At 36.8% G+C, this 144,179-nt stretch overlaps 3 protein-coding genes across 4 annotated transcripts; 2 read left to right on the top strand and 1 right to left on the bottom strand.

Annotated features, from left to right (window-relative positions):
• Window positions 1-34,053: 34,053 nt before the first annotated feature.
• On the bottom strand, window positions 34,054-53,653 carry myb (v-myb avian myeloblastosis viral oncogene homolog). Its single transcript, XM_007257840.4, has 15 exons — window positions 53,477-53,653; window positions 50,437-50,554; window positions 49,678-49,749; window positions 48,522-48,614; window positions 47,948-48,168; window positions 46,624-46,846; window positions 46,198-46,266; window positions 45,462-45,566; window positions 44,976-45,212; window positions 41,013-41,134; window positions 39,688-39,799; window positions 39,382-39,498; window positions 38,192-38,275; window positions 37,900-38,004; window positions 34,054-36,314 (listed from the first exon to the last, which is right to left on the bottom strand). The coding sequence occupies exons 1-15, from the start codon at window positions 53,497-53,499 to the stop codon at window positions 36,198-36,200; spliced, it is 1,818 nt and encodes a 605-aa protein (XP_007257902.3). The 5' UTR covers window positions 53,500-53,653; the 3' UTR covers window positions 34,054-36,197.
• Window positions 53,654-65,582: 11,929 nt separating this feature from the next.
• Window positions 65,583-123,817, top strand: hbs1l (HBS1-like translational GTPase). 2 transcript variants are annotated; one of them, XM_007257841.4, is made up of 18 exons: window positions 65,583-65,723; window positions 67,030-67,095; window positions 68,976-69,113; window positions 70,627-70,839; window positions 94,733-94,841; window positions 100,491-100,690; window positions 101,058-101,223; window positions 102,801-102,918; window positions 105,973-106,119; window positions 106,262-106,336; window positions 108,517-108,634; window positions 113,397-113,465; window positions 114,485-114,589; window positions 118,129-118,219; window positions 119,064-119,172; window positions 120,099-120,199; window positions 121,136-121,280; window positions 122,871-123,817. In XM_007257841.4, the coding sequence occupies exons 1-18, from the start codon at window positions 65,681-65,683 to the stop codon at window positions 122,880-122,882; spliced, it is 2,025 nt and encodes a 674-aa protein (XP_007257903.4). In that variant the 5' UTR covers window positions 65,583-65,680; the 3' UTR covers window positions 122,883-123,817. The 2 variants fall into 2 exon arrangements, with proteins under 2 accessions (XP_007257903.4, XP_015463512.3); XM_015608026.3 differs by lacking the exons at window positions 94,733-94,841; window positions 100,491-100,690; window positions 101,058-101,223; ... (9 more) ...; window positions 121,136-121,280; window positions 122,871-123,817 and adding an exon at window positions 72,524-75,945.
• A 1,466-nt stretch (window positions 123,818-125,283) lies between these two features.
• aldh8a1 (aldehyde dehydrogenase 8 family, member A1) lies at window positions 125,284-142,843 on the top strand. Its single transcript, XM_022663639.2, has 7 exons — window positions 125,284-125,545; window positions 132,860-133,007; window positions 134,335-134,490; window positions 136,505-136,654; window positions 137,501-137,757; window positions 138,765-138,926; window positions 140,626-142,843. Exons 1-7 carry the CDS (start codon window positions 125,411-125,413, stop codon window positions 141,076-141,078), a joined length of 1,461 nt encoding a protein of 486 aa, XP_022519360.1. The 5' UTR covers window positions 125,284-125,410; the 3' UTR covers window positions 141,079-142,843.
• The last annotated feature ends 1,336 nt before the right edge of the window (window positions 142,844-144,179 follow it).

Genomic DNA, 144,179 nt, shown 5'->3' with positions numbered 1-144,179 from the left:
GTTTGTTATTGGGGCACATGATGAGCCGGCTGGCTGTACAGGTTAGGCGTGTGTGTCCGGGTTGCAGAGCGAGTGTGTGAGGGAGTGTGTGAGGGAGCGTGTCTGAACGGCTCCCGGATGGATCCCGGAGTGGGGTGGGACAGGTCTGGATCGCTCAGAGAGGAAGACATGACACGCCAAACCTTTCAGAGTCACTAACACTCACCCCAAACCCGGTCCCACCAGCCTGATCACATCGCTCTGCCATTACCAACAACATCTATCACTCCTTCTGCTTCTTTCCCTTTCTCTTCTACTCTCTATCTGCCCTATATCTCCTGCACTCTGTTTCTTTTCTTGTCTTTTGTCTTTTTTGTCTTTTTTTCATTTGACTAGAAAAATGCAAAGATACAGTTTTTTTATTTCTAATTTTTTCCCATTTTCTCCAAAATGTACACGTCCAATTACCCAACCCACTAATTAGGACTCCCCCTGTCACTAGTGATGCCCCAAAACACCAGGAGGCTGAAGATTAGCACCGCCTCTTTTCTTCACAGCACACTCGGAGGAAAGCGCAGCGGTTTTGATACATCAGCTCACAGACGCAATCTTGTGCTGATCGACATCACCCTTTGGAGTGATGAAGAGAAAGAGCGCCATCTACACATCCAGAGAGAGAGCAAGGCCAGTTGTGCTCTCTCAGGGCTCCGGTAGCCAATGGCAAGCTGCATAAACAGGATTTCGAACAAGCGATCTCCTAATCATAGTGGAAGCGCTTAGCCCTCCATAGATACAGCTGTACAAGCATATGTACCACCCTGTTATTTAACCTTGGAAATCATTGATGTATAATCTTTGCTTTTGGGTCATACATTTATCCACCTAAATAAATGTATAAAATTTACACCGCCAATTAACTAACCCACTCATTGGACTCCCCATATCATTAATGATGCCCCAAAACACCAGGAGGGTGAAGAATAGCACATGCCTCCCCGATACACGTGAAGTCAGACTCCGCCTCTTTACGAACTTTGCCGAGTAGCTTCACAGCGCACTCAGAGGAAAGCACAGCAACTCAGTTCTGATACACCAGTTCACAGACGCAGTCTTGTGCTGATCGACATCACCCTTTGGAGTGATGAAGAGAAAGAGCGCCATCTACCCACCCAGAGAGAGAGCAAGGCCAGTTGTAGTCTCCCGTAGCCAATGGCAAGCTGTATAAACAGGATTCGAACAATCAATCTCCTAATCATAGTGGAAGCACTTAGCCACCCATAGATGCAGCTTTTACATATCTACCACCCTGTTACTTCACCTTGGAAATCAATTGATGTATAATCTTTGCTTTTGGGTCATACATACATCGACCTATATAAATGTATAAAGGTATGAATATGAATCCCCTGTCCATCCTGTCATGTTGGGATAATCCCATACCTGAAATCTAATAAATATAATAAATAGTCAAAAGAAATTTCTTAACAGTTAAAAGTAAAAATTTCATCATATCTGCAAACAAAGCAGTCCCACAGATGTACTGATGGTTTAGAGACTGTTGTTTTGGTCGCATTCAGTGTTTTTTCTTTTTTTAATGTTCTGCATTGTAGATTAACATTAAAATCATCTAAACAATGAAGAAAAATAAAACAAACCAGAATATGTTTTATACAGTATTTTAGATTCTTCAAAGTAGCCCCTCTTGCTTAGATACAGACATCTTTGAACATCTCTGCTGGATTTTCTCAGTCAGTTTTATGAGGTAGAGTCACCTGGAATTCAGGCTTTCAGTTAACAGCTGTGCTGAACTCATCAAGAGTTAATTACTTGAATTTCTTGTCTCTTAATGTGTTTGAGAGCATCAGTTGTAAAGTTGTGAAGAGGTAGAGTTGGTATACAGTGAATAGCTCTACTTAAGTTATATTTTTAAAACTACTAACTAACTTAGGGAAAAAAAGAAACAAAAATACCTAAAAAAAATGAAGGTCAGTCAATCTAACAAAAAAAATAATAACTATCAAGAACTTTAAAATATTCTCAAATGCAGTCACAAAGACAGTCAAAATTGTTATGATGAAACTGGCTCTCATCAGGACTGCACCAAGAAAGGAAGAGCAAGAGTTATCTCTGTTGCACAGGATAAGTTCATCAAAGTTACCAGCCTCAGAAACCCCAAGTTAACAGCTCCCCAGAAAATAATATTTTGGTTTGTTTAACACTTTTAAGTTACTACATGATTCCTTATGTGTTCCTTCATAGTCTGAATCACTTAATTTACAATATATTAATTTACAATATAGGTGTCAAGGCTAGACAGTACTCAGACACGTGCAGATGCAGAACACAGTGATTTATTTTACAGCACAGAAACAACGGGTAGTCAATATACAGAAAAGGTTCAACAGGGGCGAACAGCAGCCAGAGAGATAACACGTACCGAATAACGAGGGACAGTCCTGAGGTCATACACGGCAAGGCAATAGTGAAGAGCAGGCAAAAATCAGCAATGGTATAAACAGTCCAGGTAATACACAAAGATCCAATGTCAGAGCGTAGGCAAAAATCAGAGTCGAGAATAAACAATCCAGGGGTCATACACAAAAGGAAAACACAGGCAAGAAATAGAAACGCGTTGTAAAGTGGAAAACCAATCAATACTCAGCACAGGTATGCGTGTGAAAGGGCTATTTATACTGTGAGAAATTAGTATTCCGGACTTCCGGGGGTGTACTGAGATCAGGTGAATGTGTGATGTCAGCGTGTGGTGCGTTCTGGGTAGTGTAGTTCGGAGACTGGAGATCGCAGGGAGCACTGAGTGTGGGAGAGACAGAAGCGCTATCAGCATCAGACCTGACAATAGGGAAATGGCTAGTGACATTATTAGAATATTAGTTAAGTATATTATATCATTGGGCTGTGAATTTTATGGATCTTTGATATGTATTTTCTTTTTTTTTGTTTCAGGACACCATCCCACACTTCAAATTAAAGCATGGTTATTAAAGAAGGTTTCATGCCTGTTTTATTCACTGGCTTCCTGTTGCACAAACCCCCAGGGCTGTCATGACTGCATTAAATCTATAATATGTATGTATTGGGTTGTTTACTTATGAGTAAGAGTGTGTGTGTACGTGTGTGTGTGCTAAACTCATCAAACCTTATCAGGTTTTAATCCTCTATTCTGCACATGGCTCAACAGGTAAGCCCATCATTTCTCAACACACCTGTCCAACTGTGTGTTTCTAGTACTATGGAAGCATTACGTAATTGGCGCACTATACATCCAAACGTTTGTCGACACTTCTTCTAATGAATGTATTCAGCTATTTTAAGTTGTACCCATTGCTGACACAGATGTGAAAATGCACACAGTTTGTCTAATCTCTGTAGATAAGTTTTTCCAATAGAATAAGACTTTCTGTAATACATAGGGCCCTATCATACACCCTGCGCAAGACGCTTCACAGGGCTCATTGCTACCTTACACCCCCCCCCCCCCCAACAGTCTGTTTTCACTTTTATTTAGTGTCGTAATTTAGGAATGAATCTGCACTAATAAGTGTGTGGTGGTCTGGAAGTGAGTTGTGTTTAGGTAAATTTCTGTAGTGTTTCTATGTCAAAGATGGAAGAACAGGAGCTCCACTGACTGATTAAAACCCAATTCCTATAAATGCACAAACCCGACTTTTAACTCAACAATAAACAGAATAAAGAATAAAACAACATTGCTGTTTTCGTAAATGAGCTGCTGGTGTATCTTTACTATGTGAACACGCAGGTCAGTATCCTCTGCTGAGACGCACAAAAGCACTGCGCTGTTAAGATACGAACGCGCCAAAGTCAGAGCTCACCTGCCTCTTAAAGAAAAGAATGGCAAGTCAGACGCGGATTGTTTTTTTTTTCATGTTATGCCCAAAAGACACCCATGATTAATTTAAATAATTAGTACAAGCCTTTTGGGTGTTTTGAGCCACAGAAGTTGTATTTTTTGCGCCCTCGCGATACCAAGACACACCAACACACCCGAAATCCAGCTGCGCGGTTGCCAAAATAGGGCCCATAAACTTGATAAACCTGTGTCGTATCCGGGGCTGCGGGGCTGTGCAGATGCATGAAGAACAACACCATTTGATTTAAATATGAGATTTATTGAAAATTTAAAGATTACAGATCAGCGTTACAAGTCACCCAGGTTTTTGCGCTTTACAATCTGGTGCGCCTTATGTATGAAATCCAGAACCAGAAAATAGACATTCATTGATAGTGCATCTTATAATCTGGAAAAATACAGTAGGCGTTTCCAATAAAGTGGACACTTGAGTAGAATTTTTTGTAGGTATCATCACACAAGCTACATTGTTTTCTACATATTATTTCTCATCACTTTAAGGTATTTTTTTGCAGTGTGAAGCTTGCTGAAGGTAACATAAGTTGCTATGAAAGATGCTAAGAACGCATTTGTGGGCGGAGCCTGAAAAGATCAACTGATTGCACATTTCGGTGCTGCAGCAAGTATTTCCGAGTCTGTGTTTTTGGATGAATGTGTGGATTTACTGTACAGTGTTAGGGTGTGGTGGCATAGATGTATAAGGCTGTGTGTGTGTGTGTGTAAGTGTGTGGAGATGTGGCAGAGGGTGTGTCTGTGGTATTGGGTGGGTTGTGTCAGATGGTGGGTTTTTGCCCAGGGGCATGTAGAGTGTGTGTGTGTGTGTGTGTGTGTGTGTGTGTGTGTGTTGGTGGGTGTGTGTGTGTCTAACTGTGCTACTGTAAAAGTGCTGTGTGTACAGTTGTTCTGCAGTAGCTGTGGTAGTAGAAGTTGTAGTTGGTTTTAAGACTCATATAAGGTGCATTATGCTGTATCAAATTAGCTGACAATGGCAAAATCATGAGACATAGAAACTAGTAGTGCCCCAGCTAATAGAAATTGTTTTAAGAACATTTAGCAACGTTGATGTAATAATGATTTGTTTAACGCTGTTATGCATTAGAACGCTTCACACGTTCCAAGCTAGATGAATACTAACATCATGGAAATGTTAAAAGTAACATAGAGGAAAACACTGACAGAAGTGAAATTGCAGCAATGTTACCAGAACGTTTAAAAACGTTAAATAAAAACATTCCATGAACATCCAGAACATCTTAGTTACTCAAAACTGCAAAATCATGGGACACAGGAAGTAGTAATGTAATTATCCTGTAATGTTACAGAAATAATGTTCAGGAATGCTCTGAAACATGTGACCTAATAATGATTTGCATAACAATATTATTAGAACGCTTGTCATACAATGTTCCAAAATTGCAAAATCGTGGGACACAGGAAGTAGTATTGTCCCAGCTAACAGAGAATGTTATAAGAATGTTTAGCAACGTTTTAAAAAGGTTGTAGAAAGGTTCTCCTGTAATGTTGCAGAAATAAAGTTCAGGAATGCTCTGAAAACATGTGACCTAAAAATGATTTGCATAACAATATTATTAGAACGCTTCTCATACAATGTTCCAAAATTGCAAAATCGTGGGACACAGGAAGTAGTATTGTCCCAGCTAACAGGTTAATGTGTGTGTGTGTGTCTGTGCTAAACTATCAGGTCTTTAAGCCTCTATTCTGCACATGGCTCAACAGGTAAACCCATCATTTCTCAACACACCTGTCCAGCTGTGTGTTTCTAGTACTATGGAAGAATTACTTAAATGGCGCACTATATGTCCAAACGTTTGTGGACACTTCTTCTAATGAATGTATTCAGCCAGTTTAAATTGTACCCATCGCTGACACAGATGTGAAAATGCACACAAACAGCTTGTCTAATCCCGGTAGAGAAGTTTTTCCAATAGAACATGACTCTCTGGAACACATATGGTCCTATTGTACACCCTGCGCAAGACACGGCACGATGCTCATTGCTATCCTACACCCCCTCAACAGTCTATTTTCAATTGCGCCCATGCGTTAAAATATCATCTGAGTTTAGGAATAAATAGGAGACCCCACACATATATACCACATGTTAGTGCAATGTTTTTCAGCTTTCAAGAAAGAATGTTTTATGTCTGTCCTGTTCTATCTCTGTGTTTGTTTACCTTTCCTCCTCCGTGCCTGTATCAATCCCCACAAGTTCCTGCGTGTTCCTCTGTCTCTGCCTTAAGTGTTTTCACCTGTGTTTCATTTGTAGCTCCGCCCCCTCGTTACCTTTGTTCAGGTGTTTCCTGTTTCCTGTCCCCTTCCATATATAACAGAGAGCTTCACTAACCCTCTCTGTGACTGTAAACAACACTGAAAACAAAGGGCTATATATAAACTGTATATATATATATATATAGCCCTTTGTTTTCAGTGTTAGTTTGTCTGTTCTTCTATGTTTACAGACAGTCAGGTTTCGTGTTTTCTTTGTCATCATTTTCTCCATGTACTCAGTGTTTCCCTGTTTCTTCAGTTTTTGGTTTGTTTGTTAGTTTAATTGTGTTCATTTCAATAAATTTACTCGTATTTGCTTCCTCTCGCCGCATCCTCCCTGCTGCATTACTTGACACAGGTTAGCACTGCATTATGTAGAATTTTGCACATCCAGACAATTTGAAAGCTTTATAAACTGTAAAATACTACTGCTTTTACTGATGTGTTGATGTGCAGGGCAGCCATCTTGGATTATGAACTCTGGGTTAGTGAGGCTCTCATGGCTTTTTCCTTCTTGGAAATCTGACTTGCGGTCCCATCACTGTTAAAATGATAAAGACCTTGAGGAACAGTTGGAGGTTCTTTAGTATGAAACTGTGGCGGAACGTCTTACGGGCCTTTATGAACCTTCAGGAAACGTCTTCTTGAAGGTTCATCAAAGTATCTTAAAGGTTTTCCCCACCAATTATAATACAGGAAATCCGTAAAGTTCCTCAAGAAACCCACAGTTTTACACTTATACAGTGTATGATTAAAAAATGTCTTACTTGGAGCTCAGAAATTATGCTGTCTAATATGAAATAGAACGCAGAAGAAATGAAAGTTATAAGAAGGTTTACCTGCATTTTGAAAAATTTCCAGGAAGGTTATAGAAATAGGAATTTTCAAAAAAAAAAAAAAAAAACGTGTGATAATATTAAAGGATTGCATTGCAATGTTATCACAATGTTTTCCGTATAATGCTCCCAGCTAGATGATTATTAACAATATAGGACTGTTAAATATAACATTCCAAAAACTTAAAATGAAAAACCATAACACAGTCGATGTTGCAGCAACATAACCAGAATGTTTAAAAGGTTAAATAAAAAACATCTCAATAACATCTACAAAACCTGGGGGACTGAACATTCTAAGAACGTTAATTGTAACATTTGGAAAGTGTTCTACTGGGAGGCTTAATCAGTGTTTGTAATAGAGAATTTGTGAACCTTTTATACTTGATGCCGAACAAAGTCTGAGGTCATGCATGTTACTATTTCCTATTTCTCTCTCTATACTTTCATACCCCCCCCCCCCCCTTAATTTCCAACCCTGAGAGCTGCAGGTCTTATCTTTCAGACCTTCTGTGCTTTAAGTTTTTTCAATCCTTTCCACTGGCCTCCCTCTCTCTCACTCTTTCTCTCTCTCACTCTCTCACTCCTTTTCTCTCTCTCTCTGTGGTTTTGGTGCTTATCTCTCTTTAAGTCTGTCTACAAACCCAGTTGTTCTGATGACACATTACCCAAGTGCAGTGTTCTGATAATACTACGCTTTGCTCTCTCGCCCTTTCTCTCTCTCTCTCTCTCTCTCTCTCTCTCTCTCTCTCTCTCTCTCTCTCTCTCATGAGAAAGGGAACCCATAGAAGTGGCTTCCCAGTTTTATTGCGCTGTGGTTGGGGGGTTGTGGGGAGAGAACAGTGAGCGTATTTTTCATTCTTTGTGTTAAAATGTATGTGTGAGTGTGTGTGTGTGTGTGTGTGTGTGTGTGTGTGTGTGAGACCAATTGCTGACACAGGCTGAGGAAGTTTCACATGTTGTCATTTTAAACACTGCGAAAGAAGATGGTCTTAAGCTCCTTTCTCTTTTTCTCTCTCACACACACACACACACACACACACACACACACACACACACATTACTTCACTCAAAAACCCATATCAAAAATGGTTGTGACAGAGTTTCTTAAGTTGTCTTAAACACAAAGACATTTGTCAGATTTTAGCAAACATTCATTAATCTGCAGGTAGAAGTATTTTGTAGATACTAGGGTTTAAAATACTTCTGTAGAAGTTGAAGAAGCATCAACTCAAGCTTTTTACTCTTTAACCCTTGTGTGGTGTTCATATTTTTGTTACTCGTTTACTTTGTTACTTGTATTTAATTCAGCAAAATTAAGCAATTTTACATTAAAATGCTTTACACATGCTCGCTTCACCTAAATTGTAAGCAATATAAACAGCTTATTTTTTGTGAAAAACATATATCAACACACATTTTCGATAAACACACACTGTACACCCCCCCCCCCCCCCCCCCCCACACACATTTATATTACATACAGTATGTTTGGCTGAGGGCTAATAAACATTGCTTCATTTGTAAATTTGAAACTAAACAAATTTTCTACTCATATCTTGAGTTTAATTCATTTTCTTTTACATTTAATTAAAAAACTAATAAAAAAAGAGTAGCACTTTTTAAAAGAAATGTAACATAAGAAAGGTAAAGGGCAAATATTAACCATGTAAGCTGTTTATATTGCTTGCAATTTAGGTGAAGCAAGCATGTGTAAAGCATTTTAATGTAGAATTGCTTAATTTTGCTGAATTAAATACAAGTAACAAAGTAAACGAATAACAAAAATATAAACACCACACAAGGGTTGCGTTAAAGTATAAAAGTAAAAGTAATGTAAGGGAAAAAATAAAGCCATTAAGGACAAAAGCTTAGGCCACACCACATATATAGAGTCCTATAGTGCCCTACCCTCCTAACATGTTAATATGGATAATATAATTTGGGATGCACTAGGCTCCCTAGTGTTTTAGCTGCATATATGCTGATTGTAAATGATTGGTGATTGATTTTAGTAGAATGTAAATATATTAAAGTTAAAGTTTAGTAGGACTGGAGTTTGTCTGGAGTTCTCTTGAGTCTCTGCACGTCTTCATCTTCATACTAGACTACATACGTCTGCTATTTATTGCTGGAGTGTGTGTGTGTGCGGGGGGGGGGGGGTGGGTGGCGTGACGTGATGTGCAGGTGTGATGGATCACAGAATAAACCAAAAGGGAGTCGGAATGGTATATGTTTATACTTCTCTACATCCAATCACAATCAGATTCACTGTATCTGGATGGAGAGATTTATCTGGATAGGGGTTTTATTAAACGATGAAAAGCCGGAATGTTTTGTCTTAACATTTCAATATTCATTATTCTTTCTCTCTCTTTCATTCTCTCTCTCTCTCTCTCTCTCTCTCTCTCTCTCTCTCTCTCTCTCTGTATTGTTTATGGTGCTAAATCATCAGCATATCTCTTTCACACTTTCTTCAACATCTATCTCTTCCTTCTCTCTCTATCTCTCTCTGTTTTTCTCTTTTTCTTTATATCTCTGTCTATTTCTCATCTGCTCAGACCTTTAACAATTTCAACACAAGCAACACTTTCCCTCTTTTGTCCTTCTGTATGTGTGTGTGTGTACATGTGGGTGTATAAATGTGTGTGTTGGTGTACGTGTGTGTGTATGTGGGTGTATGAATGTGTGTGTGTTGATGTACATGTGTGTGTGTTGAGGGGAAGTGACTTGCAAGTTGTTTTCATTTTGTGCCCCCAGCACTCTTACGCTAACCACCGGCGAGTCACACACACACACACACACACACACACACACACACACACACACACACATATAACACACACATTACTACTACTACTACTTCTACTTCTCCTTTTTGTTTTATGTGCTTTGTGTGTGTGTGTGTGTGTGTGTGTGTGTGTGTGTTGACACTGCTGAGTGAAAGTTGGTGTGAAGACACATTCATGTTTTTTTCACCTTGTAGTGAAAAGGGCCCACCATCAGCCCTGTCTTCTCTGTTTACTGTGCAGTAATTTGTAAATTTTGTGTATGAAAAGAGACTCTTCCCACATTGTTGTTTTATTCTGTAAACTACGAACCCCATTTCTACTAAATTCCAAATAAAAATATTGTAATTTAGAGCATTTATTTGCAGAAAAGGAGAAATGGCTGAAATAACAAAAAAGATTCAGAGCTTTCAGACCTCAAATAATGCAAAGAAAACAAGTTCATATTCATAAAGTTTTAAGAGTTCAGAAATCAATATTTGCAGCAAAAACGCTGTTTTTAATCACAGTTTTCATGCATCTTGGTATGCTCTCCTCCACCAGTCTTACACACTGATTTTGGATAACTTTATGCTACTCACTCCTGGTGCAAAGATTCAAGAAGTTCAGCTTGGTTTGATGACTTGTGATCATCCATCTTCTTCTTGATTATATTCCAAAGTTTTTTAATTGGGTAAAACAAAGAAACTCATCATTTTTCCAGAGCTGTATATATATATAATATAATGCTCTAATCCATACTATGGAAAGAACTACTCAACTAAGTAAAGCAAAAATTACTTTAAGAAATGAAGGTCTGTCAATCTGACCATTTTCAGTCGAACAGACCATCAACAACGTTATGATGAAATTGGCACTAATCAGGACAACCCCAGGAAAATAAGAAGAGCAAGAGTTTCCTCTGTTACACAGGATAAGTTCATCAGAGTTACCAGCCTCAGAAACTGCAAATAGCAAATAACAGCTCCCCAGATAAAAGCACCTACAAATATAGAGTATTTTGACTTGTTTAGCACTTTTAAGTTACTACACGATTCCTTCATACACACTAAGAAAAGTAAGTACAGATTTGTACCTAAAAGAGTACAAAGCTTGTCGCTGGGGCTGTACCTTATATCGAGGTACAAAAAAGTACCTTTCAGTAAAAGTCCTTTTTTGTACCCATGTTTTTTGTGCCAGTAAAGATTATAAAGATTATAAACATTATCATCAACTGAATATGTGCCAAAAACTTGATGATCCAAAATTGTCTGGCTTTCAAATAAAAAAATGTGCAATTAAAATATATATTGTTTATTAGTACAGTGATACAGAATACTGAATGTACCCTTTGGCTGGTTAAATGGTACAAATCTGTACTTATTGCTGTTAGAAACTACTTTGTACTTCAAAGGGAACAAATCTGACCCTGTAAAGACCAATATTGTACCTTTGAGGGTACAATTATGAAGAGTGAACCTTTGAGTACAAAAAAGTACTCATATCGTACCTCTGCTTTTTAGAGTGTATTCTCTTCATATGACAGCGTTCATTTACAATGTAAAAAAAATATATATATAACATTGAATGAGAAGGTGTGTCTAAACAAAATGTTTGTGGACACACCTTCTAATGAACACATTCTTCTACTTAAAGTTACACTCATTGCTCACATTGCAGATGTGTGTGTGCAATTGCACATACACAGCTTGTCTAGTCCCTGTAAATAAGTATTGCCAAAAGAATGGGACTCTCTGGGTCAGACCAACATGAACCTGGCACCTACTAATGCTGTTGTTGCTGAACGCAGTCGAATCCTCACAGCAATGCTCCAAAATATAGTAGAAAGTCTTCTCTGAACAGTGTGTGTGTGTGTGTGTGTGTGTGTGTGTGTACAGCAGGGTTTATAGGCTGAGTATATTGCTAGACGAGTAGCACTATAAAACAGGACTTGTGATAACTCTTATCTTCTTATCTAGCAACAGGTGTTCAGGAATCCCCAAACTACATTACTTTACACACACACACACACACACACACACACACATGCGCATACACACACACACTTTGAAAGGTTCTTAGAAACAGTGTGGATTGGAAGGTGTATCTGCTGGTGTTTATCAGTGTGTAGAGAGTGTGTAGTGTAGGTGTAACAATAGACATGGAAATAGCTTCAGTTTAGCTTATCAGCTTTAGGCAAAACACCACTATACACTGCACTGTCTGACCGGCGGCAACTTCACTGCTATTTCATTTCAGATCATATTACTGAACAAGGAGAGGCAGACAGTTTGTCTGGAGTGTGTGTGTGTGTGTGTGTGTGTGTGTGTGTGTGTGTGTGTGTGTGTGTGTGTGTGTGTGTGTGTCAGAGATGGACAAAGCAGGGTCATTATCAGCCTTTTGTTCATCAAAAAAATAAAATAGATTTTTAATTCTTTTGAGTAGTCTTCTCATATTTATAAGACTCCAGACTATGCAGAAATCATATTAATCTCTTTATATTTTTACTTTACATTTCTCGTTATGTGTGCGTGCACCCTCTCAAAGCAAGCTGTGCAACAGGGTGGACAATTTTGGTTAAAATTGCTATTTAATGAAACATGGTTGAACTAGACTTTTTGAACTAGATTTTCTAAAATTTTAAGATTTTAATTACAGTGCTATTTTATTTTATTTATTTTATTGTGAGAGGGTGGACAGCTTAAGTTTCTCCTCTTTAACTTCAGTATGGTACAGTATGAGACATATTAAGTGAAATTAATATTTTAATTTGTTGAACATGCTGCAGCAAGTCTCTTTAGTCCCTTGAAAATAGAACAGCGTGAAGGTTGTGATGTTACTGATGTTGAGGGGTGGGGTTATCCAAAGATGACAATGTGAACAGGGAATTCTTGAACATGTTTAAATAGCTTGATATATTAATAGCCGAATAGCTAAATTAATAATTGATTTTTTGTTATTTATTTATTGATTATTTAAAAAAAAAACAAATATAGAAACAAAGAAACAGAGAAACAAAAAAGAAAAAAGAAACAGAAACATATTTATACAGTTCTGGTGGAAACAGGAGAGTTGAGGTGCACATTGAATTCTGTCGTGATTTGATCAGCCGTGGTTTTATGTTTTTTGGATACAATCCGGGTTAGCACCCGAACATCCCTTTCAGACAGCTTCCTCTTACAGCGTCCACAGTTAATCCTGTTGGATGTGGTTGGTTCTTCTTGGTGGTATGCTGACATTACCCTGGATACCGTGGCTCTTGATGCATCACAAAGACTTGCTGTCTTGGTCACAGATGCGTTGGCAAGAATGTATATATATATCAAATATATATATATATATATATATATATATATATATATATATATATATATATATATATATATATATATAGCTAAACAGAGAACAGAATCATGAGCTTATGTGCAATTTTACCTGATGATTTTGCTACGGTTTATCTTGTGTTGGATTATTGTGATTTACTGTAATGTTAGAAATAATTGAATAATTCAATTTATTAAAACATCTCAAAAACAGGTCATGTGATTGTTCACATCCCACTGTATGGGTGTAAAATTGAGTTAATTTTGAGTAAATCTTGAAAATATTTTTACAGTGTTTATACTAATTTAAACAAATGCAGCATCAAAGAGATTTAAAGCAGTTCATGTATAGCATTTTGAAGCCCAAGTAGCCCACATTGTTGTAGTAGTGGATTTAAGTGAGAGTGTTTATGTGTGTGTGTGTTTGTGTGTGTGTGTGTGTGTGTGTGTGTGTGTGTGTTGTTCTCTTGCTGTCAGGCTCACTTAGAGGAAAACAAAAGGTTAAAGAGTGGCATGTTGTAGAGGTTGTAAAGGGTGTGTGTGTGTGTGGCGGGAGTTTGGCCGTGTGTGGCGGGAGTGTGTGTGGTGTGTATCTGGATAAATAATGAGCTCCATTTAGACTTTTCATTCTGCTCTATTTCACCAGGTGAATGGAACTCTACAGCCATGCCATGGTAACACACACACACACACACACACACACACACACACACAGATCCAAATACACCCACACACACATCCAGAGAATGTGGGAAGTAAATGGTTCCTTTTTTTCTTTTTTTGAAGTATTTATTTTATAAACAGATTGAGTATTATCCCCCATTCCCCCATCCTACACTATACACACACACACTCACACACACACACACACACACACACACACACACACACACACACACACATGTAAAAGTTATCTCTTGTAATGTATGAGGGCCTTATAACAATTAAAGCAATAAAGAGTACAATATACATTTATATATATATATATATTATAAAAAATAATAACTAATTCAATAATTCATTGGAAGTCCAAGTCCCATTCCATGCTTCAATTTTCAAAATAATTACCAAGATTTCAAAGTTTGGACACTTTACCAGTTTTTATTATTTTAAAATGTTCTGCATTGTAGATTAGTACTAATGATGGAAAACATAAGGAATTATTTACTAAACAAAAAAAAAGTGATAAACAAACCAGAATATGTTTTATATTTTAGATTCTTCAGTAGCACCTCTTGCTTAGATAGAGACAGTTTTGCACATCTCTGCTGGATTTTCAGATTTATGAGGTAGAGTCACCTGGAATTCCAGCTTTCAGTTAACAGCTGTGCTGAACTTATCAAGAGTCCATTTTTTATTATTTTTATTTTTTTTACAACTCAGTTGAAAAGTTGTGAAGAGGTAGAGTTACAGGTATACAGTGAAGAAATTAAATGAAGAAAAAGTATTGCTACTAATACTACTGCTATTAATACTACTACTTTACTACTACTACTACGACTACTACTTTACTACTACTACTACTACTGTTATTATTTCTACTTTTACTACTACTTCTTTACTACTACTATTACTTCTACTACTTTACTACTACTATTACTACTACTACTACTACTACTACTGCTAGTATTACTATAACTATTTTATTACTACTATTACTACTACTAATATTACTACTAATATTACTACTACCACTTTTACTACTACTACTACGACTTTACTACTACTACTACTACTACTACTACTACTACTACTACTTTTCTATTACTACTACTATTACTACTACTACTACTACTTTACTACTATTACTACTATTACTACTACTATTACTACTACTACTAGTATTACTATAACTATTTTATTACTACTATTACTACTTATAATATTACTACTAATATTACTACTACCACTTTTACTACTATTACTACTACTACTTTACTACTACTACTATTATTATTATTACTACGACTACTGCTAGTATTACTACTACTACTATTACTACTACTGCTGCTGCTAGTATTACTATTACTATTTTATTACTACTATTACTACTACTAATATTACTACTAATTTTACTACTACCACTATTACTACTACTACTACTACTATTACTACTACTATTTTACTACTACTACTACTACTATTAGTATGTCTACTATTACTACTACTTCTTTACTACTACTATTATTACTTCTACTACTATTACTACTACTGCTAGTATTACTATTACTATTTTATTCGACTATTACTACTACGACTAATGCTAGTATTATTACTACTACCACTATTACTACTAGTACTACTACTACTACTACTTTACTACTACTATTATTATTATTACTACGACTACTGCTAGTATTATTACTACTACTACCACTACTACTACATTACTACTACTATTACTACTACTACTGCTAGTATTACTATTACTATTACTATTTTATCACTACTATTACTACTACTACTACTATTACCACTAATATTACTACTATTAATATTTTACTATTACTACTACTACTTTACTATTACTACTATTACTACTACTACTTTACTATTACTACTATTACTACTTCTACTACTACAAATACTTCTATTACTATTACTACTTGTATTACTACTACTATTACTACTACTATTACTTTTGTGACTGCTACTACTACTACTACTACTACAACTGCTACTTTGACTGTGCTTCTGGTATCCCTAATACTATTGATACTACTTCTACTCTTACTCCTGCTATTATAACTATAGATAGATAGATAGATAGATACTTTATTTATCCCGAAGGAAATTTAGTACTACTACAACTCTTGATGCTTCTGTTATTGAGGATGGCCTCTGTTGTAACACTGATGTGTTTATCTAAATAAAATTCATACTTCATCCAAACTCAACAGCCCACTCAGCCCACTCAAATACCAAGACTAATATTACACAACCTGCTCTATTCAGACTGATCCAGATCCAGGAGCTCCAGCAGCTTCACTTTACTACCAGTGACAGTTTTCACAGGCTTCACCCTCACCCTCACCCTCAGCTTTACCACAGATAGCAGTAGTGCATTATGGGTAATAGGAGTTCACAGCCTGTGCTGTCTGTCTGGTCGGTCTGCTCAGTCTCTCTGACGGGGGGGGGGGGGGGGGGGGGGGTTGTTGCATCAGATAGATCTGGGATGAAAGTGGAAGTTCCAGTTTTTGTGCCCACTCGTGTGTGTGTGTGTGTGTGTGAGTGTGAGTGTGTGTGTTTTGGGTGTTTTGTGTCTGATTTCACAGACTGATATGGACATCAGCTCCTCATAGATTACAGACAGAAGATTCTTGTGTTTATTTTTCCTCAGAGTTTTACTGCACCTTTTTACTGCAGGATCAGCTCAGCTCTGAGTAAACTCTTAAAGAGACAGTGCCACGAAAAAAACTCCATTTATCTACAATAGTTAATACCAGAGACTGTAAAAAAAGATGGACGGCGTGTCGCCGTTCCCATTCATTCGATGAAAATGAAGCCAAAATCTTCCGCCATGTTGGCAATCCTGACACCCGATTCTGCGCAGTAGAGACCAGAGGAGGGAGAAAAACTGTGGAGAGCCGCCTACTCATTTGAATAACCCCGCCCCTGAGGGCTGCCTCGCGGCCACAGACTGCAGAGCGGGGAGGAGCGGAGCTGACGGTCTGTTATTGGTCCCAACCATAACCAACCCTTTTACAATAACCACACCTTTTTTGAATAGAGCTGAATAACATTTTAAAAAACGAATTCTGTGGGGAAATAAAAAATTGACAATATAAGCAGAGGTTACACTAGCTGTTACATTTGAATAATGGAGGTAGAATTACAGTATATTGGAAAAAAACGTGATTGAAAGTTGTCTGTTTTGCCATTGAAACCTATGGGGATGGGTGGGGGTACACAGCTTTCTGAAACCGAACAGCAGGGGGCGCCCGACCTGTGGTGGCTTCACTTTTGAGAGACGATGCTCTGTCCAGCTATACACAGTCTATGGTTAATACAGAAAGAGCATTCTACATTAGTGTGAATGGGTAATATCTTACATCGTATGATTCTAGAACAGCATGACTGGTATGATTATAGAACAGCTTAAATTGTATAATTCTAGAACAGTTTCAATTGTATGATTCTAGAACAGTTTAAATTGTATGATTCTAGAACAGTTTAAACTGTATGATTCTAGAACAGTGTGAGTTGTATTGTTCAAGACACAGTGTGAATTGTATGATTCTAGAACAGTGCAACTTGTGTGATTCTAGAGCAGTTTGACTTGTGTGATTCTAGAGCAGTGTGAATTGTATGGTTCTAGTTGCAGCACAAATTGTATGGTTCTAGAGCAATGTAAATTATATGATTCTAGAGCAGTTTGAATTGTATGAATTCTAGAACAGTGTGACGTAGGCCTCTAGAGCAGTGTGAATTGCATGTTTCTAGAGCAGTGCAAATTGAATAATTCTAGAACAGCGTGACTTGTACAATTCAAGATGCAGTGTAAATTGTATGATTGTAGAGCAGAGCAAATTGTATGATTCTAGAACTTTGCGAACTGGATGATTCTACAACAGTGGGTATGGGGGTTCTAGGATAGTGTGAATTAAATGATTTTAAAATAGTGTGGATTGTAATACAATTCTAGAACAGTATACTTTGAGTGCATAGAGTGAATGGTGGGGTTCTAGAACAATGTGAATTGAAAAATGCCTAGTTTAGTACTGTGTGAATGACGATTTGTTTAAAAAGAGTATACAGTGAGGATTCTAACACAATGTGAATTAGATGTTTTTAGGATACTATGAACTGAAAAAAATCTGGAACAGTATTTTCTAGGAATTCTAGGAGTTCTAGGAATTCTATAACCATGTGGATTGGAATATTCCAAAAAATGTGAGGGGGGGGGGGGGTAGTTCTGGAACAATGTGAAATTGGAGAGATTTAAGAATAATATAGATTGAGCAATTCTAGAACAAGTTGTAATGAATTCATTCAAAGCTATGTGAAGGGGGGGTTATAGAAGAGGGTTAATTGAAAAGAGATGAAAGCTTAGAGGATTATTTGAATCAAGGTTTCAAGAACAGATTACTAGAAACATTCTTGAAGCTAATTAAATAGTTGATTTTTTATATATATATATAGACATGTGACCAAAACAAGTATTGAACATCAGATCAGGTGCTCAGAGAAGCTTACAGAAGATCTGAGTTTAGACTGGCATTGGCTCTGTGTGTGTGTGTGTGAGTGTTGTGTGATGATGCTGAGTGTGTATTATTTAATATCTCAGTCTTGGCCTGATATGTGTTGTTTTTCTGGTTGACTCTTTCTTTGACCTACTTTCTCCTCTGTGACCTGCTGTCGGTCAGCGTGTTTACAGTTAATATTGTTGTGTGATAATCGGGCTCTGGCATTCGGCTCTATAGGCTTTTTCTGCTCTATCATCAACAAACTGTCAAACCAGCCAATGCCAAAACCCCCCAAATCTGAGGAGAGGAGCAGTTACATACAGCTAATCACTCACAACACAGCTCTCTCCCTCTCTCTCTCTTTTCTCTCCCTCTCTTGTATCTGCACAATCTGTGTGTGTATTTTCTCCCAGTATTAGTGTGTGCGTGTGTGTGTGTGTATCTGTGATCACGTGTCTTCATGTTATCTGGGGGTTTAAGGCATGGACGACCTTACGCTTTCCCCTCTATCATAAATGCAGCATCTGTCACCTCAGCTAGTCCCCCACTGTGTGTGTGTGTGTGTGTGTGTGTGTGTTTTGTATTTTGTTTATTCAGACTGAGTTTAGCTTATCAGCAGTTTTTCACTGAACTGAGGTATCAGTCTGTTCCTTGTATTTAAAGTCCTGGTGCTGATACAGTTTTCATGTGTGTGTTTATCACAGCATGTGAGTTATTTACCATTAATCACCATTAAGAAGTGAACAGTGTGCTCCTATATTGTTTATAATCTCACTTTCTATTGAATATAACATTGTTCTCCAAATTTGCTCTTAGCTTTAAATGAAAGTCAGTGTAAATATATTGGTACTTTTGGTTGATTCATTATGTAATTTTGAGACAATGTGAAGAAAAACTGATAGACACAAATTCAATTAGTAGTAAAAAAAATTGAGAATTTCCAAGAACATTGTAAGCTTCACACTGTGAAGGTACACCAGCAGCTCATTTAAGGGAACAGTAATGTTATTTTATTCTTGATTTTAATTATTGTTTATGTTTATGTTTATTGTTATTTTGTGTGTAACAACCCACTTCCAGACCACCACACCCATCAGTGTAGATATATTCATGAACTCTGAAGCTATTTTAATGATGCGGATGCAAGCTGTGAACATAGATTGTTGACAGGGTGTAAGATAGCAATGAGCATCGCAATGTGCCTTGTGCAGGGTGTACAATAGGAATAGGGCCCATAATCTATTCCTACTATGTTATTACTGCTTTCACTACAACAACTATACCTACTATTGCTACACACTATAAATAAGTAATGAACATATGAAGAGGAAAAAAACATTTACACTGCACTACATTTACACCTTTCCTTCTCTTATAAAGTTGCTATATGTTAGATTTCACTTTTATTGAAATAGTGATGCATTTAAGAACTTGTGATATCCAAACCCATATGACTTCACTGTTTTTCCTCATGATGTGTGTCATAACAACCTTTAAATAACTAATCTTATTACTAAATTGTCATTCCTCAGATCTTCAGAATAATAAAGCCTGTGGGAATATGACTGTACTGCTTTACAGCTTCTCTACTGGTATGATGATGACCTGCAGACACAAAAAATACTCACAGCCAAACACTTGCTACAATTATATATAGATACCCAGCTGAAGATCCACTGTAGCTGTTGCAACTCTCATCCTGACTCAGTAGATTCACTGGAAAAGGAGCAGCTGGTCTGGTTAGTAAAACTCCAGCTTAATCACGCAGGTGTTTTGATAGAGGTGTTGCAAAAGTCATGGGACTTGTTAGCGTTGAATTTGATGACAGTGTGCAAATAATGCGAAATAAAGTTCAGCTTCTTCAGATAATATACCTGAAATTTGTACAGCAATCTCAAACAAGATATTCAGATCAGGATTAAAAAAATGTTTTGCAGTGCATTCTTTAATAATATTATGATATAATGATATTATAATTTATTACTCTCATTTCAGCCCCAATTTGAGCCCTTCCACACACACGCACACACACACACACACACACAAACGCACAGTCTTATCATGGATGCTCAGCACTGCTGTACCTGCCAGCAGAGTGGGGTGTTTCCAGTGGGCCTGACCACACAGGAAATCAGCCTATTGTAATCTTCTCAAGCATGTGTGTGTGTGTGTGTGTGTTTTGTGTGTGTGTGTCTAAGTAAGTATAAAGGTGAATGTAAACGTAAATACATGTCCATGCATAGGTGTGTATTTGTATTTGTGTTAAGGGTGTGCTTTATCATATCATTAACAAGTATCATTTTAATTTTTAAAATGATGAAAATAATTCATATTGTGATAATAGCAAATTGTGCTATTTATTTTGAAGCTTTAAGGATGTATATTTGTGATGTTCGCAGTTTATATGCAGTTTATAAATATTCAGCACTTTTGTGGTGCAGTAGGTTTTTATTGCTAAATTACATTATTTATTTATTTACATTGCTATTATTTTACACAGAATCAGAGTCTTGATAAGTTACTGTTGTTTACAAAATAGACAAATATTTAAAGATTTTTCTTATTCCTGTTGAATGTTTGAAACTGTTAACTAAATAAGACTTATTTTGTTGCAGAAGTATATTTGGTCCACTTAAAATAAGTGTAATAACTATGTAATTACATACTAACACTTTCAAACCCTGCATACCTTGCATGTTTTGTTGCACATAATGATGAATGAAGTTCAATGTATATAGCGCCTTTCTAGAAACCCAAGGACGCTTTACAATTTCCACATTTTTACACATAAGCACAATACACATCACCACTCATCCACACACCGGTGAGAAGCGGCAGCCAATAGCGCACAGTGTACTCTCAACCGGAAACGACCGTCCACCTGGAGGACTGCATCGGGCACTACAGCATTTACCCAGAACCTAGAGTTCCAATCCATATCTGTGCACACAGTCATACATACGATTTATACACACACAAACTTACATACATGCCACACCTTACACGCACATACACACCAGATCAATTTAGAGTATTTCATTTTCTGGGCAATTTAGAGTATTTAATTTACCAGATCAATTTAGAGTATTGAATTTTCCAATTTTACCTGATTTCCATGTTTTTGGACTGTGGGAGGAAACCGGAGTCCCCGGAAGAAACACACGCAGACACGGAGAGAACATGGAAACTCCACCCAGATAGGGACTTGAACCCAAGACCCCAGTGCTGGGAGGCAAATGGGCTAACCACTAAGCCACTGTGCCGCCCAACCCATAACACTGTTTAAAAGCTGTTGTCCATCAGAATTGATCATGAATCAGCTAATGAACAAAGTTATTAACCAATGACAAACAGTAACAGGTAAAGTAACAGATCATTTTTACTATTTTTTATGATTGTTTTCTACTGTTTATGGATGGTTTATACCAATAGATTACTAGATTACTTCTTCAGAAAACAGAATTATTCTTTACTTTTTATCCATCACTGCAGATAATTCAGGTCTGAAAAAGATAACAATTCATGTAATAACAGTGTAACTATTGGTGAAGTGAATGTTATAATAAATGCTTAATAAAAGCATTATAAACATGGCTAAGAATATGTCTAAAATGCATAACCCATTATAACCAGGTATATATTGCATATTTTGTATTGTGATCATAACGCATCATAAACTGTGATTTTAATGTTATATATCAATATCAAGAAATTATATACTTAACTATAAGCTGCCAGCTTACAAACTCACACCTGACCTATATTAAAATGACTTTAATCACTCGTTAATTATATTTATCTTAATTTTTTTATTGTATTAAAAAAACAGTTTATGATGTTTACAATTGATAATGCATAATACGCATGGCTATAATGTGTTACAGATGTATTACATTTGTGCAAGTTATGTAACTAAATGTGTGTATAAAGGTTAGTTATTATAATTATATCATGTTTTGTATAGTAATCCAAAACAGTCACAGTCATAATTACATACCACAGAAAAGCTGTAGGAGAACTTATTATGATTAAAATGATTGCTGACACATGTGATTACATAACCTGTACAGCTGTAATACATATGTAACCATGTATAATTCTCCACTAGTTACACTGTTATTATAAGGCAGGGGTCGGCAATAGGCATGAACCATCTGGCCCGTGAGGTTCTCTTGTGAGCTTTTGCTTACATTCCTCCCCTGTCTCTCTCTCTGTCGAGCTCGGCGTGTCTTTAGTTTCCGCCCGTTCTCGTTTTTTTTCGCCCATTCTTGGGCTCCCTATACCCTTATAAGGGCTTTTTTCCCAGTTCACAAGCAGGGGCAGCAGTTTTGTATTGGACTGTGACCCTGACAACAGGTTCGATCCCGCGTGAAAAGCGGTGTGTTTATTTATTTATTTATTTATTCCTTTCTTCTTGGGTTTACCTGCTTTGAGATCAACTGCTCTGCGGTTGGGTTCAACAACCCTCTGGGCTGGAGAGCTACTAGTCTGTAGCACTCCATCCCATTACACTTCATTTTCCAAAATAGATTTTTTTTTTTGTGGCCGACCACGTAATGGCTTGGAAAATATCTTAATTGCCGACCCCTGTTATAAGGATTGTTAATGTGTAACTACACAGTTATTAAAGACACTCATTTTGTATAAAATACATTGTCAATATTGAATATTACTAAATATAAAATACAAAAACATATAATAATTTAGCAAAAATACTCTAAAATATTGTGATATTATCTAATGGTCATATCCCTAGAGTGTACATGTTTAAGTGGGTATCAGTGTGGGTGAGTGTGTGTGTTGTGTGTTGTGTGTGTGTGTGTGTGTGGGGGGGGGGGGGTGCTCTGAGCTTAGCGAGGGAAAAAGAAGGAAAAATGCTGCTTCTGCAACATCCTGCTAATAATTTATTGTGACAGGTTGAACAAACTGAATTTATGTGCCAATCTGCTTGCGACACTGAGATGGCCTGTTTTAGAAAGAGAGGGAAAAGAAGAGTGACTCAAGAACACAGACTTTTCTTTCCTTTTCTTCTGTTTTTTTATATATATATTTTTAAATAGAAGAGCAGCTGAAGTGTTGGATAAGTCTCATGGGGGGTCCACCTACTTTTACTGCTCATTACTGACTGCTGTACTGTTTAACCCTTTCAGACCTGCATTATCTCAAGTGATGGAAAAAAAAAGTAAGAATGCTGTTTTCTGTCTGTAATGCACAGAAAAAGACTCTAGTATAGTACATTCTAGCATAAAATTTATACAGCAAATAAATCAAATTAACTAAAATATTTAATAGCATTTTCATTTTTATTGCATTGAAAGCCTTTGTGTTATATTTTATATTTTGTGTAAAATATTGACATTTTTATTTCATAAACCATCCCTAAATAGTAAAAAAAAAAAACATGATTAAAAGTGTTCTAAAACACACACAATTGTTTAAAAAAATAGCTGTTATATTGCCTTAATGGCAGCAGGTACTACTGTTTTTCCAGTTTAGTGGGCACCTGGGGTTTATAAACCTTTTCATTGGCTGGTTCAGGGTCTGTTCCTATGGACAACAGCTCTCAAATAGTGTTAATAGTAAAATGTGCAACAAAACATTAAAGAAATAAAAAATACATGATGTCTCTTGTAATTTAATGCCGGGTCTGAAAGAGTTAATATTAAGCTGTGTTCAATTTCAACTGAAATGTTGTAATTTGGAATATAAAATATAGAAATCATTAAACATCAGTGTGTAGTCATTCCCCTGGACTACCTTAGATACGCTTGTAGATCATATATCACATCATAGCATTTTCTTTTTGCATATAATTTTTATTATAAATTTGCGTTTTCTTAAATTAACTAAAAAAGAAGACTCAATGATAGTGTGCAAATCAATTGATATAACAAAAAACAAAGATCAATTACATAAACCTAACAATTTAGGCATAATAACTAAACATTTTCAGTCATATTAACTCAAGCATTTCATAAACATTACATGTTTATGTACAAGAAATGCTTCAAATGTGTATTAAAATGCATAACACATTATAGTCATGCTTATTATGCATTACAAACTGCGATGAAACTTCTAATAAGTTATACATCTTAATTAAAATGTCATATCTATCATTAATAGTCAATTTACATAATAAATGTATGTCACTTTACTTGGAGGGTTCAATGACATGTTATAATACATTATAAGTGACTAAAAGCTATTATAATATTTAAGATAAATACAATTCATGAGTAATTAAAGTCAGTAAAGTATAGCTCAGTGTGCGTTTGTAAGGTGGCAGCTTATACCATTTCTTTTATAACATTAAAATCACAGTTAATGATCGGAAGATCGCTGCTTCCAATCCTGTTTATGTAGCTTGCCATCAGCTGCCGGAGCACTGAGAGAAAGCACAATTGGCTTTGCTCTCTCTGGGTGGGTAGATGGCATTCTTTTCCCACATCCCTCCAAAGGGTGATGTGGATCAGCACGAGGCATCTGTGAGCTGATGTATGAGAACTGAGTTGCTGCACTTTTCTCCGAGCGTTAGCGCTGTGATGCTACTCGGCAATTCTACATCAGCAGCAGTTGAAAAAAAAAGGAGGTGACTGACTTCACATGTATCGGAGGAGGCATGTGCTAGTCTTCACCCTCCTGGTGTTGGGGCTTCACTAGTGATAGGGGGAGTCCTAATGAGTGGGTTGCATAATTGGCCTTTGTGTATTGGGCAGGAAATGAGACAAAAATGAGAAATTCTTTATGATCACAATACAGAATATATAATATATACATTGATATAATGTGTTATGCATTTTATACATATTTTAGACATGTTTATAATGCTTTGTGAATTTATTATATTGTGTTATACACGTGAGTCTTATAAACCTGACATTCATAGAAAGTGTTACTCAAAAGTATCAACTGTCAATCAGCCAACACATGATGGTTATCAGAAGCCGGCTGCTTTAGTTTAACACTTTAAGGCGAGTGTGATAATAAGTAGTAAATATGTTCTGCTACATTAGCACACACATGACAATATAGAAAACTATTTTATCCTACAATGTGTCCAGCTGGGATTTATGAATTGTGTAAAATTATTTTATTTTATGTTGATTTTAGATCAGTGTTATTCTACATTTGGTACATTATAACTCATTATCATTCCATATTTCTACACTGTAGTTCTGACTAGTAAAAAGTCCAGGTCCATACATCCGTAAAATAATTCTGACTAGTATAAATGCTAATCTAAGATACAGTACCAATCAAAGATTTGGACACACCTTCTCATTCAATGGTTTAATTTTTTATTGTTTTTCCTATATTATAAATGAACTCTTGATGAGTTCAGCACAGCTGTTAACTAAAAGCCTGAATTCCAAGTGACTCTACCTCATAAAGCTAACTGAGAAAATCCAGCCAAAACTGTCATATAAGCAAGAGGTGCTACTTTGATGAAACTAAAATCAATTTTAGTTTGTTTTATACTTTTTTGTTTACCAAAAAATTCCATATGTTTTTTTATTCATAGTTTGGATAAAATAATGAAAAACACTGAATTTTGAAAGCTGTGTCCAAATTTCTGACTGGTATAATTTCTAATTTAGTAGCAGTGTGTATTCACACTGTAACAATGTAATTTTGATAAGTGAAATGATTTAAGGCAATAAATCACATTTTTACTAAGCATTATGTATAAGATTATTTTGCTTATTTTAGGAATAAAACTTTGTTTTTGCTTAATTTAAATCTTATTTACTCATTTGGAGACTGTTTAATTGCTTATTTGAATAAATCTTACTAATAAACATTTGCATTTGCAGTGTAGCTTTTAAGAAATCTTTACATTTGTTTTTGACTAGGAATAGTAATAATATTTATACTATTAAAAGGTTTCACTAGTCAGAATCACATAGTAGATTTGTGAATGTACAGTTTCTACTAGTAAAACGTAATAAAAGATATCTAAATGTGGAGTTTTACTACTAGTAATGTAATTATAAAGAGTAAAAACAGCTCTGGAAAAAAATAAGAGACCACTTCAGTTTCTGAATCAGTTTCTTTGATTTTGATATATATAGGTATATATATGTATATATGTATATATATATATATAGGTATATATATGTTGGAGTAAAATGAACATTGTTGTTTTATTCTATAAACTACGCACAACATTTCTCCCAAATTCCAAATAAAAATATTGTCATCTTGGCATGTACTCCTCCACCAGTCTTACACACTGCTTTTGGATAACTTTATGCCACTCCTGCTGCAAAAAGTCAAGTAGTTCAGCTTGGTTTAATGGCTTGTAATAATCCATCTTCCTCTTGATTATATTCCAAAGGATCTCAATTTGGTAAAATCAAAGAAACTCATCATTTTTAAGTGGTCTCTTCTTTTTTTTAATGAAATTCCATGTAAGTCAATAATAAAAATGTAACCAGTCAAAATGTAATGCATATATGAATATATGTGGTCCTAAAAATATGAGCTAAAGAATGCATTTAGTCACTGTAAGTTGCACTCATTTCTGACACAGATGTGCAAATGCACACACACACACACACACACACACACACACACTGCTTGTCTAGTCCCTGTAGAGAAGTACTGCCAATAGAATAGGACTATATAATCAACTGTGATTATTAGAAACGCTGGTCAGGAGCTCCAGTGCTGCTGTTGGTTTGGTGAATGTTAGGAGAATGTGATTATCTCTGATCACATCTGTTATCACCTGTGATTTGATTGTAGCAGTGAAATGAAGCTGCTAACAGTGTTTCTCTGGGTGGAGGATGATCAAAGGAGAAGGTTTAGCAGGTGCTGTAATTCGGGGCTGCTGATTGGATGGCTGTCTTAGTGATGTCATTCTGGTGATCGGAAAAGTTGTGTAGACCACGTTTCCAATGTCACGGCCTAGTGTTTATATTTAAGAATATATGGGGGTACATGTGTGTGTGTGTGAGTATGTATGTGTGTGTGTGTGAGTAAGTGTGTGAGTGTGTATGTATGTGTGTGTGTGTGTGTGTGTGAGTAAGTGTGTGAGTGTGTATGTATGTGTGTGTGTGTGTGTGTGTGTGAGTAAGTGTGTGAGTGTGTATGTATGTGTGTGTGTGTGTGTGTGTGTGTGAGTAAGTGTGTGAGTGTGTATGTATGTGTGTGTGTGTGTGTGTGTGTGTGTGAGTAGGGAACTCTTTGCACCTGTGTTTTTGTTTTTTGTGTCATGTTGGGTTGGTGATCTCAACCCCCTTCTCTCTCTCTCTCTCTCTCTCTCTCTCTTTCTCTTCTTTGTTTTCTCTCTGTTGTTATATTCTCTCCCTTTTTTCTTTACTTTTCTCTTAAATGTATCTTCTCTCCTTTATCTGTTTTTCTGATCTCTCATTTCTATTCTTTCACTCTTTTTAATTTCTCCTCCATGTTTCTTTCTTTCTTTCTTTCTTTCTTTCTTTCTTTCTTTCTTTCTTTCTTTCTTTCTTTCTTTCTTTCTTTCTTTCTTTCTTCTCTTTTTAATCTCTCTCAGACTCTTTCATTCTTTTTCATTCTTGTTTTCTACTCTTCTCCCTATTTGTTTCTTTAATGCCTTTTTTCCTCTCTTTCTTTTCTGTATTCCGTTCTTTCTCTTCCCTCTCTTTCTTTTCTGTTTTTTTTGCTCTTTCTCTTTCCTCTCTTTCTTTTGTCTTTCTTAACCCCTTTCTCTTCCTCTCTTTTAATCTTTTTTCTACTTATTTCTATTCATTTGTTTTTTCGTTTGTCTCACATTCTTTCTCCACTCCTCCACACTCTCTCTGTTTTTCTGCCCTCTTTTCTTCTCTCATTCTGTCTATTTTGTTTTTTAAAGCTCTGTGTTCTTTATTGTCTTTTCTCATGCTCTCTCACTCTTACCTTTTCTCTCTTTTCTTTTGTTCTACCTTTTCTCCTCTTTGTTTACTCTCTCATTTCATTTATTTATTTTTTTTTCTCTCTTTGTGCTTTTGCCTTTCTTGTCTGTTTTTAATCCCTCTTTTTTGCTTGTATTTTCCCACTTTTTCTCTCTCTCTCTCTCTTTCTTTTTTTCTTTTCTTTGGCTTTTCTTTACTCTCTTTTGTTTAAGTTCTTTTAGCAGATTTTCTTTCATTCTCTCTTTTTGTTTCTGTCTTTCTGCACTCGTCCATCTTTGCTATTTTCCCTCTCTGTATTTTTCTTATTCCATTACTATGTTTGTTTTTTACTTATAAATTTTCTTTTATTCTGTTGCTTTTTAAATCTTTATATGTGTTCTTTTTTCTGTTCTACTTTTACTCTGTTTTTCTCCTCTCTCTGTGTTTTATTCTTTTATGGTATTTCTCACTTTCTTCTCTTTCTTTACACTCTCTTCTTTCTCTCTCTTTTTTCTGCTTCTTGTCTACGCTCTCATTTGAATTCTTTCCTTCTTTCTTTGTCTCTTGCTCACTCTCTCTTTTCTCTTTGCCCTTGTCTTTCATCTGTTTTTCTGCTCTTTCTCTTTGCTTTTTTACTCTCTCTCTCTCTCTCTCTCTCAGACGGAGAGCAGGTGCATGGGGTTTGTGTTCTGAAAGTCTGCTTCTGTCTTTTCATTGACAGGCCTTTCCGTTTCTAACCCACAGCGCTGCACTCGTTCTCTCTCTGTTCTTTCGCACACTCGCTTTCTCATTAGCAGAGTTAACAGATGCTCTCACAAAAGCGCATCAGCTGAGACAGTAGCAGAGCTCTTCATAACACGGACTCTCTGTATCTCTCTCTCTTTCCTTCTCTCAATCCCTCTTTTTCCCTTTCTTTCTCTCTTCTACGGTCTTTTCAATCCCCTCCATGTGTGTTGTTCTTTCATTTGTGTAATCCTAATGCGCTTTGCTGTGCTGGCTGTTAGCCAAAATGACATAAAACACATCATAAAATAAAATCAAATTAAATTACCTTCAAACAGCTTTTTCTTTAGTGACACAATAGACTTATTTTTAAATCTTCTTTACACAATTCACACTCATTTTTTATATTACCTTTTAATGTTTAAAAATGAAAGTTGCAGGTCATTTACATTTGCATGTACATTTACATGTTAATTTTACAAAAAAATACAATGATCCAGAATTGCAAAAATCTTATTACATCTACCTACCTTCATTTACTTGTGACCCACATTGTAAACTTTTTATTTTTTAACTTTTAATGTTTGAACTCAAATAAATTAAGTCTTTTTCCTGTAAACTTTAATATTTCCAATCATTACTCAATTATTTCGAGTTAGGTGAACATTTTTGGCCACATAAACTGAGATCTTTGAGATAAATCAACTGATAAGAACTGAGTCCCCCTGTTTTTGACACCATCAGTGTGTAGTGATTCCCCCCAAATAACCTTAGCTAAACCTGTAGATCATATATTATGATTAACTGCCCAGTCTCTATGTTGTAGGCTGTAAGAACAAGCGTCATTTTCTGAGCTGCTAAATCTGTGCTGGCTGTGTCTTACACTGTTTACTCTATAGCAATTTCTTTCTTTTCTCTATTTGAGTATGTCAAATCTATCTATTTTACTTACATTGAATCAAAAGAAAAAATATATATGAGTCTATTTTATTCACATGGCGATAAAATTCATTGTATAATCTTTGTGCAAAGCAAATGATATTAGAAAAAAAATAAATTAAATTAACAATTTAGGTATAATAACTAAAAGTGTTAAGTGTTATTAATAAAGTTGTCATTAAACATTACTTACATCATTTGATGCAATGAATTGCTTAAGTAAATTCAACATATCCATGTTTACAGTGCATTTTAGAATTGCTATACATTTAAAGTATGAAAAGATTTGACTCATCAGTCAACTCTGACCTTATTTAACCTGTAAAACAGATAAAGGAAAAAAATGACATGTTTCTTCCTTTTTTCACCCTTCAGAAGGCAGACTAGATTCCATGTTGAAATTATTTTTAGATTTTAAGAAGATTTTAAATTATCATTTGTTTAAAATTAAAGAATTGAAATTAAATTTTTATCACAGACTCTGACAAATTGGAGAAAAAACATTTGGTTTATGCTTAATCTTGTATTAGATTTAGCAAAAGATTATTTGCGTATAATACTTTGTGTATAAATTCTACAGTATGCATCAGGTTTTATTAATAGTAAAAATGTTATGCTGTAGAATTAACATTATTATTCTAAATTTTGGTGTATATGTTGATATAATAAATGCATGTATAAATCCTGCACACATTCGACTCGTCCCGTGTTCCAGCGTGGGCTGGTGATCAGATGAGGCGTGGCGCTGTTAGATGCAGTGAGCAGATAAAGTTGACATGTGGTCAATAGGAGCTTTAGTGTTTTAGTGTGCAGGCTGTGGGGGTGGAGGGTGTACAGTGTGTGTGTGTGTATATTTGGAGTGTGAGTGAGTGTGTGAGTGTGTGTGTGGGTGGATGGATGTGGCAGTGTGAGGCGGGCAGGTGGCCACAGTGGGGGGATGTGAGAGAGCAGGACAGCTGTAAATTTAGGCCCAGGTCTGAGCCCGGCCTGCATCTCTCACAGCCACACAGGAAAAGACTTATCCTCCTGGGGCACACACACACACACACACACACACACACACACACACACACTCTCACACACACATACAACACACATTCGTTTTTATTCTCACCCACAAGCTAGCAAGTCTTACCCTAAAACATTTGGTACAGTAAAGCATTTACTACGTTGCCATTCTTTCCTCCATCATTTTTGGTAAATAAGAGTTTCAGGCATAGTTTTTGTTCCATTCTTCCTGCAAACACACACACACACACACACACAAAAAATGCAAAAATATGGGGTCATCAGGCAGGCCAGTCCATACACATATACTCCTCTTCCACATCTGTGTCTCTGTAATGTGTGCAGCATGTGGTTTTGCATTGTCTTGTAGACAGTTGCATGAAGAATCCTGGAAAAGATGTGTTATTCCAAGAGTGTTATTCTTAATGTATTTTTCTGCATTAAAGCCGCATCACAGTGGTGAACTGACACACCACTATACCATGGAATTGTTGCTGAAAACAGTCTGGATGTTTTTTTTTTGTTTTTTAGGGCCCTATTTTACTGATCTATAGGCGAGCCATCAAACATGCACCACGCAGCTTGATTTAGGGTGTATTAATATGTCTTTGCTATCGTAACAATGGGAAAAGTACACCTTGTGCAGAACATGCAAAAGGCAGGAACTAATTCTTTTGTTTATTTTTTTATTATTTCTTTTTTTTTAACCCTCCTGTTATATTACGGGTCAAATTGACCCATTTTAAAGTTTGAAGATCTAGAAAAAAATCTTAAAAGTAAAAAAACTTCTTCTGCTGGTCTTAATTAGTGTAATCAACATATAATATGAAAATCGTTCATGTCACACATTTGCAACCACTCCCTGTAAAAACTACAAAAACTACAACAAAATTGCAATGTTATGTTTTAATGTTATGTAAAACTACTGATTTAAATGTTAGTCTTTCAAAAGTAATAAAGTAGTGAAACATTATTATTTTTTTTTTAAACGAGTAAATTATCCTTATTGAACCCCTACCTGTTAGAGGTAAGAAACACCATTGCACTAAATATTGATAGAATAATTAGTAATGGAGTTAATAATTCAATATTCACACTGCCTGTTAGTTTTTTTAATTTCATATCATCTTTTGGATAATTAAACATGCACCGGGTCAAATGAACCCCGAAACACCACTGCTGTTCCTGACAAATAACCATAATAGGCCTTAATAACCTTAATATATATATTTATATATATTTTTTAAGAAATGCCAATCATCCCACTTATTCAACTGCTACTCAGCTGTGTATCCTTCATCACTAGTGACACCACAACACAAAGATGGTGAAGACTAGCACACACCTCCTCCGACACAGTTCTTTTCCAACGGTTGCTGATGCAGCATTGCTGAGTAGCATCACAGCGGACTCGGAGGAAAGTGCAGCGACTAGGTTCCAATACATCAGCTCACAGATGCCTGGCCAGGGCTCTGCCAGCTGATGACAAGCTGCATGACCAGGATTCGAACCAGCGATCTTAGTGTCAGTGCTTAGCCCGCTGGACCACTCTGCGGCCATGGGTGCGTTTTGGGCTAATGTGAAATGAACCAATCAACCTTTCACTTCCCATTACCTTTAAGATTCAGGTGAGCTCTGACTTTGGCAGATTGCTATTTTAATATTGCAGCGTTTTTGTGCTTTTCAGCAGAGGAAACTGACCTGCACATTTACATTGAAATTCCTCCATGATACTTTGAATGGATTAATGATATTATGGGCTGTAGAGAAAGAAATATGCAAATCTTTTAAAATATTTCTTTGAGGAACTTTTTTTAAACATTTTAATAATTTTCTCACACATTTGTTACAAACTGGAGATTCGATACCCATTATACTTACACGGATACTACATTTTGTACCAAATCATGACTACAATCGCCTGTTTAAAATTAGATAATAATTATTAGGACGTTACTAGGCCAAACTTCTAGGGTCTGATTCAGGGTTGTATATTAAACAGTATATCTCCATATATATTTAAGGGTGAAAGAAAATACCAATATAGTTTCCTATTGATTTTAAAAACACAATATGTATTTTGCATAAATAGTTAATAGTTAAATATTGGTGTCAAACAGTGTTTTATTTAGTGCTGTGTTTTTTATTGAGTTTTCTTAACCTTTGATTTAAACAATTCCAATATCTGGTCTTGCTTATTGTATCTCAATGAATTGATGTTGCCAATATTGTATGAAAACACACAAACTTACACACACCAAATATAGGAATGTGTTTGTGTGTTTCCCTCCATTCTAAGTCCGTAGGGACGCCATTTACTGTATACCACTGACACCTTGCCAAGTTTAAAAAAGCCACCGAAACACACACACACACACACACACTGATGTTATATTTAGTGCGCCCAAGAAAATACCTAATGTGTCTCTGCAGCTTTCTGACTCTACTGTGAGCTTCTTGCTCTGTGTCTGTGGAGAAGAGCAGAGGCTCTCAGTAGTTGTGTGTGATGAGGAAAATAACACAGAATAGCCTTAGAGGAATACAGTTACAGGTATTTGCATGCTCTTTAGTGCAGCCGCTGATAGAGTGTTTACAGGTCACTCTACACTGTGTTTATGGGCTCTTCCCATTCAAACCAGGTCTGCTGAACTGAGCTTTATCAGTCTACTCTCATCACTCTATCTGCTCTAGCTCCCAGGCTCGATTTGAATACTACAGGCACCCCCACACAGCTCACACTTCAACATGTGGACGTGTTTTCCACTGAATTTGTGTGTCCGTTGCTATTACTGTAACATTCATCACTAATCCCGTAATAATATATTGTATAATTCAAATGCGACTTTCAATTTCTACTCCAATCAGACATGAGACTCATTGTTATCCAATGTGGGTGAAAATGAATGCCTTCTATGATGTATTACTGGTTTAAACATACAAACGCTGTTAATCTAGGAATGCTAAATGACCGCACATACTCGGAAACATAATGGCACCCATGACCCTGTCTCGCTCCCACTCCCATAATATTGACTGAATTCAAGTTTCCTAGAAATCTAGCTCAACCTCACTTACAAGATAACACCTCGCAGCTTAAACAGGTGTATAAAGGGCGTTCTAATGCCATGTCTCTTGAAGTAATATTGCATAAATTGATACATTTTCATATTGCTATCCCATGACTTTTGGCATGTCACTGTACATTACACAAAATTTAATTAACAAAAATAAATAAATAAATAAATACAGACTGCAACAGCAAGTTTCAAAAAACACACTTTATTCACATGGCAGTTTAACAATAAAAAAATCGTATCAAAAAACGTGTAGAAAAAGGTTGACGTGTATAAAAAGTGTTCTTACTTTAAACTAATATAAAAAGGCAGCAAATAACCAAAACGTTACTGCTAAATGATTTCGATTGGCCACAACAGTCTTGGTATCAAAATTACATAACAATATCAAAAACAAGCCGACTAGTTAAAAAAAAAAATCAGTAATTTCAGTGTTTTTTTTAACTAGTAATACCATCAACACTCATAATTATAAAAACAAACAAACAAACAAAAACAAAGCAGTGTTATGAAATTAGGCGTAAAGAAATGTCTCATCAGATCAAAGGCTCTTTTTTGTCACTGAGGCCTTCGATTTGAAAACATGCTCGGTAAACATCTTTTGCTTCTTTTTTGTTTTGTAGCTTGGACACAAATCATAAAATCATGAAATCATAAAATCAACACTTTTTGTTCAGCTGAAATCTCCTCGCTTTGTTGATGTCAGGTTTGACATATAGTGCTAACAGGATGCTGTAAGGCTCGGTCCTGGGCTTTGACCACTCGACTCTGTTGAAATGGTAACACTAATAATAATGATAATGAAATGCTGGGTGTCTGAGAGTTGATAGTTTGATCGCCATGTGACAGTTCTTCAGATTTAAGGCCTGTTCACACCAAGTATGATTTTTCAGAAGAATTAATGTAGCTGATCTTTAACACCAAGTGCTCTCGCTGTAAACTAGGTAAGAATCTCTTTATAACTGTTATACATCTCCACTCTTTCCTTTTCTCTGCTCCCTGTCTGGTTTTGCTCCCACAGGGTATCAGCAGGTGTAGGGAAGCTAAACTAAGACTTGTGGAGCAGTTTCCCCCCCAGACAAGAATTAAGTCTAGTTTGTACTACAAAGCATGTTTAATGACGATTTCCTATTGAAAGGAAAATACAGTCTATGACTAGGCCTAAGACTTTTTTTAATATGACTCACTGTAATAAAATAATAAATGTAACTGAAAAAAAAAAGCCTTTTGGCGATATTAAAAATGCTGTTGTTTCCACTTTGTTCAGTCTGATGTTAAATCAGTAAACTAACTTGTGTAGTAAATTTGGAAACTGTGAAATGCAATGTGCATAAATAAAAATTCTGTAATATTATAATTCACAGAAAAATGAAAAACTCCTTAAAAATGGATTTAAGACATTTTAAGACATACAGTATTAGGGTCTTAATGTCTTTAGATCAATTAATTCATGCTAAATGCTTGTTTGATTAGTTTGTTCTGCGAGAGTAGCCTGATTTATCATATCTGTGCACAATCCGTCAGATACCATTAATATATGTGTCGTCATTTTAAAAACGTGACTCACTTTTTTCATCTATAAAACTCAGACTCAGTGTGAACAGGCCTTTAGTTCTAAACTTGGCAATATTGAACCGTGTGGCACTTCTACACAGTTCTGTTCACTACGCAAGTGCTTAAGGCTTGGTCAGGAATACGTACGTAAAACATCAGGCCTTTTAAAAGCCTTGTTTAGTCTACAAACGAACACTAAACATGGCTCTAAACATGTGATCTCAGTGGTGAGGCAGCACGGTTGGGCTACAGGGAATCAAATCACGGTAATGCTGGGAGGATAAACCCTCCTTAAACTGTTAACACACACTCAGTAGTCTAGACGTGAGCAGGGGGGCACGAAAATACTGGGGTCCAACACTTGCAAATGCGCCTGGCATAGTTAATTATTCTTAATACAAAATAATAAATTATTACAAATTGTTCTTTATATTAAAATCCATACAATTAGAGCCCTCATAGACAGTTCATTTCCCCATTTATAATACAAAATATATAATACAATATTAAAACCAGAAAAACAGGTAAAAAAAAAAAGGTAGAAAAACAATATTATAATAATTCTTTGGTTGGCTGAAATCCAACAGGTAAAAAGTACGGCCGAACTGAGGGCCGTGCAGTCTAATGAATGGCTTTGTGCCTCTCCCAAATCATGTACCACAATGACTCAACCCCACCTGAGGAGCGGCCATGGAGTGTTTTCTCTTTCCTCTCTTTTCTGAATGATTGTCTTCTTCTTTCCCTCTTTCTTTCTCTCTCTCTCTCCTCCTCTCTTCTACATGACGAGAGTGCGGGAGGAAAAGCTGTTGAGGTATTTGTGTGTCGGCTCAGACGGCAGGAGCTGGTCCTCAGATTTCCCACATAGCACCTGCTCCCATGTGCTCAGGTGCTGCTGTGAGGGGGCACAGAAAATAAGAAGGGGGGGAGGGGGGTGTAGAGAGATAAAGAGATGAATATGGTGCGTGTCGTATCACACAGTGCACAGTTTTATGAGTTTATGATCTAATACAACACCTGGAATCATTAAGTAAAATAAACAGATCCACAGCCCACGCTAAATTCCATTATACTTCCATTACACCTAAACTGTAAACGGACCGTGAATAAATAGCAGAAATTGTAGAAATTGAATTATTTCAGATCTCAGTATATTATAAATATAATATGGTACATCTAAAATGATTTATTAGCTTGAGCTGTACAGTGTGAGAAACGTTTATACTTATACTTATTTTACTTAATCTGCTGTAACTGTTAATCTGGTGTATATTTTATAGAACCACAGAGGAATTATTGATAGAATAAAAGACAACAGACTTTGATAGGAAAAATTAAATCTAAGAACTAAAGTGGAAACAATTAATACGATTTATTGATGGAAGCAAAACAGAAGGCCTGGAAACATCCCTTGATGGAAGGAAAAGTTATGCATATACTCTATTATAGTCTATGTTGCAAAGCTCATCGTCATTTCATCATTTCTATTTCTGCCTCATCATTTTTTAAATAAACAAAATTCTACATACTCTAACTATCTGATCTCTATTGCGAATCACTCTTGATGCTATACTTTTTGTGTATACACATTTTAGATTCTCTATACTTTATTGTGAATACTTATTATATAGGCTTAGTTTTAGTAGTTTGTACATCTTCCTCCATCTAGTTATCTGAAGATTTAGAGCAGGTCAACTGATTTCATCTCAATTAAAACAGAGATTCCTAATTATTGATCATATGTCACATGCATACATTCATGGGAATTGGGCTCAGATCAGGGGTGGGCAGATCTGGTTCTAGAGGGCTGTATTTTTGCACAGTTCAGTGCTTTTCTGCTCAGGCACACCTGATTCAACTTATCTCTTAAACTTAAAGGGGCATCAACCATTTTTTTAAGATGTTGTATCAACATTTTGGAGCAGCCTTACATATATTTTATAAAGTTGTTATTCAAATTCGAATGCTCTTAGAAATTTATGCTGTATTGTTATTTTGTCTTATTTGTTGCTGTCTACGCTAGGAGGCAGGCTATGCGGAGTCTATGTATATATGTCTATGTCATTATCAGTACAGTGATGGCGGCACCCAGAGCTACAAAGAAGCATTATGGGATGTTTTTTAATAAGCTTCTTGTGCACTTTTAAAGTTACTAATGCCTTGATTTAAGTGTCAGGGCTCTCCGGATTCTATCAAGGAGATGGTATAGCTACTTTGAGCTGGATAACGGCGTATAAAATGATTTAATTGGGCAAAATATGCCCTGATAAGGCTGTTGTACAGAGGGCTGAGCAAAAAGCACAAAATTACTGGATCTCAGAAAGCTGTGGGAGAACGGAGGGGGGCTATTCATCAAAGGTAAGTACTTTTAATCATGTTGTACTACACCAAAAGTCAATATTACACCGGAGTTCTCTTTTAATGTCTTGACTCTGGACCCCACTGCCCACACCTGGGCATTATTAGATTATCAGTAATACCTGTAGTGGGCTGCCCAAGGTCCTGCGGGGCATCTGTGGGACTTTATGACCATCCTCAGTCTTCTCCGCTCCAGGCAGCATCAGCACAGAGCTTGTCAACAGGTCCTGCAGGAAGACGGAACAACAGAGAGGCCAAATATTACACCACTATTACAAAACACACAGAAAGAGAGAAGAGAGAAACACAGAGAGAAAGAGAGAGAGAGAGAGAGAGAGAGGGGGAAGTCTGCTTCTGTATTTACAGCATCCATTGAAGTGGTGTTGAGTTGAACAGAGGTAAAAGGTCACTCACAGGCATATTGTGGGCGGGGCCACTTGAAGCGAACAGCTGAGTGTGGAGACTTTGCCCCTCCCATTGCAAGCATGTTGGCTCCGCCTACAAACACAATGCAACCATGTTATTACAGTTTATCCTCCTAAATAAAATTACAGGTATAAGCAGATTGACCACAATAACTACATATAACAACATAATTCAGCACAAATATTATAAAAGTAATTTTGAATAATATCAGTTAGGGGTGTGTCATATTGTATCATTCACTATATATATATATATATATATATATATATATATATATATATATCGTTACACGGTAATATCTTGATAATTTTAGCATTCTGTCCTAAAATAATTGTATTATATGCATGCAATAATTATTCTGAACTTATATTTTGGTTTACAAAATAGACAAGAGTATATACTTTCTGATTTTACTGTTTACTGTTTATATCTATTACAGCTCTGGAAAAATTAAGAGTTATATATGTTTGAGTAAAATGAACATTGTTGTTTTATTCTATAAACTACAGACAACATTTCTTCCAAATTCCAAATAAAAACATTGCCATTTAGAGCAGAAAATATTTGCAGAAATGAGAAATGGCTGAAATAACAAAATATATGCAGAGCTTTCAGACCTCAAATAATGCAAAGAAAACAAATTCATATTCATACAGTTTTATGAGATAAGAAATCAATATTTGGTGGAATAACCCTGATTTTTAATCACAGTTTTCATGCATCTTAGCATCATGTTTTCCTCCACCAGTCTTACACACTGCTTTTGGATAACTTTATGCTTTACACTCCTGGTGCAAAAATTCAAGAAGTTCAGTTTGGTTTGATGATTTGTGATCATCCATCTTCCTCTTGATTATATTCCAGAGAGTTTCCTTAAGTGATCTTTTATTTGTTTTTCAGAGCTGTATATAAAACATTTTCATTTTTGTGGCAATAGAATATTCTTTAAATTAATACAATGTTTTCGCCAATAATATAGTTAATTTAAAATATAAAATACCTTGAAATATTGTGATATTATTTTAGGGCCAGGTCGCTCACTCCTAATATCAATGATATTTAACATGCTACTAATTTTCAACTTTAGAAATACTAACATTTGTTATATTACATACATAAAAATAATAAATCCTATATTCTACTGAAAGAAATGTGAACTGTGTGATCTGTACACTAACCTCCTGTTTGATGTTCTTGATGGGGGGCTCGTCGAGATGTGCCCCCCCAACGCTGACCTCACACTCCTGCGGCTCCTGCTTAATGCCAACTGCTGCCTCCACAGGAGGGCTGTGGGCCTAAACACAACAGATACACACATACACATAAATACATTAGTCTTTTATACAAAGCAAAACATTTAAACAATAAATAAATTCAAGTCTAATACAAAAGAATCTGACTTCTTAATATATTTAACTTATTTAGTTAATATATTACTCAATTTATACACTAATTCACACAAAAACACTCCCACAAAGCCTCACCCTCTTTAGTGGTCCATATTTGGTGTCCTGCATGGTCAGCCCTGTTTTGAATGGAGTCGGAGTGCGAGGGGAACACTCCATTATGGAACGCCTCAGTGTTGGTGTCCTGAACCTGAAGAAGAGATGATTTAAAACCTAGATTAGTCCATCATGTGATGCATTGAATTTTATGTGCTTAAAATGTGAATTTTTTCTTGAACCTTTTTTTCTTTACAGTGTCAGAATTTTATGATGAATGGACTAATATAAATACTACAAAATTACTTAGAAAAAAATATGTACTATTGAAAGTTAAGAATGTTTTTTTCCACCTCCCATAAATTTGAAATTTTGCAGAATTCTAACAGCAGTAATACAATAAATGAGGAAATTTAAAGCTGCCTTTTTAATGTTTTAAATTTGGCTAGCATGAAATCCTATAAATTGATTAACATCTTAGAGCTTGGCTTTACTTAAAAGTATCATTTTGTTTAGCCACGACTGATATAATTTCTCTATTTTTCTTTGTTTAGTAAAACACTTTGATCTGCCGCTGAGTATAAATGATGCTGTACATATAAACAAGCCTTGCTCTGCCTTGTGTAAGCGATTGAAACACTCTTTAATGCAAGATACAAGTAACGTCTCTTTGATGGTTCTTTACCAAATAGTTGTGAAAGGGTTCTGTCTGACACCAAACACTGTCTGACACACATACAGCTCAGTACAGTACAGATACTGCAGGCATGTGTGTTATTTCAGTCAATTCCACTGATATAATGATACAATTGTAGCATAATAATGTACTAATAATAGGGCAACTAAATGTAATAAGGGTACATTATTAACAGTACTTAAAACAGAATATCTAAACTTATTATTAACTTATATTAGTTAAGACATGTTTGCTAATCATTACCCAATGTATTATTATTTACAAAATTCTTAAGCATTAAATTAGTTATTAGTCATGTCGTGAGTACTGTTATTTGTGACTCTTATTTTGTAAAATGCTGCCAAAATGATTAAATGTTCTAAAATAACAGAAGCAAATAATGCTCAAACACACTAGATTATATATTTACTCAGGACATATCAGCCTTTTTTTTTTTTTTTTTTTTTTTTTTACAAATAAACATCTTCTGGGCATTTAAAGGCCATTTAAATACCACATGCAGCTGTTTCTACCATTCTAAAAGAAATAATTTAAATTACAGAAATCCTGTTGACTTTTTGAAATTGAAAAACTAATTGAAAAAATAATCATCAGTTTAGTCGAGCACTAAAATAATCACCAATAGCAGCCCTACATTATTAGTGCTTAACTATCAAAAAGCAGCTCTTACATGTCATTCTCTTTCTGAGAGTGCAGAGCGAGGTCCAGCTGCAGGGGCTTCTGGGGACACACTGAGGAGGGCGAGACACGGAGACTCTGGCTGTCTGAATCTGGACTTGATGCATTCAGGAACTACAAGAGAGAAAGAGAGAGAGAGAGAGAGAGAGAGAGAAAGAGAGAGAAAGAGAGAGAAAGAACAAACAACTGTCAGACTCATGACACATTACACGTGCTAAAGTGTGTGAAGGAACACAGAAGATGCATCTGTGCTGCAGAAAGGGAGCATGCATGTTGTGAGAGCTGGGAAAGAAGATGTGAAAAAGGCAGTTTTCTAATTTCCCTGTTTCTTATCGGAATATGAAACCCTAAGCGTTATCTCACACCAGGTCATAATAAAGCTTTTTATGCATTATGTAACTCTGAATGTAACTCAGAGGAACAGCCAAATGCCAGAGAGAAGCGCTTGGACGTTGTGTCAATATTTGCTGTACAGAAAACTACTGGGGAATACACAGCTACATCAATATATACAATCATTAGGGGGAATTTTACTGTTACACAGCTGAGAAAGTCACAGGATGCACAAATCTCCAGGAGTTTACTGATAAAACTGCTGAAACTGCTGCGTTCAGTTTCGGAAGTACACTGGAGGACTTGGATGGCATGTGAAATGGAATTTCAGCTATTTTAATACCAACATATTGGTGTCAGAGCACAGCTGGAAATAAAACCTTTATAACTGCTGGATCAAGATGGATAATTGATTTCTAAGAGTTTTAAGATGCATGATCTATCAGTAGTGATGTTGATGTGTCATACTGTCTAATAGGTAAAAGATAGAGGATATGGTAAAAATATAATTTCACAATATTTAAAGATTTCTTTAAGACACACTTGTATAGAAAGTATATAAAATGACTAAATACACTTTGTAATTAAATGGTATTTCAGTCAATTGGTTAGAGCTCTTTAAACACTGATTATATCCACAATATTCTTATAAAAGCATAATAATTTAGTTTATTATTATTATTAATAATAATAATAATAATAACAATAATAATTATTGTTATTATTATTATTAATAATTATTAATAATAGCTAACAATTAATAATAGTTTATTGTAATGCTATAAAACATTGTTATGTGTCCCACCCCTACTCATACTAAAAGGCAGATCATATGAGAGCTGCACATTATATCGTTTTAGCATCATCATTGCAATGTGAGCATGAGTAACAGTTACCTAGTCAGACTGTTCTATTTTTTCCGTGACTAATCTAAAAGAAGCTGATTACACCAACCCAATATAATTTCAATTTTATTTGAGTTCATTATTATTATTATTATTATTATTATTATTATTATGTAAAAATCCTGTATTTTTATATTGCAATACATACTGCCAAAAAACACTACTGCAATGTAATTTTTTCCCAGTTTAGTATTATTATTAATGCTAATATTAATGATGCTGTGATGCCTCCTACAATGCTAATGAAGGTTTTTTAAGCATTAATATGCGCATACTTGACATACCAAGACCTTTAAGGTACAGAGAAGAGATGAGGTGATAGTAATGAGTAATACAGGGAAGATCAATGATTGGTGGAGATTTTTTCAGTGATAAATTAGTCCTAGTCTAAAGTGATTAGTGTAGTGTATAAGAGTTCACACAATCAAAGCTGTTTATGCTACTCGATTAGTGAGAAACTAACAGGGACGATCGTTTTAGAATTACTACTGATTAAGGGTGTAACGATTTCAATATACTTTCAAAAAACAGTACATCCGAACAAATCCATTTTTTTCTTTATCACCAAAAAGGACATCTCATTATTAGTTTGGACAACTAAGTATAGTTAAATGACTTTTTTGCAAAATATCTCAATTAGAAATGAATAAGGAGTTTATACATAAAGCTCTGTAGAATCAACATATTTTTTGAACACATCAAAATACCAAATAAAATCAAATTAATTCAAACTCCAATAAAATATGAGCATCGTTACACCCCTACTACTACAGATTATGGATTTTTTGACTCAGGGATCTCTATGAAGGTACCTGAGAGGGAGAAAACGTCAGGTTGCTCGTGAGAGAGCGTTTGGGCGTGGAGCAAATGAATGACACAAAGCCGCTGTCTTCGCCGCGGGCAGGTGACATGCAGCTGTTGGGTTCTTCACCAGCTGCAGCCTTATGCATTTTAGACAAGCTTCTATCAGCAAGCCTGCTGGCCCACGCTGCCTCGTTCTGAGGAGACCAGGTCATGCGGTTATGCACAGGAGCAACACTTAATGTCATGATGCTGCTGATTCACAAACATATCTTAGAGTCTGTGGGAGTTTCTGAAAGCTAGCAGGCTATGCTGATTTACGTAGATTATGTTTTATACTGTATGAAGGGGAGTTCAGTCTCATCCATCAGCAAGTGCATGTGTGGCTGTTTTGATTTCAACTAAGAAGAAAGATGCCTGATTGAACATGTTTTAGCCATCATTGGCCCATCATACATGTTCCACCCACAAATGCCTTCTTTCCTAATCAGTGTTTTAATGCAGTTTGACAGGTTTTAAATAATGCTGGTAGTAATTCTGATGGCTGGAGTTTATTTTAGATTCAGGAGATTAATTAGTGTGAATAATCACTTTAGTTTACTAAGTGTGTAAGAAAATATTGATAAATTGAAGTATTGCAATGTTATATTTTGCAATACTGTATACAATTTTAGTATTAGTTTAAATGCAAAGATTGGTGTTGTGTTTGAACCCTGAGCACTAGGTAGCATGACTGTACTCATTACTGTGTCATTAGATCTTACAGTTTTGATTATATAAAAAGTACTTTTCTTTTATACGATTGTATAAACATGTAGAAAATGTATCGTCTTGTTTACAGAATCACAGTATATTGAATTGTAACCCCTGTATTGTGATAGGAATCATATCACCAGGCCTTTGCCAATACACATCCATAATATTTAAAAAATTGCAACTGTTGGCAAAAATTAGGGACCTAAATATTTAGCTGAAACTGGCAAAAACAAAACTTTTTAGTGTTCACCCAAATTAAGTGAAAAACTTATATTTTGTCCAGAACAATTAAGTTTTGTTTGTTTAATTATAGTTTATTTTTACATCATAGTTTTTTGAAACTGTGATTTCTTCAAAAAGGAAGACAAACATTTATTAAGTTTTTTTTATGTAGGAAATGAAAAATTTAAGAATGCCTGCAAAAGAAAAACATGTTCAGTATTCAGCCCATTTGTAAGCTGTAAAAGGAGTAGGTAAACTGAATAATTAATAGCAAAATATACCAAACAATGTTTTTTGTGATGAAGTGATCAAATTGCAACCAACTATGACGTTCTGGGTTTAATTAATGTTTTTAAATTGTAGGGTTAATCCACTATAATTAATATAAATATAGTAGGTCTTAAATGAATCAGATAAACGTTGACACACAATCTTATTATAACAATAAAATGTGTGTGTCAGATCCTGAGAGCTCTGTTGTGTAGGTCTAAATTACTGAATTAACTCGGAGCTGATGTATTTTCTCCATCAATAAACTGAAACGCAAAGATTTGTAGACCAAATTTCCGTGACTTTTCCAAAACTCTTTTGGGTGTTTTTGTAATTTCCAAAACTGATCGAGCCCTGCAAATTCGACTTTTTTGTAGGTCTTTCAAAACCGTACGAACCCTGTGTAATTGTGTTTTTTTTTTATGTCAAAATGAATGAAAACCTGCTAAAGATGTGTTTGTGTGTTTGTTATTGTGTATTCTCTATTTGTTTTTTGCCAACATTTTTAATTTTGATGAATTTTTAAATTCATTTGTGAGCTGTAATGAGGGCAGGTCAACTAAAACTTGTGCTTCTGTTTGACTGGAATGAAAACATGTAACCACACTGTCCCTGGATCAGGATGAGACGGATTCTCTTCATATATCCGGGTTGTAAATCTTTCTTACCGAGTCGATGGCCTCCATGAACTCGGGCAGGACCGCCAGGACTCCGCTGCTCCCTGCGCTGCTGCTGCTCGTGCTGCTGCTGCTGCTACTGCTGTTGGGGCTGCTGGTGTTGCCATGAGCGCTCTCCTCAGGTAGGCAGCCCTGCTCCATGGGCGGGGCTGGAACTGACACGGCCACGCCCATCGAGGAGTCAGTCAAAGAGCCCCGACCCCACCCGTAACTGGTGACCATGGAGATCTGTGAGAAAGGGAGAGTGAGAGAGAGTGAGATGGAGGAAGAAAAGCATGAGAAGGGGAACTTGACTAGTTGAATGATGTACATGGTGGGGAGGGGGGGTCTGTGTTGCACAAGGACTTAAACAGAGCTTGTGGTGTGATAAGAGTATATTGCATCACTTTGCCAAGCAGTTAGAATGTGAAATAGACCCCCAGATGCTTCCTCCAATTAATCACAAACACACACACACACAGAGACACACACACTCACGGGTAGTGCTTGTTTTCCCTTCAGTTCATTCTCTGTCGACATCAGAATCATCTCAATCTCCTTCACTCTCTTCTCTTTCTCTGGGTCCTCTTCATTATAGTGTTTCTGAAACATGAACACAAAAACAAAGACAAAGCATGTTGAGAAACATCTCCAATACTCTCACTATAATCACAACATTCACAAACGTGTTACAGGAGAAGATCCTTAACTGCATGTTTATAAAGGAAATTGCTCTATAATAGCTCTATATAATGCAAAACAAATAAATGCTTAACTATGTTTTATTCTGTTTTACAAATCAAATAAATATTTCAGTAAAATATCATCTGCTTATCTATATAGAATTATAACTGATTATTACTGTTATTTACCTTTTGATATAATGTGAATTTAGCAGTTGTTGATTATACTGTGTCAAAATTCCATGAGTATAGTTTTAGGCCAATAGAGATGCTCTAAAATAATTTGAATTTTTACATGGATGTCTACTGAAAGTTAAGAATGCCATTTAGGAGATATTTTTTTTTGTTATGTTTTCAATTCATTGCTTTTTTACAAAAAGCAGAAATCAAATAAACTTTATCGGATAAGTAAAAAAAACTAACAGAAGCCAAATGATTTTTTATTTTTCTCTTCCTCAATCAGTGAAATTTCCATAAATATAAGGAAAGCTTAATATTCTGCTTTAAATTAGAGTTAAACTGTATTAAATCCAACATGGCAACATGGTTACCTGTATAGCTGCAGTGCCATGCTGAGGGATGTTAAATATATTCAGCTGTAGACCCAACGGAAACGGAACCTGAGGAGACAATCACAGATTATGAGCTCCACACAGATCTGTAATTTAAATAAACGTGGATTTAACGTATATCAGCATTTGTTAAGATGTTAAAAAAGCAAGTTCAGTGAGAAACCATAGTACAAATGTAATGCTATTTATTTGAATCAGCATATAAACATAAAAGCTATGTAAGTAATCTAGAAGAGATCTAGAAGAGCAAATGACAAGTATTCAAACTCAGGAGGTGCATCACTTTTTCCAGTGTGCATTCTTCAGAGGAAGTGTACGTGTTAACACACTGCATATGTTTGTCACTGAGATGCTGGTGATGTAAACAGTGTATAAATGAAGGCACTGTAAATGTGTATCTCTTACCCTCTGTGGGTCAGAAATGTAGAAGGGGTACTGGTTAGTGATGGGGCTGGTGGACATGGAGCTGCTGGTTGGAGTGTGGCTGTAGCTGAGCAGGTGGGTGGGTTTGGTGTAGCTGCTGCTTATGGGGGTGGGGCTGACTTTAGCGCTGAGCTGCAGGTAGCCCTCCTGCTCCACTTTACGACGCATTGTAGAGTTCCAGTGGTTCTTTATGGCATTATCAGTTCTATAAAAGATATGATGGTTAAAGGGCATCCATATAAACAACCATCCAAAGAACATTCATGCTAATAACACCAGACCTGAATTTATTTAAAATATTTACATGACTTCCATCTGAAAAAATGAAAAAAAAAAAAAAAAATAAAAATACTATTGGTGTTACTTAAAACCTTTTTTTGCTATTGTTATTCTTTATATTGCATTCAAGCTTCAAATTAATTGGATGAATAGAAATGCTTCAAAATGACTTCGGACATTGACTTGAATGTTAAGATTTTTTTTTTACTTTCTCCTGTAAATTTACCTGTAATAATTTGGAAGATACAAAGTTTTTGCATTAAAAGCAAAAAAACAAAAACAAAAACAAAAAACGAACATCACACTGCCTTACTGTGTTGACATATAGTTTTTTTATCAGTGCAATAAATACTTAAATAAATCAATCAATAAATCAATTCTTCATATGTGTCAAGTTGATGCACATGATTAGGTTATTAAACCGATTACATCATCACATTTCATCTTGTTGTTGCATTTAATTTACTGATATGTAGCTGCTTTTATTTAAAAAATAAAAATACTGTCACTATGATGTGCATTTTTTTTTTTTTTACTTTTGACCCAATTTAAATCTAATTGTCATGAATGATCATTGTATATGCACAAATTAACCAATAGAAATTCTTCAGAATGGCTTAGAATAAACCTTTGACTTTTACATTGACTTGTAAGTTAATAAACTTTTTTTGTTTTCCTATAAAATTGCCAATTTGGAGATATATGGTTTTCGCTTAAAATATTTGGAAATTCATGTGTTTTCAATTTATAAAATTTTTTGTTGCAGGGAATTCATTTCAATACATAATTTATAGGCAGCTGCACAGAAAATTTGTTAATTTTTCATATGCATCAATTGGATGCACATGTGTGAGATAGATTACATCTTAATATTTCATTTAATTTCACGTGTTGATGTAATTTATTTTACTGATATGCAACAGTGTTTATTTGAATGATTTGATATGAACTCAAAGTGGCATTTTTTCACTCTACTTCCTGTTGATTTCAGATTAGGTGTGACATTCTGTGGAAGTTCTGCTCTAACCTGCCCGGCAGCAGTTTGGCGATTTCAGCCCAGCGGTTCCCGAGTTTCTCGTGTGCCTGGTAGATGATGCGGTCCTCTTCCTCCGTCCAGGACGTCTTTTTCACCTCAGGGTTCAGGTGGTTGTGCCAGCGCTCGCGACACTGCTTCCCAATACGGCCCTTTAAGTGCTTTGCGATCACTGACCATCGTTTGGGACCGTACTTCTGCACCAGCTCGATGACCTGAGATACGGAGGGAGTGAACACAGGCGGGGAAATTGAGAGAGGGAAGGAGGGAAGGAGGCAAGAGGGGGCCACTGGCGGCCAACTCAAACACAGAGAAGGGGAACCTAACATTGCGCAAGAGTGTTAAGGTTGCACACAGATAGTGGTATTTGGCTAAATATCTTTAATATCCACCTGCCGATGACTGGCAGCACCGGCAGCAGGCCATAAAGATGGTGATACAGAGTGAGACACCTGCTCGGTAAAGTTAATCATTACAGTGCTCGGCTCCCCTCAGCTGCTGACGTTGGGAAAGGCTAAAAATGAGATGTGCTGAAATTACATTTGTGTGGATCAGAAACTGCACATACCCTCTGGTCCTCCTCTTTGGTCCAGGGTCCTTTAATGAGTTCAGGGTTGAGGACTTTCTGCCAGCGGTGCTGACACTGAACATCCGTGCGATTCTGCAACAAACACACACCCACACACACAACTGTTAGAAAAACTGAAGGCACATGGTGTTTGTGAGCATTAAAGAGATATCTAAAAAACATCCTGTTTAATTATCATGAGATTAATACACAAGATATTAACCATTTTCTGCTGTGTTCTATTTGGAACATATTAATTATTATATGGGGCAATTTTGAACTCACTGACCAGAAACAATGAGTGTTTAAATACATAAAACATCACATTAACTCAAATATATATAAATATACTATTTTGTGAACTAAGGATGGGCAATATGGCACAATATACTTCTTAATATTGGTTGATACAATATAATTTTGATATTGACGTGAACATTGTAAAGACATCTGTACCTCCACCCCTGTGAAAACATCAGTCAATGACAGATGTGTTTAAAAACCATATCACTGTGATTTAAACATTTTAGATCAATCTATATTTGGATGCTGAATTATTATCCAGTGGACATTTGATGTCCCTTGAAATTTTTGTATTTTTTTAAGTTTTCGCCTAGTCTTTTTTATGTTCTTTAAGGAGAGACAAAAGTGGTTCTTCTATGGCATCTAAAGGTACCAGGATGTAACACACAGTGTCTCTGTTGCTTCTGAGAGCTTGACATTGTTTGTAATGGTCTAAGAAAGCCGAGGTGGCCCAGGTGTGTGGAATCCCCTCTCAGTGTTTCAGAAATGAAACATCTCCACTTTCTGATTCTCCCTCACTGTGATTTACACAGTGCTGATCTATTTCTAAAACAAAACAAGCTGTCACGCTGTGCCCACTGTGTGTGTGTGGTGAGTGTGTTCAGCAGGTGCATGGCGGATTCTGAGACAATACAGCTCTACCCCACCCCACCCCACCCCACCCCCCTGCTCTGTCCCAAACTGAACCAGCCTATAAGGGATGCCCAGATATGCAAAGTGTACTATGAACCAGCACATCTATCCTACCTGATCCTTCTAGCCATTCACATGCAAATACTCATATCTAATACACCACACCTAGCTTAACCCTTTCAGTCCCAGATCTCTCTCACACACACAAACACACACATACCGGCAGGAAGCTGGCAATGACTTTCCAGTCTTCTGAACCATGATGTTCCACCAGTCTCTTCAGTTTCTCGTCCTATGGAGGACAAACAGAACATTTTTAAAAGAGCAACAGAAATATAAACAAACAGTATGGAAATATGTAGATTGATCAGTGGAACACAATGGAAAATCACATCACATAACATCCTAGTTGAAATCATATATATATTTACACACACTACTCCATTACATTCAGCTTTATTGCCTCTGCAGTTTTGCTATTAATTTTAATACACTAATAAACCAAACAGTAAACCAGCACAAAATTTGTTTTGTGAATTTTTGTGGTGTTTTGAGGGGAAGATAAAGCCAGTTAAGTCCCACGCATATTATTCTGTCATTAATCATCTTAAGCTGCATTCATCAGTAAACATTATGAATTACCCTGCGCCTACTACAAAACTAATATTTGTGTAGTAGTTACAACAGTGAGAAATTTATGACTGGGCCCACATGCTGTTGACAAAAGGTTTAATGATTTAAATATTTGTGTGTGTGTTAAATATGCGTTTTCCTGTTATTACTTTATTCATTTGCAGCCACTTGACACATCATTTGAATCATCCAAGTTCTAAAGACACTTCAGGTTGGTCTCATGGACAGGGTTCAAATGTAGGCCTAGACTGTGCAGCATTATGGACTGTGTAGTCCAAAAACCTCTGGAAAGTACTTTATATACATATATACAATACATACATACTCTTACAGTGCTTCTGCTTACCTCTTCACGTGTCCAGCGTGTTTTGCCTAAGTGCCGTTTTCCTGTCTTGGCCGAAGGGGCATCATAGTCATGTTCATAACTCTCCACATCGTCATCTTCTTCATCGCTGCTGTAAACACTGAAAAAGACAAGGGAAAGGATAATTAAGGGAGTGAGTGAGTGAGGAAGAGACAATACGGAGAAGGAGGGGGTAACAAGGGGCAGTGAAAGTAAGTGGGAAAAGGGGCAAATGAGGGGAGGGGAGGGCACAGAAAGAGAGAGTTAAAAAAGGGAAAGTGAAGAAAAGGAGGGGACTATGTTCAGTGTAATTAGTAAAAATGGCACAGATCTTTTTCTAATTTGTCTATATGTACACTTACATCCTTAATGAACATCTAAAAGTGCTTGTTTAAAACGCTTTGTTTTCTCAGAAAGGACACAGCACATGGACAACAATAGCTTGAGGGAGAGAGCGTGAACGTGCCTGACGGATGTTGGTATATTAAATCCAGCCCTGTCCCTTCATAGCATCATGTATAATAGAAAAATTAAGCGATAACAGTCAAAACAAAACCAGAAGTGGCTGAACCTGTACTGCCAGCAGGCTGAGAGAAACCTGTTCTGATGTTTTTGGTTTCCACAGATACGCTAAGTGTGAACACGGACTGAGAGTGTTTCCTCACCGCAGCGTGTTCAGACCTGTGCAGGTACTCTACAAAACTCACCTGGCCAGCTTTCAGCCAATTAGAATAATGCACAGCTTACGTGGAAGACGGAGCTGCCCTGGCCTTTGTGTCAGTGTTGTGTATATATACTGTATGTGTGTGTGTGTGAGCCTTGTGTTTATTATAACTACTTGGTGAACTGATCTACAGATAAGAAAATAGGAGCAGGACAATAGCCCCCTTTCTTCATGATGTTCACCCTATTTTTGGTTAACCTTTTGAACCCTAGGTTTGTTATTCTGTTATTAAACAGAATTCTTATTAAATTCAGAAACTTTTAAATTTGCAATTCATAATGTGGGGACAGTTTAGGCCCACAGGGCTTAATTTTAGGGTCTACTACATTGATGTAATTTATGACAGTATTGCTGCTATGAGGGAGAAGGCATGCTATCTTATGTCTTATCATATAATATATAGACAAGCTCACTCATTTTTCTGACCTCCACATTGTGTTTTCTTAAAAAAAAAAAAAAAAAAAAAAAAATATATATATATATATATATATATATATATATATATATATATATATATTTACATAAATGAGCCATGTGTAAACTTTTATTCCACTTGCAGTTTGTAAATATTCCCACTATTTAAAAGATTTCAGCTCTTCAACAGTGTGTAACTACATGTATTATATCAGTGGCATAAAATAGACTTTTAAAATCACAATACTCTTTTTTTTTACTCCAAATAGTTCTGACACAATATATCGTCCAAACAAACGTACACACACACACACACACGCGCGCAGCTTTGTCCTGCTAAGCTGCAGCACATCCTACCAGCACGGTGGTGGTGTTGGTGGTGGCTCGTGCACGGTGTCACTCGAGTCCATCACCCCGCGTGCGCTCGGCGTGCCGCGTTCCTTTGGCGGTTGGTTTAAAATGTGAAAGTTTAAATTTAAATTCTCGCTGCATTCTAAACCGTTACAGCTTTTTAAAAAATGTTAAACGTTTATTTTGTTCTGTTAACGAACGTAAATGTTATATATTAACGTTTTTAGCGTTACTTTCATTAAAGTGCAAGGTAACGTTAAGTTTGCAAGGTTATGCTTAAGTTTTAAAGCGATTTAAAGCATTACCAAGACTAAAATGAGACTAAAGATATGCTATTTCAGGTGACAATCGCAATTAAAGTGGAAAAACGTGCTTCTAAAATAGATTAAACAACAGGCAACACGTCTTCACTGCTTCAAATAAGTGTTAAATCATCACTTTCAGAGTCAAATTAAGCTACCGTTGGCTAATATGGTGAGTATTAGATAAAATGTTAACCTACATACATGGTGTTGATTTAGCATTAACATTTAACTAACGCTAAATGTTCTGGAATCCAACAAGTTAGTTAGCTACCTCATAGGCATAGCTTTCTTACCACAAGTCGTAACGCTCGTATTAATAGCTACCCAGATAGCAAAAAATGTTGAATCAATGTTCTAATGCAATGAAAAAAACGTTAGTCAACGTTAGTCTCCAAAGTCAGAATTTTATAATAATAATTATTAATATTTATGAGGAGCACCTGTTACCTTAAAGCACTGTACTGTGAGTGTACTGTAGTAGTTAGTTAGGTAGAGCCAAAACCCTTTAAAACCTTTAAATGAACGTTGCTTTAATGTCAGAAATTCCAAACATGAACATTAGCTAACTATGCCTATGTTAAATAAATATATATATTTTTTTCAATTTTTCCATCATCTAGCTAGCCATCTTAAAAATGTAGCTAGATAGGAAGGTTAATGCAACCAAAAAACGTAAACTAAACTAACGTTTACTCAACGTTCTCAATGCTAACTATCTATCAGGTGTATGAACGGACTCCACAGTATGGGAACTGACGTATAACCATCGTTATCCTCACGTGCATAGAAAGAGAGAGAAGAGAGAGCAAGGTTTACAGAATAGGCACGAGAAACTGAACGATGGCATGAATGAATGGCAGTGCGGGGGTCCGCAGCGCACGCGCCACGCCGGCCACTACAGCTCGCGCTAGCTAATCCACCTGTTACCAGCCAGCCCTCAACGCGCGAGCTGTCGAGCGCTCGAGCTCAGAGCCATGTGCCGCCGTGCACGAGCCGTTAGAGCTGCACTATTAACTAAGTTAGAAACTAACTATAAAACAGGCGAAAACGACAAACAAAGTTTTAGCAAAAGCTGAAATTAGAGTGGGTAAGAGACATAGAAACACACATAAAAAGATACAGAGAGAGAGAGAGGGGGGAAATGTAAAGAGTGTAACGCTAGCTTAATAATATCAATCGTTACTCATGCACGGTAACTGTAAGCAACTAAAAAAGCTGCGGTAACGTTAATTAACCCGGTTGCCGTTACCTGTGTCTCTTGAGCCTCGACATCCCGCTGCTCCGTGGAAGGTGGAGTGTGTGTGAGTGTGTGAGAGTGTGTGTGCTCTGCGCCTATAAGCTCCCAGAGGCTCCGCTTAGAGAAGGAAGTAGGCTGACATTAAGTTCACTACAAGCAGAGTGTAAACACACACACACTCACACGCGCGCGCGCACGCACACTCTAACATGCATGCATCAGACAAAAGCTGAGTTCCCTCCCGCTTAATTTGGCGCCTCTGGGCCGCGCATGCGCACGGAGGTTCCTGACGCACTCCTGTCACCCAGAGCGCCATTTAGCCCTCAGCTCGCGCTAAACTTTGTCTCTATTGTTTTTAAGCCTCTTTCGTTGATTTTCTGAGGTAAACCAGGGGTGAAAAGGGATATTTGATACGAAACAGTGTGTGTTCTGCAAATGTGGACTAGATATGCCAGCTTTTAAACACACGTGTCCCTGTTCTCAATAGCAACCGATTATATTATAACTAATGCACATAGTATTCACATTCATTACTCTGTAGGTAGAAGTATAGATATAAGGGTTTTAACATAAATACTTATGCAGTATCAATTCAAGCTTTTTGCTAATAAAGAAAAAGTGTAAAAATGCTGGTTTCAAAGCTACTTAAAGTATAATAGTAAAAGTAATGTACCAAAAAATTAAGTGCATTAAGGACAAAAGCTTAGGCCACACCACAAGGCCAGCAATTATCAACTGGTGGGACAGGATTTGTAAAAAAAAATACATGCTTTTTAAAAAATAATTAATGCTCATCTGATTTTTTTTCGTCTTCTATATTGGGGAAAAATGAAGGCAAATGATTAGGCAAATATCTAGTTTTGTGGCCTTATTTATTTTGTGCAGATCTGATATTTAATTTTATTGTAGTAACTTTTATACATGTAGTTGTCATGTTCCTCCTCAAATTAAAAATGCTCTTTTTTGCATGCATATGTATGTTTAAATAGGTTTTTGTATTCTATAAAAGTGGGTCGCAACTAAATGACCACAATTTGAAAATGTTGGCCCGGTCTGAGACCAGTTGAGAACACCTGCAGTACCTGTTTCAGCTGCATATATGCCCATTGAAATGGATGTAATTTAGTTTTATGTAAATATATTAAGGAAGCTTAGTTGGACGTTTGTCTCGAGCACGGATCATCTTCATACTAGGCTACATTTGTCTGCTTTGTTCTTGCTGGAGTGTGACGTGACGTGCAGGTACGATGAATCGCGTAAAAACCAATAAATCGGGTGCCGAAATGTTTATACTTCTGATTCAACCACAATTAAATTCACTCTATGTTCAAGAATGTTTTTTTTTTATGAAGAGAAACCGAGGCTATATTTAAGAAGTAGAAGGTACAGATAATCATGTGAAAATGGTAGGAGTAAAAGTGAAAAGTCTTCTGAAAAATAGTTACTCCAGTAGAGTAGATAACCAAAATGTCTACACAAGTAAGGTACTTGACACCTCTGAAGGTACTAGAGACCCAGACTTAAGTAAAAGCACCAGTGTCCTATCAAAAACAGAAATCAGTGAAAAGTTCTCAGAGTGAAAGGCAGAATGATTCCTAACATTTTTATAATTGTAACAAGTAACGATGCAGCACATGAATAAAAATGTAGTAGGAGAAAAAATAATACTCCAGTAGACGCAGATATTATTACTTTAGTATTTTAGTACTTCAGTACAGTAGTGAAGTAGTTGTACTATGTTACTATACATCTCTGATTATATTATACTTTTATTGTCCTACAGACTTTAGCTGAACTTAATACTGTATATTGACTGGCTGTCTGCAGTACAGCCTGTATCCGTCCACTCTCACTTTCACTTTAAGATAATTTTATGGTTTCAGTTGTCTTTTTTCTTTCAGTTTGCCCTTGCCCTTGGCTTGCCATTAGTCTAATCTAGTCTTAAGGTTTGGAAGCATATATAACATATATAGTATTAACCCTACATTGTTGCAGAACATAGCAATTAAATGAAAATGGTTCTAAAAAAAATTTACTTTGTCTTAGAGAAGTTATCTTATAGATCCTGTGAAGCTGACATGCAAAATATTTAGCCCCCTTTGCTCTGTGACTTTTATTACACCCTAAGGCTTACTAATTGGTAAATATATGCAAATACATGCAAAGTGGCTGAGTTATTCCTAAGTTAATGTATTGGGGAAAGCCAGAAACCACTGGTGGTTCTAAGTTTTTTTTTTCAGTAGCTTATAAGAAAACATCATGAACTTTGCCCTCACTGTGTTATTACACAATCATAAACTCTAGAATGTGCACACTGCTAAAATGAAAGATTACTAGAGTTATATTGGGAACCATTTCTAGTGTTCATTCTTTTATTACTGTAAACTGTAATCATTGAGTTAATATCTTTAATCTGATTGAATACAAATCATTGAGATTAATGTTTAGTCACTGTTTTTCATTGTAAACTTTACTAAAAACTGAACTAAACTCTGAATTAACGCTTTGAGTTGTATTGCTTTTTTAAGTTCTAGTGGTGATTCATTTTCTCACAGTAGACTGTAGTATTAACTTTAAAGTATGAGATCTAGTGATCACTGCTTTTTTCGGTGTAGGCTGTAAACATTGAGGTAAAAGTTGGAGTTACGTTTCTGATTTAAAGTCTTTAAACTGATTTTAACGTAAGTAAACTGTAAACTCTTAAGTGAAAAGAACATTTGTGAAAGATATTTGTTAGAATTTGAGTAAATTTCAATTGGCTTAAAAATAAGTAAACTGTACACAAGTTAATGTAGTGTATTACATGTTTCAGTGTACTTAATTGTCCCTTTGTCTTTTACACACACAAACACACCCACACACACACACATAGCAGATCTGTCGGAATCAGCAAAACCTGTAGGCCTGTGTTTTGTTCCCTCAGCTCTGTCTTGCTCTTATTTACTGTCATACTGTCACGGTCACTTATAATTACATCAGTCGGATTGGCCCATTGTCTCTGTCCACCGATGCTCATGTGGAGCGGAGCTCAGAAATGTGGCATTGTTGTGTCACCGCGTGGGCTGGACATGCTCTTCCATGCATTTCAACAAAAGGCGGGAGAATCTGGGGGGTGCTTGAGATTTTGAGGGGAGAAAACATGTTAGTTACAGACGGATTGCTTTGAATTGTTACTAAAATACAGAGATCAGGTTTCTGAAAGGAATCTGAGTAGTGTTAGACTGTCATTCTGTTAATGCTGGAGACAGCGTTACTGGGTTCCAGTCACTGTTGCACGTGTTCAGCAGATTATCAAACCAATAAAATACAGATTAATTAAGTTAATTCAATTACAGAACATTAGCATTTGGCAAATATTCTGTATATAAATACTATAAGGATAAAAAGAAGAGGAACACCTGCTATCTCATCGTTCCTTCCGAAGTTAAAAGTATTAAAAAAGTACTGTCCAGCAACAGCTTCTGCTAGCTTTTGCATAATTGCTATAAGGATTTGATTGCATTCATTAATAAAAGCTTTAGCGAAGTCATGACCCCACCTCATCCTAACACTCCAAGTCATTCAAAGGTTCCAGAGAACACAGTTCCAATTAGTTCTGCACCAGACATGAGGACAATGTTGGAGCCATTTCTTTGTTTTGGTTAAAGTTGTATTTTGTAGATGTGGATTTAACACTTCTATTTGTAGCATGTGAATATTTGTAGATTTTGTAATTTCTTTAATGTGATAATCTGATTGGCTACTAACTCCACTGTAAAAACATAATGACACATAGAAGACTCCAGAAGCCTCGAGCCAGGAGCATCACAGTCTTTCTACAGTCATGTAACTGTGTAAATTTATTTAGTTAGGAATTCATCATTTGTGTTGTATTTTGATAAGTTTATAGTAAAGATAAAACAATTAAGAAAAGTCAGTAACGAGTGCATTCATTAGAATGGACATCCACAAACGTTTGGATGTACAGTAGTGTATACTGTAATTGTATATATATTGAGCATAATCTGGACAGCATTAGGTGTAAAAGTCATCATGCATTACATAATACTTTCAAAGAAGCAAAGAAAAGCTTGCAATATCGACATCCTCTCACTTGAGCGGATATAGTAGAAATGGAATATGACTCAGTAATGACCTCTATGGAGAATAAGCTCATCTGTTGTGAATGTTAAGTTGTTAGAGTTCTCCTTCATTTCAGGTTGGTTTTAAATTGGAAATATATACATATAATACATTTAAAACAATATCAGGGCTGCTGAATTACTTACTTAATTGATTAGCCAATTAAAATCAAGGGCCTTCATTCACCACACATTAAAAATCATGTATATGAAGGACTGTACAAACATGTTGTCTTTCTTCTTGCTCGTATTTTGTTTTTCTTTTCCGTGGGCTCTCTCTTTCATGGATCTACTTTTTTATTTAGCCTTAGCTTATCTTAGCCAAGCCTAACCATGACGAGCATAGTGCTAAGTGTTTGTTTGTCACCAGCTAATTCTCCTAGTTTACAGCCTCTTGCAGCATTTTATTTATTTATTTATTTATTTGCTTTAACTTTAGCTTTTGGATTTTTTTTTTAATAATTTTTGTTTTGTACTTTGTGTGACGAAATCCCTCTCCTGGTTAAGAGTAGCATTACACATAGCTAGAGGCACACAACTTCTGTCTATGCTTTTGGACATACCATGTCACTAACAAGCTCCTCTTAGTATGTAATGCTGCAGGCTGGAACACAAAGAGGAGGGGGCAGTGGGCGGGGTACCTGCCAATCTATTTCGACTTCACCCAATAAGAAAATTGACCACTTTTTATTAAACCTGTTGCTCAAAATGATTACCTGCATGGTAAGCCTGGAAAGATTTAATTTAATTTGATAATCTGAGGCAATTTGTTCATCAATTAATTTGCACAATAACTATAACTTACATTGAATTTTATGGTCAGGTGAATTAACTAGATTTGTATTTATTCTTCTTTTAATTTCATTCAAGTAAAATAATCATAGAAAATTGATGGAGAAAGAAAATGCTATAGAGTGAACAGTATAGCATACTGCCAAAATGCTACGTTTGCAACTCATAAAAAATATGCTTGCTCTTACAGCCTACAACATAGACGCCAGACTGTTAATTCTGATATATGAGCTACAAGTTTATTTAAAGTAGCCTGGGGGGAATCACTACACACTGATGCTGAGTGTCAGAAACTCTGGGGGAGGAGGGGCACACCCAGTATGCAAATATTTTGTCTCAAAAGCCAATAGAAAAAATAAGCTTGAGTTGATTTAAGTTGATTTAGCTTAGTTTTAATGTATTAATTTGATTGCTTTCATTGAGAAGAGCAGTAGTGAGGCTCGGATGTTGGATAATCACCACCCTACCTCATCCACAACTCCCCAAATCATCCGGGATGTATTGGATGGAGATCCATTATTCCAGAAAACACAGTTCCACTGCACCACCACAACTCAATATAGGGTGTATTTTACCCGTCTTTTGAACAAAAATAAGTAGCTGAGCACATTCAATAGAAGTGGTGTCTATAAAGACTTGGACATATAGGATGCTATATTGAATATATAGTTAATCAAAATGCATTAAATGCGTTTTTGGTGTTTGCTTAACTAAGAGATGCTTTTTGTATTTCGATTTTCTCATATGAATATCATGATTTATAAGTCCATACCTTTTTAACTCTCTCCTCCAAAAAAGCTATCTCTTCATCCACAATTAACGCTAAAATTTAAACCTTTAAAAGTTCTTCTCTCTCTCAGTTAAATTGTTCTAAAACTTAAAAGCATCTTCCTCTCTTGCCTGTGATGTTATGCATCAATGTTTCCTAATTACTTGTCTGTCTTCATTGTTTTTGTGTTTTAACATTTTGTAAGCATCCTTCAGTTATTGAAAAGTGCTCTATGAGTCTAACATATTCTCATTATTAAACCATATTTTAGACTCTAAGGTCCAAAAAACAGGTTGACTCAGACAGACACAGAAGTCTAGACTAAAGCAAACAGGATATTGGAGATGATACCGTGAGTCATTTTGGACTTGTGTCCTTTTCATCTGAGTGAGAAGCAAAGACAATGTCATATTGAGCAATGTACTGTAACTAGATTGTGTGAATTAATGCAATGAACCAACATCATTCTGATGTAATGAAATATTGCAATAGCACAGCGGTCTGCATTCACTGTGCTCCTATGCTGCAGATATTACACTGAAACATGCATAGCTGTCATGACTTTTTGTCATTACCAACAAAATGCACTTTTTACTAGCTGTTGCTTGCAGGATGAAAAACTACCAATTAAAATAGTGCAAATAGCATAAACAGTGTAGTTTTAACAAAAACTGTGATGTGAGCATGCTCAGTAGCAACGTTCAGTATCTCACTTCACACAGGATGGCCATATTTCAAAACTTCAGGAAAGACAGAGAGAATGCGTGAATCACTTCATGAAGTCTCGTTTTGTGAACTTAATTGTTTCTATTAAATATGGTGATCTCTAAGGTGTTACTTATGTTTTGGCAGTGCAACCATAATGAGTAAAATTCCTTAATATTTTTACATGTATATGTAATGTATTTGTATATATTTGCTTACTGGTTGTGTCCTGCTATCACTGACACTTTTTTGAATCAGTTTCTCTGATTTTGTTATTTATAGGTTTATGTTTATCCATCCATCATCCATCTTCCTCTTGATTATATTCCAGAGGTTTTCAATTCGGTAAAATCAAAGAAACTCATCATTTTTAAGTGGTCTCTTATTGTTGTCCAGAGCTGTATATATCCTATGTAATACTGACTACCTGATCCTTTCGAGTCTGACGTTATGCTGACTAAATGTGACCAATCTTGCACTAATGGAGAATTATTTAGTTGGAAAAGGTTGGAAAAGGTGGCATCTGTTAATGTTTCAATCATTAAAATTAGAAGAAACTACTCTTAATGGTACATTGAGGAAATGTTAACTTAAAAAGTATATTTTAATTTAAATTATGTCCACATAGGTAGTTTATAGATATAAGTACATTATACATACTGTACATGCATTGGTTTATACACAACATACAGTACCTATTCTACATTTTCCAGTATTTATTAAGGCAATCAATTTTAGGTAATGTCAATTAGATTTTACAGTGTAAAACTGGCAGTAATAAAGTCTATTAATGCAATATAATACTGTATTCAGCAGTGATGCATGTATCTGATATCAGTAAATAAATACGTTGCACTTCTCTCTTGTCAGTGTGGGTTTCTGAACAAGCCAGTTGTGAAGTAACCTGAGGGAGTTTGCAGACTCGATGGACTGCGCTGATAGGCTGAGATAGACAGTGCTGTGTTCGAGGTTTGCAGAAGGAAAGTTTCCCTTGTAGCAAAAGTCTGTCACCTCGAAAGGCCTTCGACATGTTCACCATGGAGACGACCACGAGCACAAACATATGTACACACACACACACACACACACACACACACACACACACACACACACACACACACACACACACACACACGTGATGTAAGTGGAGTTTTGAGTTTAATTGAACTTTTTTCTTCCTTTCACTGTCATTGTGAGGTTAATTGAACTTTCTCTGTCTCGATCTTCCCCTTTCTCTCTTTCTCTCTACTTCTCTCTTTTTTCTTCTATCTCTCTCTAAAGTAAATGTCTGCTATCTCACAGATCTCGTGACGCCCTTTAGTCAACAAACATCACGCAGTACACGCACACACAGGTCATGACCATCCTGCAAGGTGAAACTAGGGGCACACACACACACACACACACACACACACACACATCGGAGTTTACCTCCTGCTGCTGTGTTTTCCTATCTGTGGCTCAGGCAGCTTCCTGCCCACAGTGTAAAGCAGCAGGGGTGGCCTTTTATTAGGCCTTGATTAGTATCAGTAGATCAAAATGAAATGTGGACAGTCTTTAAAGATAACACACATAAAATAGTGGGTAGGACAGACATCCCACCCTGCAAAACACTAACTTCAGCGAGACAGCATTAAAGCCTCAACCTCAAACTTTCTTCTTCTTCTTCTTCTTCTTCTTCAGAAAAAAAAACAAAAAAACAGCTCAATATAATTTCTGCTTTAATTTATCCCACTGTTGGTAAGATAGGTGTCATAGTTCCTAACATTGTTTTAACTGTGTTATTATTTCACCCCTATACAGAAGAAAAAGACTGTAGTTGGATAATTCTGTACCACTGTGTGCATTAGCCAATTAGCCAGCATAAAAAGAGGCCAATCATGATGATGTTTTTGTTACTTTCTCACTAAGTGTGTATGTGTCTTCCTCTTTTGCCCCTTTCCTTCCCATTGCCTTAATGCTCCCTCTCTTGTTCACTTGCTGGCCCTAAACAAATATTACATATGATCATATATAATATGTGGGCATTAGAGAGCCACTATTAAAATGCGGGAGACTCCCTGAACTACAGTGAGAGGTGGGCTCTTGGGAAAAAAATACTCCAAACAGGCCTATTAATGATGTAGTATGAAAGAGCAGAATTATTTCGCTTTACTTTTTCATTTTATTTACACTATATGTCCAAATGTATGTCTAGCCACTGCAGAGGTATATTGGCAACAGAAAATTAACATATTGGTGTGGGCATTGAGAGTAGAGAGATATAAAGCCACCCCAGTATTGAGCTAATGCTCCATACAGTACTTTAGGGATGAGTTGGGAAGTTTGAGATGAGGTGGAGGTGGTGATTATCCAACATCGTGACCTCACTAATACTCTCTCACTATTGCACTATTGTATAAGTCCTTACAGCAATTCGACCAAAATTGGGTTGTTGTGTGTTGTTGTGAGATATTGTAAAACTGGTTTGAATTTGTTCAACCAATCAGAGGCAGAACTCTCCATTTCCTAGTATTGCTTTGTTTATCTAACTGTTTCTAATTGTTTCGCTGTGTGTCATTTTATTTAAAGTACAGTTTTTATTACAGGGAATTTAAGCAGTTTAACTGTTTCTTTCCATATAAAATATTTTTGTAGGTTAAACTGATGAATCACGTTTACTGATTATATTTATCCTAAGAAGTAGCCCTGAGTAAAAATACTCAAACTTTCCATCGACTATGGACACAGAAAAACTGCCAAGGCACTCTAGCCAAATGAATCAAGGTTGTGTGAGTATATCTGTATCTGTTTGTGTGTGTGAGTGTGTATGTGTGATTGATCTTCCTCTGCAGGTTTTATTTTTTTCTGTGCTGAAAGGTGTCATTCACATCTGTATGACATTTGACACTTGTGCACAGACCTAAATTTAACTCGGAACAAAAACAGACACCTGCAGTACTCACACACTTTCTCAACACTGCAGCTTTGAGGTTCTCTCGCCTCATGCTTTCTTAGAGTGACCTAAATCTACACAGAGTGAGGGATGGAGAGAACAAGAGCATTTCACGGTTCTTTATATGGTTATGTTCAGTGTATTTATGGACACCAATGTGTGGTGGATAGTTGTGGAGAGACTAGAAATAGGCGGTCACAATTACCAGTTTTGTAAGTGATATATTGTTCCAAAAATAATTGCAATAAATAACACAATTATTGTCTTTTTACATCACAAAAAATGTTTGCATCCAGAAGGAATCTTTTGACAGGAATGAATTTAGGTGGGTAGTCATGGCAGATCTTCAGCGATGAGTCACATATTTGTATTGGTTTGATATGACCAATGACCCCGAATGTGGAGGGACTGTGGTCAGCACCAAGATCAACAGTTGCAATTTTCTACAATGGCAGATCACCTTCAGACTTCATTAAAGACACTTTCACAGCCCAATGCCATGTTTTTTCCACTTTTTTTTTCCACTTCCATTTTTTCTCCCCTAATTTAGCTAGGCCAATTGGCCGACCCATTTATCTGCTAGTCAGCTGTATATCCCCCAACGCTAGTGATGCCACAACACAAGGAGAGTAAAGACTAGCACATGCCTCCTCCGAAACACGTAAAGTCTCTTTTCCAACTGAGTAGCATCACAGCGCGCTCTGAGGAAAGTTCCAATAAATCAGCTCACAGATGCCCTTTGCTGATCTACATCTAGGGTGTAGACGTCACCTAGAAGCATCTAGGTTGAGCGCCATCTACCCACCAAAAGAGAGCAAGGACAATTGTACTCTCTCAGGGATCCGGCAGCTGATGGCGAGCTACATGACTTTCGAACCAGCGATCTTCCGATCTCGCTGAAAACTCTCAAATTGACTACGCCATGTGTAGCTGCAAATTTTTGCAACAATTCCCCTTGAGATGAATAGCATAATAATGCAATCACACATTACTTTTAAAGAGCAATTCATAGAGCAACTTGACGTTTCCTCTACCATTGGAAGCTATGGTTGGTAGTGGAAAACTAACTGGGAACCAGATACCAAAAGAGAAAGTAAAGTCAAGTAGGGTAGGCACCATGCACATACCCTTCTTTTGCACCCATTCCACATACTTTTGTAACACCTTGTTAAGAAGTACTTCCAGTAAAACAGGACTCTCTGGAACAGATAAACTTGGACCTTTTGGCATTATGCCATGCCTAATGCTAGGCGTGAGCTAGAGGGGTATAAAGCCCTTCAGCACTGATCTATGTAGTGGAACTATATATGCTTCTAGATAATGATTTAAACACAAACTCAATCTTCGATTGTAGACTAAAATAAACTTGTTTAGTTTAGATTTGGTAATTTATATTTCCCTTTGGTTAAAATGCTGCAGATTCTAGTGTTTATAGAATTAAGGATATAATATAAATGCAATCTCTGAGGTTTGTAGATGATAAATTGGATGGATGCCAGTGTTTCAGGGTGCCCTTGTGTCTATGTTACCTCCTGGCTCTCTCTCTTTAGTCAGCCAGTGAACTAGGTAAATTCCCTTGATTTCAGAAGAAAATATGAATAAGCTTTTGTGCACGTTTGTTGCATATACTGCAGCTTTGTGCAAGGCTACCCAAACAGACATGTGTTACATTTGTATACATCTGTATTAGGAGTAAGACAAGGCGTGGGACTTATATTTAATGTGAATGCATGCATAATCATTTATGACAGTTTCATCAGTGAGATGCATCACATTATGTAAGACCTTTGCTCCTAAAGTCCTGCTGGAGAGACAGAAAGAGAGAAGAGAGAAGCAAGTGAGGGCAGAGGGGGGGAGAAGAAGGTGGTTTCCAGGACAGGATGAGGTGCAGCAGCTGTGGGAGAGTTTCCACTGGGAAATAACTCTCTCAGGGGATTTTTCCACCTGGTAATTTCTCAGTATGTCTCAGAGCCAAAGACCAGTGGCTGAAACAAATTAAATATTTAATTTGTATTTACCATTTAATTAAACATAACTTAATAATAAGGATGCACAAATGTGGCACTGTATTTTTAAGTAAACTACGACATAATTGTCTGTTTTTTTTAATAAAAAAATAGTACAAGAAACATTATTTAAAAAGGTTATTAAAAATAACCCACAAGACACCTTTTAAAGGTGTGTTTTAGGTTTTAAAGGTCTGTTTCAACCATTTTAACAATTTACATGCTTAAATTAAATTATGTTTTATTAGGCGTTTTTTTTTGCTGACCTGATTTCTAAAACTGAATGCTAAAATACAACTTGTATTGTCGTTGTTGTCGTGTGTCATAATTTATCATGATAAAGAATTAATTGCTCACTACATTTATCTAAAAGAGATAAAAATTTTGTCAGGTCATTTTGGAGAATTTGTATTGGTCCATTCATCAATTTTTATTTTTTAAACAATGTAAAGGATATTTTGTACGTTTAAATTGTGTAGTAAATTACAAATAAACAAAAATAATAAATAATAATAATAATAAAAAAGTATTTTATTGGACAGGAACGATATGTGTTTAAAGTAAATACAGATTTAAAAAAAATATATATAATCTGGAGCTTATGTACTATTTATGAAAGAACTTGGGGAACCCTAGAAGAATCCAAAAACTTTATGGCATCATTTCACTGTCTACCATGTTTTTGCAACATAAAACACATAAAAACATGCAATTATTGATTATTAAATAATTTAATAAAAACAAGATTAAAGTGACTTTTATTCCAAAAGTCTTCACTGCGCATGCGCGCCCTCGCCGCGTTGACGGGTAATCATGGCGGCAGTGGAGTGAGACGCATATGCCTGAACTTTAGCCTGGAAAAAGCACAGAAAACTCCCTGAATAAACCATGTCTCGCCACAGGAATGTCCGGGGCTATAACTACGACGAAGGTAGATTATATACCAGCTAGTGTGCGTGTGGCTGTCTCAATAAACGAGTTTTAAAAGCTGGAGATAAGAGCTGAGAGCTGGTTAGCTGGGTGGCTCAGTTAGCTTAGCTTAGCCTGGCCCGGTGTGATTGTTTGAGTGATGGCGTGTCAGTACTTTACCGCTGTTTATATGTAATAAACTGTCTGTAGAAGTTCCTGTCGTGCTTAAATCTGCTGTAGAATAGCTGTACTTACATTTATCACCTTTCAACAACACGCTGCTTGCGTTTCTGCCAGTATATTTTTAGCAGTATGAAGTTACTGCAGTGCTAATGCAGCTATCTGCATCTGCTAACCAACCGTTAGCTAACTTCAGTCTGAAACATGTCCATTTATGAGCTTAACTAAACACTTATTTGTGTTTATGCTTTGTGTTAAACATATAAAACATATAAACATATAAACTGTCTATATTTTAATGTTGTAGATCTGCTCTTTTGTGGTGTTATCTGTTTTGGTGAAATTGTGCAAATTAATAAACATTAACCTAATAAAAGCAGTCAGTAGTGTTCTTAATGTTTCACTAAATAAGCATATTTTAACGATTAAGATTTATATGAGGCTCTAATACATATATAAACTGTCTTTATTTTAATGTTGTAGATATGCTCTTTAATGGTATTGTCTGTTTTGGTGAAATTGGGCAAACTAATGAACATTAATAGCTAATAAAAGCATGTGTGTTATTAGTATTTCAGTAATAGAGCTTAAGTTAACGTTTAGGACTTATGTGTGGATCTAATAAATATATGAATTGTCTATGTTTTGAAGTTGTGTCAGACAATGCTGCTGTTTACAGGTTTGATGACCAGGCCATATGTGAGTAGCTGACTCAGTGTTTAATGCCATTTGGTACACTGTGAGTGTATTTAGAGCTGGGCAACAAACCGATATTTGATTGTATCGTGATTCATTTTGGAATTGTATCGACAATATGCTTTAATATACATATCAAAGATATCACCATTATTGCTTAAGGAACACCGATCCTGCTCTACTTTTCATTAGAGTTTTAAAGTGTTTAATTAATGGATGGCATTCAGCAAAAAAAAAAAAAAAAAAGCTGAATAAAAAAAACACTTTACTTTGCATTGAAGAGTATTTAAATAGCAGTGTTTTAAATTAATTGGTTTGACGGGTGTGCCAAAACATTGTTAAAAAAAGAAATATAATTTATTGTCTATACATATTGTGCTTTAAATAATGTTTTTACAATCTCTCTTTCCTAATTGAGCCTAATTTTGTCTTCTGTTCTCTTTTCCTCACAGATTTTGAAGATGATGACATTTATGGACAGTCAGTGGATGATGATTACTGCATCTCCCCTGCTACAGGTTGGTTCTACTGAGATTGTGGTAATTACTCTCATGTCATGTGACTCTCTGTAACAGTACTGATGTTGTGTGTGATGCTGGTGGTGTTGGCTAGGTTGTGTAGGCTGTGTTTTGTTGTTTTGATAAAATGAGGCGTAAATATTTTTCAAGTAAAGTCCAGTCGCCAAAACAGTGATAGTCAGTGATTAGTCCTTACCTCTGAAATGGCCAATTAACAGCCTCAACTCTAAGTTTATTTTTTTAGATGTTAGTCATAATTAATGAGGCATGAAAGTCGTGGTTTGGTTCTCACAATGGTTTGGATTTCACCCTTCTACCTTCCGAAAGGCATCATAGAACCAATCTTCACTTTGTTAATTTCAAACTCTTGAATGAAGGTGTAAATAATTTGGAGGAATAGTCTTTTAAAAATATCAGTCAAAAGCCCTGTCCGGACAGGATTAGTTTTTTTGGGGGGTCCTGAGGAAATTTTCTCTTTTATGGGGAGTCCTCTGTGATTATTAACATCCGGAATGACCATGTTTGGGCAAAATTACAGGCTGAATTATCTACTGTTTTTCGCTAATCTCCGTGGTCCTCCAGTAATTTTATTCCCGTCCAGATTTCTGAGTTCCGTCACCTCGAGTTTAATAAAATGGCTATTTGTCCTCTGTCACGCACCATATTTACACTTTGGACGCTTGTTTCCATGGAGATTCATGTAAACAAAACAGCGAGTGGAAATGGAGGAGCTACTGAACGCGGTGTCACGTTATCGAGAAAAAAAACCTCACAGGTCCCCCTGTTTATTTCAATTGCAGTCTGGATGTAAGAGTTTTATCACTGAGTAGAAGGGTGAAATATTTTTCACAGATGTCCCCCTGAGAAACTAATCCCGTTCAGATAGTGCTTAAGATGCTTTGGGGAAAGGGTTGTCAAACACAGTCCTAGAGGACACCACCCAGATGGACCACATTTTTGCTTCAGTCTGACTGACAGCCCAAAGAGATGGAGCACTGATTTAGGTAGAGAAGTGTCCAGCACAAGTTCCAGAACTGTGAAAAAGAATATCTTGAAATCTATTACAATTCCCACAATACCATGCAATCGTTTGGGTGAAACATGCTGTTGAATTTTCATCCTCTCTTGTTATCTGCGCCTTACAGCTTATTTTAATGCTCTGTGAGACTGTGTGTACAGAACCATGCCAAACCATCTGTCCTAATGCAGAAACCATTATGAATTATTCAGCATTTATAGCACATTCTGGAATTTAAGAGGTTAACCAAGAGTTAGTTTCCAAAGTGTTGCTTCTTTAGTTTTCTCTGCAGCTACAAGGCTAATATAGGAATTAATTTATCTCTCTGTATCATCTAAAATCTTAAAAAAATATATAATCCTTTAATAGCCTCATCAACCAAACTGACTAGGGTTTGAAACCCTGGTTAGGCTTTTACACATCAACACCAAAGATCGTCCTGAGCAGGTATTTTAAATCTACGTTGGCCTACCTGTGCAACGTAATTTAAAGTCGCTCTGGATAAGGGCGTTGCTGTAAAAATGCTATAAAATACACTGTAAGGTTTTATTCAGCATTAAGTTGTAGTCTTCAAAATACTACCAAATGTTCTTTGACTAATAACATTTACAAATGTTTATTAAGGATTCATTTGATATACTTAAAATTAGAATTTTAAGAATATTTTGACATAAGCAGTATAGGGCCAGGTGCCCATAGTCAAATAAAATTAGCTTAGGCTAAAAAAATAAATTAGTTTTTAGTGAAAATGCATCCAAAATCCATGCATAATCTCTAAACACATTTAAGATATCTTTTACAGCAGGTCATAAATTACTTTGAGATGCGTTCAGAGCTGATTGTGGTTTTGTTACTTTCACAGCTGCTCAGTTTATCTACTCACGTCAGGACTCGAGACAGGCTCGGCAGGTAGAGCCACTGGAGGAGGAGGAAAATGAAGAAGAGGAGGAGATGCCAACCTCACCTACCGCCGAACACATGCTTGACCCATTGGAGCAAGGTGCACATGCATTGCGTGCTAGAGCTAGGATGTGAAACGTTGTGTACAGAAGTCATTCAGAGAGGTTTGATGTGAAAATGATTCATTGTAGATGAATTGAAACAGCCAGTGAACCTTTATAGGTTGTTATCCATGGTTTAAAAGAAACAAGATGCCCCCACCCCAAACACTTTATATATATATATATATATATATATATATATATATATATATATATATATATATATATATAAATAAGCTAGCTTGTATGTATTAGTAGGTAATAGTAAAAGCATGGTTCGGACGGTTGTGAAAAACCAGAAAAAGTTATGGAATTGGAAAATAGCAATTTCCAGGCTTAGATCATTTTTGGAAAAATATAAATACCCAGAAAGTTTTTGAAAAGTCATGGAAATTTGGTCTACAAATGTTTGTGTTTCAGTTTATTGATAGAGAAAATCTATTTGAGCTAACAAATACATCAGTTCAGAGTTAATTCAGTAATTTAGCCCTACACAATGGAGCTCTCAGGATCTGACACACACATTTTATTACTATTTTATTATGTGTGTCAACATTTTGTCTGATTTGTTTATTATTTTTCACTTTAATCAATTTTGATTATAGTTTTAGTTGAATTTTGGTTTTATTGTCCATGTCCGCACTGATGTTTTAAAAATTGTATGGTTTTTGCCTTGAAGGCATGAAAAAATCATGGAAATTTATTGGTTAAAATGTGGATGAACCCTCTAAAAGTATATATGTAAGACCACACACTAAGCACAGATCTTTTATAAAACTTTGTGTTGCATCAACACTGTAAATAATGCTGAAAAACATCAATTCAAACCACTGTGACATATAGATTATATGGACAAATGTATTGGGATACCTGTTTATTTTTATTGTGTTTTTTCTTTTTTTTATTAAATCAGTGTTACTGAGGTCAGGGTGTTGGATAATCACCACACCCTCTCATTTAAAAAGTATCGATATTCCAGAGTACACAGCAGTATCCACTAGGGGTGGGCGATATGGCTCTAAAATAATATCACAATATTTCAGGGTATTTTTTGATAACGATATACTTGGCGATATAGGAAAACAGAAAAATAATTCATTCATTTCAGGAATATAGTATAAGAGTCTAACAGTATAATCATAATGTGGCAAAATAAATAATATGGCATAAAATAATATAATGCAGCAAAAAATATTGCAGAATATTTAGTGCATGCATATAAACTGCAAACTAAAACAATTATACAATAAATACACTTAAAGCTTCACAGTAAATAATAGACTACTTTTAAGACAGAACATCTCTATTATCACGATATGGATTTTTAATATCATGATATTTCTGTGTCAAGATATATTTTATACGATATAATATTGCCCACCCCTAGTATCCACTGTTCCACAGCAAATGAGGTTCAACCTTTGCCTGTTTTGGCTGCACATGTATTTATTTCTGCACTGGTTGTTCCTGTACTGTAATCATATTAAATTCTAAGTGTGCATCTCTGTTCAGGTCGGTTGTACTCCTGCCTGGACCAGATGAGGACGGTGCTCGGAGACTCGGTCCCGGACTCCACTCTGACCCAGGCTGCCCTGAAGAACGACTGCGACCCCCACCGAGCTCTGGACTCCATTCTCTCTTCAGAAAGCAGCAGCTCGCAAAAAACAACTGCACCCAAAACCATCACGCAACCAGAGCCCACCGCAGCTCCCCCACCACAGAAAGGTACACACACCCAGTCAGCCTCATAACAGGGCTGGTGTCACGTCTCAGTGGACCACTCAGAACTCCAGGGTTTTTCCAAAAGAGAAGAGATTTAAGCCTTTCATTTTCAAGAGCTAATTCTGTTTCAGAAATTCTGTTAATTCTTGCATTCACAGCAATTCTGATTAATCTGCCTTTCAGTTTTGTGGAAGATACTGAATTTTTGCAATATTAAAATCCGAAAAAGTGTATTTCAATTATGTACACTTCCAGTTTTAAATAAAGCTGCTTCACTGATTTTTAAATTAGAATTGTTAATTCTAAGAATTAACAATTGTCAGATTAAAAATGTTAAAAATGGTTAACCTGAACAGAAACTTGTGGCTGAGAAACTTGTGGTTGAGGTTTATGAGTAAATGATATGGTCCTAAAATAATATCACAATATTTCAGGGTATTTTTGCAATACATTTTCTTAGTAATATGTCACAACTTTTTTTAATGAATTGCAAGAATATAACACTGCAACAAAATACATCTTATTTTTATTTTAAATAAATACAACAAAACATATTTAAGAATGTTTTGTAAACTGTAACTTACCAAGCCCCTCCTTTTGTATAGTAATATATAAATTGTGTAAAAAAAAATAAAATAAAGTAATGTAACTACAAAAACCTACTACAAAACATTACAGTGACTGCAAAATATATCGTATTGCTTTCATTTGTGGTACGTTAGCAATATGTGACCCAAATATTGATATTTTTACTGAAACATTGGTGAAAGTTTACTAAAGTTACTGCTTCATTACTCTATGTGGTGGCGCTTATCAAATGAATATTGTAAACCTGTGCTGAAGAATATTGTTTGGCAAATTGTGTGAAATTGACACCCAAAAAAAACTCTCATAATATCTGGCCTTAGATTATTTAGAAGTATGTGATCCTCTTAATTAACACAGATGCCGCAAGGTATTGTAGAGAATTTTGTTGTGATACAGTGATTCTGCCATAATCAATATATCACGTTATCATCATTATCATAAACTAAATATCGTGATAATACTGTAGCTTGTGGGCGGCATTTTTCTCGTACTGCTAGAGGCACTACGGAGCACCCTGTAGAAGCACACAGTGTAGAACAGCACCCAAAAAGTGGCACACAGCTCGCTAGATTATGCTAACACACTAAAAGCTCAGCTCTGTGGAGCTCATCCCTCGCTCCATTCTGCCTATGAACAGCACTTTATCCCACATACAGTGATATCCCACATGTGTGAGCATTTGTAAATATTCAAATTCTGATGAACTAATGCTTTGTTCACATCTACTGATCATTAGCTAAAAATATGTTAATGAAAGTTATTATAAAGTGTTACCGAAATCTCAGTACTTGATATATAATCTAACAGGCTTGTGTGTTAATTAAGTTTAATAATTTTACGATGTAGATCTTTATGTTCTGTTTCAACAGCTGTTAAGCTTTGATCTTTATTCATTCAGCTCTTCAGTAACCAATAAGTAACGTATTGCCTTTTTTTTTCTCTCTCTCTGTCTGATATCTCTCTATCATTGCATGGGCTTTTTGTGTGATGCTTTACCAATCATCATCATCATCCTCCTCCTGCTCCATATTCCTCCACCTCCTCCTCCTCTTCCTCTCCCCTGGTTCTCTCTGACTGCGATTGGCCCTCGTAAGGTAAGGAGCCTTATCTTCCTCCACAAAACGCAGCACTGATACGATCACACCACACACGACCGGCTCACCGAGCTCACTGAGCTCACTGTCTCAACCTGCAGCAGTGCTTTCACTAAGCCTCAGTGATCTCTTAGCTCAGTCTGAACCTAACAAGATCAGAGACTCTTCTAAGAGTGGGGTTTCTACAGGGCTGGTGAAGGGTACATTATTAACACAGAGCTCAGGTGATAATGATGGTTGCCAGTCAAGTCAAAAAACTGCAGGCCTGCAGACGAGTTCTCTGGCTCAGTTAATGGCTCAGCATGAGCAGAAAACAGGACAGAACTTCTCTTTTCAGGACAGCAGCTCTCTTTTCTCTAGTCTTGGGCAAAGTCCTCTTCAGTCGTCTTTGACTTCTGGTCTTAGTCTTGGTCTTGGTCTTGGTCTCAGCACTTCTCCAGGTGTTGGCAACCTCCCCATAAGCCCTGCTCCCTCACTCTTGTCCTGCTCTCTGGGAAGTCTGTCTTTGCAGGACCCGAAAGTGGCCGTGCCATTGGGTGGAGTCTCGTTAGGCAGTCTAAGTAATGTTCTGCAGTCTAGTAAGCCAGTGGAAGTGATGAAACCAGGGGGTTCTAGTTGTGCTGGGGGTTTGGGTCAAGGGAAAGGAAGCCCCTCATTGGCCGAACTGATTCAAGCACATCAAAGCAGCAGCCCTGAACTGTTTAGCTCAGTGCTAGGCCCCACAAACACGTCTCAAAACACTATTACAGGAAGTGTACAGTCTGTAAATGATGCTAACAGAGCTAAAACCCATCAGAACAGTTCACAATCACAATCTCCTCCAAAACCAAAACTTATTCCTGCTGCTACTACTAAAGTTCCTCCGGGCTTTTCTGCAGCGCCATCTTTGGCAGACCTTATATCGCAACACCAAACTCCAAAAATAGCACAACACCAACCATTTTCTATGCCTAAGAGGAGTAAAAACGAGAACAAAAATCATAAAGCATCTCCTGAGGTGCATCAAAACGTCCCTCAGAACGTTGATCTTAGCGTGCTAATGTCTCAAACGGCGCCAGGAATTTCTCCTAGTCACCACGACAGCCACTCACCCAGCCATTCTCCCCACCATTTCTCGAGTCGCGATGTCCCCAACGTTTTCGCCGAGCCGTCAGTGTTCGCTCTGACGCTGTGCGTCCGAATGAAGAAGAAAAGCAGGAGCCAGCGCAGCAGCAGCTTGATTCACAAAGCTTTCCTCTACAGCAAGCAGATGACAAGAGTGAAAGAAAGAGTTCAGGGACCACCACTTCATCACATCACTCCGTTCTCCTTCGATACACCGTCCCCCGATGATATCGTCAAGGCCAACCAGAAGAAGGCATTTACCAGAGACTAGAGAGCTGTTACTTTAAGCTGTTCTTTCCTGAGGTTATTTATTGAGTTTATTAAACTGTAATCCAGTTTTAAGGTCCAGTTTTAAGGTCCAGTGATGGCCTCTTTGTTTAAGGAGCAGGACAATGAGAGGCTGTTCAGATCAGCTTGTTTTTTCTTAAAAAAAAAAAAAAAAAAAACAGAATTGATGATAGATAACATTTAGTTTTTTTTTTTAAAGAGTCCAGGGATTTCTTATCTTTTTTGGGAGGAAGAATGTTCAAAGATGTCTAAATCATCTAACCTCAAATGAGCAGGACATAAAACAGGTTAACGCCCTTATTTTGCGTATTTATTAACATTTTTAAACCTTTGGAAAACGCAAAAACAGCTCAATTAGAAATGAAAATAAAATAAAAAAAGAACGTCCCTTAAAATCTTCCCCCAGAATGTTGATTTAAGCACATTGATGTCACAAACATCACATTTTTTTCTCTGTTTTGGTAAATAATGAACATTTTTATTTCAAAGTCCAGTTTTAATGTTCAGTGATGGCCTCTTTATTATAAATTTTCAGTTTTAAACTTTAAACTAAATTGAATTTTAAAGAGTCCAGGAATACCTTCTCTATTTTGGTAGAAGGAATGTGTAAAGATTAAGTTTAAATAATTTAAACTCTAATGAGTAGCTGTAAACTTGACATAACATAACATTAACAAGCATAGACCTGGAATAAATTGAATAGGCCCCTACTTTGCCTATTCACAAACTTTTTAAATTTTTTTGAAAACAAAAAAAACAGCTCTTTCAACGATCTTCTGGCCAAGGCAGTTCAAAAGAAGGCATTTACAAGACACCAGGAAATAGAAGTGGAGGATTTTCATAGGTTTTTTACACAATAATATTTTTTTCAGTCCAGTTTCGAAAAAAAAAAAAAAAAAACAAAACATTTTAACATTAAGAATCTCTTATCTTAGCATGGAAAGAGTTTTATTTCTTAAACTAAACTGAATGCATGACAAACTTAACGTCATAATATGATGATATTTCAGTTTTTAGGAGTCCAGGGATGCCTTCTGTACGTTGGAAGGTAGAATGTTTAATATGTTTAAATCATATAAAAGTAATATAAACTCAAATGAGCAGCTATAAACGTAACCTAACATAAACAAGCATATGAAATAACTGATTGTGGCCCGTTTTTTTTATACTGATTTATGAACGAGCCACATCTCAAAATTTAACCAGGTAAACCACAGACCAATGATCTAAGCATGTACAGATTACTGTATTATTATTATTATTATTATTCTCTCTGAGCATTACTTTTACTTTTACACAGACACTGATATAATTTCTATCATTCTTTTTTAAAGGTCGTTTTGCTTGTATATGGTTTATATTGATGAGATTTTGTTATTATTTTTATAGCACTATAGACTGAATGTATATTTTTGTATAGTAGTCAGTAGTTCTGACTTTTATGGCCTTATTATGGCTTTATTTTGTTATTGCAGACCACAGATTATGGCTGTGTTTATATATGTGTTTGTGTGTGGAAAGAGGTAAATGGAGAAAACAGAGAAAAATAGAAAGAGAGAGAGAAAAGGAAAAATGTGCAGCTGTTCTGCAGCAGTTTTGATGTCAGGACAGGTTCTGGTTTACCACAGACACAGAAAGAAAAGAGAGAGAGAAAAGAAAGAGAAAAAGAGGGAGCACACATTTGGGTTTGGGGACACCTGGAGATTTTCCTTTTTTTGAGTGTGTGTGTAATGATCTGTGCACATGATCACAGTCATACACAAACACACACACTCTTACACACACACTCTTACACACACACATATATATAAATAAACTGATTGAGTACATTCTTGTGCAGCTAATTATAATAGTATGGTTCTGTTTTAAAGAGATGAGACTTTGATTTTTGTAGTGATTTGATATTGAATTTGATGTGCGATCATTTTAATCTCTGTTTTAAAGCACTGATGTACAGCTAAGCGTGGTTTTGATTGATGTGGGTGTAGCCCTGAGGTTTGTGTATGTACTGAAATAAAGATTTGCCTGTTTCATATGCTGAGATTCTGATGTGTGACTGCCTGGGTGGGTCTGGGTGGAGGCATATGTGACACTATATATGTGTGTGTGTGTGGGGGCATGCATGTGTTTGTAAATGTGTTCATGTGCTAATGGGTGTGTGAGCTTGTGGTGTGCATCACGCTGGAAGTGTGTGCATATAAGACGGCCGTGTGTTTCTGTGAGGTCACGCTGAGGTGTAAACACACCCTCGGCGTACGGGGTAAGACAGGCTTTTGCTGTGCACGCTTTTGCTGTGGTATATGACCAACCACAGGTGGAGATGTTCCTCAGCTTAAGCTTTAGTTCTCTACACCACACTCTATGAACTCCTATAAGCTTTATCCTGTTTTTTCTTTGTAGTCAACATTTTTAAATAATCGACATTGTCGAATATATCGACTAATCGTTGCAGCCCTACTTGACAGCATTTTGGATTCTGAGAGGCCTATCAAGTGTGTTAACAGTACCTTGCTGGACCATTATACCATTAAATAAATAAACCATCAACATGTTTCCTGGACAGTAGTAGGTTTTCCATTCACTAAGTAAAGTTTTAAAGCAGAAAAAACTGAAACTCGAACATTGCAACAGACTTTTACATTAGGACAAGGTGAAAAATTGAGTGATGGAAAAGTGTTTTTTTAATAAATTACATATTAAGTTCCCCTGGAGCGTCTTAGTCTTACAATATTCAGTTTTAATCCTTCTACCCGACATACAGTGTATACACAACTACTAAAACCAATATTCCCCAACTACCCTCTACTCCCTAAAGTCCCCCATATACTACCCTACACTAGGCCTGTCACCATATTTTGGGGGCGATATATCATTGCACAAATTATTGTGATAAACGATAAATTATATAAAATGATAAAATTTAGAACAGATTAGCAAAGCAATTATACCCTTTTAAAGACAACACATTTTAATGAATCATAGCTTGGGAAATATAAATATATAAATATAACTTTCTTCATCCTACTGCCATCCATCCGCACTGTGTGTATGGAGTCACAGTTTTTAAAGCATGGCTAAAATAATGTTCACAGTTAGAGTATATGTGAAGAAATATGTAAATAAACACAATAGACAATATCACGATTATCAAATATTATTGAGGTCATGTATATTTATTGTACGATAAATCGATAATGTAATTATCGTGACAGGCCTACCCTACACTACCCTGTTCTACTTAACACTACCCTAAAATTCCCTACACTACCCAATACACTTCAGATTAGACCAGTTCTAGCCTGTTCTACCCTATACCACCCTATTCTACATTGTGATAACCTATACTCAGTATACAACCTTATATTGCACTATACAGCCCCAAACCTCCCTGTACTCCATGCACCACCATACATTCTACCCTATACTACCCTATACTATCCTATACTCCAGGGGTTCTCAACTGGTCCCAGCCCGGTACCCACCTTTATAGAATACAATCTAAACAAATTTCTTTTTAAAATAGCCTTCAAAAACCAATTTAAACATACATGTGCATGCAAAGTGAATTTAAAAGCATTTTTTAAGAAACTGAGGAGGAAAATGAAAACTACATGTATAAAAGTCACTACGATAAAATTATATTTCAAAACTGCACAAAAAAAAATAGTTTTTTACTTATTTACATATACTTGCATTCAGAGCACATAACTAAGAAACTATCTCTCTTTTTTCCCCAAATATAAAAGACGAGTACAAAATCAGATGAGCATTAATTTTTTATGAAAACTCACTTTTAATGTAAACTCTGTAGAGGACCACAATGGAAATAAGTCTTAGTGCTTTATTGTGTTTTAATCCTCAATGATTTGAAGTCCGTAATATCTGTTGTCTGTATGTACTTTTTAAATCATTAAGTAAATTAAATCAATCAATCAATTACATTTTTGTTAAATGCTCAGATTGTGTCCACGACCCACTTTTGGGTTCCAACCCACCAGTTGAGAATCGCTGCTATACTCTATACTCCCCTATACTTCATATATACCACCCTATACTACTCTATACTTCTCTAAACTATCCTGTACCACAGAACGCTACCATATTTTACTGTACAGTACTGTAAATTGTCACTACCATATATTCCATTCACTACACTATACTTCCCAGTACCATTCAAATGTATTAATATAGTGCTTTTAACAACTGATGTTTTAGCAAAGCAGCTTTAAAGAAATGTGGTAAGACCCTATACTACCCTATACTACTAAATCTATCATATCTATCAATACCCTATTACAGCAGACCACTTAAATGTGCAGTGTAGGTTGTGACCAAAGTGCTCAGTATTAATACCCTTCTTTAACATTTTTAACACCAGCAGCCAGTACTAGTCAATGCAGTAGTACGGTATGTTACATCACACCTGCCGTGTCAGGTTCTTCACTGTAGTTTAGTTCAGGTTGAGGCCTGAAAAAGGTGAAAGGTTCGTTCCAGTGCTAGTGTGAATAAAGTGTGAATTAACTGCAACGGTGTTAGTATAGGAGTACCTGCCAAGTGCAGTCAGTGCATCCGGCTGTGCAACGGCATAACTGACTTATCGGCAGACCTGTAGATTGATTCTCATGCTGTGTTCGCTTTTATTCGGATGTTAGATTTTCTACTTGGAAAACTGGGGAAGCCTCATCAACTCGAATTCAGAATCCAAGATGGCTGCACCAACCGTAGTACAATGAGTAGTTCTTCTATCTATTTGTCTCATTAAATCAGTTGAAAACATAGTCCTAATCAACAGCTATCTGTGGACATTTTTTGTGGTGATTTGATGTTGTGTTATGTATTATGTAACTTGAGATAAAAAAAAAATAGGAACATAATTTGGTTGGATTCGCAATAAAGAACACAGGTTAAAAACGTTTAATCCAGTTCAGCTAAACTCCAAAGTCTTCAGCTAACTGTTTTTGAATATACAAAAAAAAATCTAACTTAAAAAGTTATCTTAATGTGTAACTGGATTAATGCAACACTTGATGTGATGTCCAAGAAATCCTAGATCTAACATATAACTTCAGAGGTAAATTAAATGTAGTATTACTCCTATGGACCCTGTTCCTACAAAATGGCAACTTTACAAGTGCAGGAAAAATCCCTCTTAACTTTACCCCCCATTAAGAACAGTCTGATTGATGTTTTTACGTACACTGTGGTTCATTATTGCATGCTAGCATTGCGATACTTTGGGCTATATTGAATTGTTACCCTTGTATTATGATGCAGAAATCATGAGAATCGTGTCAATGCACAGGTATAATTAAGGATACAAAGAAATTAACATTTTAAATGTAGCTGAACAAAATAAAACCATTTTTTGCTGGTTTTCTTTTTTTTTACATAAATTAATAAATTAATAAATTAAATAGACTAATTCGTATCAATTAGTTGTCTATATTGGTCCAAAGTAACAATTCTTTGCTGAAATGTTTAAATGTATTATTTGCTTTACTTTTCAAAAAAACAATTCATTCACATTCACATGTTCATTTTACATGTTTCGGTCCATCCTCACTAGTACTTATTACAAGCCTATTTACCACCCTGTTATTTTATGCCAGAACATTTTGTAAAAAAACACCTTTCTTAACTTACAATGGAAGTCAGTGTTAAAACATTTTCATTCAATTACAATTTGCATTTCTATTGGTATTTGTATAATTAAATGTTAATACAGTTGAAATCACTGCCTGACAGGTGCTTGGGCCACAGAGACTTCGTTAATTGCTGGCTAGTATCACATATATGTCAGTATTTTGGATTATAACCCCTGTTTTATGATGCATTTTGCCAGTTCACAGCCCTAATAACCAGTTTAAAAAATGTTCAAATGCTGATTACAAGTCTGCAGGGGTTGGTCAATGAAACTGAAACACCTGGTCTTAGACCACAATCATTTATTGTGGTGACGGACAGTTCTGGTGGAAACAGGAGAGTTGAGGTGCACACTGAATTCTGTCGTGATTTGATCAGCCGTGGTTTTATGTTTTTTGGATACAATTCGGGTTAGCACCTGAACATCCCTTTCAGACAGCTTCCTCTTACAGCGTCCACAGTTAATCCTGTTGGATGTGGTTGGTCCTACTTGGTGGTTTGCTGATATTACCCTGGATACCGTGGCTCTTGATACATCACAAAGACTTGGTGTCTTGGTCACAGATGCGCCAGCAAGACGTGCACCAACAATTTGTCCTCTTTTGAACTCTGGTATGTCACCCATAATGTGCATTGCAATATTTAGAGCAGAACTGTGCTCTTACCCTGCTAATTGAACCTTCACACTCTGCTCTTACTGATGTAATGTGCAATTAATAAAGATTGAACACCAGGCTGCTCCAATTTAGCCATGAATCCTCCCACACTAAAATGACAGGTGTTTCAGTTTCATTGTCCAACCCCTGTATTTAGCACCTTGTTTTTTTCCTGTTAGAATATAGGAAAACACATTTTTAACATTCAATTGTATAATTGTATTGTGAGATATGATATATCATATCAGCATATTCTTGTCAGTAGACATCCCTAATAAATAAATAAAGGGATTTGTTCTATTTATTATTTTACCCTTATAGTGTAGAAAAGACATTTAACATAATTTCTGTTGCATGTCAGGGTAAAATTATTTGATTGCTCTTAATTACTAGTCATAACTATTGGTCGATTCATTGTGAAATTTTGACCCAATGTAAAGAACAGCTGCCTGCCAGGTGCTTTGATACAGGATTCAGCTCATCAGTTGTTTGTTGATCTGCTTAAGAAATAAAACAGAAATGTGTAGCGCATTAGTGCATTTTGGGTTCCCCAGGGTTAACCACTGGGCCCACTGTTCTTTAGCATCTCCCTCCCTCTGTCTGCTAAAAGTAGATTAAGGGACTTGACACTTGCCTTGTTTTACTTTGCGGTCTTCACTGCATGCATTGGTGTTATTGGGAAGGTCACTAACTTTTTTGCAAGTTTGTTCTCTTGCTTTTTAAACTTTTTATATGATTTCATAATCCTGATTTCCATGTCTTCGTGTGCCAAAAATATTAAAATGATCCACCCTTTAATTTTAAATAGTTATTCAGTTTTCGGTTTTATGCCTTTTTTTTTATTTACACGGAAACAAGCACTGCAGACTTATTATTAACTCTGTGTGTGCCGTGACGAACGTGGGTTAAAAACAGGAAAGACTGCTGTTAAACTGATGGCCTGCATCTGTATCTCTCTTTCTCAGTCTCTGTCTATTTTTCTTCCTTTCTTTTCTTGCACTCTCGTGCTCTACACACACTATCTTTATGCCATCTGACCACCTTAGTTTCTCCTCTCTCCCTCTTTATATTTTTCTGTCTTGCTGCCTTTCTTTGCCACCTACACAGGAAAAAGTGACTCTCTCACAGCTGGCCGTCTGCCGCTGCTTTTCTCTGGGTTTTTTGCACTTTGTGGGTTTTGCTAAAATGTCGATATGCCGTGTTCTTGAGCGGTGCAGAGTTCTATAAATTGGTCATAGAGTAAAAAAGCAAGAGAAAAACTCAGGCTGACAGCCAGTGAGAGGTTAGTGACCGACCTCCTCTGCAGACCACACTTTACCGTGCCACCATTCAGATGCAGTCATTAACCTCTCACTCTCTCTCTCTCTCTCTCTCTCTCTCTTTTGCTGTCTGAGGTCGCAAATTAATTTGAGATGGTTTGAAATCAGTTCATGGGGATTACACAGATTTGTCAGTGCTGAGTCCCTACAGCGGTCTTAAAACCCCTAAACTTTAAGGGCCTGTATGTGGGTCCATGTTGTACATAGCCACAAAACGTGCATATTAGTTAGCATCTAATTATAGTATTTACTCCTGTGTTAAAGCAGTGTTTTTGAGTTATTTGCCAATTTGGAAGAGGAAAAAAATTTATTCCTTACAAAATTATACAGGTCATCTTTGTTTAAATACCGTAAAACTGTAACCATACCACAAAACTGTTTTTTTTTTTTTTTAAAGAGAATTGACTTTTGGTGTAGTAAAACATAATAAAAAGTACTTACCTTTGTTGTCTGAGATCCGATAAGCTTGTATGTTTTGCCCAGCACTCTGTACAACGGGCATATCGGGGCAATTTTACACCGGAGTTCTCTTTTTGTGACATTTGTCTTTTTTTTTAAATTTAGAAAGTTTTATATACAATTATAAGCAATTTGAATTTATGCAGAAAAAAGCAGGTCAGTTTCTTTTTTCTTAAAAAGTACAATGTGTTTGAAATGACAGTGGTGTTTTTTCACATTCACTGTGAAAGCAGCTTAATATGGAACCATGGTTTGTGTACTAACACTGTGTTAAAGCGTCAGTCTGTAAGTTTTGATGTATTAGGGGATATAGAGACCTCTCTGGTGAGAGTGTGAAAGTGCACACAGTATGTGGAAGACTACTTGGTTTTAGAACTATAGAATAATTATAGAATTCTAGAATTATTGAATGCAGGTAATGCATAAGAATATTATTTTATTTGTTTAAATAATTTGATAAAATTGTGGAACCTACCAGACCACTCATTTTTAGAATGAATATATTAGATATTACAGCTATTACAGATATTACAGATATTCTGCTAAATATATACTGCTTTCAGTATATATATAAAAAACTTAGGAAAACCCCCTCTTTAATTAAGCCACTGAATAACAAGCCATACATGTGATTTAAATGAGCGTGTTGTAAACATGAACTTTAACAACAGCACTTGTGTATTTGTGTGGATGTGTGAATGATGTTTGCTTGTTTCACCAACAAGCAAACATCATTGTGTGTGTGTGTGTGTGTGTGTGTGTGTGTGGACGTTTTAGTGGTGAGCTGCTAAGGGTTTGGGGATTCCCCTGTTGTACTGAATGGATGATGTACCAGTGAAAATGAAGCCGAGGTGGAAAGTAAGGATGCAGCAGTGTGTGGCAGATGGAGAGAAGATACAGGTTGTTTTTGTTTAAAAGACTGTAGTATTTTTCCCTGTTTTGTAGCCTGGTCCTGCTGTGTGGAACCTGTCACAACAGCTCCTCCTCCTGGACCCTTAAAGCAGCTTTCTTTCTTTCTCAAACTGCAGGCTTCATTATTCAGGGAAGTGTTTGTGTGTGTTTGTGTGTGTGTGTGTGTTTGTGTGTGTATGTATAGATCATAATATTAATCATGATAAAAAAAATATATATATAATTCTGATATTTCTTCTGCTTTTTTGGGAAGAAAGCACAAATGGTTGTGTTTTCATGATTTGTTGTTTATTTATTATATAACATTTTACAATAAGGATACCCTAATATTTTAAGGTATTATTTTTAAGGTATATATTATTAATATATTAATTAATATTAACAGTACTTATGACCGTAATAAATGTATGTTTAATTAATCAATCAATCAACCTACCTTTATTTCCACTCGCGAATTTTTCGCGAACATTGAAGGTATCCCTCATTTTTACAACTTTACAACTTTTACCAAACTAAAGGGACTGAAAAATAAGTTTAAATTCTAAAGACAAGAAAACAATTTAAGATTTAATTAAGAAGAAATAAAATAAAATTGAAGGTTACCCTCAATGTGTTACCAAGTGGAAATAAAGGTTGATTGATAAACATTTGTTAAATGGTTAATTAATGCCTCATATCTAATTAATTGACTTTACTTAAGACATTTATTAAACCATTATAATTACTGCATCTTAATGTTTAATATTGTTGTAAATATTAATGAATTCTGACATTAGTTAACAAAATGATTAATAATATGTTCAATAATGTAAATTAATATTTTTTAAGACCTTCTGTTGTAAGCAGACATTTAGGACATTTGGAAAAAGGAAAAATATAAAAAGATATAAGATTAAATGCATATTTTAGCTTTAATAAAAAGTAATCTACCATATGAACAGCAGAAACACCGCTTTTACATTGCTACCTAAAAGCACTTGTACACCACTAGCCTCTGGTAACTTTCTAACGGGATCAAATGCTTTATAAAAATTAACCAGCATTTCAGTTTAGTGGTTTATTTCATGCTTTGATGTGATAACGTAGACAGCAAATATATATATATATATCTCATTAACGATAGATTTTCAAACATTGGTGAAATAGTTTTTTTTGCGTCTATTAAATTGAGTGAGTAATAATTAGCTATACTCTCTGAGAGTATAAAAATATTCTGTTGTTAAGTGTTAGAGGTTGTTTGTCTCAGTTTGAGCTTTCTCTTTTTTCCTCTCTGTGGTGCTGCGGGTAACTGACAGATAAACAGTGCTGAATTGTGGGGATTAGACAAAATCAGCTCTCAGTTGTATTTGACTAGGCCTAGATCCGTTTTCCTAGGAAGAGTGCATTTACATATCCTGCTGGGTGTGGGTGTGGGTGTGTGTGTGTGGGGTGAGAGCTTGGAGGGATGGAGTTTGTTTTTGTTCAAGCTTTCCTTCAGGCCAGAAAGGCCAGGCTGAAAAGTGTTGATATTATTGGTTCACCCAGTTCTTTATAGCAGGCCATACTCATTAAAAGGGGACATATTATGCAAAACACAATTTTTGTGTGCTTTTGTATTTCCACTTGGGCCCCTATGGCCATGCCAAGCTCGGAAAAAAAAAAAAAAAAATCCATCCATCTGTTTTCTGTGAATGGTGTCAGGAAAGTCTGGTGTCAGAAATCATATGAGCTTCTATGAGCCGTTTAGATGCTCCCTTATTGTGACGTCACAATAATAATAATAAAAAAAACCTTTATAGAATCACCCTGGCACCACCCATCACCCATCAACCATCAACCCCCACCAGAGCCTCACCCACTAGATCAGTTGAAGAAACGCCATTTTAGTCTGCTGGTTTTACCAGCGCCATGTGCTACGGCTATGGTTAGTGGTATATATTATATAAAAATATTAATGTTTTAAATGAAGGCTTTAATAAGTAGGGGTTTATTTGTCTCACAAAATTAAACAATATATGAAGAAATCGGACTTCATTAGCAGAAAAACAGCTAAAGAACATAATCAATAGACCTTAAAAATATATACGCCAACAACTTTAACACAACTTCCTTTGCAAAATAGAAAAAATATTTTAAATAGTTCCATAAACACTTCCGAGATCCAGAATTTTTATTTATTTATTTATTTATTTTTCAAAATTTTCCCATTTTCTCCCCAATTTACACAGCCAATTACCCAACCCACTCATTAGGACTCCCCCTATCACTAATGATGCCCCAACACAACAGGAGGGTGAAGCCTAACACATGCTTCCTCCGATTCATGTGAAGTCAGCCAACGCATTACCGAGCAGCATCACAGCGCGCTTGGAGGAAAACACAGCGGCTCGGCTCCGGTACATCAGCTCACAGACGCCCTGTGCTGCAGACATCACCATAGGAGTGATGTGGGGAGAGAGCGCCATCTACCCACCCAGAGGGAGCAGGGCCAATTTTGCTCCCTCTAACGCCGGCAGCTTGATGGCAAAGCTGCATGAGCAGGGGTTTGAACCTGTGACCTCACGCTCAGAGACCCAGAAATTTTAACAGTTTGTCCAAACGTCCTTCAGACTGGGTGACTGGGGGCATAATTTACCCTTATAAATCGCTTTTTCCAGCGTTATCCAGCTCAAAGTAGCTCCACACCTCCTTGCTAGAATCTGGAGAGCCCTGACATTTAAAATGAGGCATTAATAACTTAAAAAGGGCAGAAGAAGCTAATTAAAAACCACTGTTTACATCCCATAATGCTAGATTCAGCTCAGAGAGCCGCCATTACTGAACTGATAATAACATAGACGTACATACATAGACTCTGTATAGCGTAGCAGCCGGTGCCAGGAGGATCGTCACCCAGTCTGAACGGTTTTTGGACAAACTGTTAAGACTTCTGGATCTCGGAAGTGCATGTTGCAGTGTTCCCCCTGCTCTAAGTCCCAGTTCATCCCAGTAAAAAAAATATAATTAACTTGTGAGCTGCAGAAGGAATGTTGGCTAGCTAAGGAAACTAAAATAATTGTGATTCAGAAAGTAGAGCTACTGCTGGATTATTTGTTAAAAGGCCTTTGTCTTGTGTTGTACTATATTGTAGCTGCTCTGTTTTATTTGCTCTTGTTGATTCACAGTTTTTACAACTTTAAATTTGTGTAATTTTTGCGAAAATGTTTGAGTAGGTAGATGATTGAAAACATGTCTATACATTTATTGATGTGTGTTCTTTCTTGAGGGTAGATATGTTGTGGGTGTGGCTGTCTGTGTGTGTGTGTGTGTGTTGGTGCAGGTGAAGGTGAAGGATTATCTCTGCCCCCACACCACTTCCTGGCCTTGTGGCTGTGCCTGCAGAGTCAGGTGTTTGAATGTGTGTGTTGGGGAGATAAACGTTGGTTTGCTGTGTGTGTGTGTGTGTGTGTGTGTGAGGGGGGGGGGGGGTTTGGTGTGGGAATAAGGGCAAGTGTCACTAGAAACACTTTGTTGTGGTTTTGCATTAGTAAATATGTTTTTTAGGGGGGTGTAGAGTGGGGTAGTGAGATAATTAGTGGAGGGAATTGTTATAGGCCTTTTCAAATATTGTCCATATTACATTATTTATTACTTTAGTAAAGATCTGTATTACTTATGTAAATTGTTGTTTGAATACCGAGATCAATATATAAAGCCACAGCCAAAGAAGAAGAAAAAGGTCATGAGCAACAATAAATGATTAAACATTTAGTCTATATATATGTATATATATAATATTCTCGTCATGAAGTTGTAGAGGTTCCTAATGGAGTCCTGTGATGATCCATCCTGTGTAGTTCAAATATTCTCACACAGTTCCTGCAGATTGTGTGGTATGTGTGGGTGGGAGTGTTGATAGCTCGAGAGATGGCAGCAGTGTGTGGACAAGCATTGTCCTGTTGTAGTCCTTATAGGCTCTAAGCTGTCTCCATTGATCAAACGTATTTCCAATATTTACGTACTCTGAACATAGAATAGGTCTGGCCATGTGGCTGGCTATGGTATTGCATTTTTGTCTTAAAAGAAAGCTCTTAATATGGCAGCAGTTTATGGATGAGCATTTCCTGTTGAAATACTGTTAAAAAACTAGTTGCAGGACTTATTTACGTATCAAAATGTTTCGTCAGTCGTTTAAAAAAATGTAATCAGATTAATCACAACAATATTCTGTGATTAAGTGTGATTAATTGCACTTTTTCTTCCTAAAACAAGTTTTTATAGTGGATATTAAAAAAAAATGTAAAATGCAATTATATTTATTCTAGTGGTGTCAAATAAAATACTAGTATATACTTGTATGTTTAAGGAGAGATAAAGACAACATGGTGCGCTGGAATAAAGAATGCATGATAAATTAGATGAAGGAAACTCTTTTGTTTTAACTTTATTATAAACATCTCAGCTTGGTTGTAAGGATTTCTGAATCACTTAATTTGCTGATTATTTAATGTTGTTTTCACACCTGTAGTTGTGAAAGTTTCTATGGGAGTTTTGGTTTGGTTTCACACAGGCATAAAAACCTAAACGCACCAAAATGCACACCAATAAACTACGCAAGCACATCGTCTCCTCTGATTGGTCAGAGCTGCATATAGTAAAAAGATTTTGTGTTCCAGCGCGTATATCTCTGCAGTGTGAAGCTGCTTTAACACTGAACGCTAAAAAATTGGAGCTGTGCTTTTAAACACTGTTTTCAATGGGATGTGCATCGCAGAGTTGCACGGCTGCAAGCAGTGAGCACTGCACATGCGTCGTTCAGTATGACACAGCATTGAGCAGCAGAGACCGCATCATAGCTGTGGTAATTAGCGTTATTATCTGGCTAATATATCGGTTTAAACTGTGCCTTATCAGCAGTTTACCTCAATTAAAAAGGATTAAAGTTAATAGTTGGGATGTCTCCTCTGCCATTATGTTGTCTGTGTTGGAGCTTTTCAGTCAATCTTGATGATGGTGTGATTAACTGTGTTAAAATAATAATAAGAATAATCAAAATGTCTGTAGCTCAACGTCTCTTAAATCAGAAGCCACCACAGTTCAAGCACCTCTGCCGGCTGTTTAGTGTATGAGGTGTAGCTCTTCTTTCATCTCGCCCAGAAACTCACCAATTCTCCAGTGAGATTCTTTTTCAAGCCTTTGTGTTAGGTCACGTGTTTCACAGTGTGCTATACACTGTACTTTTGTAACAGTAACTGTATAGGACTGTATAAAAGATACCTACTCTGCACAATTGTTGTAAGCTGAAAAGCATTTCGGAGTGAACAACACGTCCAAATTTGAGGTGAGTGGGCTACTGCAGCAGAAGTCCCTATTGGGTTCTAATATTGGGTTATCTGCCTAGAACAGAAAGCTGAGGCTGCAGTGAGCTCAAGCTTACCAACACCGGACAGTTAAAAACTGGAGAAATGTTGGCTGATCTGATGATTCTTAGTTTCTACAGAGGCACACAGTTGGTAGGTTAATAATACATGTCAACTTGCCGTTTCGCCTGAACACATCCTATTCATTTCAGTGGAGAGATCTGATGCAAGGTGTCCTATTTCTGTCCTAATTTCTCCATCTTCTAATGACATGATGCGCCAAAGATGACTCAAAGCAAAAGTTGTATCAAACTGGTTTCATGAACATGACTACGAGTTTAGTCTTTGATCTTCAGTGGCCATCCCATTCAACAGGTCTGAGTGAGCTCTGAATTGTGTAACATTTATATCAACACGGACCACAATCTCAAAGGAATTGTTCTAACAACCTGATCAAGCCAAGAATGAGCAATTCCAAGAATTCCTAATATAATAAACGTTGAAAAATGATATAAATTTACTTAAATTTTCATTTTAATGCCCTTGTCTGGTTGCCAATGTGTTAGGTTTGATAAGTCAAAGCACGCTTCGAAATCCGTCTGCCCTTCCTAGCGATGATTGAGCAGGTTCTTATTAATTTTTGTTGAGTCATCCTGAACATATATTTTCCCCATGCCCTTTAATGTAAAATTTCTTGGTTGGTTTACCCCCAGGAAAACTGGGTTATCTCTCTTCTAAAGACAGTAGATGTATCGTTATAGGAGACCTCTGATCTCCTGACCCTAGATGTCACCAAGGAATATCTACCTTTTGTGTTGTAAACAATCATCTCTGTTTGAACTCCCTGCTAGATGTTGACTGAGGATCTTTGGCATTTTGACTGTTAGCTACTGGACAGGGTGGAAGGTTTGCTGCTGTTGTTTATTTTGGATATTAGAGCTGGGAATGAAGTTACACACAAGTTTACTCAGTTTCAGTCACATCAGATATCAGCTGTCATTGTCAGCATTGTCCCAGGACTGCATTGGTAAAGATACCAGTTGATAACGATGCAGTATACTGTATTTTGTGCATCTAAACAGCATGGAAACCTGTCCACAGATAGAAGTTGGATGGTACTCTGTGTATCACTGATATAATGAGACAGAAATAGATATAACTGTTGATAAACCGTAAACACTACTGCTTTAACTACTGTTGTTGGGAGATGCAGCTTCCATCTTTTATTCTGAACTCAGCATTAGACTCCTTTCAGGGTTAGGCGCTCGGACTGTCTCTCCCTTTCGCTCTCTCTCTCTTTTGCTTGTGCCATCCCTCTGTCTGTCTCTCTCTTTCACTCACACCGTCTGTCTGTCTCTCTCTTTCGCTTACGCCATCTGTCTGTCTCTCTCTCTCTCTGCTTGTGTTGTCTTTCTGTCTGTCTCTCTCTCTCGCTTTCTCTCTCTCTATTTCGTTCATGCCGTCGGTCTGTCTGTCTCTTTGTCTCTCTCTTTCGCTTATGTCGTCTGTCTGTGTCTCTCTCTCATACGTTCACTCCGTCTGTCTGTCTCTTTCACTTGTGTCGGCTGTCTGTCTGTCTCTCTTTCACGTTCACACCGTCAGTCTCTGTCTCAGCTGTATCCCTTTCACTCACGCCGCCTGTCTCTGTTTCATTTGGGCCGTCTGTCTGTCTGTCTCTCTGTCTCTTTGTCTCTCTCGCTTGTGCAGTCTATCTGTCTTTCATTTGCTCTGTCTGTCTCTCTGTCTCTCTCTTTTGCTTGGGCCGTCTGTCTGTCTCTCTCTCTTATGTTCATGCCGTCTGTCTTTCTGTCTTAGCTGTCTCAGCTCTCTCTCTCTCTCGCGGCACCTGTCTGTCTCTTTCATTCACGCCGTCTGTCTGTCTGTCTCAGCTGTCTCTCTCTCTGAGATATTATGATAGTGTAAAAAAGCTCTAGTTCTAAAAGCTCTAGATCTAAACCACACTAAACTATTATTACTGTCCCTCACATTAATACAGGGAAATTCCAGCATTTAAACAAAAATCATGGTTTTAATTCATTTTTAAGTGATTGACACCACTATTATATTTTAATTCTTAACCTCTAATGCTGTTATTACTTAAAAAGAACTCAAACACAGAAATGCATCCAGTAATATGATCAGGAAAATATATTTGTAGTTTAAGCAGTTAGAGTAATGCTGTTGTTGACAGTAGCAGATAACCCTGGTTTCAAGCATGTAATAAAAGAGCTTTAGCCCAGTTACAACATTACATCCCAAAAAACAAAACATGATTATAATAAAGATTCATTATTATTATTAAGTAAATAAAGGTGAAGCTATACAGAATGCCCAGCCTCTATATTGTCTCCACCAAACGTACCGAAAACGTACTAAACCGTTGGGTTTATACCAAGGTGTGAATCGAACCATAAATTTTCTGTACCCTTAAACTCCTACTGTATATACATTTTTACTGTATATAAATTCCTTTTTTTCTTTTAATTTAGGACTTTTCTCGAGCAAAGGAAAATCACAGCAATATTTTTCTGATTATGGCACAGTGTTTTTATTCTTGAACTTTATGTCTTTTTTTCCCCCAGAGTTCAGCTCATCTTCTCATCTTCTTCCTTCACCATGCACAGTAACAGACTTTTTGCACTGGGGTGTGCCCAAGCTTTTGCAGGCCACGGTAGACAAACATCTCCTAGAGATATAAAAACATACTGAGAAAAAAAGGCAAATAAGGTTTGGTTGGTTTTTAGGCTATTTTTGACCTAGCAGGAGGTGTGAATCATTTCAGAAGGTAGAGTGCAGAGTCTCAGAGTTCTCAAAAACGGTGATGATGGAGGTTTCACAACTGAGTATATCTGCTTCTCGTCCCAGCGCAAGTGTGTGAGTGTGAGTGTGTGTGTGTGTGTCTTATTGAAGTAAATGTGGATGCTCTTATGCCATTGGTGCACACTCAGTGTGTGACTGTTGTTGACGCGGGCACAGTTAACACTTTCCTGGCCAGAGCGCTGCAGCTCAGAGAGAGATGACTGGCTGTGGCTCTGAAAACTGACTCTGCACTACTGGTATGACGTGACGGGCGGAAAGCCCAGTTACCTTAGAGGGAAATGTTCTCTCTCTCTCTCTCTTTTTTTCTCTCTCATCCTTTCCCCAGCTATTGCTTGTTACCTTGTGTCTGTGCAGCTCATGACTCATGAATTTCAGTAAGTCTGTGAAACTTGAGGCGGCACATTAAACAAGGGTTTAGCGCTGACCAAGTGAAGAGTACCTGTCAACCCTTTAAACGTTCAGAAACACCAACTTACTCATTCATTTTATTTTATTATTTTCCACATTGTAGATATATTATATTTGAGACATCAAAACTATAAAGGAACACCTATGGAATTATGTGGGGAAAAAAAGTGTTAAAACACCTCAGAACAGGGGTGTCCAAACTACGGCCATTTGCGGCCCGTTTCCTTTTTTGAAGCGGCCCGCGAGGTATTTTAGAAATAGAATGAAAGTTGGCCCGCTGTTAAGCTGGTTTTTATAGTGTTCAAAGTTTATAGATTCAAAGTTTGAACGCTAGGTGTCAGAAACGGGGCCAAAGAGTCTAAAAGCGGAGAGAGTGCGCAGTTCTAGCGCAAAAAAAAAACGGGCCAAAGAGTCTAAAAGCGGAGAGAGTGCGCAGTTCTAGCGCAAAAAAAACGGGCCAAAGAGTCTAAAAGCGGAGAGAGTGCGCAGTTCTAGCGCAAAAAAAACGGGCCAAAGAGTCTAAAAGCGGAGAGAGTGCACATTTTTAGCTCTGAAAAAGGGCAAATGAGTCTAAAAGTTGCCGTAATTAAGGAGTTTAATATTAAGAGACATGAAATAAAACATCAATTTGAAAAATCCTAGTTTACACAACACTGTCAAAGATAGATAAAGATAGTAAGTCAAGTAAAATGGTGTGTAAATGAAATAATCAGGAAAAAAATATTATTTAATGTGGTATATTTCATTATTTGTTTTATTACAGAGTCTGTGGCCCGTGACTTCAAATATATTTCTCCTTCTGGCCCCAACAAAAAAAGTTTGGACACCCCTGCCTCAGAATATGTTTAAAGTGTGAAACATCGGTCCCGTATAGTTGTTTGAACTATGAACTCCCCTGTCTCTCTGTCGCACTCAGCAATACTTTAGTTTCTGCTTGTTCTGGTCTTTCCGCTCGTTCTCGGGCTCCCTATCTCCCTATAACGGCGTTTTTTCACGGCTGTGTGCCAATTCACTAGCTGAGGCAGTGGTAGTGTATTGGACCACGACCCTGATGACCCTGGTTCAATCCCGCATGAGAAGCAATGAGTTTCTTAATTTATTTTTTCAATGTCTGAACTCATAGATGCACTTCTGGAAAAAAATGTCAAATAAATTCCCATAAACACACTCCTAAACCTTGTAGAAAGCATTCGCATTTCATGTTAAATGAACCAATTGAAATAATTTTAAATGATGCTTAAATGCACATTTAAACACATTATATGTTCAAACATTTGTGTAAATTTTTTTTGACAATAAAATACAACTCTTTGGAGATCTCTGGAATGATCGTGTTCTATGCAGAATTTTTGAGAAGAGTTGGGGTGGAGATCATCCAAAGTTATGACCATGCTTACACTGCCAGAGCCTGCCGAACAAACTGCAGTGTAAGCATATGTCGTCTTGTGTTACTCTGATGGTTAAAGCACTCTTATTTAGGACCAAAAATTAATTATGGTTCTTATTTAGGACAAAATACTGAATTCATCAAATGAAATGATCACAATTAAAATCACCAACAGATATAGAACACTTTACAGAAGTGCACACTCACACATGCTGTGCAGTTCATGGAATTTCATGTAGGCAGCTTTCTTTGAACTACCGCAAGTGGACTCACCCAGTGATCTGTCTTTGCCAGGGGTGTTATCATCCCGCCTTTGCTGCCTCATCCTTCATGGAATCGTAAGACGTTCTAACGTGTTCGTGAGATTTGACTAACAGATCCGTGTGTGCTCACCATCTGCAGACATACTTGAAAACGTATAGAATTATGCTTTGAAAGTGGAAGGGAAGCCACATGGTTCAGTACTATAACCATATAAGACAATCTTACTTACAAAAAAAGAACAGAAAAGACCTTTTTAAAAAAATCCCACCAGGGAAGATCTTAAAGTTCTTATTGAATCTTAATATCAAACACCTAACTTTAATGCATATGTAGCGAAATATATTTTCTTTATTCTTTATTCTCTGGACAAATATAACCACGTGTTTTGGGTTGGTTGGTTGGTTGTTGGGGTTTTATTGCCACTTCAGCACATATTTGGCTATTTGTGGCATACAGTAATTTCAGTAAGCCTCATTAATGCACAGTTCTCGTGCATAATTGTGATATTTTTGTTTTTTTATGTTGATTGATTGATTTTTTTTTTTTTAGGTCTGCTTTTTAAGTTACATCTCACTATGAGCTTCTTGTTATTTAGTGGTGAGAAGCTGTGAGTAATGCATGAGTCAAAAGTAGAAATGCACAGAACTGCTCATCTCATTACGTAAGTAGCTGTGAACTCTGGGAAGCCTGTGGGGTCCCCACAACATCTAGTTTCTGTTGGTGGTTAGAATTTGTATTGAACTCGGTTTTGATTATAATTCTTGTTTTAATACTTTTCCCAAAACAGTTTAAAGAAAAGTTGATTTAAAAAAAAAATCCTCCCTATTTTCCCCCCAGTTTACAAGGCCAATTACCCAACCCACTCATTAGGACTCCCCCTATCACTAGTGATTCTCCAACACCAGGAAGGTGAAGACTAGCACACGCCTCCTCTGATACATGTAAAGTCTGCCATCACTTTTTGAACTGCTGCTGATGCAGCATTGCTGATTTGACGTCCCATACTGCGCACATCACCCTTTGAAGTGATATGGGGAGAAAGCCAGGACAGTTGTGATCTCTCAGGGCTTTGGTAGCTGATGGCAAGCTACATGAACAGGATTCGATCTCCATTTTTAACTTTTTTTTTTAGATTTTTGCTTTAATGTTAGTGTGGAAGTTGTTCAGTATGTGTTCAAAGGTGGTAAAAAAAGTCTCTACCTGGATTTAAGTAAGTAAATGGTGTGGGGTAAATGATGCTGCAGCTGGTCTGCAGGTCTAGGTTCAGCAACAGTATGTGCTGTAAGAATGAGGTCAGCTGACTACCTGAATATACTGAATATAGACCAGGTTATTCCATCAAAGGATTTTTTCTTCCCTGATGACACAAACATATTTTTAAGATGACAATCCTAGGATTCATTCCAGGGGTCCAGGTAGTGTATCATGATGAATTGACCAGTCAAATTGTTTCAAATTGACATGGAATAAAATCTTTTTACATAGTTCTCTTATTGATTTTTTTTTTTTCTTATTTTTTCAAATTTGGCATTTCGGAGGTACAAGGTTATTGCATAATGTGGGATAATATTTATTTGTTGATGTTTGTGTAAAGTATGAGTACGTTAACATTAAAGTGTTTTTGTGTTTCCTGTAGCTAAACCCCGTGATGCTCCTGAAAACCGCCTGGAAGCAGAGGTAGTTCCTAAAGTTGCCCGGATGACTGTCTCTGGAAAGAAGCAGACTATGGGCTTTGACGTGCCAAGGTGAGTCAATAGTGCTTTAACACGAAAGCTCACCCACAAATGTGTTCTTTTGTTCACTTGGAAAACATATATAAAAAAATTAATTAATTAAGTTATGAAGTATTTTAATATAGGGATGCTCAACTGACTGAAAGTGACAAACGGTATCGAGTTCTGTTTGTGCCAGATATTAAAGAGCATTAGCATTCTTTTAAAAATGTAATATTACATTACACAAGAACAGTGATGCTCTGTTCTCTCAGCTTATGATTTGAATACACAAATCTTAAATACCTGCTGAACAGTGCCAATTTCCTTAAAAAATGTGTACGTGTATAATATTCCATTTAACTAATTCAACAGCACTTCCATTCTCTCATCTCATATGTATTCACAAGCTATTTCCATTTCTTCACGCTGTTAACTTAAACCTCTCAAGATTACACCATTACATTTCTGAGTGTCTATTTCTCCACAATTTGGAATGCTAATTTTCCAGCCCCTGTTCATTAGGGCTCCCCCTATCACCAGCAATGCCTTACACTAGGTGAGTGGAGACAAGCACAATGGGTAGCCGGAAGTGTACTCTGAGGAAAGTGTTGAATCCCCAGCTCCAATACATCAGACATATCACATTGGGAGTGATGTGTGGAGGAGAAACCACCATCTACCCACCTAGAGAGCATGGCCAGTTGTGTGCTCTCTGACTCTGGCTGCTGATGCCAAGCCGCATGATCTGGGATTTGAATCAGCAGCCCTTGCTGGACTCCTCTGAGCCCCCAGAACTAGCTTAAATTATACTCTTTTTATTTGTTTAAGAACAACATTTTGGCATATTATGAGTTAAGATGAATACAATAACTAAATATGGTTACGTTTAGGGTGTGCCTTATATTTGTTTAGTGCAACCCTGATGAGTAAGACACCTTCCCCCATTGGCTTCTGGGACCATCTATTTGCATACTGGGTTTGACCCCCACCCCACACACACACACACACACACACCTGCTTTACTTGCCATCAGTGTGTAGCTGTTCCCTCAGGCTACTTTCACATTTGTTTGCTTGTAATCTGTCTTGTAGTTCAGCTGCTTGGCCTTAGGGCTGAAGGCTGTATAGCAAATTAACTCTTTCTGTGCTGCTGAAACTTGCTGTGTTGTGTTTTGAGTGGGTGGTGATTTTGAGGGGAGGTCTAAGAATATTAAAAAACATTAAAGTTGCTGTTTAACCCCTCCTGTATAACCCCTGTATGTAAGCCCACACCTCTGTCACTCTCATAACTAACTAAAATACTGTCATAGTTATTCATAATTACTCACTTTTATTTTGCCACAAAGTTAAAAAAACATTAAGAACACGTGATCTAATCGGTAGAGATGGCACAATGAGGTTGGGTTATGTTCAGTATGTTCTTTAATGAGGTGTAATAAGTGGCAATTTAATGGCAACCTGTCAAATGATCCATTTTCCTCTGTTTAAATGTTTTTATTTTGGTGCATCCCTAATGGTCCCAATAGTTAAGGTTAATTAAATCTGCTTCTATTGGCTATTCTACTTTTCTACAGGGACTAGATAAGCTGTGTGTTTGTGTGCATTTGCACTTCTGTCAGCAATGTATGTAACATAAAAGCCCAATCCCATTTCACCTCTTGGCCCTACCACTTATCCCTACCCCTTCATTTCAAGTGTAACCAAAGATTTCACCCCTGTAACTTTTTTCCAAGGGAAAGGGGTGAAGTCTTCTCCCTAAGAATTGGGACAGCCCTTCAAGCACCCGATACGTCATCAGTAGCTTAGCTGCTGCTGATTAACTAGTTAACTTTAGGGCATATGCTATTGTATGTCTTCAGAAAGGGGGGAGATGGTACAGAAATGAATTATTATTGACCATTTCTTAATTTCTTGATCCACGATGAGGAGCTAAAATTAGCTTTAATTAGCTTTTATTTTATTTTTCCGTTCCACCTAAATGCTGCAGCTTCTCCCGCCTGTTGCACCATTTAAGGTGGAACGGGAAAGTTAGCTAGCTAGCTACTGAGACAAACTACTTGCAATCTTTTTTTATTCTAATGTTTCTAATGAAGAATTTGGCTATAAAACATGGAAACTAAACGTTAAACTCATATCCCTTTTCATACCCCTTTGTTTGAAGTGTGCATCTGGAAAAAGCTCTGTATGAAGGACAAACAAGCCCTATCCCTTCCCCTACCCTACCCCTCCAGCCTAACAAGAATCTGGACACCCCTACCCCTGAGTGCATGCACATGCAAAACAGAGAGGAAGGGGTAACGGGTAGGGCCAAGGGGTCACATGGGATAGGGCCAAAGGTGCTGAATTCATTTTTATTCATTGTTTGTTTTCAGTGTTTAATATTTGAGCTCATAAATTGTTGCCTACATAAAAAACTGCCTATCACTCTAAACTACCCTTTTAACATTAAGGTTGCTGTTTAACCCTCTGTATGTAATCCCACATCTCAGTCACTGTCATAACTAGCTCAAATACTGTCATAGTTATTCATAATTACTCACTTTCAATTTTTGTCGCACAGTTAAAAAACATTAAGAACCTGTGGTCTAATTGAAAGAGATGGCACAATCTGGTTAGTTTATGGTTAACATGTTCTTTAATAAGATGTAGTTACTCACAAGGCTTTAACAAACTGTTCTGAGTTCTGGTTGTTGCAGTATTTACGCTTAAATTATTTCAGGTTAAATGTTTTAAGGCAACTCGTTTCCCCAAACTATTCACTTCCCCCATCAGTCAATACAAGAAAAACATCTGTACACCCTTTAATTGAGTCACAATTCAGCTGAAACTACATATTCTGCATGTATATTTTCACACGCTCTCTCTTTCTCTCTCATAGACAGAAAAAGAAAGTATAGTGTGTGTTCATTTATATCTTGTTGAAATGTAATTAGTTGCTCTTTTACTGGAACGAGTTTAAAATGGCAAAGAGGACGGAGTGTTTGTCTGCGCTCTCTGCATTCTGGGACAGCATTAAAACCACAGGAGTGGCTGCTGCCTATAGATTATTCACAAGAGCACACACACACGCACACACGCGCACACTCTCTCGCACAAACAAACTCTCGCACAAACCCGCAGGCTATCACCTCCACACCTTAAACCACAGACCACACCCATAGGGGAAAATAGGGGGGTGTAGAGAGTTGGGGTGTTGGGGTTTTGCAGGTGGATCTGCTTTAATATGCATGTGCAATTACACAAATCCTGTAAACCATAGTACTGTAAAAAAAATATATATATTTATATATATATATATATATATATATATATATATATATCTTTATTATTACAGTCATATGGACAAAAGTATTTGGACGCCTGCTCGTTCATTATTTTATTTTAAATATTTTAAAATCAGGGTATTAAAATAAAATGGTGTATAGGCCTGTCACAAAAATTACATTATTGACTTATCATACAATACATGGACATGACCTCAATAATATTTGATATTGTGATAATGTCTGTTGTGTTTATTTGTATATTTATACTCATATATAACAATAAAGAGTATTTAAGCCGGCAATAACAGACCAATGCTTTAATATCTGAGACTCCATACACACAGTGTGGACTGCAGTAGGTGAAGAAAAAATATTTCATTCCAAAACTTTTTTAGTAAAATGTAGTTTTCTTTAAAAGAGTATAATTTCTTTGATATACTATTATCATTATATCAGTGACATTAAATGTTAAATTACAATAATAATCGATTATCGCATTAATTTCTGGGACAATATATCGCCCACAAAAAAAATCCCATTGTGACAGGCCTAATGGTGTATTCTGCTTTTGTTGGAGTAACTGTCTTTAGTGTCCAGGGAAAAGTTTTACTTTTCTTTAATATGTTTTATTAGGAGGATTGCTGTCAGTAATAATGGATGATGAACTCACCATCATTCCATCAGAAATCACAGTTCCACTGCTCCACAGCTCAATTCTGGGGGGCTTTTTGCCCCTTAAGCACATGCCTGGTATTATGTATGGTGTCTAGGGATTCACCAATACTCTGAAAATATGTAGCCAAATAAGTGAAAAAATATAAAACATTGTAATACAAAAAAAATGAATCATTTGCTTTGTTGGTTTGTCTGCTTAGATGCTAAAATTACTCAGATACTTTTGAATTGTAGTTTGTAGCTGATATACAAAGCCAAATATACAATTTAAGAGACCACTTCAGTTTCTGAATCAGTTTTTGCTATTTATAGGTTTATGTTTGAGTAAAATGAACATTGTTGTTTTATTCTATAAACTACAGACAACATTTCTCCCAAATTCCAAATAAAAATATTGTCATTTAGAGCATTTATTTGCGGAAAATGAGAAATGGCTGAAATAACAAATAAGTTGCAGATGTTTTAGACCTCAAATAATGCAAAGAAAACAAGCTCATATTCATATTCAGGTTTTAAGAGCCCAGAAATCAATATTCGGTGGAATAACCCTGGTTTTTAATCACAGTTTTCAAGCATCTTCTCATGTTCTCCTCCACCACTCTTACACACTGCTTTTGGATAACTGTATTCCGCTCTTGGTGCAAAAATTCAAGCAGTTCAGCTTGGTTTGATGGCTTGTGATCATCCATCTTCCTCTTTATTATATTTCAGAGGTTTTCAATTTGGTGAAACCAAGGAAAAACTTCATAATTAAGTGGTCTTTTATTTTTTCAGAGCTGTACATCTAGACTGCTCTCAATTTTATGGAACCTGTCAAACATTCCTTTTTGTTCTGTTTCGGTGTCAACCCTGATTTTTATTTTGGTGCGCAATTAGTATTAAATGCTGAATAATAAACGAAGGTTCAGGGAGTTAATCTTGGGTTGAATTATGAAACATTGCTAAAAGCTGGCAGTGTTTTACTGTCAGCAGTGTTAATGGTACCAAGTGTGCCTCTTTTTACTAATCTAGGACAAGCTCCTCTAACCAAGCCCTGATCTTAATCATTACAGCAGAAACCGTGTTCTGAGATTACTGTAAAGGACTGCTGTGACAGAAACTGTAAATAGGTTATTTGAGGTCATTTTGTTTAAACACTTGACCTCCGAATGTTACCTATCCCTATACTACAAGACCCACAGGTGCTTCAGGAGGAATGAAAGGAAGCAGTAGTGGTGCTTTATTAGTCCTTATTTTGTTTGACTTTTAATGTTACTGTGCTTTATGTGTACTGTGCTACTAGATTATGGGTTAAGCTTGTGTTTCTACTGGATAAAACAGGAGTAGAGAGACAGCTCAGTTCAACAAATCAGTCACAAATATATGAAAGGATCGATCATCTATGTAATGATATCAATCGGCTATGCTTTATGTAACAGAACTGTTGTATATCTCACCAGCTAGCATGTGAGAGTAGTGCTGCAACTAATGATTATTATTTTGGTGGTCGACTAATCTTATGATCATTTTTAGATTAGTTGATTAGTCAACGATTTTTTCTGCCATGCCCTCCATCTCTAAAAACGATAAAAACAGCTGAACATGAGATTTAAAAGGCATATATATTGTCAATCTTTATTGTGGGTGTAGTGAACACTGAACCACTGTAATTTCATTACTTACAGCATAAGTTTTGTTCTCTGTCAAATACATGTAATATGATGTTAAAATGACATTGACTCTGTTGTGTTTCTGTACAGCTCAGAGGAAAATGGTGTTACCCCCTCCGTACGCAGAGGTCCGAGCCCAGAGACTCCGTCTAAACCTGCGAATGTGGTGGAGGAATCTGTGACCCCTGCACCGCCACGCTCAACCAGCAAGAGCAAACAGCAGCTGAACATCCGGGCAGAGCTGGAACAGAGACAGGGCGGAAAACCACTCCTCAACCTGGTCGTTATAGGCATGTATCTCCCAGTTTAGCTAGGCTAATTGTCCCACTCATACCTTCGCTATCACTGTTCAAACACTCCTGAGTAGCATCACAGTGTGTTCGGAGGAAAACGCAGCGACTCGGTTCTGATACATCAGCTCACAGATGCAGCCTTGTGCTGATCGACATCACCCTTTGGAGTGATGAGGTGAAAGAGCGCCATCTACTGTACCCACTCAGAGAGAGCAATGCCAATTGTGCACTCTCAGGGCTCCGGTAGCTAATGGCAAGCTGCATGACTGGGATTCGAACCAGCAATCTCCCAATTTTTTTTTGCAATAATATTTATGCTTTGTATGTGTGTATATATGTGTATTGAGTATGTGTGTTCCTGTAGGCCACGTGGATGCTGGTAAGAGCACTCTGATGGGTCATCTGCTGTACCTGTTGGGGAATGTGAATAAGAGAACCATGCATAAATACGAGCAAGAGGCAAAGAAAGCTGGAAAGGCCTCTTTCGCTTATGCGTGGGTACTGGATGAGACAGGAGAGGAGAGAGACAGGTCAGTTTGACATTCATATCAGTACTTCTACACAATTCTAGATAACTTGAGAACAAGCTGTTAGCAGACGTTTAGAGAGAAATCTTGTACAGTTCCACAAAAGTTTGATAGTGCAGTAGCAGTGTTCCTGTCGTGTCACACTTAGGGGGGATTTTTTTTTTATCTTTGGCCAGAAGCTGTGGAAGGGCATTGGGAAAACCTAGGAAAGGTTAGCAGCACCTATAATAATTGTTCAAAGAGCTCCTTAATCTGAACTTAATTATCTCAAGCTGCAAAAAGAAAACTACATTTCTCAGCCAGAGAGAAAGTAGGAATACTAAAAAAGGTCAATAGGTGACAGAGACTCAGTTTCTTATTAAAGACTGAGGAGAGAGTAGGGATAACCAATCCCTAGAATCTCCCCAATTTAAGAAAAGACACAAATATATACACCAAAATTAAACTGTCAGTCTGTATTATTTTGCTAAACTGAAAGCAGAAGCATTGAAGCATTTCTGAGTGGAGAAGGGATATAAAATATTGTGTTAATGGTACCTGTGTGCTGAAAACGACCGTTGTACTACCATCCCTTCAGAGCCCAATACATTTATTCTAAAAACTAGGGTGTTGGATTGCTTATCGTAGGAGTTCTTCTGGCCACATCGTACTTGCGTCACACGTACAGCCTCTAAAAGAGGATCCGTCTCAGTTTTACTGAACGCGAGCGGCTGGTGGGGCAATGGAGACTTCAGAAGGGGAAACTCAGAGCTCCGTAGCTCATTCACTCATAGTAAAAACAAAAAAACAAAGGAGTGAAGATTCTGACTGAGCTCTCTCTCTCTCTCTATAACCTGGAATCGGATTCATCCGCTCTGAATGGAGACCGCACTCGGCCAGTTTAGAATGATTCTTCCGGATGCTCTGAGCAATTTCCCATTTTCACCAGAGAGGGTCCCAAATCACAAAACATACGGACATCAGCTTTAACCAGTTTATTGGTTAAAATCCTTCTTTTAAAATCTGAAATGCTGTATCAGAATATAGTGGAAATACCTGTAGCACTAATAGTTCAAAAATCAAAAATGTTCTAAAATTGTTTATTCAGTTATGTTTGCAGTGCAGTTTTACTGATGCATATTTGTGGTTCTGAGCTAACTTGCCATTACAATAGGGATATATATATATATAATTTTTTTTTTTTTTCACAGCGTTATCCTGTATATTTAAGTAGCGGAATTTTCACCAGATTGCAAAAGGAAGAAAGAAAGTCTATGCACTATACTGTCCTCTTACTAAGAATACACTATATATCCAAGATTGAAGTGAAATAATTCATATTGGTACCCTGATGTGTTTAATTTGCCTTATAATGACATTGCACATTCTGTGATGTGAATATTGCACATACCCACATTGCGATGAGAATGTTGAAATGACACATTGTATAGCTTTATTTAGAAATATTTAAAAGATCTTATTTAAAGAACATCTGAATAACACAATCCCATTTTATCACATGTTGCAAAGAAATGGTCTTCTATACCTTGTATTAATATATTTCTTGTTTATCTTACTCTCTCTTTCTTTTTCTTGAGCAGAGGTGTGACCATGGATGTGGGGATGACCAAGTTTGAGACCAGCTCCAAAGTTGTGACTTTAATGGACGCACCAGGACACAAAGACTTCATTCCCAACATGATCACTGGAGCAGCACAGGTATGAAAACTGCAACCCTGTCCTCAGGGTTTGTCAGTATTGACTGGTGGGTGTGTTTAATTTTTAATTATCAAGAATATTTAGACATTGGAAATTAAATATGAAAAAGAAACCATATTTATAGAGAGTTCAGCAAGAAGAGCTCCTCTCAATGGCCTCTTCTTGCTAATAAAAACATAATAAACAAACATCTACCGCAGGTCAGCAGAAATTGTCAGTATATTATAATGTAATAATGATAACAGGCCTGTGTGAGTGTTTCTGTATCTTGAGAAGGTGCTTCGTGACTCTGCAGAATTTGCAGCTTTTGAAAGTCTGAATGAAAGCTGAGCTCTGTGGGATCAGGGTGCCACTAGCCTCAGAACTCTACAGATGAGTGTGTGTTGCTTGTGTTTGGGTTTGGGTACTGCTGTGCGAGTGAATGAAATTACTCACATTCTACTGGCCGGATTTACTCATTTCCTTGTGAATGAGTGCTGAGTAAGGTGTTTGGTAGAGAGAAAGTGGCTTGGTGTGCGTGGCTGTGTGGGTGTGTGGCGGTGTGTGTACTGAAAAGGGGGTTCAGCGGGGAGAAAGTGCGTGTGAGGACGGGTGTGTGTCTGGTTAGGAGGGTGGGGATATGAGTTAGATTTAAATCTGACTTAACTGATTGCTATGATTGACTAATCAATCTAAACAGTGAAAGAATTCTATTATTAAATGTATTATTTGTATTATATATATGGCAAATTTGTATAGTTTTTAACCCTCCTGTTATGTTCTGGGTCAAATTGAACCGTCTTAAAGTTTAAAGATCTAGGAAAAATAGTTAAAAGTATTTTTTCATCATGAAACTTCTTATGCTTGCCATAATCAGTTTAATCAACATATAATATGAAAATGGTTCATCTCACATATTTGCAACCAACCCCTGCAAAAAAAACAAAAAAAAAACAACAACATTGCAATGTTATGGTTTAATGTAATATAAAACTTCAATTCATTCATTCAAAAGTAATGAAGTAGTGAAACATTAAAAAAAAGTTAAAAAAGGTATTTATCATGAAAAATGAGTGAATTATCCTAATTGAACCGCTGCCTGTTAGAGGTAAGGAACACCATTGCACTAAATATTAATAGAGTAATTAGTAATGGAGTTATTAAAAAAAAACATTTACACTGCTTGTAAGGATTTTTTTGAGTTTCAGACATCTTTTGGATAATTAAACATGACCTGGCTCAAAATAAGCCTGGAAAACCATTGCTGTTCCTGACAAATTAACAACAAAAGGAGGGTTAAGTATATTGGTATTGGATCTAAATTTCATATATATGTACACAATACAACAAAACTATTGGGACATTAGACATTATACTTTGTTGGTCCCCTTTTGCAGATTTAGCAGTTTCGACTCTTCTGGGATGGTTTTCATCATACTTTTTTGGCAAAGTTTTATTTTTTACAGACTCGTTCAGAAGAGCACATTTTTAGCAGCTTTAGCCCAGAGAAGATGTCAGTGTTTCTAAATGGTGTTGAAAAATGGCTTCTTCTTAGAAAATGTGCTAAATATTTAACCTGCATTTGTGGTTTACAGACAGGAATGATTCCTGGAAGTGTTACGGAGCTCATGCAGTGATTTCCAGTACAGAATCAGTACAGCCTGCAGTTTTTAATGCAGTGCCACATGAGGGCCTAAAGATCACCAGCATCCAATACCATGTCCCTTATACACAGGGATTTCCCCTGATTCTCTGAAAAAAAAAAATCATATTATTGAATCTCTGCTCATCTTTGGTTCTGAGATGCTGTTATTTGCAGCTGTTTTTTACACTTTCTTTTAAAGCCTTTCTTTTTAAAGACAACGGATGTCTCTAATAGATTAAATAAACATGAGCATGCAACCCATGCATATCTCAGTTTCATACTGGCTGCAATCAAACAAAAGTCAAAGTAAACATAAGAAACCCTGCATTTGTGTTCTATTTGCATATACCAACTGTATCTGATTTGGAGTTTTATGTATTGCAATGTATCAGAGTACCATATATTTTTGGAATATAAGGCACACTTAAATTTTTTTAATTGTGTGTGCCTTATAATCTGAATTCTACCAGTCAGGTATTAAGGAGCAGTAAAGCCAGTCTGCTGAAGTACAGGGTAATAAGGGTGAGTTTTCAGTGAAGTTTCTCCAGCACTAAGGCTGGAGCAGCAGCGGCATTAGCCTTAGCCGCTAACCGCAGCGCTAGCTCTTTAACTGTTCAGAGGTAAGTCAATTGGACTGTAGTCTGCGTATTTGTCGTGTTAAAACAAGCTACGTGAGACAAACTGCTAGTTGATAGCCCTGGGATACCGGAACACTCAGGGTTCCTCAGTTTGTCTCAGGCAGCATTTATTGCCTTCTTAGACAAAATATAAAAAAAAAAACTAAGCTGATTGGAAATAAATGGAAGCACTTTACTCACCCAAATAAACAGTTTTTTAGGAGAGAAATCTGTGTAGATTAGCATCCAACACTCATTTGAGATATATATAGATAGAGATAAAAGGAGGGTTAAGTATATTGGTATTGGATCTAAATTTCATATATATGTACACAATACAACAATACTATTGGGACGTTAGACATTATATTATAAACAGTTTTTTAGGAGAGAAATCTGTGTAGATTAGCATCCAACACTCATTGATATATATATATATATATATATATATATATATATATATATATATATATTTTTTTTTTTTATTAATTAATTAATTAATTAATTTATTTATTTATTTAAGAATTAAAGTTTTGTTTACTAGGCGCTTCCCCATTAGAAGGGAAACATGGTGACACCCTTGTTCACTTCGATGTAGGCATCCTTACTAGTGCTGCTTATAATCTGGTGCCCCTCATGTATGAAATCAATGAAATAGACATTTATCGATAGTGCCGCTTAATAATAATCTTGTGCGGCTAATAGTATATTGAATCATGCCCTGCAGAATTCAAGATATGTATCATATGGTCAGGTTTTTGCCAATTCAAAGCTATATATTAACTTTAATGTGTGTTTGTGTGTGTGTTGTAGGCTGATGTAGCTGTTATGGTGGTGGATGCCAGTCGGGGGGAGTTTGAAGCCGGGTTTGAAGCAGGTGGGCAGACGAGAGAGCACGCCCTGCTGGTCCGGTCTCTCGGCGTCACGCAGCTCGCTGTCGCTGTCAACAAGATGGACCAGGTGGGTGGCAATGGTGACCACAACAGTGCACAATTACCACGACACTGTCAATCATACTCCAGCACGCCTCTGAGAACTCATCCACGGCTTATCTCCCACCGCTGAGCTCACATCTCTCTGTGTGTGTTCTCTATGAACTCAGGTGAACTGGCAGCAGGAGAGGTTCCAGGAAATCACTTCCAAACTCGGTCACTTTCTGAAGCAGGCTGGGTTCAAGGTACTACCCCCTACGTCTTCCTGTGACTCGTAACTAGGAATTGTTATTGTGTGTGTGAATATGTGTGTGATGGGCTTTTTTATCATTTTAAAATCGATAATCGCTGAGATTATCAGGCTTTTTTGCACATATCGCACGGAGAGTTAATTTGCATGTATGTATATATGTATGTGTACACCACTAACAAGTTTATCACTGATTTTATCTTGTGAATGATTCATTTAATACCAGTGTCAATCAGAAAACCTCATGTTCTAAAATGAGTGCAGCTTCAGAATACCAGGAAACCCATGAGGCCCTGAAGTTTGCAGCTTGCTGATGATTATCTGTAGCATTGTCCTGCCTATTCTATAGCACCAAAAGTAATACAATTATTTTTACCCCCTGTCAATAGAAAGGAAAGACCACTTTAATAGTGTGTGCACACATGAGTGACACTTCAGTGTTGAATCTTATGGCGTTTTCACACCTGCTATTTATATATTTGTGTCACATTGTATATATTTGGGTTTCACACTGCAGTTTAGTGAGCATGTTAAAGAACTTGATGATGGCTAATCGTGCTATCATCACCTACGTAGGCTGCGTCTCTTTATTATCTACTTGACACGTATGTGAGACGCATTTCTATATTCTAGGTGTCTAGATTTCTTTTATTTCTGTCTATAAATGAGGGTTAATCTACAGTTACAGTAGATACAGCATATGCGGGCATAAGCCTTTCTGCCTGTGAACAGGGGAGTCAGAGTTTGATCCAACATTGAACTAATAAAGCAGATTAAGACACATATGACAAATTAAATACCTTCCAGTACATCAGAAACACCAGTAATACAGTAATTACAACACACAATGAATGAATTTGCATATTCCGTCCAACACAGCAACCAATCAGATTTCAAATTTCAGTCAGGGAAGTTAGAGACACATTTGACTACCCTGTGTACATGCATGTGGCTAACAGCTAATCCAGATACTACTCACTGTCACATAGGTGGCAAGCGTAAACAGGTTCATAGTAAAATGTTTTAGTGTAATTTAGCCAAAGCATATCCAGGTACATAAGCTAATAGCGAAAAAGCTTTCGGGAGCAGACCAATAACAGCCACACTGAGACCCACAAGAGGACCTAGTCTCAATCCGATCCTAAACGAACACAGAAGTGGTTTGTTTGTGGTGGGAACGTGATCTGACCTTAATCTGACCCCAATCTGACCCAACTATTAAATAAGTATACTAATACTAATAGCTGTTCAGGTACAGTTTAACTTGATTTATTACCCAGATGATTGTTTCAGTTACAAACTGTAACCATTCCAGCTCTGACACCACTTCAAATTAAATTTAGGGTTTGTACGGCTATGAAAAACCTGGAAAAGTCATTTAATTAAAATAACAATTTCCAATCCTGGATAAGATTTGGAACAAATAAAAAAACACAAAGTTTTGGAAAGGTCATGGAAATTTGGTCTACAAATCTTTGCGTTTTCGTTATTGACGAAGAAAATCTATTTTGAGCTAACAAATGCACCAGCTCAGAGTTAATTCAGTAATTTAAGCCCACATAATGGAGCTCTCAGGATCTGACACACGTTTTGTTATTGAAGATTGTGTGAAATTTTATTTTTTTTATTAGATTCATTTTAGGATTACTATAATCTTTTTTGATTGTAGTTTTATAAGATTTTTTGGTTTTATTGTCCATGTCTGCACTGATGTTCTAAAATCGTATGGTTATGAAAAGTTGCCTTGAAGGCATGGAAAAGTGATACAAAAGTGCATGAACCCTGAAATATGCAGTAGTCCAGAACGCAGGACCTTCTTCCTGTATTTACTTTCATGCTCCGCCCCAGACAGCTCTTTCCAATTAGCAGAGAGAACGTGCTCACGTGGTTTGATGGGATGCATTGTGTAGCACTTGAGGTTTTCCTTGTGTGAAACTAAACCAACTCAAGGAAAAACGCTCCAGATCTACAAACTTATTAACTGATTGTAATTTGGACCAAAGAAAAGAAGAACTACAAATGTGAAATTACCATAGTCTCATGGGCTTAGCTCTTTATTATATTTGCTGTGTGAAAACAGTTTAAATCTTACTTGTTCAGCTGCAGTGTACACAGTATTATTTGTTATGTGAAATGTGCTGCTAATCAGGGCTTGTTGTTGTGATCTGATTGCAGGAGTCTGATGTTTATTACATCCCTACCAGCGGCCTGTCCGGAGAGAATCTCACCACCAAGAGCAAAGAAGCAGAGCTCACTGCCTGGTACAGTGGACCGTGTCTGCTGGAACAAATAGGTGGGTGTTGGTGTGTTGGTGTGTTGGTTTTTTGGGATGTCCAGTCATTTTCTAGAAAATGTATCTATTAATGCTTCATGGTGTGCAAAACAAATACTACAGCTCATTTAGCAACACATCTTATAACTTTAGGTCTTGTAAATTGTAAGATTGAGCTTCTGTGCATCTCATCAATAAACCAGCAGGTTCACCTCTCAGCACTGGGTTCTTGGGTCTGGGTGGAGTTTCTATGTTCTGCCAGTGTGTGTGTAGGTTTCCTCCCACAGTCCAAATAAATTTACATTACATTACATTATATTACATAGCATTTAGCGGACACTTTTATTCAAAGCAACTAACAAATAATGATAACGCAAAAACATTTTAAGGCAGATCCTAAAGGAGACACTAAATTCCACTGGGTGGCGAGACCTGTAAATCTAAGCTAAGTTCTTAATAAAAAAAAACATTTCAGACGAATCAGACAAGTCAAACAAGCGCTGAATGTTAATTTACACAGATTTCTTTCCTGAAAACTGTTGGGAGAGTAAATCGCTTCAGTTTATTTACAGTAAACTTAGATTTCCAGATTTCCATTAAAGCTGAAGCACTAGCATAGCAGTAAGCCACTAATGCCACCCGACAGCGCTACACTGAGGAACCCGAGCGTTCTGGTCAGCCAGGGCGATATTAGCTAGCGGTTTATCTCACGTAGCTTGTTTTTAATGTGGTACACACGCACACTACAGTCCGATATACTCACCTCTGGCTAATTAGTGCTTTAGTATACTGCAGTGCAAGCAGGGGTTAGCGCTGTGGTTAGCGGCTAATGCTAATACTGCTTTAGTATACTGCAGTGCAAGCAGGGGTTAGCAGCAGGCTACAGGCTGATAATACTCATGTCTGAATGGGAAAATAGAGATTAGCAGCTAATGCTAATGCTGCTCCAGTTTCAGTGCTGGAGAACTTAACTGAAACTCCTGTATAACGCTGTACTTTAGTGGAGTGACTTTATTGCTCCTTTATACCTAACTGGAAACATTTATACACAAAGCGCACTGGATTAAAAGGCACACTGACAAAAAAGGGTTTTAAGTGCGTCTTATAGTGTGAAAAATACCCACCCATGTATACATTACATTACGTTACTTAGCATTTAGCGAAAACTTTTATCCAAATCGACTTACAAATAATGATATACATTATAAATAGAGGACATGGAAAAAATTCAAGATAAAAAACATTTTTAGGCAGGGCCTAAAGAAGGCCAATGGTAATTTGTGGGATAGAGGAGGAAAGGAGGAGGAGAAGGAAATGAGGTTGGAAGTACTTTGTGTGTAGTTAGGGGTGTTAGGAGAGTAAGTGCTCTTTGAAGAGCTCGGCCTACAGGAGTTTATTAAAGGTAGCGAGTCCAGTAGTTACTCTATAAATCTCTATATTGCTCTATGTATTGTGTGTATTTATGACTCTATGCCAAAGTCTATTGGTTGGAACTCTGTCTTGGTCAATACCTTAGTGCCAGAGTGCCTGAGTGTTTATTGTAAAGCATCTTCGGGTTCCTCAAAAGGCACAGACATCTAGCCATAATGTGATCCATGCCAAAGGTGTGTGTGTGTGTGTGTGTGTGTGTGTGTGTATTAAAAAATTCTTAACTGCTTCACTACAACCGCAACTGTCTAACCAGCTATACGAGTGGACTGAGGAAAACGCTGGCATATAAATAAAACTTTCCATCAGTAAACGTAAGACTGAAACCTGTAAAAAAAATAAATGCCTTTTATTGACACAGAAATGGAAAATACTTTGTATTTAAACAGCAGTTACCATAAAGTGATTCTTAGGCCTGGGGGAAAAGAAAATTACAAATAGCATTACTTATAGCATAAATACACCTTATTACACTCAATTCAAAGCTTGTTTGATCTGGTGCTAGGTTTCAGGTGCTTCAGGTGAAGTTTTCTCCATGATAAAGTACATAAGGTAACTAAATAAACAACCCAGTGATATGAAAACTCTATTTTTTGTATTGTATAATTTGTAGTAATATTAGAGTTTTACTGAACAACACTCAACACATCAACACTAAATGCCCAGATAAACAACTTGTAACTTGTTATTTTTACTGATGTCTATTACACAGTACTGTACACACAGGTCTCCTCATCTACTATCAGGTGTTTGGTTAATTAGAGAGCATCACTAATTTTCTTTTTGTCAAATATCTTTCCTTTCTCCCTCCAAAAAATCTAACAAATGGTTAATTGACTATTTCCCCACTCCTACGTCAAAACATCGCCCCCCCCCACCCCACCATTAATTTTCTGCGCTCCCCAGTGGAGACACGCCGCACACTTTGAGAAACTCCTGGTATAGCAGCGTGTGAATAACACTATCTGTTGTCGTTTCGGTTTATTGTACTCTACGGCTTATTTCTCACACCGTTTCTGCACGATCTTTATTTTACTGAGATAAGCACGTTTCATTCTTACCAGAAAAGTCCCGTTTAAGAACAACACGCAGGTCCAGAAGCTCCCTCACGTCTGAATCATGTACCAAATCCACTACTGCAGCGTTTTTCTCTCTGAAAACTGAAACTCCACTGGAGAACTGAAAACCACACATAATTTTCTGCTTTGCCATCCAAATTCTGTGGCTTTTAGCAAAAAAAAAATATAGTAGCAAAATGTGGCAAACAACCCAGTGGCCTACCATATAGGACTAGACTGTGTGACAAAAACCTACATTTCAATATGCTAAAAGTTTGGTGAATACAATATGGTGAACTTTTAGGTTGTATAATCTTGTAAAAATTGTTTTTAATTTAATAATCTTGATATATTGCCCACTCTCACTCCTGTAGCGGTGCTTGTGACTAATAGTGGTACAGTCTTTTGATGGTTTTAACAAACTAAAATGGAAAGAAATTAGTGTTATCGAAACTGTCCATTTTGCCAGCTGTGCTAAGGAACTGTGCTAAGCATAAACTTTAAAGCGTCAGAATTAGAAAGTGAGGCTACTCCGTAGGGCTGCACGATATTACTTTGCAAGAACACAGTAAAACCACAGTAATGGGCCCTTTAATGAGACATTTAAATTGCTTTTTAAAAGAATTAAGATAAATAAGAGCGTCTTTCTGCTGTAACTGGAAATATCTGCGCTGCAAATCTGTGCTGGACTGAGGTGCATAGCTTTCAACACGTGCATGCGTTTACAAGCACATACCCAACCACGTGGATGGAGGCCATGCAGTTACCTCATGTTTATTCTGGACCCCCCTCCCTCTCACGCTTCTCAGGCAGCAGCAGCCTGTCACTCACACAGACACAGAGACAGTGCTGTGTATCTACTTCTTGTGTCAACAATCAAACCATTGCAACATGACGTGTTCAGTGAATTAAAATATTTTGTTAAAATGGTATGTAAAACTTCAGTTTCAAAAACAAACAGGGAAGAGCCTAGTATAAATGCACGGTGGAGTTGCAAAATGGCCGCCGAGAAAAATTGCCTAGGTCATGCCCAGGCTCTATAGTTTCATCTAGCTGTTGAGTTGAGATGTTTCAGTAGTAGCAAATGTTTAATAATTGATATTCTGATACTTTACCATACTTACGATGGTGATAAATATTAAGATTAACTATTTCCTCCAGCTAAACAGGACTAATTGCACACATCGTCATAAAATCTGCATAGCAACGATATGTTCAGAAAAATGCGTTCTATTTATCACAATACAAATTCTTTTTTTTTTTTTTTATCTCACCCCTAATAGAAAGCTGAGGTGTATAGGGAGGATGATTTGCGCTAAACTAAACTGCAATATATTGCGTAATGAGCTGACAGTAACGTAAGAGTGGTAGTGATTGTGGCATAGAGTAAATTTACAATTTATCGGAAACTAGATGCACTGGGTACCGTAGGTGTGTGCATGTAGGTGTGAAGTAGGTGGAAAGTAACTGTGTGTGTGTGTTTGTGTGTGTGTGATAATCTGTGTAGTAGAGATTTTCACTCTGCCAGGTGTTTGCACTACTGTGACTCAAACAAATACTCTCTCTCTCTTTCACTTCAAGTCTTTTTATAATTTAATTACATTAACATAAGGTCACTTAAAATCACAGTGCTAATGTTAATACATTATTTATTGTTGAATGTGTTTATATACACTGCAGAAGATGAGGGTTAATTATAAATTAATGCGATCAACGCGTTTATAACCAGTGCTGCTCCCTATTAGACTTGAACTGAAACTGTGAATTTACACACACACACAATATACACTTACTGGATGCAGATCTCAATATTTATTTATTCTAATATACATTAGTAGTGTGCAATATCTACTTGTGCAACATAGCGTGATATTAGTTTAATATTCTCCAGAGATCTTTGACATTTTTACTTTTTCCTGCTTCTGTGTAAAGGTGTACTATATTATATTGTATGCAATGATGTTGCAAAAATCCACATCGAAAACAGTCTGTTTTGTATTTGTTTTGTTCACTGTATTTATTTTGATAATTGTTTGCAGTAATGTATGCACTAAATATGCAACACTTAATTTTTTTTAAATATGGATCATTTTTATGTAGATTTTTAAGGAAAACAGATTGTTGCTGCCAAACAAAAAATACTCATAGAATAAGATGTGACAAAAACAAGCACTGCCCTCTTATTTCCACTACGACTGTTTCTATGCATTCGCATGCACTAATAAGTCTGATTACTGAGCTAAAATTAAGTTATTCTCTCTGTCTCTCTCTCTCTTTTTCTTTCTTTCTCTTTACAGACTCATTTATAGCTCCTCAGAGGTCGGTGGAGAAGCCTTTCAGACTCTGTGTCTCAGACGTCTTTAAAGGTTAGCTCACAAAATATACACACACACACACACACTATTTTTGTTGTTGTAACTGCAGTGAAGTGCTTGGTGTATGTTACCGCTATGCAGCGGGGCTGTAATAAAGCATTTCAACACAATTATATAAGGAATAATCTGAAGATGTGCATCGTGGGAACAGACAATTCTCCGTTCTCTTCATTATAAAATCTTTGGCAGATGAATTGTTCAACCACCAGAAGTCCAAATCTCGCCTCTCCTCACTCCCCCGCTGACCTGCACTCACACTGCGTTTAAACAATCCGTGCCCGAGCACACTTACATCTTACGTAAGGCTGTCCGATGGGTCAGATAATGTTCCAGACTCCAAAACATTACGTTGGCTACTTGGTACACCTTAGGGTGTACGATTTAATACAGGTTATCGCCATATATTGCACAATATATATTATAAAAAAAAGGCAATATGTTGCAGTTGTTTAAATCACGTTTTAGGAAAACTATTACGCAGAACAATAACAGCCGCATTACGGAGGGCGAAAAATGACGAGTATAAATAAATAACATATAAATATATAACTGTTTAACTAAATTAATGAATACATGATTTATTTATTTATTTTTGCATTTATTTATTTATATATTTCTTCATTTATTTGTTTAACCATTTGATTATCATTTTATATATTTCACCATTTTTACATTACTACAGAAATAAATAAATGTAGAAATGTTAAAATAAATAAATTGACAAATAAACAAACAAATAAAGAAATAAAGAAATATATAAATAAATACATGCAAAAATACATCAATCAATACATATATATGAGTAAATATTTATGTATTTATTTGTGCATTTATTAATTTATACTTATGCCGTTTTTCGTCCTTCGTACCACATAGCAACAGCCTAACAACTGCCTGGAATCTGCATAACCTATTATATGTGACCTTTTCTATTTGATCATGCTGTTTTTTGTTCATACTGAAGGTTGTATGTAACTATATAGTATCTAACAGTGTGGCCTGTTCTCCAGATCAGGGTTCTGGGTTCTGTGTGACGGGGAAGATTGAAGCTGGGTACATTCAGACTGGAGACAAAGTCCTGGCCATGCCGCCCAATGAGACCTGCACTGTGAAAGGTAACACACACCCTGTAAACCAGGAGACACCACTTATCTAACTCTAGATCCACTCGAGTAAAAAGAGAGAGAGAGAGAAAATGAGACGGAGAGAGACGTTCACTGATTCTGCTCTGTAGGTATTAGCCGTAGATGTAGTAGTCTGGAGAAAAGTCAGTAAATCTAGCGTCAAAAATGCTAAGTATCCTCTTCAGTAACACAGATGCCATGAAGTACTGACAGAATTGTCTTGTGATATATGGAGTATCCCAGAATCACAGTATCGTGATATCATTATTATCGTGGGCAACATATCGTGATAATATAGATCACTTAAGTCGTGTCGTAATTTTGTAGTCGTCTTCATGTTGTTTATGCCCATATTTGGGGTTCAGTGTCTAAGCGGTTCATGTAAATGGGAAATTTAATGGGCTTTTCAAAAACTGGCCTCTGTCACATTCTGTCGTAAATAAATATGTTCAGAACCCTGTACTCCTAAATATCACTGGATGCTAGGGGTGTGACGAGACACTAATACCACGAGACGAGACGAGACACGATATTGGGTTCACGATAACGAGACGAGATTTAAAAATTACATTTTAAAGAAAACTTTTTTTTTTTTTTTTTTTTTTGGACAAAATCATATGCCACAAACTTAACAGACTGGTTTCTCTCACACATTGATTCTATAAGGAATAGAAATAAGAATAAAAAATATAGTGCAAAAAATAAGTACAAACCACAACCAGTCATATTAAGCCTATGGTTTGTGTTTTTTAAATCTCTTGTAATTTAACTATGCATAACCATAACCAGTTAGATTAAGACTATGCTTGAAGTGCAAACAGAGACAGAACATTTTTTAAATACAGTACAGAGTTAAGGGATTAGTACAGCTGCCTATGAAACAGTCACGTGTAGGATTTACTTTCAGTATTTATTTATGGTCTGTGTCTTGTCTGTTACCGTTTATTGTTTTCACTGGAAAGCCAAAATGCAGCCAGACATACAACTTAAAAGTAGCAGAAGCATCTTCTATATCAGGAGTATTTAATTATATGAAATAATTAAATGCTATATCCTGTAAGGTTGTTAATGATGTAAAAATATAGAAGAAGAAGAAGACAAAGAAGAAGAAGAAATGCCTCTCTGGACAGATTTTGTTCACATTTATGCTCTGTCGCGCTCGGCGTGACTAGTTTCCGCCCGTTCTCGTTTTTCCGTCCGTTCTCGTTTGTCCACCCGTTCTCGGGCTCCCTATCTCCTTATAAAGGCGGTTTAACTCGGGTTCGATCCCGCGTGAGGAGCGGTGTGTTTGCTTATTTATTTTTTTCCTTACCGCGTCTGCATAGATCTGATTGACTGAAGAGAGCGTTTGGTGATCTTACCCCACACGTGATTGGTCTGTGAATTTACTGCGCCGCACGTTACTGTGGAGAGAACTAAGGTTAGCGGAGGGTTAGTTAACATTACTGTGGAGAGAACTAAGGTTAGCGGAGAGCTAGCTAACGTTACTGTGGAGAGAAATAAGGTTAGCGGAGAGTTAGCTAACATTACCGTGGAGAGAACTAAGGTTAGCAGAGAGTTAGCTAACATTACTGTGGAGAGAACTAAGGTTAGCAGAGAGTTAGCTAACATTACCATGGAGAGAACTAAGGTTAGCGGAGAGTTAGCTAACATTACCATGGAGAGAACTAAGGTTAGCGGAGAGTTAGCTAACATTACAGTGGAGAGAACTAAGGTTAGCAGAGAGTTAGCTAACATTACCGTGGAGAGAACTAAGGTTAGCACAGGGTTAGCTAACATTACCATGGAGAGAACTAAGGTTAGCAGAGGGTTAGCTAACATTACAGTGGAGAGAACTAAGGTTAGCGGAGAGTTAGCTAACATTACCATGGAGAGAACTAAGGTTAGCAGAGGGTTAGCTAACATTACTGTGGAGAGAACTAAGGTTAGCGGAGAGCTAGCTAGCATTACCATGGAGAGAACTAAGGTTAGCGGAGAGCTAGCTAACATTACTGTGGAGAGAACTAAGGTTAGCGGAGAGTTAGCTAACGTTACCATGGAGAGAACTAACATTAGCGGCAAGCCAGCTAAAATTAGCGGAAAAAGAAGGAAGGTTACCAAAAAAATTATTACTACAATTTTGGGTCTTATATTATATTTATTGAGGTCTTTTCAGCTTCTGTTCTGTGGTTAAAAGGCCCCTGTTCTTTGTGTGTGAGGCTCATATGTGTGTGAAGTCGCAGCCTGCTGTTCCCTGATAAATGAAGTTGAGCTCTAAACTTTTTGCCACAGGGAGGGGCTGTGTTCAACCCCACGCAACCAAGCATGCACCGCGGCATGCAGTGGTTCTCTCCATTGAAATTAATAGAATGCGTCGGGGCTTAAAGGAGAACTCTGGTGTAAAATGTACTTTTGTTGTAGTAAAACATGATAAAAAAGTACTTACCTTTGATGAATAGCACACCTCCGTTCTCCCACAGCGTTCCGAGATCCAGAAATTTTTACTAGTTTGTCCAAACACCCTTCAGACTTGGTGATACGGGGCATAATTTACCCCAATAAATCACTTTTTATACTGTTATCCAGCTCAAAGTAGCTCCACACCTCCTTGCTAGAATATGGGAGCCTTGACATTTAAAACGAGGCAATAACTGTCCAAGAAGCTTATTAAAAACCACTGTTTACGTCCCATAACGCTAGCTTCAGCTCCGATCGCCGCCATTACTCCTGGCACCGGCTGCTACGTTATGCGGAGTCTATAAAGAGTCCGAAGTTCTTCAAGTGCCAGTGGACACGTACTATTATTGTAGCAGTTCTAGCTCTAGACCAGCAGTTTTTAAACTGTGGAACTTGCTTGTGAAGCATCCTGAGGTGGTTCACCAGATTGCCTTGGAAAATTTGCTTCAGTATTAACCAGTGATTAAATGCTTAACCAGTTTAATACATGTACACAAGCCCAGTCTTCAGATCTTCACTCTCATAACTACAGAACTGTGATTATTAACATCTATTTTATAGGTCCTAGGGTAGAGCCCTGTGGAACTCTGCAAGATATGCTTCAAATAGTTAATCTAGGGTTCCAAACAATTGCCAAAGTAGTTGGCATATTATGTGTGGAAGTTAAATCTAGCCTAGGGTGTGTGAGTGTTTGGCACAAGTTTCTTTGAAATGACTTGTAGGCAAGTCAAGTAGTTTTACTGTCAATACTGCATATGTACAGGACATACAGAGAATTGAAATTACATTACTCTCCTTTCCAACAGTTACAGCAAGTACAGAAAATAGGATTATAAATAAAAAAAGAGTGGGAGACACTATAATCTTTTTTTTAAATTTGCTGTAACTTTTGGTCATGGTAGATACATGATCTAAAACATTTGATCTACACTGTTGTATAGAGTTAAGAGCCTTTGTTTAGAAGTGTGTGTGTGTGTGTGTGTGTGCGCGCCTTAAAGACAAATAGAGCAACAAGAAGGGTTTTTGAAACGTGACACTGCCCTCTTCTGGCAGCTTATAGATAAAGCAAGTAACATTGATACTTTTCTGTGCAGGAATTACTCTTCATGATGAACCATTAGACTGGGCAGCTGCAGGTGACCACGTCAGTCTGACGGTCACAGGGATGGACATCATTAAAATTAAGTGAGTAAAAGTGCAGCAGTTTTAGATGCATTCAAATAGTGTTGCTAATTTTCTTAATATTAATATAGTAGTGCTTCTCAGAAAAATACAATATCATTGAAAAGCTACTTTATTTTAGCAATACAGTTCAAAATATAAAACTCATATATTATATAAATGTATTACACACAGAGTGATCTAATTTAAGCATTTATTTATTTTATTGTTAATGATTATGGCTTACAGCCAATGAAAACCCAGAAATCAGTATCTCTGAACATAAGAATATTATATAAGACTATTAGTACTTTTGGCAGTGTGGGCAGTGTGCCAAGTCCTGCTGGAAAATGAAATCTCTATAAAAGTTGTCAGCAGAGGGAAGAAGCATGAAGTGCTGTAAGATTTTGTGGGAAAACAAAACTGCACTGACTTTAGACTTTAATATAAATAAAACACAGTGGATCAACACCAGCAGATGACATGTCTCTCCAAACCATCACTGATTGGTGGAAACTTCACACTAGACCTCGAGCAGCTTGGACTGTGTTTCTCTCCACTCTTCTTCCAGACTCTGCTCCCTTGATTTCTGAATGAAATGCAAAATTTACTGATGGCCAGTGATGGTTTGAATATAATATTATAATTTTCTGAGATACTGATTTTTGGGTTTTCATTGGCTGTAAGCCATAATCATCAATAATAAAATGCATAAACTCTTAAAATAGATCACTCTGTGTGTAATACATCTATATAATATATGAATTTCTGAAGTAAAGTAACTTTTCAATGATTTACATTTTTTTTGCGATGCACTGTTGTATATTTTTATTTTATGTTTAATAATTAATTTGTTGTCTCTGTTTAGTGTGGGATGCGTGTTCTGTGACACAAAGGAGCCTATTAAAGCCTGTTCTCGTTTCCGGGCCCGAATTCTGCTGTTTAACATCGAAGTCCCTATAACACAAGGCTTTCCTGTGAGTTTATACTGTTACACTTCATGCTGTTGACTTAGACAACATACTAACTTATGTCCAAATGTTTGTGGTCATCAAAAAAAATCTGATTTATTTTCAAGTTGCACCCATTGCACACACAGCTTGTCTATTTCCTCTAGAAGAGTACTGCTAATAGAACTAGAATCTCTATATTAGATAAGCATGAACCTATGGAGTGGCATAGAGGGGAATAAAACCTATATCCTTGATTAGGCTTTCTGTGCATATAGTAAACTATAGTGCTGAGTGGTATACTGGTTCATACGGTATACCAGAAGAGGCTTTTCACTTGAGACACTGCGGAGCGCTGTGCAGAAGCACACAGTGAAAAACAGCGCCTGCAAAGAAGACACACAGCTCGCTAGATAATGCTAGCCAGTAAGCATTACAAACTAACACACTGCAGTGAATGGAGAACAGACATGATTACATACTGGAATTGCACAATCGATCCTCTGCTAAAAGAAATGTTCCTCTCGCGCTGCAGACAAACCCAGAATCGGTCATTTATTCAGCACAAGAGATTAAACTCCCTAAAACGATGATGAACAGACCAATAGAAACTCTTTGAACTGACCTGAAATAAACTCTTTTTACCTTGACTTCCATTGAAAGTTCACAAGGTTTTTTCTCTCTCCTGTAAAGTTGCTGTTTTGGAGATAAGAGTGTTTCATTGGACAGCGTCGACATATTCCTAACAGCACAGTAACTCACAAACCTATATTAAAGCCCAGTCATGCAAAAAAACAAAACAATAAGAAAATAAATAAATAAACAAGATAAAAAAAATACTTATATACCGTGAAACTGTACATTTTTTTAGAACCACTGGACGAGACTATTCTCATGTATTGAAGTAGTTCTTTTTGTTACCATTTAGTTAAAACTGTGTTTCTGATTCTCAGGTTCTGTTACACTATCAGACAGTGAGTGAGCCTGCAACCATCAGGAAACTAGTCAGCATATTGCACAAAAGCAATGGAGAGGTTCTGAAAAAGAAACCAAAGTGAGTATGTGTGAATCAACATAGTGACCAAGGATCAAGGAACATGTCCACATGATGTTAGAGTTTATAGGTGTCTGTTTGGAAGTTGGAAACTTTGAACAGTGTCTGATCGTTGTCTGAATGTTGTGTGTAGGTGTTTAAAGAACTGGGCTGCTTCATGCTCCGATATGTTGGCTCTACCATGGCCTTAAAAAGTCTTAAAATGTCTTAAATTAAAATCTGGGTTATTAAGGTCTTAAATTTACTGTAGGTACTACATTTTAAAATGGTCTGTTTAATGCCTGTTGGAAAGCAAATATTAACATTAGTGGCGAGCTAGCTTTACCGTGGAGAGAACCAAGGTTAGCAGAGAGCTAGCTAACGTTACTCGAGAGCTAGCTAATGTAAGCGGAGAGCTAGCTAACATTAGCGACAAGTTAGCTTACATTACCGTGGAGAGGTTAATGGAGAGCTAGCTAGCGTTACTCTAGAGCTAGCTAATATTAGCAGTGAGCTACGTAGGTTAGCGGAGAGCTAGTTAACGTTACTCGAGAGCTAGCTAATATTAGCGGCGAGCTAGCTAACCTTACCAGAGAGCCAACTAACATTAGCAGCAAGTTAGCCAACATTACTGTGGAGGGAACTGAGATTAGCGGAGAGCTAGAAAAAGTATCCGGAGAGCTAGCTAATATTAGCGGTGAGCTAGCTAACGTAACCAGAGAGCTAGCTAACATTAGCTGCAAGCTGGCTAACGTTACCCGGAAAAGAACTAACATTAGCAACAAGCTAACTAAAATTAGTGGGGAAAGAACTAAGGTTACCAAAGAAGAGTCATGAGTACATTTTTGGGTCTTACATTATATTTATTGAGGTCTTGAAAAGGTATTAAAAAACATTAAATTTGACTTTTAAAATGCTGAAACCCTGTTTTAATAAACCGTGAAATGTTATGTTTAGGTGTTTAACTAAAGGCCAGAACGCTGTGGTGGAAATTCAGACGCAGAGACCTGTGGCTTTAGAGCTTTATAAGGACTTTAAGGAACTGGGCCGCTTCATGCTCCGATACGTTGGCTCTACCATCGCTGCTGGAGTCGTTACAGAGGTAACACTGCTGCCTATACCCACATGCATTTCTATACTGTGTGTTACAGGTGCCAGATAATGCATTAGAACACTCTGCTAGGTAAATATATTGGATGATTATGTGATCAGTGCTTTCTTAACTGGGCAGGACTGTTAGAGTGAGTGAATCAGATGCAGCAGTGCTGCCGTAGTTCTTAAACATTGTGTTTAGTCACTCACTGTCCTCCACTCTATTACACACTCCTACCTACAGCTGCTCCACCCTGTAGATAAAGTAAAGTCAGAGGATGCTGCCCACCGGGTTCTCTAATTGGACAATTATCAGTACAGCAGTAACACTAAGGTGTTTAAAGGTCTCCCATCTGCTAAAATCCACTTTTTCTTGTTTTTTGTAAAATATTATAGATCTCTCCTAGTTGTATATGCATGCTGTACAAGAAACTCTTCTTCAACCTCCATTGCCTGCAGTAGCTAGTAGAAGAAAATGTTCAGAAAAATGAGTCGATCAGGAAAAGCACCATGTCTACGTCAACCCGTGAATTAGTATTCATGAGCTGAAGCCAAGCAGTGACATCATCTCGTCAGACAGGAGCTAACAGCACTAGGAACATCATGGCAGTTCATTACATTATTTTATTTGCGCTAATAACACATCAGTGTTTTATGCTCCTTTCAGAGCTAAGGAGCAAATGGTTAGAATTTGTCTATGGAACACTTCCAAAAAAGTACAATTGAGATAGGTAGGTGTATGTTTAGAACAATTCTGTTTACACTAGTTAAAAGGGAAAATCCAGCTCTGCTACGATTGGACTACCCACTTCTGTGTGTAACTATAGGTTTACATAGGATCTCCGGTGGATTTGGCGTTTTACAGAGATTCTAAGACTAGGTCTGTGGCTGAACTTCACTTAGCAGGGCATTATTACATGTTGTAAAGTAACAAATGACATTGCCAAGACTGATATTAGTGTCAGAATGTTGTTATTTTAAAATGCTTCTAACTGTTGTATGTCGTGCTGTTAACCAATCAGAGGTGATATGTCTGCGTGTATGAATATGAAGAGCTCATGAAATCCTATCGTTTTCCCCCACCCCACTCCTCCACCGGATTAAAGTAGCGTTATACCGGATCACCGGAGCACTTTTTTTTCTCCACAAAAACAGCTCACATGGCATTCATTCATACTAGAGACCACAAAAAGACATTTAAAAATAAATGAAAAAACGATGGAATGAGACCTTTAAAAACTCCAGCAGCGTGTATCTGCTGTATCTGATCCACTCATTGTACCAGCACAACACACACTAACACCATATACACCACCACCATGCTAATCACTGCTAATCACTGCAGTGCTGAGAGTAAAGAAGATTAAAGAAGGATAAAATAGAAACAAAAGGACTACAAAGTTCTCCTGTATGATCAGTGGAGCTATATATTTTATACATATAAAATTTTATATGTATAAATGTAGTAAATACAGGTGTATATATAATGTAATTTTCTATATATGCAGATATACATATGTGTACAGCCAGTGATATTCTTTAGTTGTAGGCAGGCATGCTTTTATTATGTTATTAATCCATATTTTTTCTTTCATCGTAGATCAAAGAGTGAACAGCAGCTGCATCCAGGTCCTTCAAAACATGCTGACTGGACTGAGGAGCCTCTGAACAGAAGTGCAATTCCTCCACCCAAATACACACACACACACACACACACACACACAGACAGACAGACAGACACACACAGGCTAATATTACCCATCATCACCAGCTCTTCCACATCCAGCCCTGCCTGTATAAAGGCGCCCAACGGCTGTGTCTGCATGTACAGACATCTGCAACCCTAAACACATCACATTCACACACAATACACAACACACACTCTGTGAGTCCATATTCCCTTCCCTCCAATCACTGTTTGCATCTCTGATGAGCAAAACAGCAGGACAGTGTTTTGATTATTTTATTGATCTAATATTTACTTTTATTTTTATTCAGCATGTAAATCTTAACCTGATTGAAAATCTGGGAGAAAAAAGGCACTTGGTGGGATGTTTTTAGGGCATATTGTTTGAGGACATTTCAGAGTTATTATTTAAGGGCTTTATCATCAGAGATTCAGGGAATATGGGTGAAATTTTGCATTGCTTCAGTTTACAGCTTTCTCTCAACTTACCCTCCACCTCCAACACTCCTGCAGCTGAACAGGAACGAGCTGCATTATTAACAGAACCTCTCAGACCCATCAGAGCCATCCCCATGAATGAAGCTTCTCTCATAATGCTACGGATGAGCTACTAATATCAGCTGTGGACCTGAAATAACACTAAAAGGGAAGAGAAGACGTGAAGAGGTGAGAAGGAGAGCTGGTGAAGTAAAAGGCCAGACAGGGTGCCATCATATAGGCACCTACAGTAGGCAAAGAAGGAAATGTGAACTGGCAGCTTTCAAACTCATTGAAACTGAAAACTGTTTTGTTTGGGATTGACTGAAGATGTACAATAAAATAAATAAAATAAATGAAATAAAATCAAGAACATAACTGCAGATATGCTGTTGGCTGCTTCTTTTGATGGTCTGTTATGATACTAGTGCTCATTCAACCTACAGGGGTTGGTCAATGAAACTGAAACACCTGGTTTTAGACCACAATAATTTATTGTCTCGACAGACAGTTCTGGTGGAAACAGGAGAGTTGTAAGAGGAAGCTGTCCTCTTAAAATATTATTTAATAGGCATTAAAATAATTACCCAGCATTCTGTTAACTGTTAACAGACAGTTCTGGTGGAAACAGGAGAGTTGAGGTGCACATTGAATTCTGCGTGATTTGGGCAGCCGTGATTTTATGTTTTTTGGATACAATCCAGGTTAGCACCCGAACATCCCTTTCAGACAGCTTCCTCTTACAGCGTCCACAGTTAATCCTGTTGGATGTGGTTGGTCCTTCTTGGTGGTATGCTGACATTACTCTGGATACCGTGGCTCTTGATGCATCACAAAGACTTGCTGTCTTGGTCACAGATGCGCCAGCAAGACCACACTGTCTGTATGTCACAGTCACAGTTATTGAATCATGATTATTGTGGCTGGCCTAATAAGCAGCTGTCCCAATACTTTTGTCCACATTGTACATCACAATGAATCACATGACACCTAATGCAGTTGATCAGCCAAGATATTTATGCTATGAAAAGTTTATACAGATAGTATAGAACAGCGTTTCTCAACAGGTGTGTCGTGGACGGCTTAAATAAAATAAATACATTTAAAAAATATTAAAAATGAATAATAATTCATGCTCATCTGATTTAGAACTCATCTTTTATATTGGGAGAAAAAAGAGACAGAGTTTCTTACTAATATACTGTGAATGCAGAGACTTGCAGAGAAGTCAACTATCTATTTTTGTTGCCTTATTTACAGTATTTGTGCAGTTTTGAGTTCAATTTTACTGTAGTAACTTTTATACATGTAGTTAGCATGTTATTATCCTCCTCACTATCTGCTCTTAAATTTACTTTGCATGCATGTTAATGTTAAAATGGGTTTTTAAAGGCTATTTTTTGGTTTGTATCCTGGTCACAGGGGTCACAGGGATCAATAAGGTAACTATCAAATTTAGCTAATTTATCTAATCTATGTAATAAAGTATTTCAAGTACAATAAATTGTATTTCAACATTTTTTAACAATGGTTTAGTATATTTAATTTAATGTATAAAATATTATTTAATAGGCATTAAAATAATTACCCAGCATTCTGTTAACTTAGCATCTTAACTTAGCATCTCCTTACAATTTATTAGTAAATTTCAAGAATGTCTTTTCATTGCCATACATGCAATTTATACCGTAAAACATTATTGTTATTGTTATATAAGTATTTTTCTCCTGTATGTTTGAATGAATGGTGTGATCCTGCGTTCCCAGATCAGGGGGCGGGGCTTACCTGAATACAGCTGGAGGGGGCGTGGCGCTGTAATGGGTTCAAAAGTTAAATTGCGAAAGTTAGATAGCAGAAGTGTTTGACTGCAGGAGTCACTGAACTCGCTGCTCTGGAGCTGAAGAACTGTTAGTTATTCTACAGGTGCTGCTGATTTTTGTTAATTTGGTGTTTTAATTAAAGCAGCTGCTGCAGAAATGTCTAAGCAGGGAGAGCTCGTGCTGCAGAACTACATCGGGGGGAAGTTCGTGCCCTGCAGCAAACACCTGGACTCATACGACCCCTCAGTGGGGCAGGTCTACTGCAGGGTGCCGGACAGTGGAGCTCAGGAGGTGAGAACACCCGTACTTCACTGCTGCAGAGAGCTGAAAATAATACACTTAAAAACAAACATTATTAGTAATTATAAGCAGCAGTAGTAGCTGTATTGATACTAGTAGCAGTAGATGTAGTAGTGGTAGTTTTAGTAGTAGTATTAGTTGATCTTACATTTTCTTTAAATTTTTGTATAAAATCCTGTAATTTTACTCTACTGCCTCAGTCCACATACTTTTTTTTACTTTAGATTACAGTTCTGTGTCACTTAGCTTGTCCAGAAATGCATGTCTACAGCTGCCCATAAGGAGGTACATTAAACAAAGTGTTATTCGTTTTTACAGCAGTGGAGAAAAAGTATGTAAAAGTAGAGCTGGTAGTAGTAGTATTAATAGCAGTTGTTCTGATAGTAGTAGTAGTTGTAGTGTTAGTAGTAGTATTACCTGCCGTACTCGTGACAGTAGTAGTTACTGTAGAGTTGGTAGTAGTGCTAGTAGTATTGATAGCAGTCATTTTGATAGTAGTATTTGAGTTGATGGCAGTAGTAATACTGTGATAATACAGTGATAATACTAGTAATGGTAGTTGTGTAGTTGTGATAGTAGTAGTAATAGTAGAGTTGGTAGTGGTGATATTGATAGCAGTATTTGTGATAGTAGTAGTATAGATAGCAGCAGTCGTGACCGTAGTAGTATTGATAGCAGTAGTAGTAATAGTACAGTTGGTAGTAGTAGTATTAATAACAGTAGTTGTGAGAGTAGTCGTAGTAATACTAGAGTATCACTAGTTGTGGTAGTAGAGTTGGTAGTAGTAGTATTAATAGCAGTAGTTTTGTGAGTAGTGGTAGTAATAGAGTTGGTAGTTGTGATAGTAGTAATAGTAGAGTTGGTAGTAGTGATAGTAGTAGTAGTATTAATAGTAGTAATTGTAACAGTGGTAGTAGTAATAATAGCAGTAGTTGTGAGAGTAGTAGTAGTAATAGTAGAGTTGGTAGTTGTGATAGTAGTAATAGTAGAATTGGTAGTAGTGATAGTAGTAATAGTAGAGTTGGTAGTACTGATAGTAGTAGTAGTAGTATTAATAGCAGTAATCGTAACAGTGGTAGTAGTAATAATAGCAGTAGTTGTGAGAGTAGTAGTAAAGTTGGTAGTTGTGATAGTAGAGTTGATAGTAGTAGTATTAATAACAGTAATTTTGAGAGTAATAGTAGAGTTGGTAGTTGTGATAGTAGTAGTATTAATAAGAGTAGTTTTGAGAGTAGTAGTAGTAATAGTAGAGTTGGTAGTTGTGATGGTAGTAGTAATAATAGCAGTAGTTGTGAGAGTAGTAGTAAAGTTGGTAGTTGTGATAGTAGAGTTGGTAGTAGTAGTATTAATAACAGTAATTTTGAGAGTAATAGTAGAGTTGGTAGTTGTGATAGTAGTAGTAGTAGTATTAATAGCAGTAGTCGTGACAGTGGTAGTAGTATTAATAACAGTAGTTGTGAGAGTAGTAGTAGTAATAGTAGAGTTGGTAGTAGTGATAGTAGTAGTAGTATTAATAGCAGTAGTCGTGACAGTAGTAGTATTGATAGCAGTAGTAGTAATAGTACAGTTGGTAGTCGTAGTATTAATAGCAGTAGTTGTGAGAGTAGAAGTAGTAATAGTAGAGTTGGTAGTTTTGATAGTAGTAATAGTAGAATTGGTAGTAGTGATAGTAGTAGTAGTAGTATTAATAGCAGTAATTGTAACAGTGGTAGTAGTAATAATAGCAGTAGTTGTGAGAGTAGTAGTAGTAATAGTAGAGTTGGTAGTTTTGATAGTAGTAATAGTAGAATTGGTAGTAGTGATAGTAGTAGTAGTAGTATTAATAGCAGTAATTGTAACAGTGGTAGTAGTAATAATAGCAGTAGTTGTGAGAGTAGTAGTAAAGTTGGTAGTTGTGATAGTAGTAGTATTAATAACAGTAATTTTGAGAGTAATAGTAGAGTTGGTAGTTGTGATAGTAGTAGTAGTTTTAATAGCAGTAGTCGTGACAGTGGTAGTAGTATTAATAAGAGTAGTTTTGAGAGTAGTAGTAGTAATAGTAGAGTTGGTAGTTGTGATGGTAGTAGTATTAATAGCAGTAGTTGTGAGAGTAGTAGTAAAGTTGGTAGTTGTGATAGTAGAGTTGATAGTAGTAGTATTAATAACAGTAATTTTGAGAGTAATAGTAGAGTTGGTAGTTGTGATAGTAGTAGTATTAATAAGAGTAGTTTTGAGAGTAGTAGTAGTAATAGTAGAGTTGGTAGTTGTGATAGTAGTAGTATTAATAACAGTAATTTTGAGAGTAATAGTAGAGTTGGTAGTTGTGATAGTAGTAGTATTAATAACAGTAATTTTGAGAGTAATAGTAGAGTTGGTAGTTGTGATAGTAGTAGTATTAATAACAGTAGTTGTGAGAGTAGTAGTAGTAATAGTAGAGTTGGTAGTTGTGATAGTAGTAATAGTAGTAGTAGTAGTAGTAGTATTAATAGCAGTAATCGTAACAGTGGTAGTAGTAATAATAGCAGTAGTTGTGAGAGTAGTAGTAAAGTTGGTAGTTGTGATAGTAGAGTTGATAGTAGTAGTATTAATAACAGTAATTTTGAGAGTAATAGTAGAGTTGGTAGTTGTGATGGTAGTAGTATTAATAGCAGTAGTCGTGACAGTGGTCGTAATAGCAGTAGTAGTAATAGTAGTAGTAGTAGTATCAGTAGTAATAGTAGAGTATATAATAGTATGAGTGGGTTGCTGTGAGCTTTTAGATTTGGCGAGAGCAGCAGGAGCACCTTTGCCCTGGTAAACTTTATATTGTCAATAGAAATAGTGATAAACCCAGTCTCTACCAGCCCCAGAGCTCAGAGTCCAACCTAAACCTGCATCCATTAAACCTGAGTTACATTCATAATTCATTATAAAATTATAACAAAGCTGCGTAAACACAGTTACTTATCCTAACTCTACTCACTTCCTGCATAATCCAGCAAACTTCCACATGAAAGTAAAACACAATAAAAAGGCAGAAGTACAGAATCTTCTGTTATAAAAGCACCAGTAGTATTTTGTACAACATAGAAAAGAGTTTTGTGTTCTTGCACAAAACCTTTAACCATGTGACATTTTTGGATGTGATCAGAATTAATGGCACTTTTTTATGGAGTGAATTTTGTGCCAAAAGTTTTACACACAAAAATAAAATCCACAATCAAAATTGTAAGAATCAAAAGAAAATAATTAATGTTACAAATTCAAAAGAGAATTTTTTTTGAAGGTCTTTTCTTTTATTTTTTGTTTTTGTGAATTTATTGTGGATTTTGTGGGATTTTTCTATTAAGGCTTTTGCTTCCGGAATCTCTCCTTTGCTTCTGCTTCAGTTTTTTGCTTTTAAGTTTTGGCACAGTTTTCAGGGGTGGGCGGGGCTTAGAAGAAGTCGTTTCCTTCGAATCTCCATTGGTCAGTTGGTTTTGGACTGATGGGTTCCCTGAATCCTCGTCTGTGACTGACCACGCCCACCCCGATACTTTTACAATAACATTGTTACACAACTTTTATGTTTAAGGTATATTTATTCTCTTAGCAACTGTTTCACTTCATTAAAAAGCTCACGTTAGCGAGGTGTGCTAAACATTCATGCACAGAGTAGGTAACTAACTCACTGACTATTAACTCACTAGTTCACTGACTAGGTAACCAACTAATGCACAAACTTACTGACTAGGAAACTCACTAGTTCACTGACTAAGTAAGTAGCTAACTCACTAGCACACTGATCATGTAACTCACTAATTCACTGACTAAGTAAATAGCTAACTCAATAGCACACTGACTATGTAACTCACTAGTTCACTGACTAAGTAGCTAACTCAATAGCACACTAGCCCTGCCCACCCGTGAAAACTGTGCCAAAAGGCAAAAGCAAAAAACTGAAGCAGAAGCAAACGTGAGATTCCAGAAGCAAAAGTTGTTAACAGAAAAATCCTAAAAAAATCCACAGTAAATTCACAAAAACACAACAATAAAACCGGCAAAATCCAAACTGAAATAATTGTCAAATAACTGCAAAGGATAATAAAGTAACCAAGTATATTTAATATCTAACTATATATTACTTTTTTCTCTTTTGAATTTGGAACATAATTTTTTTATTTTGATTCCTTAAATTTTGATTGCAGATTTTATTTTTTGTGTAAAACTTTTGGCACAAAATTTACTCCATACTTTTTGCACTGTCTTTATAAACAGTTATCATTCCTGAGAATAACTTCTAATATATGTACTATATTACCAAAGGTATCCTGTGCTGGCCTGCATTTCTGTGTTTGGTGAGTTGAGGTTTGGATGGTGCTGCTTGGTCATGTAAACTCTCCATTTAATGAGTCTCTCTACACTATACTCTTCTTGATCTAATCTGAAGCTACATGAAGTTTGGAGGTGTGTAGTGATGTAGTGATGTTGGTGAACTCTGTGCACTATGCTCTTCAGCATCCGCTGACCCCGCTCTGTTATTTTACACTGACAGAGCACAGAGTCCCTTTCGTTTTCAGTCTCTTTCACTGTCTTATAATATCACTGACAGTTGGCTGTGGAATATTTAGTAGTGAGTAGTGAAATTTCATAACTGGACTTGTTGCACAGTTGCTGCATTCTTTCACTTATGTTTGTAGAAGCAGTCTGCATGGCGAGCTGCTGCTTTTCTTATACAGGTCCTATAAAAAAAAATTGCATATTGGGATAAAGTTCATTCTTTTTTCATAATGAAATGATAAAAATTAAACTTGCATATTTTTTACTCACAGTGCCAAAACCACTGGTAAATGGTTTACTGACCATGGTATTACTGTGCTCAATTGGCCTGCCAACTCTCCTGACCTGAACCCCATAGAGAATTTGTGGGATATTGTGAAGAGAAAGTAGAGAGACGCAGGACCCGACACTCTGGATGAGCTTAAGGCCGCTATCGAAGCATCCCGGGCCTCCATAACACCTCAGCAGTGCCACAGGCTGATCGCCTCCATGCCACGCCGCATTGAAGCAAGCATTTCTGCAAAAGGATTCCCGACCAAGTATTGAGTGCATAACTGAACATAATTATTTGAAGGTTTACTTTTTTTTGTATTAAATACACTTTTCTTTTATTGGTCGGATGAAATATGCAAATTTTTTGAGATTTTTGTTTTTTCTTTACTTTTTTGCCAAAATAATCAATATTAAAACAATGAAAGGCTTGAACTTGAACTTGAACAATATGCTAATTTTTTGAGAAGGACCTGTATACCTGTGATCATGGAAGTGATTGGAACACCTGAGTTCTGTGATTGAATGGGTGAAATAATACTTTTGGCAGTATAGTGTATTTAATTGTTTTTAAAACAAGTACATTAAACACATTGCTTTGTTTGGTGCATGCAAAAGGTCAGCAAGGGAGCACTTACTCATCCAATAGAACCCAGTTCCATTTACAATAATAGAATTGTTCATATGTCTTTGATTGCTTCATAACCCAGTGCAATATTTCACAACTTCTAGCTTCATATTCTTTCACAACAGTCGATACTTCTGCATCTAATACACATAGCCTAGAGGGGAGCTTCCCAGCCCTGATACTGGAAACCACTAAAATGTGCAGAGCTGGGTTTTTTTCACCCCAGCTCTGCACATTTTAGTGGTTTAGTGGTTTCCTGCGCAAACACACTGCCTTTAATGTAGGACGAGCTTGTAAAAGAGCTAATTATCTGGATCAGGAGTTTTAGAGTTGGGTGAACACTATAATGTGTACAGCTGGGGTGGGTGGTCCAGGATTGGGAACCACTGGCCTTTAGCATCCCAACCGCACAGATTAATGTTGTAGGGGTGGCGATATGGCCCTAAAATTATATTGTGATAATTTTTTAAAGAATATACTACTAAAACATTTGTCGTAAATGTTTTATAAGCAATAACTTTGTATAAAATAAAATAAAAATGAAGCAACCAAAATCTATAACAAAACTAAAGTGTAGCATATTTTGTACATGCATATAAAACTAATAATACAGTATTTTTTTTTTTTTTTTGTCAGAATGTTTGACAATATTATTGCATCAAATACGATATGGCACACTCCTGTTTGGAAGACCTGACACCTGTCAGCTAATCACATGCATTTGTGGACAAGCTGAGAGATACAGTTACAGCAATAATTATGCATTGCAGGCTCTAAAAGCACTGATTTACTCATATGAATGCATACTATATATCCTAAACATCCTAAACTCTGAAAAGCATAATTAAGCCTATAGGAAAAGATTATGTCTTTTGTTTTTGTTAAAGTACAAATATAAATAAAGTACAAGTATAAAAGCACACACTTTATAATATATAAACTTTAATGTAACAATACAGAGAGATATAAAAGTATAATGCAGTAAAATTAGTTTTTGACTGTTTTTGGAACCACTTTAAAATAATACTACCTTTATAAAGGGTTTATAAATAATTTACAATTAGTTTATTAATAGTTACTAGTTAGGTTGTAAATGCCTTAAAAATCATTAATAATCAGTTATAACACATATGTAAAAAGGGCAACAATATAGATGGCTGTGTGTTCACTATTTGGCAAACAACAGGTCATTGTTGCCCTTTCTACGTATGTGTTATAACTGATTATTAATGGTTTTTAAGGCATTTTTAATTCATTTACAACCTAATTAGTAACCATTAATAAACTAATTGTGAACCATTTATAAACCCTTTATAAAGGTAGTCTTATTTTAAAGTGGTACCCTGTTTTATAATATCTTCTAATAATGGCGTAGGAACCAGGGGGCATATTAGAATTATACCTAAAAAAAATTATACTGTAGAAAAAACTAAAATTGTTTTAAAATAAACTTTTATTTTGAAAGCGTGCCAAAATCTGCACCCCCGCCATAAAAAGCACATATGTAAAGTTAGCTAAAGCAATTATCTCTGCTTTTATCAACAAAAAACATGCGTGCACGCTCCCGAGAGAGAGAGTGCTTTTCTGGCGGGGGTGCTGAATTTGACACAACACCAGCTTTACACACAAGGTAAATGAATCCCAACTATAACAAAATACTGTACAAAAAATGTAATGTGGAGTAACATGTTTAGGTTGTAAAGTACGCCTTTCTCTACTAAAGAACATTTATACAGATTTATAGAAATCTTAGCAGCAGCTCTTTGAAGTGCCCAGTGAACCACATGATTATAATAAGACACTGAGGGCACTGAGATGCTGTATATAATTAAGTTTAAATAATGTTTAAGGGTATTTATATTAATAACTGTAATTACTGAAGTACAGTGAGATACTATACTGTGTTGCAGGTGGAGGCAGCAGTGAAGGCAGCTAAAGAGGCGTTTCCTGGCTGGTCTGAGAAGAGTCCAGCAGACAGAGCGAAGGTGATGAATAAACTGGCTGATCTGATGGAGGCTCGTCTGGAGGAGTTCGCCCAGGCGGAGTCTAAAGATCAGGGTGAGCATTAAAGGAGAAGTCAAATGGGAAATTGACTTAGGGTTTAATGAAAAATAATAATGAGTACGAGTTGAATAACCCACCTCCATTCACCCCCAGTATTCTGAAATACAGCGCTTTTAGCTGATGCTCCCAACAAGCTTGCAGTGCTAGTGATAGGGGCATAGAGTTGCCCATACAAAGAAATCACAATTTTTACACTGTTAACAATTTATTATATATTTTTTAACCTAATTTTCTCCCCAATTTACATGGCCAATTACCCAACCCGCTCATTATGACTCCCCCATCACTAGTGATGCACCAAAACACCAGGAGGGTGAAGACTAGCACTTGACTCCTCTGATACATGTGGAGTCAGACTCCGCCTCTTTTTGAACTGCTGCTGATGCATCATCACTGAGTAGCATCACAGCGCACTAGGAGGAAAGTGCAGCGACTCGGTTTTGATACATCAGCTCACAGACGCCCCTTTGAAGTGATGTGGGGAGAGAGCGCCATCTACCCAATTGTGCTCTCTCAGGGCTCCAGCAGCTGATGGCAAGCTGCATGAACTGGATTCGAACCAGCAATCGCAAAGTAGCTCCACTCAAAGCAGTAGCTCCTCACTTCATTGGTAGAATTTGAAGGGCCGACTGACCATAGAAAGGATAGTGGAACAGATTGCAAATTTATTGGAAATTAATTCTGTGTAAATACATGAATATCATAGAGATATTTTCAGTAACAGCTGGAATTCAATATTCTTTCTATGGATTCTTAAATATCTTACAGTATAAGGGCCTGCTATGTAAATTAGAATGAAAATGAACATAAACTATGATATGTGTAAAGGGGTTAAATTCTATCATTTATTCTACAATATTAATATATTCTAAAATAAATCTATAATCACCAAAAGACCACATTTAAAAGAGTATAGTGTAGATTGTTAAAAACGATCCTGCTTCTTCTTTAAACTTCTTTTTCTTTTCGTTTTCTTCTTATTTAGTCCTTACATAGAACATAGTCGGAAAAGAATCGTCTGCTAAATGCCTTAAATGTTAATAAATAATTTTAATAGATTTTTCTGGCACCCACTATCAGGCCTCACTTCGCGTTCCCATGCACACACTGGCCAGTATTCAACATTGCTCACAAGATAACACCTCACAACTTTCTGATCAAGTTTTACACTGCTGTCACATGACCTTAAACATATTTTGTGTATATTTAATTTATAATTTAACACTGTGTGTGTGTGTTTCTACTAGAGCTTTTAAATAAATGAGATTCTTCTGATTTTTTTTTCTCTCTCAATCTTTCTCTCTACCTGTTTCTCACTCAGGGAAGACAGTAACAGCCGCCAGAACCCTCGATATCCCTCGCGCTGTTCAAAACTTCAGATACTTCGCCTCCTCCATCCAACACCACACTACAGAGTGCAGCCAGCTGGACCACATGGGCTGCATCAGCTACACCATCCGCTGCCCTGTGGGAGTGGGTAAGAGAGTGTGTGTGTGTGTGTGTGTGTGTGTGCTGAGTGTGTCATGCCCATACAGTATCTACATGTGAAGCCTTTAAGCTGTTGCAAAAAAAAAAAACACTTATTATAATATTGTGCTTACAAAGTAATATAGTAATATTTTATAATGTATATTCAGTTAGTGTTAAAATCTGTAATTTTGCTGGACTGCCTCAGTCCACATGCTTCTTTTACCTTAGAGGACAGATATAAATCACTGTCCAGAAATGCTTGTGTACAGCTGTGCATAATACAAAATGTGATTTGTATTTACAGCAGTGGAGTAAAATTGAGGGGGAGCCCAGAAGAAAAAAACATCAGTTTTGCATAATACTGCATTTGGAAAAAAATAAAATAAAAGAAGTATTTGAATAATGCTAATGCTGCATTCAAGTGGTGTCAGTAACTGGAAATTACCACTTGTAAATTACACTTGAACAGCCTGTAAAGTCATATTTACACATATGTGTTTAAACTCGTAGTTAAAGTTTTAAACTCATAATTTTATGAGTTAAAATATAAGCACTCCAGTGCTTAGGTGACTTACCGTATTTTTCGGACTATAAGGCGCACCGTATTATAAGACGCACTATCAAAGAACGCCTATTTTCTGCTATTTTTCCATACATAGGGCGCATCGCATTATAAGGCGCGTTAAGTGACACTAGAAAGGGTGCCTATATCAAAGTGAACAGGGGTGGCGCCATGTTTCCCTTCCCCCACCGGGGGTGGTCGCTTGCCGGTGGAGCGTCTCAGTATACAAATCTAGCTATTTCAAAGTCAAACGAGTGCTGGATATTAATCTACACAGATTCCTCTCCTGAAAACTGTTTATTTGGGTGAGTAACGTGCTTCAGTTTATTTACAGTAAACTTAGATTTCCAGATGTCCACTAAGGCTTGCTGCACCAGCGTTAGCATAGCTATCCGCTAGCACGCTAGCTAGTCACCTAAACTAGTAAAGTTAACCCAAACTTAAACGACAGAGTTACACTGAGTAATCCTGCGTGTTCTGGTAAGACAGTGAGATATTAGCTAGCGATTCGTCCCTCGTAGCTTGTTTTAACACGGTAAACAAGCAGATTACAGGCTGATAAAACTCACCTCTGAGAGAGTTAGCGCTTAGCATCTAGCTAATGCTAGCCAGGCAAAGCAGCACAGACTTACAGGCCGATAACTCACCTCTGAACGGTGAACGCTTAGCGATTAGCATCTAACTCTAATAATACTGCTCCAGCAGTATTAAAAGTGCTAAATTTAGAAAATACTGATCTCTGAACAGTGAAAAAGCTAGCTAGCTAAGCGGTTAGCATCTAGCTATTGCTGCTCCAGCCTCGGAGCGGCACGGCTCTGCACGGAGTGTGTGTTTACTGCTCCTTACACCTGACGGGTAAAATTTAGATAATACTGATCTCTGAACAGTGAATAAGCTAGCTAATGCTATTGCTGCTCAGCCTCGGAGCTGCATGGCTCTGGACTCTGTATAGCACTGAAACTCTCTATAACGCTGCACGGAGTGTGTGTTTACTGCTCCTTACAACCTGACGAGTAAAATCCATACAAAAGGCGCACCGTATTATAAGACGCACTGTCAATTTTTGTGAAAATTAAAAGTTTTTAAGTGCGCCTTATAGTCCGAAAAATACGGTATGTTAAATAATTTCTTTATTCAGTTTTCTTTGTTTTTAGATAACTGAAGGTAATTGTTTTGGGATATTCTACAGATCTACATGCTTTAGCGACCACCTTGTCTGAAAAGCGCCCAAACAGAGTGAAGTTGCATTAATTAGAACAGTCTAGCATATGCAACCCTTTTGATGAGTACTCAAACACAGCAGAGTTCACCAATTTTTTTTAAAATAACTATACGACAATTGATTAGACTATGTAACCCTTAATCGTATTGCTGTATGCTGTCTATTCTGCTGTAGTGTGCAGAATATAGAATATATACAGTAATAATTCAGTAATAATGGGCTAATCTCTTTCTGTAGCTGGTCTGATCAGCCCCTGGAATCTGCCCCTGTATCTCCTCACCTGGAAGATCGCTCCAGCCGTCGCCATGGGCAACACGGTGGTGGCTAAACCCAGTGAGATGACCTCAGTGACCGCCTGGATGATGTGCCAGCTGCTGGAGGAGGCAGGTGAGGAGGAGTGTGTGTGTGTGATGTTGTCATTGTCATCTTTTTTTACTAAAAAAAAGAAAATCATTTTATGATATATAGTATATATATATTTAATATACATTATTTACAGTATCTGTCACGGCTGAGGTTCATTACTCTGAGCGTTTATGAAATTAAAAGAAATTCCTTTTAAGTAGTTTGTAGGTACAGACCATAGACTCTGTATAGCTGGACAGAGCATCGTCTCTCAAAAGTGAAGCCACTACAGGTCGGGCGCCCCCTGCTGTTCGGTTTCAGAAAGCTGTGTAACCCCACCCATCCCCATAGGTTTCAATGGCAAAACAGACAACTTTCAATCACGTTTTTTTCTAATACACTGTAATTCTTCTTCCTTTATTTAAATGCAGCAGCTAGTGTAACCTCTGCTTATATTGTTAATTTTTTATATCCCCACAGAATTCGGTTTTAAAAACGTTATTCAGCTCTATTTAAAAAGGTGTGGTTATTGTAAAAGGGCGGGGTTACACTAATGACCAATGACTGTATGGGTGGGACCATAGACTGTATGAGCTCTGTGGAGGCAGCCCTCAGGGGCGGGTTTATTTAAATGAGTAGGCTGTCTCTCCACAGTCTTTCTCCCTCCTCTGGACTCTACTGCTCAGACTCGGGTATCAGGATCGCCAACATGGCGGAAGATTTTGGCTTCATTTTCATTGAATGAATAGGAACGGCGACACGGCGTCCATCTTTTTTTTATAGTTTTTCTCTGGCTTTTATATTGTTTATATCGATATCTGAATTATATTGTTCTGTATTATATATCTATAAATTAATAATGTTAATAATGTGTGTGTGTGTGTACAGGTTTTCCCCCCGGTGTAGTGAACATTGTGTTTGGGACTGGTCCGCGTGCGGGTGATGCTCTGGTGGCTCACCCTGACGTCCCGTTAATTTCGTTCACTGGCAGCACAGCTACAGCCAGAGCAATCACAGAGCGCAGCGCCCCCTACTGTAAGAAGCTCTCTCTGGAGCTGGGGGGTAAAAACCCTGCTATCGTGTTTGCTGATGCTGACCTGGAGCAGTGTATCAGCACCACTGTGCGCTCCAGCTTCGCCAATCAGGTGAGCATCTTCATTCAGTTTACACCAATCAACTTGCTTGTTCAAGTGATTAGGCTGTAAGTCAAATAAACTGCAGGGAATTAAAAAATAAATTATATTAAAAGTCTAAAAAAAAAAAAATAAAGAGAGAAAAAAAATCAATGGAAAATACAGAAATCTCCAAACTTCTCTATGTTGTTAAATCTCTGCAATGAAGTACAGGGGTTGGACACTGAAACTGAAGCACCTGTTATCATTTTAGTGTGGGAGGTTTCATGGCTAAATTGGAGCAGTCTGGTGTTCAATCTTCATTAATTGCACATTGCACCAGTAAGAGCAGAGTGTGAAGGTTCAATTAGCAGGGTAAGAGCACAGTTTTGCTCTAAATATTGCAATGCATACAACATTATGGGAGACATACCAGAGTTCAAAAGAGGACAAATTGTTGGTGCACGTCTTGCTGGCGCATCTGTGACCAAGACAGCAAGTCTTTGTGATGTATCAAGAGCCACGGTATCCAGGGTAATGTCAGCGAGATACCACCAAGAAGAACCAACCACATCCAACAGGATTGACTGTGGATGCTGTAAGAGGAAGCTGTCTGAAAGGGATGTTCGGGTGCTAACCCAGATTGTATCCAAAAAACATAAAAACATGGCTGCTCAAATCACAGCAGAATTCAATGTGCACCTCAACTCTCCTGTTTGCACCAGAACTGTCTGTTGGGACAATAAATTATTTTGGTCTAAAACCAGGTGTTTCAGTTTCATTGTCCAACCCCTGTAGTATAGCAGCAGTATTTTTTTTATTTTTTTGTGAATATATTTTTATTATTTAAAAAAAAATGTTTATGAGTTTTTTGCTTGTCTGCTACTGTGTTTAGTTAGTTACTGGGTTTGTCATTAATGTGTTAAATTTTATTTCTTAAAATTAAAGTTGTGTGTACAGTGTTGTGCCGCTTGGGGGTGCTTGTGTTCTACAGTTTTTTTTTTTATCTTTTCACTCTGTTCTTTCTCTCTGTGTATCAGGGAGAGATCTGTCTGTGTACCAGCAGGATCTTTGTGGAGCGCAGTATTTACCCACAGTTCCTGGCAAAGTTTGTGGAAGCAGCTCGGCAGTGGAAAACGGGTGCGCCCTCTGACCCCTACAGCATCAACGGTGCTCTAGTGAGCAAGGAGCACCTGGAGAAGGTCAGATAAATAGTAATATAAATAATAATAATAATAATTTCTGTTATATCTTATGAGCGCACTCACTTTTATCAAAAATGCCAACTTGGATTTGATATTGGATGGTTTACAGCATGGCTCAAAGAAGCCCCCCATATTATAACACAGCTTTAATACCTGATAAACACTACAATTACAGTGCGTGAAAAAAGTATTTCTTTTGTTTTTGCTGCAATCAAGCTTTTTCACATCTTTGTGGAGGAATTTTGTTTCACTCTTCTTTACAGAATTGTTTTAATTCAGATACATTTGTGTTTTTTCCACCATAAACAGACTTTTAAAGATCATGCCACAGCATCTCAACCAGACTTTTAATTGGCCACTCCAAAACCTTCATTTACTTTTTTTTTTTTTAGTTATTCAGAAGTGAACTTGTTTTTGTGCATTGGGTCATTGTCTTGCTGCAGAACCCAAGTACACCCACGTAAGGAATCGTTTGTGGCCTCCTGGATGAGTTTTCCATGCCCTTTTGGAATGATTTTAGTTGGCCAGCCACTCCTAGGAAGGTTCATCCGTGTTTTATTTTTTGTCCATTTGTGAATAATACCTCTCACTGTGGTCATGCTTGATTCTGCTGCTCTAGCAGTAGTCAGGCCTGGTTGCCCTTTTTCACAAAGGTCTAGATTGGTTTGGATATTTTTTCCTTTATTAAATAAAAAATAATAAATATATATTTTAATATTTACTCAGGCTATCTTTGTCTGATATTACAATTTGTTTGATAATCTAAAAAAAATGTCAGTATGACAAAAAAAATGCAAAAACAAAAGAAATCTTTAGGGGGGCAAATACTTTTTCACACCACTGTAAATCCCTGAGTGTGATGGGATAGTGTTGCTGTCCTCTCATTTGCATTTGTCCTCAGCACAATGTGCAGTTAGCAAGATGAAGAGATTACAGAGGGCCAGTTTAGCTTTTAGCTTTTAGAAGCCACTCAGCTAGTATTATAATTTTAACATTATACAGGCCCTTATATGCTTTTGTATGTTCACATAAAACATAATTTATTATGACTAAGTCCTGGAGGTGATGAGCTGCTCTCCAGTATCAACATCAAATTCATAACCATATTCTCTCTGTAGGCCTGTCACAATAATTGCACTAGTGGCAGACCATTAATGTGTATACAGTGATGTTGCTCTCCAATAGAAAGTTTACTACATAATTTTAATACACTGTCTAATACTGTCTTTTATATTGTGTCAATACCTTGAATAACACCATACCTTAACTTTTAATGAAAGTCAATGTCAAAATAGTTTTTCTCTCACCTGTAAAGTTTACATTGTGTTCATTTTATTTATCTTTTAAGGAAATTTAAACACTTTATATTCCAATTTGAATTTTAATAACTTTAATATAATAATACGTTTTTTATTATCTAAAGCTTGCAATATTTTATTCAAACCATTTGGTTATGGTGAGAGGTCTACCATCACACTCACACAGTGTCACCAGCTTTTCTAGTAAACTAGGTTTATGAGTGTAAATGGTGGTGCAAAAATATAATGAGCCAAGACTGTGATGTAACAGTTTAGGGGATTTGTAATTGGCCTTTTTCCAGTTCTGTTTAGTTTTTTTAAAGGAAGGACAGCAGTATATGCAGTTTTTAACTCATATATGACCTTTTAACATGTAATACGTGGTTTGACGTTCTCAGGTCAGGAGTTACGTGGCTCTGGCGAGGGCAGAGGGAGCTCAGATACACTGTGGGGAGGGAGTCGACGCTCTGAATCTGCCGCCGCAGAACGCGGGTGGTTACTTCATGCTGCCCACAGTCATCACCGGGGTGAAGGACTCGTCTCGAGTGATGCAGGAGGAGATATTCGGGCCGGTCACCTGCATCACGCCCTTCGACCAGGAAGAGGAAGTTATAGCTCGAGCTAACGCTGTGCGCTACGGCCTGTCTGCTGTTGTGTGGTCCAAGGATGTAGGGCGAGTTCACAGAGTTGCTAGGCGACTGGAGGCGGGGCTGGTGTGGACCAATTGCTGGTTGATCAGAGATTTGAACCTCCCGTTCGGGGGGATGAAGTGTTCGGGGGTCGGGAGAGAGGGAGGGAAAGACTCGTATCACTTCTTTACTGAAGTCAAAACTATTACTGTCAAACAATAATACTGACACACGTGCAGACACCGGCCACTTTATTGGAAACAGTATCAATTATTGGTCCAATATGTCCAAAATGCTCTTGTATGTAAAGAGATGTAGTTCACTGATTTATTATAACTATATATATATATACATATCCATATATGAATGTGGACAAATCTAATCAATACAGCATTAAGCTACATACAGTACTGTGCAAAAGTTTTAGGCACCAAAGCAATTGTACTAATCCAATTATCTCAGCAATATGAGTGTTTATACCTGAAAAAGCACCACATAGGATTTGAACAGATGCAAATAAACCTAAATACAATAAAACGCAACAAGAAATTCTCATTTTTAACTATGTTATATCCTGTGAGTCAAGCTGAAGAACGAAGTTCAGAGATTCCAGATTTCTCCTGGATGCTCCTCAGCCAGCATGTTTATATTATGTTCAGTTCCATCAGCAGCTCACCTGATTTACCACATTTACCAGTAGTTTACCAAACCAGGTGTTGATTAATATGATGAGAACTAGAAATTACTCTATTAAACTCAGATGAGGAGGAGAGATTTGGAGCTGTTTTAAGAAAAACAAAAAGCTTTTTGTAAAATTGCTGTTTGTATTTATTGTAATGTTAAGTGTTTTACTGAGCTAATAAACACAGATAAGACACTTATTCTTTACTTAAATTCACACAGGTGCCTAAAACTTTTGCACAATACTGTAATTTAAGTCACCCATTGCTGACACAGACGTGCAATTGCACACACTGATACAGCTTGTCTTGTGCCTGTAGAATAGAAGTACTGCCAATAGAATAGGACTAGAATAGAATGAGGTTGTGATCATTCAACATCATGACTTCATTAATGTACTGAATGTGCGACTAATTGCAATCAAAATTTACCAGATTAACAGTATATGGCCTTCAGGACTAGGTTTACAGTATGTAAATGGTGGTGTAGAAATATAATTAGCCAAGACTGTGATGTAACAGTTTAGGGGATTTAAAATTGGCCTGTTGTCCAGCTCTGTTTTGGTTCAGATGTATTTTCTTTTAAAAATAAAGGACGACAGTATTAAAAGTTTAATGTTTATAGTTCTGTGTACCACCGTTTTACCTTATTGGAAAGTATATCATATATCACATGATACAGAAAAAACAAAAAAATCTAAATTTCTGCTTTGTTTTTAAATGACCTGCCCACTCAAACTTTATACTGCTATAGACCCAAAATACTGATCCTACATTTGTATCATTTTTAGACTTTCACTGGTATTTTATAATATTCACATAATACAGGAGTTCCTTATGCAAATATGTCTATTGAATGTGGGTGGAGCTTAGAATAATGAAGTGTATAACAAAAGGCAGTTTACTGTTGTAATTATGGTGTTTATTTAAATTAAAGACATTCTAAATTTCTGAGGCAAAACATCCACAAATGAGATAATAAAATGAATTTATCTTCTTCTGAACCAGTTTTTTTAATAAAGATTCCACTAATATTGTCCAAGCTTAATCAGTGTAAACAGCATGATACACAATATCAATGTAATCAAATATATCAAAATATAATAAAAAATATGTATGTTAATATAATAATATAACAATACAATTGTAATGTTTAAATAATAGTATTCTGTGTGCACTGTTTCAGGATAATCTGATTGTTTTTATATTTTGAAATGTACAAGCAATAATGAGTAAATGTATAAGAGTCAATAATATACAATAATACTGCAATGTTTAAAAATACTGAAATTAAACAGTAACTTTGACCTGTGGTTTGTTTGTTTGAACTAAAGTAATAAATAGTTCTGAGTACTGTGTATAATTCTTAATAATAATAGTATTAATAATAAACTATTAAAACAAACACTCTCTATAGGGTTTATGTGGCAAAACATCACTCAAATAAATAATATATCAAATCATCCAACTTACTGTCCACTGAGTGTCAATACCTACAATACTTGGATTGCACTGCCACAAGGGGGCGCTCATGCTCCATAGCTGTCACACTTTTTACATTACACCCTCTAGTCAAGTTCCTGTATAGGAGTGTTGCCAATAGAATAGGACTCTATAGAGCAGATCAACATAAAACTGTTTGCATCATGCCTAATGCAAAAAACAAAATGATCTAGGGGGTGTGAAGCAATAGAGACAGTTACTCCAACAAAACCAAGATAAACTCTTTTATAATACCCTCATTACAGTGTCCCAGTACTTTTTTTTCCATATACAGGTACATCTCAAAAGAATATAATTAAAAAGTTACTTTATTTCAGTAATTCCAAACCATCACTGATTGGTGGACACTTCACACTAGACCTCAAGCAGTTTGGACTGTGTGTCTCTCCACTCTTCCTCCAGACTCTGATCCCTTGATTTACAAATAAAATGTAAAATGTACTGATGATCAGTGATGGTTTGGAGAGTCATGTCATCTGCTGGTGTTGATCCACTGTGTTTTAGTATCAAGTCTAAAGTCAGTGCAGTTTTGTTTTCCCACAAAATCTTACAGCACTTCATGCTTCTTGCCTTCTGCTGACAACTTTTATGGAGATGCAGATTTCATTTTCCAGCAGGACTTGGCACACTGCCCACACTGCCAAAAATACCAATTGGTCTTATATGATGTTCTAATTTTCTGACACACTGATTGACTGTAAGCCAAAATCATCATCAACAATAAAAGAAATTAAAGCTTAACATAGATCACTCTGTTTTTTGAGATGCACTAATATATGATATGATTATTAGTAATAAAGATTGTCATTCAGTTAAATGTCTGTAGGCTGCACAGCCACACCGTGGTGCTCCTGTCCCACAGCTCTACATCTCTGCACTCTGTTCTCTCTGTGTATCAGAGTCTGTGTATCTGTCTGTGTACCAGCAGGATCTCTGTGGAGCGCAGTATTTACCCACAGTTCCTGGCAAAGTTTGTGGAAGCAGCTCGGCAGTGGAAAACCGGCGCGACCTCTGACCCCTCCAACAATAACGGCACCTGGAGAAGGTCAGATAAAGCCGTATTACAGAGTTATCAGTTATCAGCGTGCATCGTGCTCTGATGTCAGGGCGTTCTCAGCAGCAGGACGGCTGGAATGTGAT

This window comes from Astyanax mexicanus, chromosome 13, assembly GCF_023375975.1.
Source record: "Astyanax mexicanus isolate ESR-SI-001 chromosome 13, AstMex3_surface, whole genome shotgun sequence".
Taxonomy (NCBI): domain Eukaryota; kingdom Metazoa; phylum Chordata; class Actinopteri; order Characiformes; family Acestrorhamphidae; genus Astyanax; species Astyanax mexicanus.
The sequence above is the reverse complement of the archived record's forward strand: the minus strand, read 5'-3'. Positions and strand labels throughout refer to the sequence as shown.

Coding starts and splice junctions, on each gene's coding strand:
- myb (XM_007257840.4), bottom strand. CDS start 53,499: ATGTCGAGGCTCAAGAGACACAG. Junction 48,615..49,677: donor TCATTGCCAGCTTCCTGCCG/GTATGTGTGTGT, acceptor TGTTTGTTGCAG/AATCGCACGGATGTTCAGTG. Junction 48,169..48,521: donor CCAAAGAGGAGGACCAGAGG/GTATGTGCAGTT, acceptor TCCGTATCTCAG/GTCATCGAGCTGGTGCAGAA.
- aldh8a1 (XM_022663639.2), top strand. CDS start 125,411: ATGTCTAAGCAGGGAGAGCTCGTGCTGCAGAACTACATCGGGGGGAAG. Junction 133,008..134,334: donor GGCGGAGTCTAAAGATCAGG/GTGAGCATTAAA, acceptor TTTCTCACTCAG/GGAAGACAGTAACAGCCGCC. Junction 134,491..136,504: donor CCGCTGCCCTGTGGGAGTGG/GTAAGAGAGTGT, acceptor CTCTTTCTGTAG/CTGGTCTGATCAGCCCCTGG.
- hbs1l (XM_007257841.4), top strand. CDS start 65,681: ATGTCTCGCCACAGGAATGTCCGGGGCTATAACTACGACGAAG. Junction 65,724..67,029: donor GGGCTATAACTACGACGAAG/GTAGATTATATA, acceptor TTTTCCTCACAG/ATTTTGAAGATGATGACATT. Junction 120,200..121,135: donor GTTCTGAAAAAGAAACCAAA/GTGAGTATGTGT, acceptor TGTTATGTTTAG/GTGTTTAACTAAAGGCCAGA.